The 111,440-nt window shown below is 25.5% G+C and overlaps 4 protein-coding genes across 4 annotated transcripts; 3 read left to right on the forward strand and 1 right to left on the reverse strand.

Moving 5' to 3' along the window:
- The first annotated feature begins 16,663 nt into the window (after positions 1-16,663).
- On the forward strand, positions 16,664-18,202 carry LOC145833804 (nucleoporin SEH1-like). The gene has a single exon (XM_082940994.1). It carries the CDS (start codon positions 16,666-16,668, stop codon positions 17,686-17,688), a length of 1,023 nt encoding a protein of 340 aa, XP_082797120.1. The 5' UTR covers positions 16,664-16,665; the 3' UTR covers positions 17,689-18,202.
- Positions 18,203-28,083: 9,881 nt separating this feature from the next.
- On the forward strand, positions 28,084-44,353 carry LOC145833803 (uncharacterized). The gene is made up of 11 exons (XM_082940993.1): positions 28,084-28,227; positions 31,703-31,801; positions 31,933-32,066; positions 32,398-32,479; positions 36,387-36,463; positions 37,110-37,584; positions 39,374-39,537; positions 39,697-39,831; positions 42,567-42,750; positions 42,908-43,029; positions 43,675-44,353. Exons 1-11 carry the CDS (start codon positions 28,215-28,217, stop codon positions 43,708-43,710), a joined length of 1,521 nt encoding a protein of 506 aa, XP_082797119.1. The 5' UTR covers positions 28,084-28,214; the 3' UTR covers positions 43,711-44,353.
- Positions 44,354-51,162: 6,809 nt separating this feature from the next.
- On the forward strand, positions 51,163-58,402 carry LOC145834695 (uncharacterized). Its single transcript, XM_082942191.1, has 6 exons — positions 51,163-51,633; positions 53,423-53,586; positions 53,746-53,880; positions 56,616-56,799; positions 56,957-57,078; positions 57,724-58,402. Exons 1-6 carry the CDS (start codon positions 51,285-51,287, stop codon positions 57,757-57,759), a joined length of 990 nt encoding a protein of 329 aa, XP_082798317.1. The 5' UTR covers positions 51,163-51,284; the 3' UTR covers positions 57,760-58,402.
- A 12,555-nt stretch (positions 58,403-70,957) lies between these two features.
- On the reverse strand, positions 70,958-95,127 carry LOC145833704 (uncharacterized). Its single transcript, XM_082940853.1, has 13 exons — positions 95,047-95,127; positions 92,825-92,923; positions 92,115-92,234; positions 90,167-90,349; positions 89,871-90,016; positions 88,373-88,734; positions 80,984-81,529; positions 80,634-80,823; positions 78,715-80,438; positions 76,736-76,910; positions 76,255-76,512; positions 72,442-72,747; positions 70,958-71,423 (listed from the first exon to the last, which is right to left on the reverse strand). The coding sequence occupies exons 2-13, from the start codon at positions 92,874-92,876 to the stop codon at positions 71,289-71,291; spliced, it is 4,197 nt and encodes a 1,398-aa protein (XP_082796979.1). The 5' UTR covers positions 92,877-92,923; positions 95,047-95,127; the 3' UTR covers positions 70,958-71,288.
- Between the last annotated feature and the right edge of the window lie 16,313 nt (positions 95,128-111,440).

Consider the following 111,440-nt stretch of genomic DNA (forward strand, 5'->3'; position numbering starts at 1 on the left):
TTGAACTTTAAAAGTTGCTAAATATAACTTAACGACTTTTTTATATCTTTGCTTTATTTTTTAATTACAAAGTTTTAAAATAGACTTGCAACTTTTTTTAAGAGAAAGTTTTTGTTTTTATTTTTAAATCAACGTTTTATATACACATGCACTTTTTTTTTTTTGTTATGTTATTTTTGTTTCGTATTAAAAAACGTATAGCTGTTTAAAAAACACTTTTATTTTATAAAAAGAAAAATTATTGTAGTACAAGTTCTTAGTACAAAAATTTTGTACAACTTTTAAACTTTATCAAAATTTATTATTATTAAAAGAATACAAAACTCGATTTAATAAAATTATAATAATGTTATAGGATAATTTAAATGTAATGCTTCTAAAATAATGTATACTTTAAGTTTTAATATCCATTTTCTGTTTTAAATATGGAATAAAGTAAAGCCTTAAGTTTAGATATCTATAATAAGCATTTGTCATAGTCCAACATATTTGTTTTGTTCTGATTACTTTATTAACAAACATTCTAAGCAATTACATATCTTTAAACAGTAAGAATCATTTAATATCGCCAAAAAAAAATTTTAGTTTTACATCAAAATTTCATGTTGTTTTTTTAAATTTGATGTATTTCCGATTAAAATATGTCTATGTGTAAAACAAAAAAAAATTGTTGATTAACTTTTTTTTAATATTATCAATTTAAAGTATATTCTGTAAATGCATTCATTGTACGCATAAACATTTAGTAATTAATTTATGCAATTGTAATGCAGATAATTTTTTTAAAGCTGTTATGAACACGTTTTAAAACGGCAATTACTAAAGAAGTATAAAACTTTTTTGTTTTTGAATATAACTTTAAATTATTGTGTAAAGTAAACCTTTTAAATTAATAAAAAAATTATTCCGATTGAACATATTTAAAATTCTTGTAACTTTGCTAATACTTTGTTCGTTATAGCTAATTGCTTTATACTATTCAGTAAGCTCCATCATAACGTATTGACCTTTAGAACTATTAAGTATGTGTAAAGATGAAATTAAATTTTATCAGTCAATCTCAACAGTAGGTTTAGAAAAATTGTTGAAGCTAGATACTTAACAAAAGGTTTAAGATCAGTATGATTACCTACTATCAAAAGTGGTGTGTACGCAACTTTATTTAGTTTAATTTATTTGAATAAACTGTATAGATTTTGTCCATAAAAATTCACTTTTCAAATAATTTATAAACAAAAACTAAAACAAAAATTTTAGAATTATAAAAATATTTACGTTTCTACACATAAGTTGCATGTAAAATCAACCATATTATAAATAAAATTATATATAATTTACAGAATTTATCTGTAGGAAATATATAATAGTCTTAGTTGTTTAATTTAAAGCAATACTATAATAACAATTTATCCTCCGGTTAAGTCAAAGATATATTTATTTCTCGATCAAGTTAGAACAGTAAATCATAAAAACATTATGATAAACTATTAAATGTAGAGCACATAATGACACAAAACTTAACATTTATTCGATTTTTTTCATGAAGAGAAGCAGAAAATTCTATTTTGTATTTGTTTTATTATCAATAATAAGTTTCAATATTAAAAGTTGCCAACTTAAAGAACTAGATAAGAAAGGTTATTATCTAAGAAAAATTATCTTATACTAAATAACTTTTTTCTTAATAGTTTTTAACTGGTTTATTGTAACCTTTGTAATATTTTCAAGTGGTCCTTTATCGATTTATTAATTTAGAAATAAAAAGTCGGAATTGATAGTAGTTTGTTTTTAGTTATTTATAATAAACGAAAGCCTAAAAAAGACTTTATTGAAGTTAATTGTTCAATAGTGTTTTTTTTACTAAACAGAAGTAATTAGTAGCAGATTTTTGATCATGTAACTATTAATGTTTAATTTAAAACGTGTCCAGACAGATAAAGAAGTTAGACATCACTGGCTTAGATACCATCAATTACTTCTATAATTTAAGTTAAAACAAATTTTTAAGCACTTTGTCAAATTTTATACAAGTTTCGTATAGCCTTAAATAATTAAACATATGATAGGAATTGCAAAAAACTAGTTGAAAACTTGTATAGAAATTCAAATATATTTTACAAATATGTATTGTTTGTATCGTTAACAAAGACGGTTCTTTCTGAGCCGCTGAACAATTTAATCCAAAATTCATACCTTAATTTTTAAAAGAAGCTAAAATACAAGCCTTAAGCTATACTTACAATATTCACGTAACAATTATTAACAAAGTGCTTACAACTTACTTAAAAAACTGCTTTAATACAAACTAATTTTGAAATAATTGTTTATCCATTGTGGTACAACACCACTATAAATCAACAATAAATTATTAAACATAAACACAAGAAGAAGTACTTTTAAACCTCACTCATCAGTATTTATTCGTGGTTAGAATTGCTGTAATATCAGATTTGAGAAATTTGTCCATTCGACCATATTTTTTAATTCGTTAAACTTAAATTGATCAACTCTATGCTGTTTTTAGTTAATTAGTATAGTTGTGCTACATTTGTAAATCACTTATTAAACGTTTGCTTTGTTTTGTTAACTTTTATAACTGTGTTACATTTTATTAACTTTGTTTTAGGCTAAAATTCTGAGTTTTTATAAGTTAATATTATTACTACAATTTTAACTACGAATTAAATTCTGATGAGCCTGGTTGAAAAGTACTTCTAGTTGTGTTTATGTTTAATAAAATATTAAGAAACTATTTTTTTAAACTAAAAGAAATAGAATAACTATCTAGACAAATTTGGAAATAAATCTACTATATTCTAATCAAATTGCAAAACTTTATATTATAAATCATCATGGTTAAAAATTTGCCTTTACAAAAGAACTTTTTTAAGCCGTACTATAATGTATATTTTTAGGTTTATTAACTTGTTTAATTTGTTTATAAAAAATGGAAATTATAAAAAAAATATCTATGACAATGATAATTTGTTACAATATATTTTCTTTTAATGACTTATAAAATAAGACTATAAAATAAAATTTGAAAATGGTATTAGTAGAGTGTATTAATGATCTTTATAGCAAAATACTAAAAAAGAGTATATTCTTTTTAGGAATAAAGTATATTAAAAGAATATTTTCTCAAGCTTAAATGCTTTGGTAGCATATATATCTAAACTTAGATCAAAATTCCAACACTGACCAATTATGTGCATTGTTCATGCATAAATATTTTATATGAACTGTACGTTTGTAATGTGTTTTGCCCTTAGCATTTTTTTATGAGTTGAATTTAAAAATTATTAAACTGATCGATCTTTCTTTTTCACAAAAAAAAATCAATTAAAAACGAAAATTATATTATTACCAGGCACCAAAACACAAGTGTAAAAAAAATTAATTTTTTCAAAGTGCCTTCTGTTCGTTTTGATACCTTAATAAAAGTTTAATAAAAATTCAAAATGAATAAAACTAATAAATTAACACTATTTGATAATTTTTTTTTGGTTAGTTAAGTATCAATTTATAGTTAACGTAAAAATGTTAGTTTATTTATGTATTCTAACTCTTAGTGGCTTTTTAATTTTTCTTTAGAAAAAACTTAGAATTTGTTAGACGAATTTAAATGAAGTTTTTAAATTTCGCAAATAGAAATCAGAACCTTTAAAAAAAAATATTTCACGTATTTCTACATATTGTATGTCAACCCAAAAAATATAGTAATTCAATAGATATAACCTCTAACGTCTTCTAGTGAATACAAAGATATAAATAAAATTCTTAATCAATTTAAAATCAAAGAACACATAGGAAAAATTCTAAAAAGCGTAAGCTTGGACTTTTTTATACCGTGAAATAAACTCAATTTAAAATAATGATTTGACCATGTATTTTGAATCATCAGACCACAAGCTTTCGGTAGACTGAGACACCCGCGTATCGTTCTTATTGAATCCGTCAGTTTTGAAAATTCAAATTAAAAAACCGAAACTTTTGTAACTAATCTACTATATACTGTAACAACTTAAATGTTAAAATAATTTAAGACCAGTTTAAAATAATTATATTAAAAAGTAAGTTTTTTGTAATTTTTCTTTAAGTAACTTCGTTAAGCTCTGTACATTAAGATTAAAAAACCCTTTTAATAAAAAGCTAATAAAATGTATTATTAGTAAAAAGTTCATAATCTTTTCTTTTATTAATATTTTAATAAAAATATTATAACTTTTATATAATAATATTATAATATCTAAGTTTCTCAAATCGTCCTTTGAAATGTCAATTATTCTTTTTGAATTTTTACTATTATTAAAATTTCTAAAGTTAATTAAAGTCCGTAGAGAATTGTAAACAAAGAATGAAATTGTTTATTAGACTAGAATTATTTTTGGAAGGTTTTTTGTCGTTTTTAATTGCATTTATTTTTAAAATTCTGGTTAAACTTAGTAAAGTATTTCTACAAAATTTATGCCTTTAAAAATTTCTCAAAAGCGATAGAAATGTTATTTATAAGTTATAACTTTAACAATAAAGCAATTTAATAGTATTTATATTTATATGTGTTTTATTTTTGTTGATAAGGTTTTAACTTTTTGATTAATAGTAAACAACTATTTAAAAAAATTATTTTCATTTTTTTATTGTTGTTTAAGAACTACCTTGTCGATTTTTCAATTAATTGTGGAACGCAAGTTTTGCGGATTTTAGTTTGTTCTTTGAATAAAAACTTTATTTTAGTTATCCTTAAGTTGGTTTTTAATTAAACCATTCAGCCATAAATATGATTACTTCAAAAAGTGTTTAAAACTGTTATGTTTTAAGTGCTTTATACTTTAATTTCAATATAAATAACATAAACTAATTTAAAAACGAAATAACTAAAATCTTTTGTCTAGAAATACAAAAATTAATTTTTATTTTTTAAGTTCATCAAAAAACAAACAAATAGATGTAGTAATTTTAATAAAGTACCAAAAGTTAGCTAACAATTTAATTGTACGATTGTAAAAAGTTTTTTTCACTTTACATAATACACAACGTAATGATCAAACTTTTTGAACTAGACTCGAAAATAATCATTTAAATTACACTGGAGATCACAACTTAAACTTAATTGTTATCAAATCACAAGAAAATGGTACTAAAACAAACACAGTTTTCCAAAATCGCATTCATGTATGAATATCAATACTACTTTTAGTTTGCATTAACAATAAAATAAAGTTTATACCTTTGAGTCTACTAAAAATTGTTAATCTTTTAAAAAAAATATAGTTAGAAGCATGTTAGACTCATGACAACCAAAAAGTAATACAGCAAACTTATTAAATCTGCTAGTTTTAAAATGTCAAACATTTATACTAACTCTAAATTAATGTTCTCATTTTTAATTGTCTTCACAAAAACATTATACTGATGGTGAATTTAAAGTAAGACAGATCAAAAATTTTGCATACATTGACTTTGTGGAAGCAATTCATTTTATTTTTAAATTTTAGGTTAATTGGAAGATATTTGTAGTTATTCTTCTAAATTAAAAAACACTTATTGAAAGTTTAAAATGATCTATTAAAGTTTTTTTTAGTTTTTAAGTTAAATTCTGTCGTGTTTTATTCGATTTTGATAATTTGATAAGTTTAAACTCTGAAATTATACTTAGTAATTATTTGTTGTAAAAAGTGCTACATTTAAAGTCATTATTTTGTTAAACTTTTTATCCTAGATGCAATTAATGATAAGCAAAAAGTTTAACAAAATAATGACTTTAAATGTAGCAATTTTTACAACAGATCATTACTAAATATAGTTTCAGAGTTTAAACTTATAATTTTTTTTGTATAAAAAAAATATATTTTTCTAACTTAAACTCTATGTGGTAGACATTTTAGTTCAATCTAGTAACAGTTTAAGTAATTCGCCATGAGCTAAGCTGTATGCAGAAACTGCATTGCTTAGAATTGTTATCGGTTTGAAATACAGTAGTTACGTATAATATTTTTTTGTAAATTGTTAACTAAAAAAGGTTTATTGTTTAACAACTCGCTGGATCCACTTATTAAAAGTAAGGAGTTTTTTATTTAAAATATAATAAAAATGATTAATATTTTAAAATGCAACTTGAATATTTATTTGTTTTGTACATTAAAAAATTAAGAGTTAGATACTTATTATAACTAGTAATGGAGTATATACTATATCAAAAAGAAAGATACATATATTGATTATAATTTTGCAATTATATTTCAGTTCTAAGATAAAGATCATATCTAGGAATAAATTACTAGCCATCGTTTAAATGAATTCAAAAATTAAATAGCTTAAAAAATATAAAATTCTAGTGCCAGAAACGACGTGACATATATTTTTTCTTAAAGTGGTGCCCTCTCAAGCATAGCTGAAATAAAATGATCACCAGCAAAACAAACGATCAAGTTGCACTTCGCCAGCAAAAATGCAAAACGAGCATAAATCCTCAATTACTTTTATCGACTCAATAATAAATTAACTACAAATTAATTAAGTACGAACAAGGAATATTTAGAAAATAGATGGATGGATAGTTATTTGTAGTGATGTACCGGACTCACTATCCGGGTCCGGGTCCGGCCGGATATTGCCATTTTTATATGATATCCGGATCCAGCCGGATTCTAATTTGAAAAAAAAGTCCGGATCCGGGTCTGGCCGGATCCTAACAGAGATCCGGCCGGACCCGGATCTAGTTAGTAAAAAAGAGCATACTGAAAAGTATTTTTTCAAAATCAAACCCTGTGTATTTTAATAAGAGTCATTTTCGTCAGTTAAAACTAAACACCTACCATGATTGGCTCATTTTGTACACGTGACTAATTTACATTTGTTTACATTTAAACTATGAAATAAACATTTCAGAAATGCAACTTTTTACATATGTTGTAAAATTGAAACCTTTGGAATGTTAACTTGCATTATTTGCTGCTTAAAGTTGAGCTTAGAGAATATTTAGAGTTAATACGGTTGAATGTACGAGCCGATGAGAATCATATGACGAAATATTTCAAACTAAATACTGATGCAACAAAACATCAGAACATGACAGGCAGTTTATATGTAAGCAGTTAGTTAGTTTGGTGTACAGCTTGATGCAACAAAATATCTTGAACTTTTTTGTGAATGGTTATTGTAAGTAGTGTTTTGTTTTAAAAGTGAATATTTCGACTGGTGTTTAATTGTTTAAATATTTAAGCCAGGTTCATAGTTTAATAGTTTATTAAAAGTTTTACAGTTTCCTGTTTACTAAAAGTTTTATTTAATTTTTAGTTTATTGTTTTAAGTCTTTTGATATAAATTTAAAGAGCTTCCAGTTTTTAAAGTGTTACCGTAGTAATTAATAATTTTGTATATGCTAGTATTTCTTGTTGTGTTTTATATAAAAGATTCATCACTCAAAACTGTCGTGTCTGGCTATAGAAAGTAGTCTCAGTTAGAATTTAGTATTTGTTAGATATTAATTAAACAAGGTAGGATTTAAATATGATGGGTAGTACTAATAAGTTAAGTGTACCACAATCAGTCCACAACTTTACTACCAAATTGTCAACCTTTGCTAGCTGTTCTACTGATTATTAGATTAAAGTAACTTTTTCAGTTTTTAAAAACCTCATTCTGACTCAGGCTTGTTTATACTCACTCTAGATAGTTTTAATGACGTAAACAGTGGCAACCCTGCTAGTTTGAAAGTTTTTGGGAATTTTAGAAAATCTTGGACTGCCTCAGGCTAGTTTAGTTTCTTATAAAAACTCAGGCTAGTTTTCTTTTAGATTTTGAATGGGTTTGAGCTGATCCAGTTTTCAATATTTTCTAATTTTCTAGTGTATTTTGTTCAAAAACTTGATTTCAGATTTTTAATTGTAAATAACACCTAAATTTGTAAACCATGTGGCTAGCTGTTCTACTTATTATTAGATTAAAGTTCTTTTTTTTAGCTTTTAAAAACCTCATTCTGACTCAGGCTAGTTTATACTAGTGATGTACCGGACTCACTATCCGGGTCCGGGTCCGGCCGGATATTGCCATTTTTGTCTAATATCCGGATCCGGCCGGATTTTAATTTGAAAAAAAAGTCCGGATCCGGCCGGATTCTAATTTGAAAAAAAAGTCCGGATCCGGGTCCGGTACATCACTAGTTATTTGTTAGTTTGCAACCAAAAATATTAAAAATAGCTCATCAACCTTTTATGAATAATAGTATTGTTTTAAAACCAAGCAAATGTATCTACTTAGTATAATATTTTTTACTTCAAATTTTGTTTCTGAAACAGTTTTTTTTTTGTTTAAGTTTTTTGTTTAGTTACCGGAAAAACATAATATTTTAGTATCTTTTTTCTACTTGTTTAGAAAAATTACTTAAACAAAATTTCAATAATTTGTGACCTAAAAATTATTTTTTTATTAACTTTAGTCTTGTTGCAAAAATATTTTTTAGCTTTAAATTTATACGACGACTAAATAAAATCGAAAGCACGATTTCCAGATCTAGATAAGCAAATATATAAAACTTACCAATAGGGGTTTATAATAATTGTGAGTAGAGTAAGCTGTTGTGGTAGCTGCATAGTTATTCTATTAATTATGTTACTTAACTCATTTTAATTTAAAGTTAACAAACTAGGGCATGATATTACAGAAACTTCACGTAATCATTACGAGTTTTTTATAAGTCCGGACCGGCATGTTACATAAAAAAAACAGATCAAAGAAATATTTAGTTTTCTTAATCGTACATTTTTTTTTTCATTTCTTTTTGTACTATACTTTACTTTTTGGGTACAACAGGTATAGTTAAAAAAAGATAAAGTTTGAAATCACTTTTAGCACAAAATAAATTTAGTTAATTTTTATTAACAACTAACACTCATATAAGTAAGTTAAATGAGAAAAAAATAGGTAGAAAATGTAAAACATATTTTACTGTTAATAAAAGTTGCATAATACTTAAACATCCAGCATAAGACTCTTATTTTATGTCAAAATATAAAAATATTTATTTACTTTTGTAGTTATTTAAAAGTTAACTGTTTGTATTTTACTTGACTATTCTCAACTGATTTAACAAAAAAATTAAATCAGTTTTTTGTTTAGATTGTTTATGTTTCCTACAAATCTTTCCACATTAACTAATTTTTTACGCAGTAAGATATTCTTTTAACCAAGTTAACTCGTTTATTTTTATCTAACTTAAACCAGCTTAATAAATTTCAATTTATATTATATTAATAGTTTAATGTATAACATCAAAAATTCAGTCTTTAATATGTTATTTGTCGATCATAATACCTAAGCTATTCATACCTAAATAATTTCTATTCACTGCCTTATATATGTTTTAATTTTGTAATAAGGTAACGTAAGTTGTATTTACAAAAAATTGTAAAAAAATAAGATATTATTTATTGTTCTTAAAATTTTTCTTAAAGTTGTTTCTGCCAAAATATTAAATTTATTAAAAAAAATTTTTTAGATATTATTTTTTTGATAAACGTTTTTAACTACACATGTTTATAGTACTTATTCAAAAAAATTTCCTGCTTTAAAAAAAACTATGTGAATTAGAATAAAGCTTTTAACTTTTAACAAGAACAAATTAACAATAGCAACATATAATAAAAAGTAGCATAAATATTTTAAAGTAATTTTAAACCATTTTAAATGATTACAATAAACAACTTCTATTTAAATTTTTTTATTGACAATGAAAGTTTTTATAATTTATAACAAAAACATCTTTTCGAGTAAACACAGCAAAAAAAAAGAAAGTTAAAATCTTAATTAGAAGTAAAGACATAAAAAGTTTGCTTATGTACTGTTCAATACATTATACTTTGCACTCAAAACTTAAAGCTAATTAAATATTAAAACTTTGTTCAACTTTACCCACATGTGGTCGTTTCAGTCCTTCGTACTTAAGCCCACTTAGTAGATCTCAACAGCGGTTTCACGCGACTATGCCTGCCTGATGAGTCATAATTAGGACAAAATCGGTCGTAGGTTGTCTCGGATGCTGTTGTTGTTGTTGATTTTGCGATAAAGTTCAATAACTATTAAACATTAAAAGCAAAAAAAATATTTCTTATAAACTAAGTCAATCTTTTTTAAATTTATATCTGTCGACATGCGGCTTTAGGTTTAACAGATTTCAATGTCGTCATTAGGACCGCTACTTTCAAGAGCTAGACAATAATAAAGAAAGCTGATCTTTTGAAGAAAATAATTTTAACGCTTATGTTTTTAGAATTCGAAAATTTCTATAAGTTTCTAAGCTGTTTCACATAATCTTTGGTAAATAATTATACTAGCTTATTTTCAACACAGCTTTGATGACTAATGAGAAATGCCAAAAGGAAATTTCTCCCTTTTTACTTTTTCGTTCGAAATACTATGATGACATCTTCTGGTTGCTAATTTGCATATTGGTTTAAAACAAAGACTGCTTCACAAAACATATGTAATGAAATAAGATAATAAAATCAAAATATAAAAATATACCAAGAAAACAGATTACATACATAAAATAAAATGTGTTATAGCTGTTTTAATTGTCAACTCTTTTAAATATATCAATGTAATTATTAACAAGAAAAAAAGTTTATGGTTTTAAGACCAACAACAAAAGTTAACAAAGCATTCTAAACTTTTAATAATAATTAAAGTACTCTTGCTTACTATTGTTTTTTGAAATTTATAGAAATGACAATTAGTTTTATTTTAGTAGATTTCCACAATCTTTAAGGTTGCCAAACAATGCTACTTATGTTAACTCAGGCTAGATTGAAAATTTTAAAATACTTGGGCTTGTTTGATTCTTTTTGTAAAAATTAGGCTAGTTTGAATTACTCTCTTGGATCTCTGGCTAAGTTTTATGACTTGAAATGTTTTGTATATATAATTTTGAGTCCTTAGGTATTTAAGCTTGTAAAATAGTATTTATTTTAATATTTGGCTCAAATTTTATTTTTTATTTATTCCTTAAAAACTCAAGCAGTTTTTTGCTTTTTTTAAGCTGACCTTTTTGTCTCAAAGAGTGGATAATCTGTTTTTATCTAAGAACAATAATGTTTTTATTGTCTTATTTCATTTGAAATCTACTACTATTTTTCTTATAACAAGGGTAGCCTTTAAAAGTGGAATCCTGAAATAACTTGGAAAAAAAAAAGTGAAATCTTGAAGCATATATTATATAAATGGGAATTTTGAGCAGTTTTTACATGTAAAGTAATAAAAATTATATATGAACAAAAAGTATATTATGCGTAGTTACTCTTTTTTTGTTATTATTTTTTTAATTATTATAAAACATTCAAAATAGCTTTACAGTATCTTTGCAACAATTTTATACTATTAAAAACAGTTTTTTACCTTAAATTTAGTTTATACTATAAGTTGACATGGGAAATTAGACATTTAAGAACCTGAAAGAAAACAGAAAAAACATGCCAATTTATAAAAAAACATAGGCCACCCTGATAAACTCATAAACTTAGGCTAGTTTAATGCAACTCAGACCAGTTTTTGGTCAGATAGACTGAATTTTTTATTTAAGGAGTGGTAACCACAACACTTATCAGTGTAATATTTAAGTTTTTGACAATTTATAATATTATGTTCCAAGTCTTTAGGATCTTCAGGGTTGCCACACTTTCAGGTAAGTCAGCGAAACTCAGGGAATTTTGATTCTTTTTTCTAAACTCAGAGAAACTCAGGGCAGTTTTATTTTTTTCTAAAAATTTCAGAGAAATTTTAAAATTTTTTAAAAAATCTCAGAGAAATTTTTTCATCGATCTAGAATGAGATTAAGTTAATCCAGTTTCAAAATTTTATTTTTTATTTTTTATTTAAAATTAATTTATTTTTTAAATCAATTTAATTTTAAGAATTAAGTGCTCATTTATTTTTAATATATTTAAATTTATTTATTTATTTCAATCAATATTATGGTTTTGATAATAATATAATGTTATGTTTTTAATAATAATAATAATGTAATATTATGTTTTTAATAAATAAATAAGAGTCAATTTATTTATTTTTAAGTGCTCATTTAGAAATTTTTAAGCCTTGCGGCTAGTTCTTCAATATTCTTAGAAATAAAATTGTAATGTTTTAATAAATGATAAAATTTTTAAGGATTTAAAATAACTCAGGGAAACTCAGGGAAGTTTAAGGTTACTCAGGGAAGTTTCTAGTCACCCAGGGAAGATTTTTTGACCCAAAGAGTGGCAACCCTGGATCTTAAAATAGACTAATCTAATTCAAACATTGAAATTTTAAATAATAATAGTATTATTTCCACAAACAACTAAAATTCTATTATTATAAGATATAAATTTTATTATATAAACAAAGTTAGTTATTAGTTTAGATGTCCGTTTGTATTTAATGTATTTATATTTACACAAAGAAAACAGTTAAATCAAAGATCTGTCGCCTGAAAAAAACATGGTAAAAAAGTTTGAGATTATTTTTTTTATAGCTTAAAAAACATAGTTGGAATGACAATTTAGTTAAAGTTTTTGTTGATTCATACAAAAACATTCTTACATAAATTTCAGCATGATGTGTTCATTTTGATAACTGTTTTGTTTCAAACTTTCAGTTTTTAATTGTGATATTATCCCTGAAAACAGATCATTGTCTTGATCTAGTTAATGCCAACCAATTTGCAACACACTAAAGCTGTCTGTGAAGTGTTTAATCATTAAAACAAGTGTTTTGATCTTCTTATTGGCTTTGCTTGTTTAGATGTTAGGATTAAACAGTGTAATTCTATATTTATCTTGAATTCAGGTATAAAGTAATCAAAAAAATATTTTTCACAAATTAAAGGAGGTAACTTAGTCCAAATTGAATTATTAGGGACATAAGGTGGAAAGTTATAAAATTTTTATACAAAGTTTAACATTGGCTCTTTTTTTAAAAAATAAAATTACACACAGTTGCTACTAAACTGGGATTCCATAGTTTTTATGAAAATCTTAGACTAGTTTAATAACATTTTATAACATTCTAACACAATTACAATAATTACACACACTGTAATAAATTTATTTGTTAAATTTTAATGTTATGCTAAAAACTAGCATGATAAAAAGGCTTATTAGAAAGTTAAAATAATTAAAAAAAAAAAACAAAAATAATGTTGTTACTACCAATACTTATAATAATTCTAGATCAGACTTGATACTTCAAACTGGTTTAGGATGTTGAACTGATATTTGAAACCAACCCCTTTGCTGTAACTAATGACTGCATGTATTTTTTGCTTAAATATAGTTTAAAATGGCTTCTTGTAAAGTAAAATCACTCATTTTATATTGGTTTGCTGGCCTGGACACAAATTTAAGAATCTATCTTAATAGTTTCTGACCTGGGCAAGAATCTATGTTTCAAATTTGAACATTTTTGCAATATTTTGTAGAAATATTACATTTTGTTTACTTAGTTGTAGTCTATGAAATTTTCTCAGGGATCCACTTCCCTGGATTTCACTCAGTTTTCCTGGTTAATTGCAATGTTACAAAAAGCAACTGGAATACCCCCAATAAAATTGATAAAGTCTTACAAAACAATGTATTTTAATTTATTGCTTTGTAATTAGAAATTTTTAATAAACATTAATTTTTTATCATCACTTTTTATAAACTTTTGAGTGACTAAAAGTAAGATTAAAAGCCCTCTGTATGAGTTCAGGAAGCTTATGATATTTTATCCTTCTATCCTTCAACTTGAATGCTGTTGAATGCTGCTCTAGCAGTAACACTGTTTATAGCAAATTCTTTTCACCTTAGTTATGGGTACTATGAACTACATATCATGTTCCAAAAATCTACATAAAAACAAAATTTGTTTTACTTTAAATTATATGTTGAGAAACGCACACTATATCAGTTAATAAGGTGCCGTTAAAATTTAGTTAAGATAAAATTAAACAGTAGCTTATGTCAGTTGTTATTTAATTATTTTTTCTATGAAAAGTAGATAAGTAATCTACAAAACCTTTGAACACTATATTTCGAGGTAAATACATTATTTATTTGACTTATATTCATTACAGTATTTATACTAAGTTAAATAATTTAAAAAAATCTGCCAACCAAAAGTTATGAAAATATGTTCCAACATGAACACCTTCTAACAGATAAAATAAAAAAAAAATTACACTAGTTTATTATTTTATAAACAAGGATTTTTTTTCAAAATTTTAGCAGGATCTCTGTAATAAACAATAAGAAATTTTAAGGCCATAGAGAGTAAGTTACTTTTTTTACTTTGTTTTATTTGGTTGAGATAAAACTAATATATAACTTGCATTTTACAGATTTTCAATGTTCAAACTAACTTTTAAGACATGTCGGTTGAAGTTTAAGAGTACAATAGATTCCTCATGAAACGCAAAAACTAAAGCAGTTAAGGGCATAGGGGCAGGTAAACACCTTTTTTTTTGAAATTTTATCTTATTTTATATAGTTTTCACTAAGCTCCAAGATATTTTTTACAGATTTTAAAAATTCAAAATAATGTTGAGATATAGCTGGTCAAAGTCAGAGGCAACAATAGGGTCCTTGGGGATGGACAAACTAAAACAGCAAAAACAGACTATTTCACTAAAAATCCATCTTCTCCTACGTTTTTTGAGATAACTACCTCAAATTTTTAGGAAATGTTCCTTGCAATATTTATAAAATTCTGTCGGAGCAGAATTTAAAAAAAAAATTATAACAAAAAGATAAAAAAAAAACTGTTTTAATGTTAATTTTTTTTGTAAAATTTTTATTTTTAAATTTTTTTGAATTATTTCTGACAGAATTTTCTAAATATATCAAGGAACATTTCCTAAAAGTTTGAGGTAGTTATCTCAAAAAACGTAGGAGAAGATAGATTTTTAGTGAAATAGTCTATTTTTGCCGTTTAAGTTTGCGCCTCCCATAAGGAACCTATTGTTGCCTCTGACTTTGACCGGCTATATCTCAAAAATTAATTTGAATTTTTTAAATCTGTAAAAAGCATTTTGTATCTTAGTAAAAACTATACAAGATAAAATCAAATTTAGTAAAAGGTGTTTACCCGCCCCTTTGCCCTTAATAAGTAGAAAATACTAAAAATCTATCTTATGTTTTTTGAGATAAGTGCCTAAAATTATCAATAAAACCTTCTGACAGATCTTTATAAATTTTATAAGGATTAGTAAATACTATGAGGTTGCTCAAAATTTTTTGAGGAAATAGATTTTTTGTGAAGTATTCATTTTTAGTCTTGATTATATCAGGGTTTCCAGACTTTAAAGCAAAAAAAGCTAGTTTGAGTGTATGAAAATAAGCCTGAATTATTGAATTAAGTTTTCTACCGAATCTAAACGTTGGATCCTGCTATACAGGATCTCTCCAGATTTTTTTTTAAAAATAATTTAGTTTTTGGTACAGTTTAATGGATCTAGATTTATAGGTTGGTCCTAATAGTTTGTGCCTTGTATAAGAAACCTATAAAGCTATTAAATTTTTAGTTCTTAAGTATCAAAAGTTCTTTTGAATTTTAAGAAACCATAAAAAGTGACTAGTAGCTTTGTTATTTATGTAAAAAATTATAGTTAAATACCCCCTTCGTATACCTTTCGTAATATGAACATAGACATATTAAGGGCAAAAGAAGGGGGGTAAACCACTTTTTTCACAATTTGATCTTATTTTATAGAGTTTTAACTAAGCTACAAGATGTTTTTTATCTGATTCTGAAATTCAAAATAGTTTTTGAGATATAGCAGGTCAAAGTTGGAGGCAAGAATAGGTACCTTATGGGAAGCGCAAACTAAAACAGCAAAAAAAGACTATTTTATTAAAAATCTATCTTCTACGTTTTTTGAGATAAATAATTCTGTCGGAAGGAATAAGAAAAGTAAAAAAATAAAAAAAAATACACAAAAAAAAACATTTTAATTTTTGAATATTGCAAGGAGCATACCCTGAAAGTTTGAGGTAGTTATTGCAAAAAACAACAGGGAAGTTAGGTTTTTAGTGATTTCTAGTTATTTGCTTTTTTAAAGGAACCTATTGTAGTCTCCAATTTCGACCAACTATATCTCAAAAAATATTTTGAGTTTTAAAAATCTGTTAAAAGCAACTTGTAGCTTAATTAAAATTTGATAAAATAAGACAAAATTGTGAAAAAGGTTGACCCCCCTATGCCTTTGATTTAATATAACTAATAAAGAAAAAAGTCACAACAAATAAATCTATGTGCAATAAAAAAAAGTCAATTTTTTCAACTGTATAATATATTTAAACCTTAAATTTAATTATAAAAAAATTATAATAAGCACAAAATGCACTAAAACTGATAGTATAACATTTATTTAGAACAAAAATAACTAAAATGCTAATCTGTAATTTTTAACACTCTATGAAATTTTTTCAATAAAATTTATATCACAAACTTAGCATACTTCAGACTATTTTCTAAATTTTTGTTATTAAATTAAAAGAAATACTATTACTATTATTCTCCTTTATATTTACAATGTTGAGACATATAGTTGTAATTTTTATTGAACTAAAACATATATTAAACTGGTTATCTTTGATTAAGAAAAACTTATTTTACTTTATTTATTTAATATTATATAGGTTGACTATAATAATGCCTGATAGATTAAACACAAACATTTCAACTGGAAGTGTTATTGCAACAAATCATGGTGATATGATCCATGATGTTGCATACAACCATTTTGGTGATAGAATGGCTACTTGTTCAAGTGACCAAATGATAAAAGTTTGGGACTTAGATAATGAAACAAAACAGTGGAAATGTGTTCACAGTTGGAAAGCTCACAAAGCTACCATTTGGCGTATAGACTGGGCTCACCCAGAGTTTGGCCAAATAATTGTTGCTTGTTCATTTGATAGAACAGCTTCAATTTGGGAGGAACAAAGTCATGAAGATGTTCCAGGACAAATAACAAAAGAATGGGTTGCTAGAGGAAGTTTAGTAGAAAGCAGAACTGCTATAAAGGACATTGAGTTTGCTCCTAAGCACCTTGGGTTTAAACTGGCTACTATAACTACAGATGGCTGGTTGAGAATTTATGATGCACATGATGTTTTAAGAGCTGATCAGTGGCAGCACTCTAAAGACTTTGATGTTCAAAGTCCTTGTTGTTGTTTAACTTGGAACACTTCAGTTCAGAGAGTAGATAACCCTATGATTGCTGTAGGCTGTGATAGTGAAAAAGAAGCATCAATTGGTAATGTTAGGATAATTGAAAAAGACAATAAAGGCGATTGGAAAATGATTCGTGAGATAAAAAAGATTTTACAGCCTGTTAATGATCTAAAGTTTGCACCTGATGTAGGTAGGTCTTATCAAACATTAGCAGTTGCTTCAAATGACTTGCATTTATACAAGATCGAAGATGCATCACTTGAAGATAGTGTTGAAAGTAGTAAGTTTCCAGTTAAAGAAGATTCTTCAAAACTCATTGTAGAGGAAATAGCTCATTTAAAAGGGCATGAGTGCAATGTTTTACGGCTTTCTTGGAACATGTTAGGTACATTGTTGGTTTCTTCAGGAGATGATGGTAATGTGCTTATGTGGATGTCTAATTACATGGGTATTTGGAATTCTGTCGATCATCTAAAAGTTGAACAAGTCGAAACTTAAAATGTTCAAAGTTTTACTGTTGGTCAATACATTATGAATTATGAATGTTTATTTATCATGTATCATGTAAATATGTTTTTATAGATTATGTTTTACATTTGAATAATGTTTTGGTACTATAAGTAAGTTATAAAAAAGTATTACCTGTCTAAACATTTTCTACTGTACTTCAATCAGTATTGCTTAATAAATAGCTGTTTTAAAAAGTCTACTTTCTTGAACTTGTAACAATTATCTAACCTTTTTTCTTAATGTTTTAGTATTTAATTAGTTTAAGTTTAAATTTTATAGAGTTGATATCAAAAAATATTGTACTTACTATAAGCTATTCTTTTGTTAGGCAATTTTTTTAAGGTTAAAGATAGTCTGATTAAGATTAGTTAAATTCATAAAATATAAATGCTTTTAAATTATTTTGTTTATTTAAAAAAATATTTTTTATATTTGTACCTAATTCATTTTAGTTTTTATATTGTCATTTTAATAAAAATACCTTAAATTTAAGTTTTTTATAATTGACAATATTCTTTTCCTGTCTGAAAATTTAGTTTTAATCTATAAATTTAAAAAAAATCTTTTAAGGTTAATAAGTAATAAATTAGTGAAATCATTTATTTGGTCAGTTGTAAAAATTTTGCTATAAAACAAAAACCTCTAGCTTTATAAAGTTGTTTTTTGTAAGGATATTTAAAGTAATTTTTTTGATGACTTTTTAGAATATATATTTTATTTAGTTTAGTTTGTTTAAATTACAAACTGGTAAGTTTTTTACATTATCTAATGTTAAATACACATCAACACTTTTCTACTAATGTTAATTATCGAGCAGTATGGGAGATCAAGACAATTATCGTTGGTCAAGTAGTACAAACGTAGAAGATGTCTGCAGCAGGTTTTTTGACGTGTTTGATTTTGAAATAATTGAGAAAAGTATAAATTAAAAAAAAAATAACAAAAATCTTAAGTTATAGTTACATTAAAAAACCATAGTCTTATTTATAGAAATTTAAAACTTATTTTTTATACATACCTACACAACTGCTAAACTAACAGTAAATAAATAATAAATACAAGTATATATATACTGTTGACTTAAAAAAAGTGTAGACTAATTTTTACCAGCAACTAGTAAGTTTAATTTGTACTAGAGTTTTAGTATTTTTTCTCAATGAATAATATAAGTGTTTAGTAGCGTAAAGTATTTAATAAAAGGTTTTGTGTATGTTAAGTTTCATTTATTATGCACTATAATCAACGATTAAAAAAACCAAACTTAGATCTTTATACTACTAGAATAACTATTAGTGTAGTTGAATTTTTTCATAACTGTTAATTTTAATAATGAAATTATACCCAAAATTTTATAAACTAAATGATATAGTGCTTTTTAAAAATTAGTTTACTAATAGTCAAATTTGATTTTATTATATCAAAAATATTTATAACAGTTGTTTAAACAAAAAGGCATTTTAGATTAGAAATTTGAAGGTTAGAGATTAATATAACTCATATAAAAGTGACTTATGTTACTAAATAAGAACACTTACCCAGGCAATTTTGTATATTCAGTAAATTTTGTAAATGCTCCTTTAAAATCAAGCTAAATAAGTAAATTTATTATTATCGGCAAAAAGTTACGATTCTTCTGTACTAATGCATAAGAATTTCTACAAAATTTAAATTGTCAAGATTTGGACATAAATATTTGGAATTGGAAGTAAAAATTTTGACGTTTAGTTTGTAAAAAGATGAATGGAACACAATAAAACTTTTGATACGAAATAGTTTTAAGAATAATATGTTTATAAGGTTATACATTGCATTTGCTCTAGATGTTTGATTTATATTTATATTTGAAAATTAAAAATTTGTTCTATTGAATATGCATCTTTTATAAATTTGTGAATTCTCACGATCCTTGTTAGTGATACTGCCAGAGTGAAACTGTAATAGTTACATAAAACTTTGCAAAAGTTAAGAATTAGTTAGTTTTTTTAGTGGTAGTATAAAATCTATTCATATTTAAAAGAAGTAAAGTTTTTTGTTATAGAATTTAAAACAAAGTTTTATGGTTATTATAAAAGTAAAAGCCAGTCAATGTTTCTTTTTAAACTATTCTTTATTTTAGAACAAAATTTCTAATTGACTTAGAACTTTAGTCATGAAAAACGAGATTTAGGTTGATTTAATTCTTAAAATTTTAATATAAAAATTTTTATTTTCAGCCTTAAAATGCATAAAGTTTTTAAAAATAGTTTTACTAGATAAAATTCAAAGCTAATGTTTCATATAAAATTGAAGTTACATTTACTTCTATTTAAAACGCTTAGATATATAAATATATATTTAATTTTATGGTTTAATTTAATTTCTAGGTGTGTCAGACAAGGTTAAAGTTTTATTGTGATAATAAAAAAGTATTTAAATGTTAGTCATGCAAAATTTTTAATACAACATCATTACAACAGCAGACAAGATGAAGGTTTGAATCAGATTGTAACTAGCATTTTATCTGAGAAAACAAAGAATGCATTTGCTCAAAGGTTCGATTTTAAATTAATAACATTTTCTAACTTACATTACTCAACTTATAGCTTTAAAAAATAATTCAATGTTCTTATTCTTATAACGTTTTTAATAAAGGTAAAAAATACGACTTTGTTAAAATTCCAAATTTTCCAATGTTGAGAATCAGGATTTTCAGCATATTTTTTATTACTTTTTAACAATATTGGTTCTTTTTGAAATACCATACTCCTTAACTATTTACCCTAAAATACAAAACAAAATTTTTAGTAGCTTTCCTTTCTATGCATTCCATTGATTGTACTAACTCAGACTAATTATGAAAGTTTGAATTTGAAAAAAAAAGAATTAGGCTGAATTAGTTATTTGATTAATCTAGGCATAGTTTTTCTTATTTTTTGATAATTTTGAATTACTTGTATTGTGAAATTTAAATTTTGTGTTTTGTTTATCACAGGGTTGCCATTTTACCTGGAATCCTGGAAAAACCTGGAATTTGACAACTTAAGCTAAAAAAACCTGGAAGAACTTGGAATTTGGGAAATTTTGAAAAAAAAAACTGGAAAAACCTGGAGTTTTAACAATTTTCAAATGTTCAGTAGTAAAATTTTGATTTGACTCGAAAAATCTATCATATAAATAAAAAAAAAGTTATCATTATCAAAAGTTTTTTTATGAAAAAAGATATTAAAAATTGCTTCACAGTATCTTTTCAATGTTTTTTACTATTTAACACAGTTTCTTACCTAAAACTTAACTTTTAACTAAAAATAGACCCAAAATGTGTACTTTTAAAAACCTGGAAGAAATTTGGAAAATCTGGAATTTTTTTTTTAAATGATTGGCAGCCCTGTTATAAAGTTGGTACCACTTTTTGTTCATTTTGTTACTACTAACAAAATAGGTTTTAAGGGCATAGGGGGGTAAACAACCTTTTTTGGTTTTTTATCTTATTTTATATAGTTTTTACTAAGCTACAAGATGCTTTTTACAGATTTAAAAAATTCAAATTAATTTTTGAGATATAGCCGGTCAAAGTTGGAGGAAATAATAGTAACCTTATGGGAGGCACAAACTAAAACCGCAAATAACTAGAAATCACTAAAAATCTATCTCCTACGTTTTTTGAGATAACTACCTCAAATTTTTAGGAAATGTTCCTTGCAATATTTAGAAAATTTTGTCGGAACAGAATTTAAAAAAATTAAAAAATAAAAATTTTATAACAAAAAAAACAAAAAAAAAAACAGTTTTTTTGTTTATTTTTTGTATAAAATTTTTATTTTTTATTTTTTTAAAAATTCCTTCCGACAGAATTTTCTAAATATATCAAGAAACATTTCCTGAAAGTTTTAGGTAGTTATCTCAAAAAACGTAGGAAAAGATAGATTTTTAGTGAAATAGTCTATTTTTGCCGTTTTAGTTTGCGCCTCCCATAAAGAACCTATTGTTGCCTCTGACTTTGACCGGCTATATCTCAAAAATTATTTTGAATTTAAAATATGTAAAAAGCATTTTCTAGCTTAGCAAAAACTATATAAAATAAGATAAAAAACCAAAAAAGGGTGTTTACCCCCCTATGCCCTTAATTTATATATAAAATAAGGTTAATGTTTAAACTTAAACACTTTCAACTTGAATTTAACTGGCTGATGATCAAAGCTTTATGAAAAATTAAAGCTTTGTGAAACATATGTTCCAGAATTTTTAAAATCGCCATTTCAATAAATTATATATATATATATATAGATGAGATATATATAGAGCACAGCCAATAGCAGATGGTAACAACCCTGTTTGTAGGCTGTGCTTAAAAGAATCAACAGCCGTTATGTATGCGTTAAAAAAGGAAGGTTGTTTAAATAAGAGAAGCGAATTTATATCGTCTTGTCGACATATAAAAAAGCTTCTTTTAAAACACAACAAATTTTGAAGCATTTTATAGTCAATTAACTGTTGTTTTCGTTAATTTTAGTTGTTTAATTAGTTAGAAGGTAGATCGATTTTTGTACTGAATATTTGTAATGTACAATATTACGTCATACCGTTTTTTGTTTTTTTGCATAACTTTTGTATCTTTGTTTAGTACAGTGCTTTGTATTTTGAATTTAACTGGCTGATGATCAAAGCTTTATGAAAAATTAAAGCTTTGTGAAACATATGTTCCAGAATTTTTAAAATCGCCATTTGAATAAATTATTTAAAAGCCCTTCAAGTGGGCTCAGTTGAAAGTGTTTAAGTTTAAACATTAACCTTATTTTATATATATATTATATATAAATATACCATTTTCATACTATATATTTAAACATTTACTATATATTTACTATATATATATATATATATATATATATATACATAATATATTTAAAATATAAACTCTAATTTTAGTAAGTAAATGTTTAAATATATAGTATGAAAATGGTCAAACAAAGTTATGCTAACTAATATTATGAATTTTGTGTAACATTTTAGCACTTTCAAATTTTCAAGTGTATAAATAGAAGTAAACATTAAGTTAAACTTTTCTAGGCATTAAATCACCATACTTTACAATAATTTTTAAATTAATTGACCATTTTATTTAACTTTAAAAAAGAATATCTTTATACTTCCATTTTCTAACCTTAATTTCGAAATTACAGTTTAAAAAAGCAAACTCATTGTTTTTACAAGTTTTGAACTGCTTAAAAATCCTTAACAAACTTAAAATAGTCAGGGACACTGTGTAATGTTTTTCAAAAAATAACTAAATGTATAAAATTATTAATTTTTTTTATTATTTCTATAGAAAAAAGCAAAGTGAGAATCAAGAGACATGGAGAGCTGTGGGTAGTGGTAGTCTTTCTACTAACAGTCATATAAATAGTTTAAACGATTATCGTCCAGGTAACAACTTAAAATCTGAAAGGAATATTTCCAGATTTAATATTCCAGGTAAATATGCTGATATATACAATTTTTTATGTTAGAAAATAACTTGAAATTTTAACAAATAGAATACTTATAGTTTTTCACAATTTAATAGTTGTGAAATTCAAGCATGTTTATTTTTACATTTTGTTTCTGTAAAGTATTTTCATTAAAAAGTAAATTTATAAATTAATTTATTAATGATTTTGTAAACATGTTATTATTAGTGATGTACCGGACCCACAATTTCGGGTCCGGCCGGACCCGGATCCGGACTTTTTTTTCAAGTTAGAATCCGGCCGGAACCGGACCCGGAATTTTTTTTTAAATTAGAATCCGGCCGGAACCGGACCCGGACTTTTTTTTCAAAATAGAATCCGGCCGGACCCGGATCCGGACTTATTTTTCAAATTAGAATCCGGCCGGATCCGGATATCAAACAAAAATCACAATATCCGGCCGGACCCGGATAGTGAGTCCGCTACATCACTAGTATAAACTAGCCTGAGTCAGAATGAGGTTTTTAAAAACTGAAAAAAAGAACTTTAATCTAATAATAAGTAGAACAGCTAGCCACAAGGTTTACAAATTTAGGTGTTATTTACAATTAAAAATCTAAAATTAAGTTTTTGAACAAAATACACTAAAAAAATTACCAAATGTTGAAAACTTGATCAGCTCAAACTCATTCAAAATTTAAAAGAAAATTAGCCTGAGTTTTTGTAAAAAACTAAACTAGCCTGAGGCAGTCCAAGATTTTCTGAAACTCCCAAAAATTTTCAAACTAGCAGGGTTGCCACCGTTTAAGTCAATAAAACTAGCTAAAGTGAGTATAAACAAGCCTGAGTCAGAATGAGGTTTTTAAAAACTGAAAAAATTAATTTAATCTAATAATCAGTAGAACAGCTAGCAAAGGTTGGCAATTTGGTAGTAAAAGTGTGGACTGATTGTAATACACTTAACTTATTAGTACTACCCATCATAATTAAATCTTACCTCGTTTAATCAATATCTAACAAATACTAAATTCTAACTCAGACTATTTTCTAAAATCAGACATGACAGTTATGAGTGATGAATCTTTTATATAAAACACAACAAGAAATACTAGCATATACGAAACTATTAATTACTTTGGTAACACTTTAAAAACTGGAAGCTATTTAAATCTATATCAAAAGACTTAAAACAATAAACTAAAAATTTAATAAAACTTTTAGTAAAGAAGAAACTGTAAAATTTTCAATAAACTATTAAACTATAAACCTGGCTTAAATATTTAAACAATTAAACACCAGTTGAAATATTCACTTTTAAAACAAAACACTACTTACAATAAGCATTCACAAAAAAGTTCAAGATTTGTTGCTTCAAGCTGCACACCAAACTAACTAACTGCTTACATATAAACTGCCTGTCATGTTCTGATGTTCTGTTGCATTAGTTTTTAGTTTGAAACATTTCGTCATATGATTCTCATTGGCTCGTACATTCAACCGTATTAACTCTAAATATTCTCTGAGCTCAACTTTAAACAATAAATAATGCGAGTATTCATTCAAAAGTTTTCAATTTTACAACATATGTAAAGAGTTGCATTTCTGAATTATTTATCTCATACTTTAAATGTAAACAAATGTAAACTAGTCACGTGTACAAAATGAGCCAATCACGGTAGGTGTTTAATTTTAACTGACGAAAATGACTCTTATTAATTTACACAGGGTTGGTTTTTGAAAATCACTTTTCAGTATGCTCTTTTTTACTAACTAGATCCGGGTCCGGCCGGATCTCTGTTAGGATCCGGCCGGACCCGGACTTTTTTTTCAAATTAGGATCCGGCCGGAACCGGATCCGGACTTTTTTTTTAAATTAGAATCCGGCCGGAACCGGATCCGGACTTTTTTTTTCAAATTAGAGTCCGGCCGGATCCGGATATCAGACAAAAATGGCAATATCCGGCCGGACCCGGATAGTGAGTCCGGTACATCACTAGTTATTATATAGTTCAAATTATACTTACTTAAATCTTTTTCTTAGACTCTACATTATCAGGATGTGGAGACTTTTTCACCAATAACAATAAAGCTAGCTTAAATGTTGAAAGAAATCAACAAGATACGTTGAAGTTAGTTTTCAATTTTTTTAATAATTTTGTTTTAATTAGCATATTTAAAAAAATGAAATACTCTTTGAATAAAATATTTTGGTAACAGAATTTTTTAATGTTCCGTTAAATGTTTTGGTACTGTTAGTTAAAAAGACTTTGAACATAAGTGCTATAAATATCAGTAAAATTCAATAAATTAAACTTTCCAGTAAAAACAAAGGATTTTTTTTGATAATATTTTTTTAATCTAAATTAAGGCCATAGGGGGGGTCCGACATTTTTTTACAAAAATTAACTATGGCTTTTATATGAAAGCTTTAAATACAAACTACAAACCTGTTTTTATAGAATTCAAAATATCATTTAACTTTTGAGATATTTTATTTATTGTAAAAAGTTTCCGGTACAAACATATGGACCGCAAATTTTTCGAGGTCAATTTTCTTGGAAGTTAAAAAAATCACAAAAAATCTATTTCCTCCTTTATTTTTTAAGCAATCTTTTTTAAATTTTCAGGAAATGTTCCTTATATTAAAAGGAAAAAACGTTACTTTAGAATTTTAATAATGAAGAAAAGTAAAAAATTGATCACAAAAAAAAATATTGTATTTTTCAAAAAAAAATTTTTACAATTTTTTTTTTAAATTCCAAAGTAGCGTTTTTTTGTTATTGTATAAAAATTAGACTGAAAGTTTGAAGAGGATTGCTTGAAAAATGTAGGAGGAGATAGATTTTAAATAAAATAGTCTTTATTTTAAACGGTAAAAAGCAACTTGAACCTCAGTAAAAACTCTATAAAATAAGATCAACTTGTAAAAAACATGACTAACCCCACTATGGCCTTAACTACTGATTGTTTCATTTTTCTATTTATAATATTAATTGTTTTATTTCCCTACACCTCCCCCTAACAGACTATCAATTAACTTTTATTAGTATTGTACAAATGTGTTAGTCTTATAAACAATGCTTCTAGAAAATTATCTATTTGGTTGTACTTTCTTATGGATGTGCATTTACTATTTCTTTTTGTATGTAATAAGTTATCGCCTTTTATATTAAACAGATAAGTTTACACGTATTAAGTGCATAGGGGGTAAATCACTTTTTTCACAACTTGATCTTATTTTATAGAGTTTTAACTAAGCTACAATATATTTTTCATCTGATTTTAAAAATTCAAAAGAGTTTTTGAGAAGGTCAAAGTTGGAGGCAACAATAGGTTCCTTATGGGAGGCGTAAACTAAAACAGCAAAAAAAGACTATTTTATTAAAAATCTATTTTCTACGTTTTTTGAGATAAATACCTCAAACTTTCAGGGTATGTTCCTTGCAATATTTAGAAAATTCTGTCGAATTATAATTAAAAAAATAAAAAAACAATTAAAAAAAAACAAAAAAAAAAGTTTTTTTGTTTATTTTTTAAATATTAAAATATCGACAGAGTTTTCTAAATATTACATTTCCCGAAAGTTTGAGGTAGTTATCTCATCAAACGTAGGAGATAGATTTTTAGTGATTTCTAGTTATTTGCCGTTTCAGTTTGCGCCTCCCATAAGGAACCTATTGTTGCCTCCGACTTTGACCGGGTATATCTCAAAAATGATTTAGAGTATAAAATATCTGTAAAAAGCATCTTGTAGCTTAGTAAAAACTAAAATCGTGAGTGTACAATAGGTACTTAATGGGAGAAGAAAACTAAAAAGACAAAAAAAAAAAGACTATTTCACTGAAAATATATCTTTTCCTACGTTTTTTGCGATAGTTACCTAAAACTTGAGAAATGTTTCATGCAATATTTAGATAATTCTGTTGCTACAAAATTTAATAAAATAATAAATGAATGACAAAAATAAACAAAATGTTTATTTATTTATTTTATGTCATAAGATTTTAACTTTAAAAGTTTTGTTGTGATAGAATTTTTTAAGTTTTGCAAAGAAATTATCCTGAAAGTTTGAGATAATTATCTCAAAAAACGTAATAGAAGATAGATTTTTGTGTTTTCTAGTTATTTGCGAATTTAGATTTCCCCTCACATTAGAAATCTATCGTACTCTCTGACTTTGACCTGCTATATCTCAAAAATATTAAAAAAATTTAAAATATGTAAAATGCTACTTGTAGCTTAGTTAAACTTCAACAAAATGAGATCAAATTGTAAAAAAAGTGATTTACCCTCCTGTGCCCTTAAATGTCAATTTTTGGAAAGTGAATGTAGATTTGTTTTGAGAAAAACTATTAGAATTTTAAACTACAATGATTTTTAGGAAAAATGTATTGAGAAGTTTTTATTGTGACTATTAGATAGTTATGTTGACTATTAGATAAAAAGTACATTATAAGTTAAAGAATTTTTATTATTTCAATAGAAATGCAGTCTATTTTAATTAGTTATATTTATTTTTGAAATAATAAAGCGTTTAAAATTGTCTAATATAAAAAATAAAATTAAAAAAGTTTCTTTGTAACTAAAGGATATTTTCATTTTAAAATTTCATAAATACTCAAGTGTGCGAAAACGTAGGTTAATTAGAAAAAAAAATTAATTAAAATTTAATCAACTAAATATTTTAATCACTTATCAAAAACTAGACTGAGTTAAAAAAACTATAAACTAGTTTGAGTTTTCATAAAAAGCATAAACTAGCCTGAGTCAGCCCGATAAACAGACATTTCAAACTAGTCTGAGTGTGTGACAATCCTGTAAGAAGTTAGGCATTCAAATAAAATCTTCTTTAATTAGTTTGAAAGTTATAAAAATTGAATTTAAATAGTTAAACATATTGTTTACAACTTGATAATGTAGTTTTTATTTCTTATATATTTTATACTTATAGTTCAAAACGCTTCGAGAAAGCTTGTTTTGAAAACGATGGAAACTTCTACAAACTTTCTGATTGTTACAAAAACTCTTCAAATAGTTCCTACTTTCAATCTACTCCTCAAAGTCTAAGTAACGAAAGAATGCGAAATAATGCTTCGCCTAGGTTAGACTGTTTTTGTTGTTGTTTTCCTATAACATAATTGGTTTATAATTAAGGGATTATGGAAAGGAGGTTAATCACTTTTTATAAGTTAGCCTTTTTTAAAATTAGTAACTAGTCTACCCGTTTTTTATAGTTCAAATAAGTTTAAAGTATTTTTTTGAGATATAAGCAATCAAATTTAGAAAGTTCTATATCATTCCTAAGAAAGGAGACAACTAAAAAGGCAAAGTAGAGTATTTCACTAAACATTTAGCTCCTACAAATTTTGGCACTCTTTTTTAAATTGTCTCAGTGTAATTTTTAGTAAATTATGAATAGTTAGTAGGAATTAAAGAATTAAGACCTGTTTCTAGAAGTTGTCCGTAATAAAAGAAAATTCTTAAAGTTTTAAGTACATTGCTTAAGGAGAAAAATTCTGGATAAAAATAAAAAAAAAATCATGAAATTTAGCAATGTAAAATGTATTTTCCATATTTTGAATATAAATTTTTTTTTGCAAAACTGATTATGTCTGAAAAATTAGTTTAAATGTTTTTGTTCTACAAAAGTATCTGATAGTATATACTAAAAACTTTAAAAAGGGGCCTAATATTAGCTTTAAAATAAGTTATACTTCTTCATACCATTAAGTCTAAATATTGTTTTTATAAAGAATACTTTATATGCTTTGGTTAAAACTTAGTCTTACTACGTTATTTATCGTTAAATTATTTTAATAAAGTTGTAAACAATACTACAATTTCAAGTATGTTTTAAAAAAGTGTGTACCTACCTGTAATAATCTAAATAGTTTTGCAAGAAGTTATAAGACTTTTATAAACTGTGTTTTATGTATTGAAACATTAGTTTTATTTAGAGTTTAAGTTTAAAAAGTATTGCTTTCTAAAATCCGTAGTTAATTTATTATATTTTCGAATTAAATGTTTAACATTAAAACAAATATTTTTCACGCTGTAAATATTTGAAAACTTGATCTTTTTATTGTTAGTATGACAAAATAAACTTATATTTAGTCATCTGAAATATGATACATATAGTAAATACTGTTTTTTTTTTAAATGTTAAAATATTTAAGTAAATTTAAAGTCAGACTGAAAAAGTTAATTATGATGTTGTTAACTATAAACTGAGCTAATTTTTAAAATTTTATTGAAAGTAAGAAAACCAAAGTAGATCAAAAAAGAAAACTTATTTGCAGTTATTTACCACAGAGAAGTAGTTTTTTAATTAACCAACCATCAAAGAATTCTAAACTAAGCCCAGGTGTTAGATACTAAGCATGAACAAAGACTTCTTACCACAGTAACAGTTGAGGCAGATGAAGTTTTATAGTTGAGTTAATTAGTAACCTATTAATATATTTGATTATTTCTTAAATGTTCGGTAACTTGCCTAAGATTAAGAAATATAATTTTGCTCTGACTTTCATTCTATGGAATTTATTTTTTCACTGCTAATAACGAATCTAAAATCTGTGCGTTGTCAAAGCAATTTATCTAAAATTTAAAGTTTTTCATCTTAAAACAGCCTTACTCCAATCAAGTGTTTATAACTTTTGTCTTCTTGAGAGATCGATAACTGTACCTTTTCTAAAGTTGACGATCTGAGAAAGTTTTGTCAACTTATTGAGCTACGTAGAAAATCACTCGGTGATTTCGAATAACCTACAAGTTGTTTGTTATTTGAATAGGACTGGGCACAATTTTTAGATGGCGGGCCAAATTTCCAAACAAATCTAATTTTTTATGGACCAGACTTGTAAACAAAGAGTCTTTACGGACCAAGTATTTTAAACTATAAAACTATTTTAAAAGGTTTTAAATAGCCTTTAAGGCAAAGTTGTGTTAAAATCCATTACTATGTTGACAGTCTAATCAAAAGCACATTTGATATATTTCTTATAAAGCTTAATTTAATTAGTTTTGCAAAAGTTTCTAAGAAACTAAAAAATACGTCGCGGGTATTTTTTTGGCGAAGTACGTTTCCTACCTCTATAAAACGCTATACTCAAGGACAGATGCACCTTAATAGCTTTTGTTGTTACTCCTTTCTCCATCTTTTTGTTGAGGGTTCTTATTTCAAGATCACATTTGTTCTGTGTGACTTTACTTTTTTGCCATTATTTGCAGACTATTTCATGAAATAATTGCAGTAGGGCGGATTTGCTTGTCTTTATAAAAAAAAAACTAAGTCGGTTTATCGGGTTATGGTGTATTAAAGTTTTATAATTTACCAGTGGCACTACCGAGCTATTCAACAGTTAAAACTGGTTCTATTTCTAAAGGTCTTCGAGTTTTAAAGAAAAAAAAAAGAACACTTGTCCCGGTATTAGTACCGCTTCAATATGGAATGAAAACCTTTAAAGGTTTAAAAAGCTTTATATATGTCCTGCCTTTCTCTTCTTTTCTGGAGTTTTGGTGTAGTTACTTACAATGGTCACCAGCGAATTTTTTATTAAAGTGTAAGGTAAAGTGTTTGCACTTTAAAACTTAGTTTAAAAGGCCATAAAAGTTTTGTAAGTTAGTTTTTAATTAGTTTAACTATTTTATTTGTTATAAATAAGTTAAGTCTGAGTTTAGTATGGTAGTTTGCTTAGACACAGATTTTTATTTTAGTGCAAAAGTTACAAATAGTAAGCAAGAAGAAATGCAGAAAAAGTTTCATCAGCTTGGTTTATCTAGTTTTAATCAACAAGGTAAATTTAAACGTTTCATGAATTAATAAATACATTTTATTTGTCTTTTCATGAATAAATTTTAAGTATAAAGTTATACAGTTTATTTTTTATAAATAAAAAAGCTGTATTTGCAAAAGTATCTGAAATTAATGACAACTTTTTATTAAAATGTAAACATAAAACTTTTAGTTTAATTTAAGTTGCAATCAATAGGATCCTTGTTATTAAAAAATTGCCTTGAAAATTTAATAAAAAAAAACTTCATCTTAATACCTGGTTTAGGTCTTATTTATATTATTATTTTTTATTCCTTAGTAAAATTCAAATAAAATACAACAAAGTATAGTAGTTTATGAAAGTTATTGCTTATCACTTGTAAGTAATATGTTTCTTACAGAATATAAAGTTTTAAAAAATTTATACAAGTTACTTAAAAAATATTAGGACTTTATACAAAACATATGTTTGATAAATATTTATGTAAAGAAGAAGTGAAGTTCAAACTAACGAGGTATGTAAGTAATAAATTAAAAAAATTGTGCAAATAAAGTTTTTTTTTTTTCAAGCAGTAGGTTTTTTTATGAAAATTAATTTGTCAGTTAATGAACTGATTTTTATTTTTTTAGTCTATTCATTTAATATACATCATTATCATGAGTAGATGATGCATAATCATAGATTACATGCTTTAAAGGGGTACTGTATTGTTTTCATGAATTGTGTCTTTTAATTTTAATTAATATTTTAATATAGTTTGACTATAAATATTATTAATGCAGTAATTTATTTTGTTTACAGGTAGTACAAGCTCGCATGGACTAAATTTATCAAATATCAATTTGCAATGTTTAGACCCAATAAAACAACAGACAACTCCACAAAAGCTGTTAAATAGAGGTTAATGACTAATAGTATGTATTAAAAGCCTACAACTTATTTTAGTATAGTTACGCTACTGCTTAATTAAATTTTGGATTTGTATCTGTTGAATTTTTTATTAGCTAATAAAAGAATACGCTTAAAAACAGTTGAGCTTGAAAATTACATACCTTCTCCTATTGAAACGCTGTGTGGCTTTAGAGAGGAGTCTCACTTCAGCCCAGCTGTAAATAATGAGGAACAATGCTTTTTTTCCAACTCTGTAAATCAGTCCGCTGAAAAGGTTTGTAGAATGTTTTTTTAATAATAAAAAAAAAACAAGTATTCTTATTTGTAATTTACACCTTTATCTTTTTTTTCTAAACAAATCTAGGTAGTTTGTAAACTAAATTTGATGTTTACACTTAAAGTGCAGTAAACAAGTGTTTGAGAGGAAACTTTATTTTAAACTTAAAATTAAATATTAAATATAAGAGAATTGATAAATAGAAATAATTTTTGCAAAAAATTAGTTTACTAAATTGTGTATTAAAAGTTTTTTTTTTTTCTACTAAATAAAACTTAAAAGTTTCACCTTTTACGAGAAAAATTAAGCTTTGATATTGTTTATATAGCAAACTGAACTCATTTGGAAGCCAAATCAAAGAATTGGCGAATCTAAAACTAGCAGTTTTGATATCATTCCTCCAAAACAAAGTTTGTATAGTTTTAATGCTTAAAAAATGAAATACTTTAATAGTTTTTGTGAGTATAATAAGCTAAACATTAGCTCGTTTCTGCTAATTTTTTTATGAAGTTCTGTCACCTTGATGAAACCTTTTTTGTATTCAGTTGAGATATTCATACATAATACCTGTGTTATACTATATTTAACTTTACAACGACGATATATATTTTGAAATCTTAGTACTTTGATATAGTAATTTACTGCAATTTAATGTTTATTTTTTAATTAAAAACATTCGATTTTTTAAATAATTGTTAAATTCATGCTTTAATTACGTATATGTTATTTTTTGAAGCTAGTATTTTTTGAAGACTGCCCACTAGGGTGCATCTGTTGCCCTCAAAAATATAAATTTTAGAATTTTACTTAGCTTTTTGTTTTTGTATGTGGCAAATCACATAAATAGACGGCACAAAAAATAAGATTCCTAGCTATAAGCCTTTTGGGCCAAATACTTTTGAAAGTTTTGCTTTATATCGGTATAATTGAAAAGGTTGACTTTTTTAAACTCTTATTAAAAATTATTTTTGTTAATTAAATAACTTTTAGAATATTAATATTTATTTAAAAGAAATTTTTAAATAATTTATTCAGACCTTTATCGCTTTAAAAAAAAACATCAACTACAAATACTTGTTGAAATTTGAATTTTTTTTTTTAGAATTTAAAGTAAAACAAGTCACAACATTTTGTTTCTTGAACCATACATAATTCTGAGGTTTGATACTTGCTACCTATCCTGCTCAATAGTTTTTAGATTGTCTTGATACGTGTTTTCATATCTCGACGAAGTTACAAAATTGCTGGACAATTTAAGACCTCGTTCGGCAGCGTCATTGACTACACTCATGTAATTTACTATCTCTTTTGTATATAAGTAATCTTTGTCGCTAGTCCTTTGTTCTGGTATTTTAAATAAGAAAAAATGACTGCACTCTAGAATAGAAAAAAAGAGCATGGAATTACTTCAAACAAAGTCTGCTAAATCTCGCTTCTCATTAGACTAAACAGGACTAATAGGTAACTCATTGTTTTTTCTAGATGTTTGGGGCCTATGCTGATTTATTTGATGATTTAAAGCATCAGCAACCTTAGCTTTGACTGATTGACTGGTATTATCATTAAACAAACTCAAAGGAACTAGTTCTTCAACAAGATACCAGAGATGGTTTTTCATTGCACTTATCGCAGAGGTTGCACGTAACTCATCAGTACTTTTGTATTTTTGAAGTGTAATTACCAGATCCGAGTCGTTGCTAGGAGCTCCTGAAGCTACAGTACAATTGATCCAATAGGGAAGGTAGCAATTTATGCAAACATCAACAAAAAGTTTAATTTTTTTCAAACAAGTGTTGGCTAAAATTGTTTTTAATGAGCTCTGTTGTCAAAGCAAAACTATTTTAAGAGTGTTATTGACTTAGCTCATTCATCTAGCTCTAAAAACAGCTCCAGGACGTTGAGGAGTAAAACCTCAAGTCCTCTGCTAAGGCTGAAGTCCAATGTAAATTAAGGCTAGTTTGACAACGTCTTTATAATCATCACACAGACAAGCCAATTGAAAATGTTAATATTTTTAACGAGTTTCAGAAGTAACTTCGAAATTCAAAACATAATTTCCTTCAAAGTGTTGCAAGATGTTTTGCCAATGATTCTTAAATTTTTTGAAGTCTTCTATCTCTGGTGTTTTTGATTTTTCTGTGGCTAAATAACTGAAAACTTTATATAGAAGCAGCTCTAGTACCTGATGCCTGCAAGCTAGCCCAAATATTGACTTACCAATTTTTTTTGGAATGTTTAACAAGCGCACCTTTGTATTTCCCTGTATTAGAGTTAGTAAAGTAAAAAACCATACCATTAATGCTGTTTACACAGTTCCATTCTTGGAAAAGACCCATCAATATATTACAAACTGTTTCGCCGTAAACATTTTTCAAGTTTTTTCCTAATGAAGGAACTCCTAGAAGCTAATGTTATTTTCCTGAGACAAAAACAGACAAGTGATTGCCACTCTTTGAGTAAAACAAAGCCGCGAGTGAACTTTTAAATTGTCCTAAGTAATTCTGAATTTTTAAAACTACCTAAAAAAGTTAAATTAACTTTTCAAAATTATTAAAAATCAAAACTTTTAATAATACCTGAGTTTTAGAAATAACTTTAAACTAGTCTGAGTTATCCTGAAATTTAAACTAGTCTGAGTTATCCTGAGTATACTAAGTGTGTGGTAACCATGTACTGTAGTGTTACATGAACTAAATAACTTCGAATAAATTAACTTGTTTTTTGATGATGCAATTTTTGTTACTTTGTTTTCGTAGGTTCTTTTTCAAGAAACCATTATTACCTCTACTCTTTCATATTATGGTTCAATTTGTCATTCAACCAAATAAAATGTATTTGCACCGCACACAATGAGGTTGCAACTCTTTACTTTACAATAATTAAATTTCATATATCTTCTAAGAGAAGATAGATTAAAAAAACAAGTCTTTTAATTGCTATTTTAGTTTGATTCTACTATAAGAAACCAATGTAATTAAAAACTTTGGTTCTTCATATTTTAAAAAATAAGCTTATTTTTAAATAATTGTAATAAGAAACTTATAGTCTGGATAAAATTCTACAAAATAAAGCTAACTTAAAAAAAACCCTCGTTTATATTATAAAATTACGACATGAAGCAAAATTTTCAAAAGTGTTCTGCTCTAACAGGCTTATAGCTAGGAAGCTTTTTTTTTGTGCCGTATATTTATGTGATTTTCCACATACAGAAAAATAAGCTAAGCTAATTTCCAAGGTCGAAGCAACAGATGCACCCTACTGTGCATGAAGTTAAAAAATCTTCGGAGTGAAAACAAGTCAAAATAAGTATATATCTTGTGTTTATTTATATACTTTGGTTTGTTATTAAAATTTAAAGTTACTATTTAATCATACAAAGAAATTTAAGCTGCAACAATTGTAATTATTTTTAAAAACATCTTGTTAAAATTCTTATTGAAATATTTAGTTTAGGTCTGAAAATTGTATAAATTTTAGATATTTGATAACTATGAGTTAAGAAATAGATTTATGAGTTCCATTTTTTTTGATTGATTTAGAAACTTTTAAATTGCCAAAAAAAAAAGTAATAAAGGAAAAAAAAAATTAAAACAAGACTAATAAGATTATACTATTTCAAAAAACTTTTTTCCCAATTTCCAAAAATTGGGTGCACGGCTATTCTAATTCGGATAATTGAAACTGTTAAAAAATGAATTTTAAAGGTCACAATTTAAAAAGTGATGTATATGTGAAAAATAAAAAATACTTTTGTACCATTTGATTAACATATCAATTAGCATACCATTTGATAATTAATTTTATTGAATAATGGATAAAATAAGTTTTAAAATATAGTAGTTTTTTAAATTGATTTTAAATAATTTTTTTAGTTCTTATTTTTACTTTCATAATCTTATAAATTAGACCTACGTACGTGTTTTTTTCTAATACATATAACTTTTTGAGTTGTGATCCTATAAATGTTTTTTTAAAGAGTTTGAGTTGACGGAATTTGAATTATAATGTAACCCAAATAAAATTATCAAATGTTGAACATTAAATTGTTATAATGCTGTAAAAGCTTTATTGTATAAAAATTATTTGGTTTTGTCCCTTAAATAATACTCTAAATGAGTTCCCGAGTTATAAAATGTTTAGATTTTTCACAAAAAAATTAATTATTAGATACTTTATAGTGAAAGTAAGCATCACTAAAATTAAGTTTTATTAGCAGAAAATTATACTGAAGATTCATAAATTCCTTATAATGAAATATCAGCATGATTAATTGTAGCGTTTAAAAAGAATAAACTATTTATATATTTTTTATTTTAGAAAATGAGTATTCACAGTTCAATTACAATGCTGAAAACATTTTTTCCAACAATCACACTTCAAGTAACACACGTGAGGTACTACAGAATTACAAGATTTTTATTTGATAAAACAGATTATATTTTAAAATTATTTTAACTTATCAATTAAAATGTGGTAATTGTTTTTGTAGATTTTGTTTTTATATTTTATTTATTATTTTTGAAAAACTAGGAAACTGAATTTTATTGGTGAATAATACTATTACTAGTTTTCATTCTTGAATTTTTAATACATTTAGTTGTTGATGTAAAACTTAGTTGATTCTAAAAATCAGTTTTTAAATAAGAAGTTTTGTTTTATTATATAATATTAAATATTAATTTATTTAGGTTTCTTTATTTTATCGTTACGATCACAATATTTTTTTCAAGACATTTTTGTAAGTTTAAAAAATAGCTCTCCCAAAAGAAATAAACTTCAATAAAGGCTTATTTTCATTTTGTAATCTTTTTACGTTTTAGTATTGCAATGTATAAAATATAGTTTATCCAATCATTTAAAGTGTTATACAACTAAAACTAAGACCGTAGCTAATGTTTATCTATAAAACTTAAAACTTTAGTAAATTAAAGAATAATTTTTTTTTTTCAAAACATAATTTTGAATGTCATAGAATAGTTAAGTTCACACTACATGCAACTAAGAATATAGCTTTCAAATATCAGAAAAACCAACTAACAGTCGAGAAACCGACACCAAAGCAACCAACAGTCAAGTAACTTTCAAGTGAGTGCAAACAGAGTTACAAACAAGAGAAGCAGTCAACAACAGCTCAATAATCTCTACAACTCAGCTGCTGGCAGCAACATGCAGACACCATCGTTTTTTCAACCTCCACCACAGTTACAACATTTTCCTTCTACCTTTAATTCTGCACCTGCAACTTTTTTTCAACTCGATCACCACCCACAGACTCGTTTTTTTTCTGCTGCTGACGCGGCTGGTTCAGCTCAGTACCTTTATAATTCTACTCCTGGTTTTCAAGCACACGGTTCTGGAAATGCAGGTGTCAGGCAAAGGTTTCCTATTATAACATCTCAAGGACCACCGCAAGCCATGTATCCGCCATTTGTGAATGAAAATATGTGGCCGATTGTTTCCATACCTGGCAACCAGACGCAAACCAATCAGATAGGTGCTATACCAGAGTTGTACGGTAAGTGATGTATTTCAAAACCTTTCTAAAATGGTCTAGTTAGGGATTTTATATAAGGCTTTAATCTGTTGGTTTTATTAAGCAAAAAAAAAAGCTGCATCATAATATCGTTAATGTTCACTGTTAGTGAAAAATACACTAAATATTATAACTTATAAAAATAAATTTTGAGTATTGAAAAAGTTTAAATATATATTATTTGATCAACTTAAAATTTGTTTTTTAAAAGAAATTAATATCTTGAATAATAACAACAATGCAGGGTTGCCACTCGGTCAGGAAATCAGGAAAAGTCAGGAAAAATTCTAAAAAATGTCAAAAGTCAGTAAAAGTCAGGAAAAAATGGGGGGTTTTGAAAAAATGTCAGGAAAAGTCAGGAAATTTGATAAAATAAAAAAAAAGAGTCAGATTTTGTCAGTTTAAATTTCAGAATTCCTGGTTTTCCAAAGCCTTCAAAATGTAAAAATTAATTAAAAGTACTTTAAAGTCAGAAAAAATTCCAAAATTTTCCTAGAGATTTACAAAAATACTTAATTTTATTTCCAATGCCTTTATCTGGTATAAATTAGTAAAATATCCTTTATAAAACTGCAAAAATTTTCTATTAACATATTGAACAAGTAGCTTACTTGAACAAGCAGATTTTCTAAGCTTTTTAGTATTGATGATCTGTAGCAAGGACACTTTAATATTGAAACTGTGATATATACACAAAAGTTTATCTAGCATAATTTTAGAATCAAAGTGTTTTTTGTTTAAGTTAATAATTGAGTTCTTTATAACTAATCAGTTAGATTAGTATTTTATGTTATTTACCTCTTTATAATTTTTAAATTTAGTGAAATAATAAATTTATAAAATAAGTTATAAGAGAGGTATATGTCAAGATTAAGTTTACTTATTGTTTGTATTTTTGTAGAGAAACTGAAGTTTTTAAAGTATATAAGAGTATATTTATTTGTTACAAATTTTATACTAAATGATAAGATGAAATATTTTATACAACAGATATATAGTTTAGTTTTAAGGTTTCAACTGTAAAGTTTTATTGTTGCTTTAAGATTTTAGTTGTGAAAGTTAATTATTAATTCAAGGTTTTAATTGTAAAAGTTCCTTATATGTCATTTGTTTATCTAGATACATTTATGCTAGTAAATGCTAAAAAATTGTGTCTTTTTTCAGACAAGCTGTGTTTATAAGGTAATAATACAAGTATTTTGCTGATAGAGCTGTTTATTACAAACATCAAATGGATGGTTTAAGTGATGTACTGGAAGTTTGATGATAGAATTTAGCAATAAAAACTGTCGTTTTAAACCTGTATTAAAATAAGATTTAAAGCTTTATTTTAAGTGTTAGTTTATGTATTTTAGAATAGGTTTAATTAAAGAGTTTGATTTAGAAAAGTCAGGAAAATTTTGGTAAAAAGTCAAGAAAAGTCAGGAAATTTTTCTCAGCTTGATCAGTGGCAACCATGACAATGTCAGTATGATTAGCTCAATATTTAAACGTTTTATTTCTTCTTAATTTACCATGCATTAAGTTTGCGACAGTTTCCCATTTACTTGTGTATTTTAAACTATAGTTTTTGAAGTTTTGACAAAGTTATTAATAGTAAAAGTTCAGTATAAAATTAATCAAAATTTCAACAATAATATTTAAAACGATGAAAATTAGGACGAACTATGGTAGCATAAAAACATGAAATAAACAAATATTCAGTAGTATTATAATTAAAGTTAATTGAAAAACAAAGTAGTATTTCCAAAATTATAACTTAATTTTATAGGTGTTCAATCAGCAATGTTTGCTGTTCGTCCGCTCATAAGAAATCCAAATCCTCACCATCTGCAAACTAGTAACTTGCCAAAAAGCATGCCTTCGACTAAACTCTATCAAGCTATAGAAGAATCCTATGACGAATACAAGAACTTAGAAAAAGAGCGTAAAAAGGTATGTCAAAATTTAGAAAGTTGCTTAACTGGTTAATTTTATTAAAAATTTTATGAAATCTTTTTTTTTGTGAGATATGTAGGTTATTCTGTGATTTTTGTAAAACTCGTGGAAATCGTTATTGTAAAAAAAAGTAATTTTTGCAAATGTTTGTAACAGGCTGAGACGGAGTTGGGAAAGGCATTTCCAGGGAGAAGAGTGTCCAGTTCTATGAACACGCCTCTTCCAAGACCCCCTGCAAATCCATCTAGGGTCGACAAGCTCATTACTGATCAGCATCGAGAACACGGCAGGGTTTAATTTTTTTAATTACATAGATATGTGATTAAAAATTACTATCAATTAGTTTTTACATATACTTTTTAAGGCCGTAGGGGGAATAAAACAATTTTTTTTACAAAAGTTAACTTTGGCTTTTATTATGAAAACTTAAAGTACAAACTACAAGCTAGTTTTTATAGAATTCAAAAATATCAATTAACTTTTAAGATATTTTATTTTTTGTAAAAAGTTTCCGATACAAACGTTTGGACCGCAATTTTTTTGGGGTCAATTTTCTCGGAAATTTCAAAATCATTAAAAGTCTATCTCCTCCTTTACTTTTCAAGCAATCTTCTTTAGTTTTTCAGGAAATATTCCTTATACTAAAGGAAATAAAACGTTACTTAAGAATTTTATTTATAAAAAAAAATTATGACAAAAAAATTTACTTATAATTTTTAATTCCAAAGTAACATTTTTTTCTTATTGTATAAAGATTAGACTGTGAAAGTTTGAAGAAGATTGCTTGAAAAATGTAGTAGGAGATAGATTTTAAATAAATGTAGGAGAAGATAGATCTTTTTTCGCTGTTTTAGTTTTCCCCTCCCATAAGGAACCTATTATGCGGCCTGACTTTGACCTGTCATATCTCAAACAATATTTTGAATTTTTTTAAGCGGTTAAAAGCAACTTGAACCTTAGTAAAAACTCTATAAAATAAGATCAACTTGTAAAAAACATGGTTAACCCCCCTATGGCCTTAATTAGTAACATCTGTATAAACAGATAAAACAGTATATGTTATTTATTTTATATTTATAATTTTCTGTACTAGTATCTACATAAGTTATTAAAAAAGAAGGTTCCTTAGCAATTTTGCAAACATTGACTCTTTTATGAAACTAAAAGTATGTATTAAAAACAAGTTACTATTAGATGTTGTAAATTTTGTAGGAAGTTTCGTGCACAAACATATGTAATTTTTTTATATTCAAATTTTTTGGATATTTTATATTTCACTTAATGTTCATCTACTTTTTTGTATTTTGAGCTAAAAACTTTAAGTTTTTAGGAAATAGTTCTCTAATAACACGTTTACAACATAGTTTAATGAAAGGAAGTAGTTAAGTCAATTTCCTTGTATCTGTCAACTATTTTAGTTGAGTTTTTGCTTTGCCAGAATATACATTTATTAATAAAAAGAAAGTAAGTTGAATGGTGGCAGTGCAAGTTACCAAATGTAGAAACTCATAAACTATAACAACAGACTTCGTTGCTTCTTTTGCTAACAAAAATTAAATATTGATTATGATAAATAAATTAATCGCCACGCTAAAACAAGATCTTGTCAAAAAATTCAGTTGATCTTATAAACGTTAATATAAATTTAGGAATATTTCAGTGGTTTATTTACAAAGTATATAAATCATAGATGAAAAATTAATGAAAATTGTAACTATGGAAACTACGAACATGTTTAAACTATTGTAAGGTCTCTTATTCTCGATTAGAGTTTAAATTATTTCTCTGAAATTATCAACTGGGGCACGCAGAGTTTTCTAAGTTCATTTAGTAAATTTATTAAGAAAGAGATGTCTTTAAATCATTACCACATAGATTAGTAATAAAAGAGACATTTGCTTTTAACATAGTCCACATTGAAAATCCATTTATATCAAATCAGGCAAAGTAGAAGACCATATTTACTTCAACAAAATCTTAGGAAATAACGTTTGCACCAAACTTAAATTTTTATTGAGGTAGGGGATGGTTCCCAATTTCGTTTGAAGGTGAAAGGCTAATGTTTTGTCAGCTAAAAGCATAAAATGCGAGTGTGAGAAAAATCATCAACATTTATCTCAAGCTGCTTCTCTGCAACATGAAAAAGAAACAATACTTCAAAACTGTCTGAAAGCGAAAAAGACCAAAGAAAATATTTTTCATAAATATTTGAACGCTGGCGCGGCAGAGTGATAATTTTTTCTAATAACTCTTCACAATTGAGGCTTCTGTTAAGAATCATGATGACAGAGTGTACACAAAATCTTCAACAGTCATTGGGAAATCCGTAAGTATACTCTACCGCTGTTTACACAATCTTAAATATAATAAGTCACATCTGTTTTTTTTGGAACAGGGGTTAAGATAAACACAGCCATCTACATTAAAAGTGTTTTTTTACAGCTTTTGAAAATGTAAAAATAGTTTCTAATACCAGTTTTTATCTAATCTTCATTTTCTATTTCATTTCTTCCTTATTCTTTCCTAGACTTCTTTAATCATCGTTTTTGATCATCAGTGGGTGAACTTGCACCCCTAAGACGGTTTTCAGATGTACCAAGCTCCTATGTTTTGTTAACAACATAGTAAATTAGAAGCTTCGCTATTTTCAAGATCTTAATAATTTATGAGTTTGTCCTTCCCGCGCGATGAAGCTGAACTGTTGCTTCTTTTTTGCTCACTTTTAGAGGTTATAATAAATTTTCTGAAAAAATAAAGATAACTAGTTTTACTAGATGTTTCTTTTAATTTGAAAGAGATAAAAAGATGGTATTTAATTAGTATTCAATCTTTAATCAAATGAAAATATAAGAATTTTTGGTTTACCCTGTATATTAGTTTTGCTAGCCTGCTTATCACTTTAGTGTATCAAAGTATTGCAAAAATTTAATTTCCTTGTATATTAGTAATTTTTAAGCATCACAAGCTTTTAAAAATGTTTCACAGTTTTAAAGTATTTGAATTAAGTTATTTAACAAAAACTATAGGTAATGGCACTGATAGACCGAATGGCACATCTTTTAGAAGGGCCGATGCATACTACAGTAAACACGTTGCTGGAAGAACATTACCAACGAATTAGAGAAGTCGAAGCTAAGAGGAGAGATGAAATGAGCTCAAGACAGTCCAGTCTTCCAGGTTCCCCAATGTTACCCACTGATAATGATATAGGTGTCCTTTTTTAATAGTTTCTGAGCACAAAATATTCCAATATAAAACCAATTTATAAAAAAGTTAAGAGCTGTAATATATTTCGAGTTATTGTTTTTAGATAACCTTTGAAATTTATTCATTTTACAAAAGTTTTATATAAACATTTTTATTTTAGAACGGTTAATGGTTGCATTGGCCGAAGCACTGAAAAATTTGACCAAGTCAACAAAAAGGTCTAGAACTGCTCTATGGGCAGCTTTGCAGATAACACTAGATTCAAAAACTGTTAAACAACAGGTTTGGTTTTTTGTATATTAATAACAGTTAGTGTGATATTAAATCATATTTTTTATTTCAAACTAACAATATTTTAATAATGATTAAATATGTCAGGATTGCCTCACACATAAGATAACCCTGACTAGTTTGAGATTTTTTAAAAACTTGGGTCAACTCAGGCTAGGTTATATCAAGGTTATACTTTTTTGAAAAACTTAAGCTGACTAAGGCTTGTTTGGTTTTTTCGCAAAACTCAAGCTAGTTTGAATTCTTTTCCTAAATCCCAGGATAGTTGTTGAAAATAAACTGTGTTTTTAATAACCACTTTTGTTAATATTTTGGTGATTTAGATATTAAAGGTTTTTTACAATTTTAAAGTTTTATAAACGTGACTGACTTTTTTGCCTCATAAGTGCCAACCTTGACATGTTTTACTACTAAAATACTTGTATTTCAAAACTAAATTTTTAAAAAATTTGTATAAAATCATATAGATAGTAAATAAAACAAGTTGCATTAGTTAAGTTTTAAAAATTGTTACAATATTTAAGCTTTATTTTTCAAGATAAGGAAGTTTAAAAATTTTATAGTGGTTTTTTGTATTTGTCTTATCAGCAGAATGCTAATAGTTAAAATATTAAATGCAGTTTTTATTTATTTTAGGAAGCTGATTCTGCGATGATGACAGAAAACAACTAAATCTGTATTTATATTTGCTTCAAAATATTTATATGACAACTAAAATAATGCCTTAACTTTTCTTTGATTAGCTTTTAATGAGTATTATTAAAATTTAGTGAGTACTGCTTTTAATTTTTTTTTATTACTGTTTTTGAAAAGAGCTTATGTTATACTCTTTGCCTTTACTTGTTTTAACTGACTATTTGTTACATTGCGCAATTTGAAAGTAAATTATAATTTTAGCCTAGCTTTTTATAAGTGAGCATTACAATTGTGTTGGCTCCTAATATAATTGTCTTTAATGCTAAGTACCATTGTTAAAGTTTTTTGTTAAAGTTTGTTGAAATTTCCATTTAAATCACTACTTAGTGTTGTTAGTTTGTTGCTTTAATTAGAGTTGAGGATTATAGTTGTTCAGATATTAAGTTGTTAGATTTTTTTGCTTTTTGATTGGTCCATGATTCGCACTTGTTGTACACATACTCATACTAAAGTCTCTTGTTTATAAGTAAGCAAATTTGTACATATTTTTTGACGTTTAAATTTGTTGAAGCATCAAACGGAATGTTTTTAAACTGTTTTTACGGCTTTATTAAGTTTTTACTTTAATTTAAAGAGGTTTGTATAACACTTTAATTGTTAAATTTTATAAAATATATTTTATTTACCTATAATGTTAAATATTACATTTTATAGCTTAGTTTTTGAAATACATGTTTATAATTAATTCAAGTATATTTATTTTTTACATGTTTTTAAAAACTTATATTTTAATTTTTTATTTAAAATAAGCTAAAAGTTGCATTACGGAAAAAATGTTTTGTAGTTTTTCAAAATTTTGTGGAAATAATTGCACAAATTATTTATTTTCTATAGACTTGCAAGCTTTATTCATACAAAATTTATTAACATATGTTTTTACTTTACATAAGTTTTATCTCGTGTAGAATTTAGCGCTAAAATATTACCTAATAAAATTTTTCATTAAAATAAATGCTAACTCTTAATTTTTCAGCAAAAAATTAATTTTCAACTTTATGCTTAAAATGGAAACAAAATGAAAGTTGTGCACTTTGTCGTAATTAACTAACATGTTATTGTTTAATTTGTTTAGTCCAAGTAAAAAGTTCTTGATTTTTTAATATGAGTCGCCTATAATTTATAAGCTTACATTTTCAAAACAATCACATTAAATGAATTTAAATTCTTTTGTTCGTTGTATTATAAGAAAATTTGTAAATCGTTTAGTGTTGTACTGTACGAAGTTTTGTAAATGAATCATGGACCCTAAGATTTCTGATTAAGCATGCCCAAAATAAGGTTTTTTTGTTATATTTCAAGTTTTATTTAAATATTTTTGTTCTAAAAGTTATACATTTGCATTAAATGAAATTACTCAAATATTTGTCATGTTTTGTTTTTGTTAATTGTTTATTTATAATATAAAAAACTTACTCGAAAATAATTAAACATCCAATAATTTATTTTTAGATAAAGTAGATTTTGCTAAAACTTTGTTATGATGGTTACTTAGTTCATTCAAAACATATCAACAAATAAGTTTTGTATCTATAAAGCCTTTAATTAGTTGTTTCAATAATAACATATATAAACGTTTAATTTTAAGCAGATGTCTGAAATGTTGTAATAAAAAATTTATAACTTACAGTAACCTCTCGCATCTTTACGTACTCGTGACCTTACGCACTTTCGTCTAGTTACGCATTTTGGAATTCTAAAAAGTTAAAAAGAAAATTTTTTGTTTTAATATTGTACAAATTAGGTTTATTGTATATTTTTAATTTAAAATACGTTTTTAAATGCTAATCTACCTTTCTATATTTTTAGACTTTGTAAACTTATGTTCCTTGATTAATTGCTGAACATTTAGTTATACCTCAGTATATCAGAATTTTGTTTACAATAAGAGATTAAATATAAGTTCATCCTTATGTGGGCAAAGCTCAAACTAAAAAAAGTTGTAGTAACATAAACAATTTTTATTAAACAATTTTCATATACCTTATACATTTTTGTTCAAAGAAGAAATCAATTACAGCACCAAATGCATATTTTTGTAAGCGACTACAGAAACAAATTTTAGTATATACATCACACCATTTATTAATTATAAACAAATGCTTAATTATAAATTTAATTTGCTAAGTAGAACAGAATATAAATGTTAAGTATCAAGTAAGTCATATTTAAATAAAGATAAAATCTACTTTTTATCAAAATTATTAAAGTTTTTTTACAAGTATTATTATTTTATATAAATTTAAATCCTTTCTTTTCATAGATGTATATTTTTATCTTTTGTTTTCATATTTATAAATAAAGTAAACAAACTGTTAGAAGTTGGAAAGTCTCCAGTCTACTTTTAACTAGAAGCAATATCAAAAAACAGCCTTTATAGTAAGTATATTTGGTACCTCTCGTATCCTTACGATCTCTCTTATCTTTACGCATTTTTTCTGTGGACACAATGTGCGTAAATAAGCGAGAGGTTACTGTAGTTATAAGATAAATGTTATGAAGTATTAATACTTACTTAAAACACGCTAAATAGTTTGATTTAAGCTAAAAAACCAGGAGTTTTGAACAAAAATCACTAAAAAACCTGGAACTTTAAACAGATTTTACATGTTAAGTTGTAATGATATGAAACAAATCTATCATGTAGATAACTTTTTTATCAAAACACATTTAAGTAGCTTTACAGTGTCTTTTCAATGTTGTTATACTATTAAACATAGTTTTTAAACTTAACTTTAAACTAAAAATAGACCCAAAAACATGTACTTTCAAAAACTTAAAAGCAACTCGGGAACCTGGAAGAAAATTATCAAAACCAGTGGCCACCCTGTAATACATTTTATGCTACAGTATAACTATTTTACTAAAATAAATACTCTAATAAAAAAGAAAGTCCCAATACCTCAATTAGGTCGTTGCCTATTCAATATGACTTCTAACATTCTGATAGCTAGTTTTACTTATATTTTTCGTTAAATAATTGGTAGTTTATAAAGGAACGTGTAAGTAGTAAAATATTGATGGTGGATTTAATTATGATGAAAGTTTTAGAGTTATCTTTTAGAATGTTAAAGAGTATTACTTTTATCATGTTCAAACATAAGAGCCTTGCTGTACATGTTTTTTTAATGTTGTCTAACATAAACTTTATTACTAACTTAATTTAGCAGCCTTTTACTGCTGGTAAAATTTTAACTGTATTTGGTTTAAAAACTTTAATATTATTGTTTCGAAGTATGTTATAAAAAGAATAAGTATTGATATAACTTATTGATCTCTATTTAAGTCATAGTAGTCGTTTTTGCACTTAAAAAAGCACATGGTTGCCAAAGATTAAAATTGTTAGACTTTTAGGTTTCTAGTTTATTCTAGGTTTTTTAAATGAGGAGTTTTTTATTACGAAATATAAATATATAAACTGTCTAATATGATATAAAAGCATTGAAAAGATTCTGTAATGCAGGGACGTAGCTTGGTAGGTTTTTGCAAATCTACAGAAACGTATACTAATGTGCGAAAAAACTTGCTTTTATTTCAGCTTGAAAAGACTCTGCTGTCTTAGATTTTATTCATTTATGCTTAATTTTGCCTCCTGAGAGATAATTTTGACATATATGTACTCTTTAGCATTTTTAGTGTCGTAAAATTGAACAAATTAAATACATCCAAATTGTAACATTTAGGGCGTTAAAGCTTTATTTTGTCAAAAAGCTGCAATGCAAAATTGATTCTAAAGGAAGCTGTAGCTTCAAAAATCGAAATCATACAATTTTATGTTACAAAAATTTGCATAACTTGTTGTTACTATTGACTACGTTAAATGCTTGATTTTCAAAACAATATAAATGTTTTTGAGTTAAATATTGATTTTTTATATTTATTTTTAATGAAGGGTAGAACTTTCTAACTTTTATGGGTAGTTTTAAGTATTGGGTACTTGTAATTTCCTCAATTTTGCAAAAGAAAGTACCCAATATTTTGATGATGTCATTAACTTTACTTTGGGTAGTTATTAAGATTTTTGCTGTCTAGGCTTGTGATAAATTCACTTTGTTTATTTTTCTAAATATAAAGATAACTGTATCTGAAATAAAACAATACTAAACATTTCACTATGTTAACGAAATTAAGGAAATATAAATTTTAACCTTGATATTTTTTGTGTAAGTTACAATTTTAAATTCAACCACAAATTAAGCTATTGACTTTGAAAATTTTTCTTTTATAGATTAATAATGACTTTAAATATTCATATTTTATAAAAATTTCATTATTTTACATGTAGAAGTAGTTTAAATATTACAGATTTTTAGATGATTTTTTTTTAAACAATAGATTTTTTTAAATTTTTTTATTTCAAAAGTTCAAGGTTTTTCCAGTTTTTGTTTAAACTGTCAAGTTCCTGGATTCCAGGTGTTTTGGCAACCCTGCTCAAATTTTAAGGAAGTATTCCTTTCAATATTTAAAAAATAGTAAAAGATGACAATTAAAACCTACTGTACTCTCCTATTTTAATGTTTTATATCAAAAATTTGTTTTGGTATAAAAAATCTGTATAAAGATACTTGTAGTTTAGATTAAATTTCATAAAGTGACATCAACTTGTAATAAATGTAATCTACACCCTCCCAGTACCCAAGGTGGCTCCTAAAGTTTTTTTGAAACTTCTTTCAATTTTTCTAAATTTGATATATTTTTTTAAATTCAAGTCTTATTTACTTTTCTAGACAAAATAAGTGATCAGAATTTCAAGTCATTTTAGGATTTTATATAACATTCCAAGATTCCCATAAGCATTTAGGTTTGATGGACACCCTGTTAACTTTATTTCAAACTATAAAAAGGTAGCTTTTATCGAAGTACATAACTCATGTATAATTAGTTCAAAATTTTTTATGAATTAGGTTCATCAATAAACTGTAAAAGAAAAATTTTAAAAATAATTTCTTAAAATTTGTGTTTGAATTTAAAATTGTAACTTTATGTTAAGAAAAAATAATTCTATAATTTTGTTAACATAGGGAAATGTTTAGTATTATTCTATTGTTTTATTTCAGATATGATTATTTTCATATTTTAGAAAATTAAAAAAGTGAATTTGTCATAGGCTTAGACAGCAATTCTGTTTTTTTTACAAGTTTAAGCTTCAAAACTACCCAAAGTAAAGTTAATGACGTCATCAAAATATTTGGTACTTTTTTTTTTTGCAAATTTGCTGCAATTGAAAGTACCCAATATTTAAAACTACCTATAAAAATTCCGTTTAATGAATGTTTTCTTGGTTTACACAAGTGGCAAGGCATAAAGAGTTATAGGGGGTGTGGAGCAAATTAAATTGCCTTGTATACAGTTATCACTCGTACCTCAACATTCCATTTTTGATGTATTAACATAACTGCATTTTTTCAGATTAAATTCAATAACATTATAGGTAGTTTAAATTGCTGTGTTCCCGCTAGGACGTTATCACGAGCTATTTCAGATGTTTTAATTTTTGCAGATTCGTAACTTTTTGAGATAGCTACGTGCCTGCTGTAATGTTACTTTAAGAATGTTTCATATAAAAAATCTAAATGATACAAATAAAGGGTTACATGGCAATTCAAATTCGGACAACTTAAATTCGGACAATTCAAATTCTTAAAAAAATATTTAAAAGACTATATCTCAAAAAGTTATATAAATTTGAAAAAAGTAAAAAATACGTATATAGATCTTATTAATATCTACAAGCTATTTTAATATTTTTTTTCAAAATCTAAAACACTTTTCATGATATTTCAAAATTACTAAAAATAACTATGTTTTTTACTTTATTTAAGCCATATCTCAAAAAATGTTTAATGTATTGCAAAAAGAAAAAAATTACTTGTAGATATTAATATGACCTACATATATATCGTTTATATTTGAAAAATATACATTGATTTTTTATTTGTGGCTGTTTCAATTAATTTATAAGAATTTGAATAGTCGTGCACCCCAAAAAAAAGTTTTTGTTTAGGATAGACTGTTATTCATAAAGAATCGTAATTTAATTATTTTTCGTGTTAAAGTTCTTGGATTTTTAGTGATTTTTGTACAAATTCTAGGATTTTTTTAAAATTTCTCAACTTTCATGTTTTTCTGATTTTTTTCTTGCCTAAACCGTCTAATATAAAAAAAAAACCTTTAAATATAGGAACAAGCTCAGTCCTAAATCGCGCACAACTCCACTCAATCAACTTAAGGTAAAAAAAGTAAAAGGGAAAAATAGATAATAATAATCGACCAAGGGTTATAGTTCAAATAAATAGTAAAAAGAAAAAAAAAAGCGGTGGAAGTTGATTTGGTCGTAAAATAATCGGGTGAGAATTATAAGTATACAGTAAGTATATACACTCTGATATTAATTTAGTAAAAACTAACAAAAAATGGCTTAGTTTTAAACTCCTAGGATAAATTTGCAAAGATTAATTAATATTCTTAATTAAGAAAATAAGGTAAAATATTTAACATTTAACTTTAAAGCTTTGGGTTTTTTATAGAAACAAAAGTTTTAAAATAGTTAATTTTTAATTAAGCACTTTAAAATTTCAATTTTCAAAATTTTTACAAGTTTGGTAATTTTTAATAGTAATATCTGCTAAAAAACATTCTAACTTCTTCTTGAAAAAGTATTGTTGTAAATTAAAACAAATATACATTTTGTGGTAGTGAATTTTTTTGACTTTAGTATTTATGTACTATTACATGAACGCATACTACTTTTTAAAAATAAACTTCAAGTAACACACGTGAGGTACTACAGAATTACAAGATTTTTATTTGATAAAACAGATTATATTTTAAAATTATTTTAACTTATCAATTAAAATGTGGTAATTGTTTTTGTAGATTTTGTTTTTATATTTTATTTATTATTTTTGAAAAACTAGGAAACTGAATTTTATTGGTGAATAATACTATTACTAGTTTTCATTCTTGAATTTTTAATACATTTAGTTGTTGATGTAAAACTTAGTTGATTCTAAAAATCAGTTTTTAAATAAGAAGTTTTGTTTTATTATATAATATTAAATATTAATTTATTTAGGTTTCTTTATTTTATCGTTACGATCACAATATTTTTTTCAAGACATTTTTGTAAGTTTAAAAAATAGCTCTCCCAAAAGAAATAAACTTCAATAAAGGCTTATTTTCATTTTGTAATCTTTTTACGTTTTAGTATTGCAATGTATAAAATATAGTTTATCCAATCATTTAAAGTGTTATACAACTAAAACTAAGACCGTAGCTAATGTTTATCTATAAAACTTAAAACTTTAGTAAATTAAAGAATAATTTTTTTTTTTCAAAACATAATTTTGAATGTCATAGAATAGTTAAGTTCACACTACATGCAACTAAGAATATAGCTTTCAAATATCAGAAAAACCAACTAACAGTCGAGAAACCGACACCAAAGCAACCAACAGTCAAGTAACTTTCAAGTGAGTGCAAACAGAGTTACAAACAAGAGAAGCAGTCAACAACAGCTCAATAATCTCTACAACTCAGCTGCTGGCAGCAACATGCAGACACCATCGTTTTTTCAACCTCCACCACAGTTACAACATTTTCCTTCTACCTTTAATTCTGCACCTGCAACTTTTTTTCAACTCGATCACCACCCACAGACTCGTTTTTTTTCTGCTGCTGACGCGGCTGGTTCAGCTCAGTACCTTTATAATTCTACTCCTGGTTTTCAAGCACACGGTTCTGGAAATGCAGGTGTCAGGCAAAGGTTTCCTATTATAACATCTCAAGGACCACCGCAAGCCATGTATCCGCCATTTGTGAATGAAAATATGTGGCCGATTGTTTCCATACCTGGCAACCAGACGCAAACCAATCAGATAGGTGCTATACCAGAGTTGTACGGTAAGTGATGTATTTCAAAACCTTTCTAAAATGGTCTAGTTAGGGATTTTATATAAGGCTTTAATCTGTTGGTTTTATTAAGCAAAAAAAAAAGCTGCATCATAATATCGTTAATGTTCACTGTTAGTGAAAAATACACTAAATATTATAACTTATAAAAATAAATTTTGAGTATTGAAAAAGTTTAAATATATATTATTTGATCAACTTAAAATTTGTTTTTTAAAAGAAATTAATATCTTGAATAATAACAACAATGCAGGGTTGCCACTCGGTCAGGAAATCAGGAAAAGTCAGGAAAAATTCTAAAAAATGTCAAAAGTCAGTAAAAGTCAGGAAAAAATGGGGGGTTTTGAAAAAATGTCAGGAAAAGTCAGGAAATTTGATAAAATAAAAAAAAAGAGTCAGATTTTGTCAGTTTAAATTTCAGAATTCCTGGTTTTCCAAAGCCTTCAAAATGTAAAAATTAATTAAAAGTACTTTAAAGTCAGAAAAAATTCCAAAATTTTCCTAGAGATTTACAAAAATACTTAATTTTATTTCCAATGCCTTTATCTGGTATAAATTAGTAAAATATCCTTTATAAAACTGCAAAAATTTTCTATTAACATATTGAACAAGTAGCTTACTTGAACAAGCAGATTTTCTAAGCTTTTTAGTATTGATGATCTGTAGCAAGGACACTTTAATATTGAAACTGTGATATATACACAAAAGTTTATCTAGCATAATTTTAGAATCAAAGTGTTTTTTGTTTAAGTTAATAATTGAGTTCTTTATAACTAATCAGTTAGATTAGTATTTTATGTTATTTACCTCTTTATAATTTTTAAATTTAGTGAAATAATAAATTTATAAAATAAGTTATAAGAGAGGTATATGTCAAGATTAAGTTTACTTATTGTTTGTATTTTTGTAGAGAAACTGAAGTTTTTAAAGTATATAAGAGTATATTTATTTGTTACAAATTTTATACTAAATGATAAGATGAAATATTTTATACAACAGATATATAGTTTAGTTTTAAGGTTTCAACTGTAAAGTTTTATTGTTGCTTTAAGATTTTAGTTGTGAAAGTTAATTATTAATTCAAGGTTTTAATTGTAAAAGTTCCTTATATGTCATTTGTTTATCTAGATACATTTATGCTAGTAAATGCTAAAAAATTGTGTCTTTTTTCAGACAAGCTGTGTTTATAAGGTAATAATACAAGTATTTTGCTGATAGAGCTGTTTATTACAAACATCAAATGGATGGTTTAAGTGATGTACTGGAAGTTTGATGATAGAATTTAGCAATAAAAACTGTCGTTTTAAACCTGTATTAAAATAAGATTTAAAGCTTTATTTTAAGTGTTAGTTTATGTATTTTAGAATAGGTTTAATTAAAGAGTTTGATTTAGAAAAGTCAGGAAAATTTTGGTAAAAAGTCAAGAAAAGTCAGGAAATTTTTCTCAGCTTGATCAGTGGCAACCATGACAATGTCAGTATGATTAGCTCAATATTTAAACGTTTTATTTCTTCTTAATTTACCATGCATTAAGTTTGCGACAGTTTCCCATTTACTTGTGTATTTTAAACTATAGTTTTTGAAGTTTTGACAAAGTTATTAATAGTAAAAGTTCAGTATAAAATTAATCAAAATTTCAACAATAATATTTAAAACGATGAAAATTAGGACGAACTATGGTAGCATAAAAACATGAAATAAACAAATATTCAGTAGTATTATAATTAAAGTTAATTGAAAAACAAAGTAGTATTTCCAAAATTATAACTTAATTTTATAGGTGTTCAATCAGCAATGTTTGCTGTTCGTCCGCTCATAAGAAATCCAAATCCTCACCATCTGCAAACTAGTAACTTGCCAAAAAGCATGCCTTCGACTAAACTCTATCAAGCTATAGAAGAATCCTATGACGAATACAAGAACTTAGAAAAAGAGCGTAAAAAGGTATGTCAAAATTTAGAAAGTTGCTTAACTGGTTAATTTTATTAAAAATTTTATGAAATCTTTTTTTTTGTGAGATATGTAGGTTATTCTGTGATTTTTGTAAAACTCGTGGAAATCGTTATTGTAAAAAAAAGTAATTTTTGCAAATGTTTGTAACAGGCTGAGACGGAGTTGGGAAAGGCATTTCCAGGGAGAAGAGTGTCCAGTTCTATGAACACGCCTCTTCCAAGACCCCCTGCAAATCCATCTAGGGTCGACAAGCTCATTACTGATCAGCATCGAGAACACGGCAGGGTTTAATTTTTTTAATTACATAGATATGTGATTAAAAATTACTATCAATTAGTTTTTACATATACTTTTTAAGGCCGTAGGGGGAATAAAACAATTTTTTTTACAAAAGTTAACTTTGGCTTTTATTATGAAAACTTAAAGTACAAACTACAAGCTAGTTTTTATAGAATTCAAAAATATCAATTAACTTTTAAGATATTTTATTTTTTGTAAAAAGTTTCCGATACAAACGTTTGGACCGCAATTTTTTTGGGGTCAATTTTCTCGGAAATTTCAAAATCATTAAAAGTCTATCTCCTCCTTTACTTTTCAAGCAATCTTCTTTAGTTTTTCAGGAAATATTCCTTATACTAAAGGAAATAAAACGTTACTTAAGAATTTTATTTATAAAAAAAAATTATGACAAAAAAATTTACTTATAATTTTTAATTCCAAAGTAACATTTTTTTCTTATTGTATAAAGATTAGACTGTGAAAGTTTGAAGAAGATTGCTTGAAAAATGTAGTAGGAGATAGATTTTAAATAAATGTAGGAGAAGATAGATCTTTTTTCGCTGTTTTAGTTTTCCCCTCCCATAAGGAACCTATTATGCGGCCTGACTTTGACCTGTCATATCTCAAACAATATTTTGAATTTTTTTAAGCGGTTAAAAGCAACTTGAACCTTAGTAAAAACTCTATAAAATAAGATCAACTTGTAAAAAACATGGTTAACCCCCCTATGGCCTTAATTAGTAACATCTGTATAAACAGATAAAACAGTATATGTTATTTATTTTATATTTATAATTTTCTGTACTAGTATCTACATAAGTTATTAAAAAAGAAGGTTCCTTAGCAATTTTGCAAACATTGACTCTTTTATGAAACTAAAAGTATGTATTAAAAACAAGTTACTATTAGATGTTGTAAATTTTGTAGGAAGTTTCGTGCACAAACATATGTAATTTTTTTATATTCAAATTTTTTGGATATTTTATATTTCACTTAATGTTCATCTACTTTTTTGTATTTTGAGCTAAAAACTTTAAGTTTTTAGGAAATAGTTCTCTAATAACACGTTTACAACATAGTTTAATGAAAGGAAGTAGTTAAGTCAATTTCCTTGTATCTGTCAACTATTTTAGTTGAGTTTTTGCTTTGCCAGAATATACATTTATTAATAAAAAGAAAGTAAGTTGAATGGTGGCAGTGCAAGTTACCAAATGTAGAAACTCATAAACTATAACAACAGACTTCGTTGCTTCTTTTGCTAACAAAAATTAAATATTGATTATGATAAATAAATTAATCGCCACGCTAAAACAAGATCTTGTCAAAAAATTCAGTTGATCTTATAAACGTTAATATAAATTTAGGAATATTTCAGTGGTTTATTTACAAAGTATATAAATCATAGATGAAAAATTAATGAAAATTGTAACTATGGAAACTACGAACATGTTTAAACTATTGTAAGGTCTCTTATTCTCGATTAGAGTTTAAATTATTTCTCTGAAATTATCAACTGGGGCACGCAGAGTTTTCTAAGTTCATTTAGTAAATTTATTAAGAAAGAGATGTCTTTAAATCATTACCACATAGATTAGTAATAAAAGAGACATTTGCTTTTAACATAGTCCACATTGAAAATCCATTTATATCAAATCAGGCAAAGTAGAAGACCATATTTACTTCAACAAAATCTTAGGAAATAACGTTTGCACCAAACTTAAATTTTTATTGAGGTAGGGGATGGTTCCCAATTTCGTTTGAAGGTGAAAGGCTAATGTTTTGTCAGCTAAAAGCATAAAATGCGAGTGTGAGAAAAATCATCAACATTTATCTCAAGCTGCTTCTCTGCAACATGAAAAAGAAACAATACTTCAAAACTGTCTGAAAGCGAAAAAGACCAAAGAAAATATTTTTCATAAATATTTGAACGCTGGCGCGGCAGAGTGATAATTTTTTCTAATAACTCTTCACAATTGAGGCTTCTGTTAAGAATCATGATGACAGAGTGTACACAAAATCTTCAACAGTCATTGGGAAATCCGTAAGTATACTCTACCGCTGTTTACACAATCTTAAATATAATAAGTCACATCTGTTTTTTTTGGAACAGGGGTTAAGATAAACACAGCCATCTACATTAAAAGTGTTTTTTTACAGCTTTTGAAAATGTAAAAATAGTTTCTAATACCAGTTTTTATCTAATCTTCATTTTCTATTTCATTTCTTCCTTATTCTTTCCTAGACTTCTTTAATCATCGTTTTTGATCATCAGTGGGTGAACTTGCACCCCTAAGACGGTTTTCAGATGTACCAAGCTCCTATGTTTTGTTAACAACATAGTAAATTAGAAGCTTCGCTATTTTCAAGATCTTAATAATTTATGAGTTTGTCCTTCCCGCGCGATGAAGCTGAACTGTTGCTTCTTTTTTGCTCACTTTTAGAGGTTATAATAAATTTTCTGAAAAAATAAAGATAACTAGTTTTACTAGATGTTTCTTTTAATTTGAAAGAGATAAAAAGATGGTATTTAATTAGTATTCAATCTTTAATCAAATGAAAATATAAGAATTTTTGGTTTACCCTGTATATTAGTTTTGCTAGCCTGCTTATCACTTTAGTGTATCAAAGTATTGCAAAAATTTAATTTCCTTGTATATTAGTAATTTTTAAGCATCACAAGCTTTTAAAAATGTTTCACAGTTTTAAAGTATTTGAATTAAGTTATTTAACAAAAACTATAGGTAATGGCACTGATAGACCGAATGGCACATCTTTTAGAAGGGCCGATGCATACTACAGTAAACACGTTGCTGGAAGAACATTACCAACGAATTAGAGAAGTCGAAGCTAAGAGGAGAGATGAAATGAGCTCAAGACAGTCCAGTCTTCCAGGTTCCCCAATGTTACCCACTGATAATGATATAGGTGTCCTTTTTTAATAGTTTCTGAGCACAAAATATTCCAATATAAAACCAATTTATAAAAAAGTTAAGAGCTGTAATATATTTCGAGTTATTGTTTTTAGATAACCTTTGAAATTTATTCATTTTACAAAAGTTTTATATAAACATTTTTATTTTAGAACGGTTAATGGTTGCATTGGCCGAAGCACTGAAAAATTTGACCAAGTCAACAAAAAGGTCTAGAACTGCTCTATGGGCAGCTTTGCAGATAACACTAGATTCAAAAACTGTTAAACAACAGGTTTGGTTTTTTGTATATTAATAACAGTTAGTGTGATATTAAATCATATTTTTTATTTCAAACTAACAATATTTTAATAATGATTAAATATGTCAGGATTGCCTCACACATAAGATAACCCTGACTAGTTTGAGATTTTTTAAAAACTTGGGTCAACTCAGGCTAGGTTATATCAAGGTTATACTTTTTTGAAAAACTTAAGCTGACTAAGGCTTGTTTGGTTTTTTCGCAAAACTCAAGCTAGTTTGAATTCTTTTCCTAAATCCCAGGATAGTTGTTGAAAATAAACTGTGTTTTTAATAACCACTTTTGTTAATATTTTGGTGATTTAGATATTAAAGGTTTTTTACAATTTTAAAGTTTTATAAACGTGACTGACTTTTTTGCCTCATAAGTGCCAACCTTGACATGTTTTACTACTAAAATACTTGTATTTCAAAACTAAATTTTTAAAAAATTTGTATAAAATCATATAGATAGTAAATAAAACAAGTTGCATTAGTTAAGTTTTAAAAATTGTTACAATATTTAAGCTTTATTTTTCAAGATAAGGAAGTTTAAAAATTTTATAGTGGTTTTTTGTATTTGTCTTATCAGCAGAATGCTAATAGTTAAAATATTAAATGCAGTTTTTATTTATTTTAGGAAGCTGATTCTGCGATGATGACAGAAAACAACTAAATCTGTATTTATATTTGCTTCAAAATATTTATATGACAACTAAAATAATGCCTTAACTTTTCTTTGATTAGCTTTTAATGAGTATTATTAAAATTTAGTGAGTACTGCTTTTAATTTTTTTTTATTACTGTTTTTGAAAAGAGCTTATGTTATACTCTTTGCCTTTACTTGTTTTAACTGACTATTTGTTACATTGCGCAATTTGAAAGTAAATTATAATTTTAGCCTAGCTTTTTATAAGTGAGCATTACAATTGTGTTGGCTCCTAATATAATTGTCTTTAATGCTAAGTACCATTGTTAAAGTTTTTTGTTAAAGTTTGTTGAAATTTCCATTTAAATCACTACTTAGTGTTGTTAGTTTGTTGCTTTAATTAGAGTTGAGGATTATAGTTGTTCAGATATTAAGTTGTTAGATTTTTTTGCTTTTTGATTGGTCCATGATTCGCACTTGTTGTACACATACTCATACTAAAGTCTCTTGTTTATAAGTAAGCAAATTTGTACATATTTTTTGACGTTTAAATTTGTTGAAGCATCAAACGGAATGTTTTTAAACTGTTTTTACGGCTTTATTAAGTTTTTACTTTAATTTAAAGAGGTTTGTATAACACTTTAATTGTTAAATTTTATAAAATATATTTTATTTACCTATAATGTTAAATATTACATTTTATAGCTTAGTTTTTGAAATACATGTTTATAATTAATTCAAGTATATTTATTTTTTACATGTTTTTAAAAACTTATATTTTAATTTTTTATTTAAAATAAGCTAAAAGTTGCATTACGGAAAAAATGTTTTGTAGTTTTTCAAAATTTTGTGGAAATAATTGCACAAATTATTTATTTTCTATAGACTTGCAAGCTTTATTCATACAAAATTTATTAACATATGTTTTTACTTTACATAAGTTTTATCTCGTGTAGAATTTAGCGCTAAAATATTACCTAATAAAATTTTTCATTAAAATAAATGCTAACTCTTAATTTTTCAGCAAAAAATTAATTTTCAACTTTATGCTTAAAATGGAAACAAAATGAAAGTTGTGCACTTTGTCGTAATTAACTAACATGTTATTGTTTAATTTGTTTAGTCCAAGTAAAAAGTTCTTGATTTTTTAATATGAGTCGCCTATAATTTATAAGCTTACATTTTCAAAACAATCACATTAAATGAATTTAAATTCTTTTGTTCGTTGTATTATAAGAAAATTTGTAAATCGTTTAGTGTTGTACTGTACGAAGTTTTGTAAATGAATCATGGACCCTAAGATTTCTGATTAAGCATGCCCAAAATAAGGTTTTTTTGTTATATTTCAAGTTTTATTTAAATATTTTTGTTCTAAAAGTTATACATTTGCATTAAATGAAATTACTCAAATATTTGTCATGTTTTGTTTTTGTTAATTGTTTATTTATAATATAAAAAACTTACTCGAAAATAATTAAACATCCAATAATTTATTTTTAGATAAAGTAGATTTTGCTAAAACTTTGTTATGATGGTTACTTAGTTCATTCAAAACATATCAACAAATAAGTTTTGTATCTATAAAGCCTTTAATTAGTTGTTTCAATAATAACATATATAAACGTTTAATTTTAAGCAGATGTCTGAAATGTTGTAATAAAAAATTTATAACTTACAGTAACCTCTCGCATCTTTACGTACTCGTGACCTTACGCACTTTCGTCTAGTTACGCATTTTGGAATTCTAAAAAGTTAAAAAGAAAATTTTTTGTTTTAATATTGTACAAATTAGGTTTATTGTATATTTTTAATTTAAAATACGTTTTTAAATGCTAATCTACCTTTCTATATTTTTAGACTTTGTAAACTTATGTTCCTTGATTAATTGCTGAACATTTAGTTATACCTCAGTATATCAGAATTTTGTTTACAATAAGAGATTAAATATAAGTTCATCCTTATGTGGGCAAAGCTCAAACTAAAAAAAGTTGTAGTAACATAAACAATTTTTATTAAACAATTTTCATATACCTTATACATTTTTGTTCAAAGAAGAAATCAATTACAGCACCAAATGCATATTTTTGTAAGCGACTACAGAAACAAATTTTAGTATATACATCACACCATTTATTAATTATAAACAAATGCTTAATTATAAATTTAATTTGCTAAGTAGAACAGAATATAAATGTTAAGTATCAAGTAAGTCATATTTAAATAAAGATAAAATCTACTTTTTATCAAAATTATTAAAGTTTTTTTACAAGTATTATTATTTTATATAAATTTAAATCCTTTCTTTTCATAGATGTATATTTTTATCTTTTGTTTTCATATTTATAAATAAAGTAAACAAACTGTTAGAAGTTGGAAAGTCTCCAGTCTACTTTTAACTAGAAGCAATATCAAAAAACAGCCTTTATAGTAAGTATATTTGGTACCTCTCGTATCCTTACGATCTCTCTTATCTTTACGCATTTTTTCTGTGGACACAATGTGCGTAAATAAGCGAGAGGTTACTGTAGTTATAAGATAAATGTTATGAAGTATTAATACTTACTTAAAACACGCTAAATAGTTTGATTTAAGCTAAAAAACCAGGAGTTTTGAACAAAAATCACTAAAAAACCTGGAACTTTAAACAGATTTTACATGTTAAGTTGTAATGATATGAAACAAATCTATCATGTAGATAACTTTTTTATCAAAACACATTTAAGTAGCTTTACAGTGTCTTTTCAATGTTGTTATACTATTAAACATAGTTTTTAAACTTAACTTTAAACTAAAAATAGACCCAAAAACATGTACTTTCAAAAACTTAAAAGCAACTCGGGAACCTGGAAGAAAATTATCAAAACCAGTGGCCACCCTGTAATACATTTTATGCTACAGTATAACTATTTTACTAAAATAAATACTCTAATAAAAAAGAAAGTCCCAATACCTCAATTAGGTCGTTGCCTATTCAATATGACTTCTAACATTCTGATAGCTAGTTTTACTTATATTTTTCGTTAAATAATTGGTAGTTTATAAAGGAACGTGTAAGTAGTAAAATATTGATGGTGGATTTAATTATGATGAAAGTTTTAGAGTTATCTTTTAGAATGTTAAAGAGTATTACTTTTATCATGTTCAAACATAAGAGCCTTGCTGTACATGTTTTTTTAATGTTGTCTAACATAAACTTTATTACTAACTTAATTTAGCAGCCTTTTACTGCTGGTAAAATTTTAACTGTATTTGGTTTAAAAACTTTAATATTATTGTTTCGAAGTATGTTATAAAAAGAATAAGTATTGATATAACTTATTGATCTCTATTTAAGTCATAGTAGTCGTTTTTGCACTTAAAAAAGCACATGGTTGCCAAAGATTAAAATTGTTAGACTTTTAGGTTTCTAGTTTATTCTAGGTTTTTTAAATGAGGAGTTTTTTATTACGAAATATAAATATATAAACTGTCTAATATGATATAAAAGCATTGAAAAGATTCTGTAATGCAGGGACGTAGCTTGGTAGGTTTTTGCAAATCTACAGAAACGTATACTAATGTGCGAAAAAACTTGCTTTTATTTCAGCTTGAAAAGACTCTGCTGTCTTAGATTTTATTCATTTATGCTTAATTTTGCCTCCTGAGAGATAATTTTGACATATATGTACTCTTTAGCATTTTTAGTGTCGTAAAATTGAACAAATTAAATACATCCAAATTGTAACATTTAGGGCGTTAAAGCTTTATTTTGTCAAAAAGCTGCAATGCAAAATTGATTCTAAAGGAAGCTGTAGCTTCAAAAATCGAAATCATACAATTTTATGTTACAAAAATTTGCATAACTTGTTGTTACTATTGACTACGTTAAATGCTTGATTTTCAAAACAATATAAATGTTTTTGAGTTAAATATTGATTTTTTATATTTATTTTTAATGAAGGGTAGAACTTTCTAACTTTTATGGGTAGTTTTAAGTATTGGGTACTTGTAATTTCCTCAATTTTGCAAAAGAAAGTACCCAATATTTTGATGATGTCATTAACTTTACTTTGGGTAGTTATTAAGATTTTTGCTGTCTAGGCTTGTGATAAATTCACTTTGTTTATTTTTCTAAATATAAAGATAACTGTATCTGAAATAAAACAATACTAAACATTTCACTATGTTAACGAAATTAAGGAAATATAAATTTTAACCTTGATATTTTTTGTGTAAGTTACAATTTTAAATTCAACCACAAATTAAGCTATTGACTTTGAAAATTTTTCTTTTATAGATTAATAATGACTTTAAATATTCATATTTTATAAAAATTTCATTATTTTACATGTAGAAGTAGTTTAAATATTACAGATTTTTAGATGATTTTTTTTTAAACAATAGATTTTTTTAAATTTTTTTATTTCAAAAGTTCAAGGTTTTTCCAGTTTTTGTTTAAACTGTCAAGTTCCTGGATTCCAGGTGTTTTGGCAACCCTGCTCAAATTTTAAGGAAGTATTCCTTTCAATATTTAAAAAATAGTAAAAGATGACAATTAAAACCTACTGTACTCTCCTATTTTAATGTTTTATATCAAAAATTTGTTTTGGTATAAAAAATCTGTATAAAGATACTTGTAGTTTAGATTAAATTTCATAAAGTGACATCAACTTGTAATAAATGTAATCTACACCCTCCCAGTACCCAAGGTGGCTCCTAAAGTTTTTTTGAAACTTCTTTCAATTTTTCTAAATTTGATATATTTTTTTAAATTCAAGTCTTATTTACTTTTCTAGACAAAATAAGTGATCAGAATTTCAAGTCATTTTAGGATTTTATATAACATTCCAAGATTCCCATAAGCATTTAGGTTTGATGGACACCCTGTTAACTTTATTTCAAACTATAAAAAGGTAGCTTTTATCGAAGTACATAACTCATGTATAATTAGTTCAAAATTTTTTATGAATTAGGTTCATCAATAAACTGTAAAAGAAAAATTTTAAAAATAATTTCTTAAAATTTGTGTTTGAATTTAAAATTGTAACTTTATGTTAAGAAAAAATAATTCTATAATTTTGTTAACATAGGGAAATGTTTAGTATTATTCTATTGTTTTATTTCAGATATGATTATTTTCATATTTTAGAAAATTAAAAAAGTGAATTTGTCATAGGCTTAGACAGCAATTCTGTTTTTTTTACAAGTTTAAGCTTCAAAACTACCCAAAGTAAAGTTAATGACGTCATCAAAATATTTGGTACTTTTTTTTTTTGCAAATTTGCTGCAATTGAAAGTACCCAATATTTAAAACTACCTATAAAAATTCCGTTTAATGAATGTTTTCTTGGTTTACACAAGTGGCAAGGCATAAAGAGTTATAGGGGGTGTGGAGCAAATTAAATTGCCTTGTATACAGTTATCACTCGTACCTCAACATTCCATTTTTGATGTATTAACATAACTGCATTTTTTCAGATTAAATTCAATAACATTATAGGTAGTTTAAATTGCTGTGTTCCCGCTAGGACGTTATCACGAGCTATTTCAGATGTTTTAATTTTTGCAGATTCGTAACTTTTTGAGATAGCTACGTGCCTGCTGTAATGTTACTTTAAGAATGTTTCATATAAAAAATCTAAATGATACAAATAAAGGGTTACATGGCAATTCAAATTCGGACAACTTAAATTCGGACAATTCAAATTCTTAAAAAAATATTTAAAAGACTATATCTCAAAAAGTTATATAAATTTGAAAAAAGTAAAAAATACGTATATAGATCTTATTAATATCTACAAGCTATTTTAATATTTTTTTTCAAAATCTAAAACACTTTTCATGATATTTCAAAATTACTAAAAATAACTATGTTTTTTACTTTATTTAAGCCATATCTCAAAAAATGTTTAATGTATTGCAAAAAGAAAAAAATTACTTGTAGATATTAATATGACCTACATATATATCGTTTATATTTGAAAAATATACATTGATTTTTTATTTGTGGCTGTTTCAATTAATTTATAAGAATTTGAATAGTCGTGCACCCCAAAAAAAAGTTTTTGTTTAGGATAGACTGTTATTCATAAAGAATCGTAATTTAATTATTTTTCGTGTTAAAGTTCTTGGATTTTTAGTGATTTTTGTACAAATTCTAGGATTTTTTTAAAATTTCTCAACTTTCATGTTTTTCTGATTTTTTTCTTGCCTAAACCGTCTAATATAAAAAAAAAACCTTTAAATATAGGAACAAGCTCAGTCCTAAATCGCGCACAACTCCACTCAATCAACTTAAGGTAAAAAAAGTAAAAGGGAAAAATAGATAATAATAATCGACCAAGGGTTATAGTTCAAATAAATAGTAAAAAGAAAAAAAAAAGCGGTGGAAGTTGATTTGGTCGTAAAATAATCGGGTGAGAATTATAAGTATACAGTAAGTATATACACTCTGATATTAATTTAGTAAAAACTAACAAAAAATGGCTTAGTTTTAAACTCCTAGGATAAATTTGCAAAGATTAATTAATATTCTTAATTAAGAAAATAAGGTAAAATATTTAACATTTAACTTTAAAGCTTTGGGTTTTTTATAGAAACAAAAGTTTTAAAATAGTTAATTTTTAATTAAGCACTTTAAAATTTCAATTTTCAAAATTTTTACAAGTTTGGTAATTTTTAATAGTAATATCTGCTAAAAAACATTCTAACTTCTTCTTGAAAAAGTATTGTTGTAAATTAAAACAAATATACATTTTGTGGTAGTGAATTTTTTTGACTTTAGTATTTATGTACTATTACATGAACGCATACTACTTTTTAAAAATAAAAAACTTTACTTAAACAAAATAATTAAAACTAACTGAGACAAGTTGTGTAAAATTTCTTCATATATAGCATCATTACTTTTTTTTATACTTCTTTAAGTTTATTTAAAAGAGACTTTGCAAAGGTCGTAGTCAAAATCTATGTTCTGCTAAATCATATGTAATGTCTGAACTTTGTCTCTATTTTTAGATTAAAGTAAAGTTTTGACACAAGTTTTATATCAACAGCTTAATTGGGAAATATGATAGCTCAAATTATGAAAGATAAAATATTCTATCACCTTAACAAAAAAAACTAGTGAATTCAAAAAATAAATGTAGGCTGTTTAGAAAGTGGTCCGATCAATATAAGATAAAACTTTATCCTACAAAAATAGGTTATAAAACAGATAAAATTATTGAAGCAAATTACAATCGCCAGTAAACTTATTTTATGAAACAGGAATAGGGCCAGGGATTGCCTTAAATCTATACATTGTTCAAAAAGTTATTAAAAATTACAACATGTATAAATAAACAGTTGGAACTTAATAAATACAACAATTATAATATACTTGTCTGCAAAAATTTCAATATTTAAATTTTCTAACAGTTTTAAATGTATATATGTTTTCTAAATTAGTTTAAAACTCACTTGAAGGTTTTGAAAAAATCGTACTGTATTTCACTAACACTGAGTCTTATATTTTATTTTATTTACCCTATAATTAAAACAAGTGTTTCAAAAGGCTTAAAAATAGTTTTGTTTAAAATTAACATTCTTACAAAATTTATCTTAAATATTTATTAACTTTGGTGATTTAATTTAATTTTTGTTAAAACTTTCCGTTTTATAACACAGAATAAAAATTGTTAAAATATTATTAATATATTTTCTAACAATTAGAAATAGTTTTTATAAATTTTAGTTTAAAAAGTTTTAAGCTAATAAAAAAATCTTCTTAAAATGTTTTACCTGCTTTAAAAATTTGTTCAATATAAAAATAAAAAAAAACTAAACATCAAAGATCATGATATCTAAAAGTAAAAAAAAACAAGTTTATATGAAAGCATTTTAAATCTTAATGAAAAACTTGATCGTTCGTAAAAAAAAGAGACTTTATGTTATGTTACAAATCTTATTTTTTTTTCACACATGAAAATGTCTTAAAACTTTTAGCTGTAATGAAAAAAGTGTTTACGTGTCTCTAAATACCTAAAAGATCATTTAAAAACAAGCAAATGGCTACTTTTAAAAGTTTCCTACCATGTGAAATGAAAATATTTTTGATTTACTAGACTTCATTCATAGTCTATGAAAAAAACTTTCCTGTAAGCTTTTAAAAACATTAAAACTATCCTGTGCTTTTTAATAAAAAACAAAGCTATCCTAAGTAAGCTTGTATTAAAAAACTTAAAATACTCTGAATAAATAAACTGAGTTATCCTGAGCTTTACTGAGTCCTTCTAAAGTTTTAAAGAATTTCATAAAATCCTGATTTATCCTCAGTGTAAAAATTTACTAAAAGTTTTTGATATAAAATTAAACGTTTAAAAGATAAACTTTTAAAGGTCAATTTTTTCAAGTTTTTAAAAACTTAAAAAAAATATAATTTTTCCCTTACCTTAAATCAGTTTATCTAAGATCTTTAGAGAATAACATTTTTTAATGTTACAAACAGTTGGTAGAAAGAAGATTTTTAAAATACCATTTTTTAATGTAATAAATTTAAACTTAAAGTTTTTCAATGTTGTCTTTTAGATTAAAAATTAATTGTAAAAATCTGTTTCTACAAGTTTCTTTAAATTTATTCATGATGTGACTGAACAAATTTTAGAATAGCGTGCTACAAAAATTGATAAATTTTTAACTCTATGGCTGAGAGAATAACATACTTTGATTTGTTTATTATCTTAATAATAAAAACTACTTTTAATAAATATTTTAAATTTACTGAAACTTAAACAAAACTTTTTGTATAGTGAGATTAACACTGTAATCCAGTATTAAGTGTTTTTTATTAATTGTTTTATTTTAACTTTTTTTCTTTTTATTATGAATATTTTAAATTTTATTTAGTAATTTATTAGTAGTTATTTATTGCTATTTTTATAACTATTTGTTTATTCTTGAATCATTATCACTATAAGATTGGTTTAGCTTTATGGTTTGTTAGCAAAATGTTAGCATTTGTGTTTGTAGAAAAATATGTCCTAAGTGTTATACTACTGCGGTGCACTACATTATTTGCGTTCTTTTTGAGTCTAAATTCTTATAAAGTTTATCGACTTAATAAAAACTTTTTGTTGAAATTTTCATCAAAGTCGGTATTTACTTATGCTTACGCACCGAATCAGTATATATAGTGATTGGTATTCAAAAATTCGTTTAACTTTTCGAATACTAGATAAACATAGTTGAAAAAAGCTAACTAACCAGAGAAAATAAATAATAAAAGATAGTACATTCTTTTTTTTATTTTACTTCTTTTCTTTTAGGTGGCAGGCATGCGCCAGTGTCCCTCTCCACGCCCCTGGTATTGAGCTTGAAAGCTTATCAATTGGCCGCAGTTTGCCGACCCCTGTACTAGATACTGTTTCCAAAAAAAAAAAGATAAACAGTTATCAAGTTACTCGTATAAATTTTTTTTTTCTAAAGTTGACAATAACTCAAACAAAGATATGCCTTAAACAGTAAATTTGTGTCTTCTAGTCTAGCCATATTTGACAAGGTCAAGACTTTAATTTTACTTTATGTTCTAGCGTTTTTATTTTTAGATGAAAAAAACTCTAATTATTTCTATAAACTATTTTTAGTATCTGCCACAGTCATAAATACACAACTATTGTATATCTCTTCAAAAAATCTTAATGTATAATAATTTAATAAACCTTTTGTAATAGTTTCTACTCATTAGCAGGGGCGTAGCGTGGGGAGGGACGCTGGCGCATGCGTGCCACCCAAAAAAAAAAAAGAAGTAAAAAAAAAAGTAGTATCTTTATTCTTTATTGTTTATTTTTTCTGATTAATTTGCCGTTTTTCAACTAAGTTTTTCTAGTATTTGAAAAGTAAAACGAAATTTCAATACTAATTAGTGACAAGTTAGGGAAATTACCCAGTATACTGATTCGGTGCGTGATTTCAAATGTGCACCAATGTTGATGCAAAACTCCATAAGGAAAAATTTTATAACTTCATTAACTTCATAAGAATTTACACTCAAACAGTACGCAACCAGTTAGTGCACCGCAGTAGTATAACCTTATGAAAGAATTTTCTACAAGGACAAATGCTAACATTTTGTTAGCAAACCATAAAGCTAAACCTGTTTTATAGTGATAATGTTTCAAGAATAAACAAATAGTAGCAAAAATAGCAATTAATAACTGCTAATAAAATAAAAATAAATTGATAATAAGAACAAAAAATATTAACAACATAATTTAAAAGATAAATAACAAAAATAAAATAAAACAAATAATAAATAAACAGTTCATACTGTGAATGCAGTTTTAATCTCACTGTACAAAAATTATTCTTTAAATTACCCTAAACTTAAAACTTTTATTAAAAGTAGTTTCCTTTTTTATTAAGATTACAGACAAATCAAACTTTGCTGTTCTATCAGCCATAAAGTTAAAAAATTAATCAATTTTTGTAGCAAGTTATTTTAAAATTTATTCAGTCACATCATGAACAATATTATAGTAACTATTAAAACAGATTTTTTACAATTAATATTTAGTCTTAAAGACTTATTTGATTAATTTTAAATTTATTTAATTTTAAATCATGTTTAAATGGTATTTAAAAAAAATTTCTTTCTACCCACTGTTTGTAGTATTTAAAAAATGCTATTCCCTAAAGATCATAGAAAAACTGATCTCAAGATAAGTGAAAAGCTATATTTCTTGTGAATTTTTAAAAGCATTTAAAAGGTTGACCTTCAAAAATTTATTTTTTAAACTTTTTGTTTTGTATCAGAAACATTTAGTAAAATCTTTCCACACACTCAGGATAACTCAAGATTCTATGAAGTTTGGAAAACTTTAGTATGACTTAGTTGAAACCAGGATAACTTTTTTAATTTTTTATGAAATTAAGTATTTTTAAGCTCAGGCTGACTAAGGATATATTTGTTTTTTTGTTAACACACGGTAGATTAAGTGGTTTTAAAAGCTTTTTTAACAGCCTAGTTTCTATTAGTTTAAAAACAATAAAAAATATCTTTAAAATAATTTAAAATGACTATGATGAAACATGATATTTTTAAACTAACTCAGGATAGTTATTTTGACTCAAAGAGTGGCAAGGCAATCCTGATAGCTTCAAAGTTGGTTGTTTTTTGAAAATTTGTTTTATAAAACTAAATAAAAAGTAAAAATCTGTTTTCATTAATTTTTAGATTATTATTTAAAAAAAATATGCAAAGTAGTATTGTATGGAATGTTACAAGTCTAAAAATATGTCAGATAGGAAAATTATTTGAAGCTCAAAAACTTGAATTGAAAAATAGCAGACCAACACTAGATATTGCTATTACTCAAGACTGCAGTTCAAGTGGTATAAAATTTTAGTTTTTGTTTATATTTCAGATTTTTTCATTTGTTAAGATATATTTTTACAGTTTTATATTGTAATATAGCCAAAAATGTAGAAGTTAAAAAAAAAAAAAATAGCTCTTTAGATTCAAAACTTTTAATTTTAATACTGAAATTTTAACATTTTTATATAAAAGATAGTATATTGAAAGCTGCAACAAACTAAAAGTATGAGTTATTTTAAGTTTAATACAATTCTTTTTTGCTGATATAAAATAGATATTGAACATTATTTAGAAATTGCACAGAGAAAAATGTTTTGATGTATTAATTGTTGTACTTAGTTGACTATTTATTTGTAGTTTAAGGCCATAGGGGGGGGGGGGGGGGGTAAGCCATGTTTTTTAGAAGTTGATCTTATTTTATAGATTTTTTTAAAGCTTTAAGATACTTTTTGTTGTTTAAAAAAATTCAAATTTTTTTTTAGATATGAACAGTCAAAGTCGGGCCGCATAATAGGTTCCCTATGGGAATGGAAAACTAAAACAGCGAAAAAAGGCTAGTTTGTTTAAAATCTATCTACTAATACTTTTTTCAAGCAATCTTCTTCAAACTTTAACAGTTTAATCTTTATACAATAACAAAAAAACATTACTTGTGAATATAAAAATTTGTAGTAATTTTTTTATTTTTGAAAAAAAAAGACTGTATTTTTAAATTTTTTATATAAAATTTTTATTTATTTTAATTATCTAAATTCATAAGTACATTTTTTTCTTGTAATGTAAGGAACATTTTCTAAAATTTGAAGAAGATTGCTTGAAAAATGAAGGAGATAGATTTTTAGTATTTTTTTAAATTTCCGAGAAAATTGACCCCGAAAAAATTGCGGCCCAAATGTTTTAATTTAAGGGATTTTTTGAGAAAAAAATTTGCGCACCCCCTGACCAAAATACCACGCTACGCCACTGCTTATTAGTATACCACATCAGCAGCTTTATAAGTTGCTAAAAATATTTTTTTTGGTGATTTTTTTATAACATTTACAAACATATTTTTCAACTATCTTTTATGCACTGCTTAGTTTGAAAATAAGTATTGGTTCATAGTTTATTGAAATACAAACCTAAAATAAAAAAAAGTATTTTGTAAATTATAAAAGTATTTAAATGAAAGAATTGTTTCTTTAAATTATTATGTATTCAGACTTCATTAAATCAGGGATCGGCAACTTTTATAGAAAAAGTACCTCGCAGGCCGCAGTTTGCCGACCCTGTATCAAAAGAAAGGTGCTTATTCCCTAGATTTAAGTAGTTAACGCCATAGTTTATAATTAAGAAAAAATACGTTAAATATAGGAAAAATTTCAACTAATTTAAGATTTTACTTTTTTTTTTCCTAGAAAAGTCGTTCAAATTTAAAACTTTTCTACAATTTCGTTAAAATTCCCTGGATTTATCAAAAATAAAAATCTTTAACTTCCGAGTTTTTTGTTTGAAATCTAAATTCGTAAATCTTTTAGGATGGTAGGTATAATTGCCACTCTGTAATAATATAAAAACGTTTTTAGGCTCAAACAATTTAATATAAGTTTCTTTTATTTATCTGAGGATGATGTTTTTGTGTAAGCGCTAGTATTAAGCTCCTAAACAATGTTTATTTTTTTATGAAAACTAGTTTTTGATTAATTGTTTATCTAATAAATCTAGAACAGTTGAATAAACTTTACGTTAGTTATATTAATTAGGCTTTTATATATCATAAAATGTTTCTACTATATAAAACTATGTTTTTAAACGTTTTAATGTTTTAAACTAAAGAAATAACAGTGTTAACAAAATTTTAACCGCGTGAGTCGCCACTGAGAAATTTATTTTATTTTAAACACTTGAGGCGGAAAGCAGCTAGATATGCAAATCAGAGGGCGGTTCATTGACGATAGCAACTATTTCTAAATATAAGCTAACAGTTTTAGAATATAAACTTCCAAATAAAACTAAATACAAATAAACAGTTTTTAACACAACTTTTTAAAGAACTTTATTAAAGAAAATTATGACAATAACTAAAGTGAAGTTATAATAAAAAAAAAACTCAAAGTCGAAACAGAGAATGCAAACATAATAGAGGTCCATCAACAATATAAATAATTTTAAACACACATCTTCCAAACTTACACCTCAGAGTTCTTTTTTTCACAACATTCAAAGTTACTTTCAAAACAAAAAATCACGGCAGCAAATTGAAATCATCTCCGACACTAGCCAGCGGAACGAACGATGACGTAGTGAACTCGGAATATTTTAGTCTATCTGAAGGTTTTTCTCCAGAAGCGCTACTTCTTAAATGGTCTTCTTCTAACTCCTAGAAGAATTTAAATATTAAAAACATTTACTTATGAAAAAAAATCTAAAAAGCTGCTAGTATAATACTTCCAAAAGTTTACAAATATCGCAAAATTAGTTATAAAATAATTGTAGGACTTATCAAAATAAGAGTAGCTTCAAAATATTTCAAATAACTTGCATATATCAAAACAATATTTTTTTTTTCGTGACAATTTTAAATTTTTTTATCAACACTTACATTAAATTATTTGTTATATGTTTCGGTAAGGTGGGTTAAGCACAGAGGTATAAATTGAAAAAAACTATCTAATAAACTTCTTTTGATATATACAAATTATTTGCAGGTTTTTGAAGCTATCCATCAAAAAAAAAGGCTTATTCAGTAAAAACAGTTAACAAATTAAAAAACTAAATTTAATATTAGTATACTGGAATATTTTAGGGTTTATTTAATTAAATATACAGTTAACAAAAGTTTTTCTTAACTGGTGGATGCTATCCTTATTTTTACGAAATTTGCCAATGTTTTTAGCTGTCAAAAGTTATATTACTATGATTTTATAAAACAAAATTTCTCTTTACATATTAAGTATGCTAAAAACGAGTCATTTTTCACTAAATTTCTATAGTTCAAAAAAAAAACTTACAATTTACTATTAATGAGCTTTAAAATAGTTTAGAAACACAATGCATATAAAGTTATGATGATTGTTTTGTTACGTTCTGCCGAGAAAGGACAAGTATAATGAAACTTTATCTAAACAGCTTGTAAAAATTAAGTTTTTTAACGTACTATTATTAGTTTAAAATAATATGATTCATTAAAATTACTAAAAACATTGTAAATTAAAGCAAGAAAAATAGTTTGAATCGTTTTGACAAAACATTTACATAAAAAGTTTAAAGCAAACACAAAACAAGTTTCTTTTTGACAATATTTGGCATCAAACCTTTTTAAAGTGTAATATTTTATCAATGTTAAAATCAAGGCCAATTTACATTTATTTGTATTTTAAAAAACTTCTAAATCTTACTTTCAGTTTCATCGTCCATTCTTTGAACTGAAGGTTTCGGAGCGCGTAACTTTCGTGCTTGTGTCTCGACAGCATGGCTTGTTTCTGACGCGTCATCTTCATAACCACGTCTTCGATCCAACCTGCGACCACTCGGGGATTCAACCTTTCACGTGACACGTGATCGCGATGTATTTGATCACGTGGGTGCTTGTTGCTGGGGGGCGCCGTTTGGGAGTTGGTAGGACACCTAGTGAACATCGCCTGCATGTTTTCGACCTTGCATATTTCTCTCTCTTGGAAAAAACTGCACGCACTGTGAGGTCTCTGTGATCAAAAGTTTTAATTAAATTAAATCATGTTTTAACTGTATAATTTAACTTTCTACATTATTTTCTACTTTTATTAAGAAAAAAATTTAAAAACAAGAACAGTAGAATTCTCAAATTGTTTAATTATTTGTTTCAAACGTTAATAGTATATAAGTTCGACCAACTTTCATTTTTGCCCTTATTTAATTGTTTACATCAGATTACTATTTTTACAAACGTACAAATCATTAACTGAAAACTGTAAAATTTCTACAAAAAATATCAATTATAAAATTAATGAGACAAATCAATATTAATATAATTTGAAAGAATCATAAAATTTTATGCAATGTTGTTTATTTAAGTTATTTATACAGAATTAATTTACCTACAGCAACATAATTAGCTTTTATACGATTTTTATAATAACTGTAAATAAAAGCCTAGCAAATTGTAACTGAATTACTTTAATATTTACTTTAAGTTAAGAAGCCTAAAATGATGACTTAGCTAGACTAAAAATTATCAAAAAAAAAACCTTTTAACTGAACGATAAAAATATTTCAATTAGCTTAAGAGCAATGAAAATGTAAAGAGAAAAAATCCTTCAAGGGCACTCGAAACGTGAAAAAAAAGAAACAGATTTTTCCCATGAGCTCAGATAAGAGAAAAAATCAATAATTTTCCATACACTCTAGTATTTTTTTATAAATTCACTTTCAAAACTCATATAATTTAACAATCAATATCAGATACACAAAAATAAATATATTTCAAAACAGTATGATACTTATAAAAAAAAAAAAGTTTCATATTGAAACAAAATTAAAGAAATTTGACTCAATAAATTAATTTCTTAATTGAAGAAATTATAAAAATTACTATTAGGAGACAAACTAGATTTTGTAAAAATAAACTTAAAAGTTAAACTATAAAAAAGTCTTTAAACCAGGATACAGCATGAGGTGTGCGAACTATCTAAGGAAAATTCTGGCAGAAATCACTGAATTATTTACAAGCAAGGTCTAGCAAACTGATTGCTTTTAGAAAAACTTTTATCAACTAATTTTTTATTTGTTTTGAACTGAAGTATACACGACGCATTCAAGGCAGCTTTAATAATTTTTTTAATTTGTAATGCACTCATTTTATAATTTGCACACGAATCTTTACTCGGTAGATACGCTAACTTTGCAGTAATTTTTAACGTTTTAAAAAACAAAATTTTCAATTTACTTATTCAAAAAGTTAACAGAGCCTAACAACAAAAAAAAATTAATGTATGAGTACCAAAAACTTGCACAGTTAAAGTTTACTTAATGATGTTAAGTTTTTTTAATGTAATTTAAAAGAAGAAGAAACTTGTTTTTAACTTGATCGGAATAAAAAGTTGATCTTATGATTTTACAAACAAAAAACTAAACTTTAAAACCGCGTGAAAAGACGAAACAAAAAATAAATATTTTGTGGTCATAAGTAATTTCACTATGGAAAGTCAGTTTTTTTCACCTCTTTTACACCTTTGTTTCAATGTTATAGATATTTTAGGTAACATAACAATTTAATAATAAACTTTTATTATTATATCATTTATATGTGCAACTATATTAACGAATTTTAAACAAAAGACAAGAGCTCTTCTACACCTGTCCGCACTTTAGGAAATTTTATTTTAAAACTTAGCGTATTTAATTACATCACTCATTTTTATTTTTGTTATTTCTTGTACCCTTATTTATCAAACGCCATTTTTTTTTGTGTTGTTATAAGCTAAATCTAAATCTGTATAGAACAAATCAGCTATTGTAAGTATAAATCATATTTAAAACTTCAAAATCTTTTTCATTGTAATTGTTTTTTATTTTCTATTATTTGTTAATTAATTATCTAGTAATAACACTATACATTTTTTAATTTAATTTAAATGTAATTATAATTTCTTGCATTATTGTATTTTTTTAGTCATCCATCGTCTTATGTTTATTTTATTTTGCAGGCCTGAAGATCCCTTAGGGGTGAAACATTGTTGCCTTTGTGAATAAATAAATTTAAAATTAAAATGTATTCAGTTCTTCTGTAGTTAATATATAAATTTTCGTTCTCACTAACAATTGTAAACTATTTATGACCAAATACTGTTTTTTTTTGTTTAATATCAGTACCTAAACATATTTACCACAATTTTGTACTTTTTAGGTCATCTAACTTTAATAACTTTTGAATAAAATGTCTTATATAAATAATTCTGAAACTATTTGGTAACTTAAGTAGATAGTTTGTCTTTTGATTTTGTGTAAATTTAAACTTTTATTTAGTAAAAAACGACAATCGCTCATACACAATGATTCCAAACTCTAAAAATAAAACTCTAAAACAATAGTTATCAAGTTGAATTTCCACTTTAAAAAGACTTTGCTAAGTTTGCTGTAAGAAGGCTTGTCGGTTTGTGAGCAGGCGAAAACGAGTGGAAAAGTTTTGAATAATATAAAAGAGAAATTTTAAGGAGAAGGAAAGTCCCATTACTTATAGCTGACTCATTAGCCATATGCGCATCATTTTCATACTTCAGCTTAATATTTTGTAACTCGAACAAGTGCTTTTGAATAGTGAATTAATTTTTAGGAACTCTTATTATGTATTATAACTTTATATCGTCTTAATCTTATAAAATGTTAAATATTCAAGTACTACATACATGGTAAAAAAAAGATTACTTAATCTAGTATTTCTACAACTTTTTTAATGTTAAAGTAGAAAATTAAACAGGTTAAGTATTTTAATTTTATAAGAAAGCAAGAATAAAGTTATACAGTTTTTAAAACAAAATACATTTGAAGCTTTTTTTAACTATAAAGTACTTAAAAACCTATTAAAAAACTTATATTTTAAAATAATACATAAATCTAGCTAAATAACAACACTCTTAATCAGAGGAGTTTTGATAAAATATATTATCATAAAACTATCAAGTTAGATAAGATATTATTGTAGTATATAAAATTCTAAGTTATGTAAGTTTTGTTAAACTTAGTCAAAATTTAATTAGTTTTGTAGAATTTGTCTATAAAGATTAACAACTAGCTTTTATCAATGTTTTCATTTTATTAACAAAGAAATACTAAGATATTTTAAAATATGTATTATAAACTAAGAAGCATGTCTTAGTTAAAACATAGATTTTACAACTTGTAACATTTAAAGATAACATATTTTTTATAAGTCTACGTGAAAACATGGTAAACTAAATTAATATTAGTAATACATAAACAGTAAAAGAACTACTGGGAAGAACTAAAAAATAAATAAAAAGACTTATAAAATTAACCCAACTGAAATCACAAAAGTTAATATTAGAACTTGTTAAACATAAAGAAAAAACATATCTTGTATAGAGAAACACTTGAACTTTAAATTTTTTCCAGCGCATTTTTTGTCTTCAAGTAGACTTATAGACTTAAAAAAATAGTATTTCAAAACAGTTTTGTAAATTTGTTAACTTCAAATATAAACTCAAACAACTAACATAAGCGCCAGTAGCTTGGTACGCGGCTTTTCCATGAACTCTCAATACTTCACTTTCGCACCTGACAATCAACTTTTCTCTCTCCACGACTTGCCTCGTCTTCAACTGCCACCTATCTCGCTCCTGAACATTGAACAGCTCCCGCATAACAGTCAGTGTGAGTGAGGCGGGTGGCGACATTAGAGGGCAGTAGTGAGCGGAATTGTACAAGTGGTAACCTCCCGTGAAGGTAAGGTATTTCCAGTATTTATCTGGCGCCTGTCAAAAAAAAAAACCTGAATAAAACAAGATAATTGAAAAAAAAACTGGCAACATTTGTTTAGCAAGTAATTTTTTCTTCTTATAATTTGAGTTTATAGCCATTAGTAATTCAAAGTAAGGCAAAACCATAAAGAACATTTAGTATGGATGTAACTACTTTATTACAAGTATCAGTTTGTAAAACAAAATTCAAAACTATTGTTATGTAACAAAAACTGACTCTTGCGGTAATTGGCTTGATTTTTTCACGTCTAGAAGCAACCAATTGATCGAGTTTCAATCTTTGTTCCAAGTTGTTTAAGCAAGCATCTGTTTTCTTATCATTGGTGTTATTCATTTGATTTTTTATCAACTTTACTTGTTTTTTCTTTCTCCGGCAAACAATATTGGTTGGACTGTTTTAAATAGACATACTTAATATAATAAAAGAAACACATAAACTTAACTATAGTATATTCAGTTTTTTACAGTTAAATTTTACGAATGAGCCATTTTAAACCCAAATATTTATCTGTACACCATTTCTATGTAAGTAAAACAAACCAATGTGTTTTTAATTTGTATTGTCATGTACTTATTCATTGAATTACAAATATACTCTTTGTTTGAATATCAGTTTTTGTTTTGTGACAAAAGTTTTATGGCAAAAATATTTACATTTAGAAAATATTATCTTAATTTTATAATTGAAATATATAAACATTTCTATTGCGCATTGGATAAGCGTCATTGGAATAAGTATACAATGAGCTCATCGAGAACAAATAGGCTTGCCAAAGCCAACACCTTAAACAAACAACCATTGTCAATAATGCCTACAAGTTTATAAAAAACTATTAAGTTTTATTTCGATTCAGATTGACAAATTGTATCTAAAACTATTTTTCACTTTGTATTTTATGTTGTTTAAAGTTAAACTTGTGTTTATTTTATTGCAAGTCTATTTGAACATTTTATATTGTTATTTTAAATATTTTTGTTTAGAAAATGCGCAATAAAAGTATACAATTTTGTCTGACTCCTTAGGTTTTCAATAATGAATTTAAAGACTTCAACTTTCTTATAACAAAACTTCTTCCTATATTTTTTCAGAATTAAAAACAAAACCTCAACAGTCATTCTTGGGTATGTAATATATGATATTCTTTTTTTTTAATTTCTGAAACAAAATTTAATTTTCTTTTATTTTAGTTTCATTATCTTTAATGCATTACCAATAAAAAAATAATTTGTGTGTATGATATAGATTTTATAACTGCTTAAATTACAATTTAAGTAACTAATTAAATTTAAAATCTTATTGCTACCTTTAAAGTAAAGTTTTATATGTTAAATATTTAGTTGTTTAATGTAAGTTAATTCTAAAAAAATGAATTTTTAATTGCAAGATTTATTAGAACTTATAAAAAAAAATTAAACACATTATTAGCGGAGTACAACAAAATTTCTATTCTTTTAGATTATCTATTAGTTATGTAATTTAGTTGTGTATTTTTAAAATTAATAGACTGTCAGTTTTTTGATAAGCTGGTGATGTAAGCTAATATACTACCAATATTTTAAGTTTTTAAACTAAATACCTTCTCCTATAATCTTAAAGCTAAGGGAAATCAAAATTCTATTGCAAGTTCCTAGCAAAGTTCAAATATTTTAAAATATCATGACAAAATAATTTTAAAATAAAACAAAGGAAAAAAAGTAAATAAGTATATAATATAACAAAAACTTGTACTCTAAAATTATAAATGTTAAGTATCTCAACTATCTTTTTGGCATCTTAAAGTTGTTTTCTTTAAAATAGTTGATAGTACAAGAGTTATTGTCTAGGTGTATAACTAAAGTAAGTTTTTTTAATAAATTGACTCTTTAAACTTAAAAAAAATTCTTTTGATGATGACAATATATTTTTAGAGTCAAACCGTAATTTTACGACTTAAGATATTAAAATTGTTAAAAATTCCAGATTTCTCCAGATTTTTTTAACAACTTTTTTTTTAATTCTAGATTTTTTTCAAAATTTCTTAAGTTCTAGGTTTTTCCAGGTTATTTTTTGCCTAAATAGTCAAATTCGAGGTTTTTCAAGTTTTTTCCAGGTTTCAAGGTAAAATGGCAACCCTGCCTTAACCTTCTGTGATGTTTTTTATAGATATAAACTGTAACACGAACATAGAAGTATGAAAACTATAAACAAAAACAAACTTTTTAGTGAGATAATCCTGCAGTAACTTTTGGTACTCTTCGTCGACCAACTTGCGCTTTGCTTTTTCCTTTTCTATCTGTTCTTCTTTTAGTCGTTCTATTACTTCCAAGTAAGTTGGTTGCACTTCTGTTGGTTCTTCAACCGATACATGGGAAGATATTTCTTCCTTGTTTTCATCTTCCAAGTCACTTGCTTGCTCGTCTACCTTCTTTTCCTCAGCAATAATGCCGCTGTCAACTTCAATTTGATCTAGCTCGCACTTCACTTGATCGGTGATTTCTAAGTTTTCAAGTGTTTGTGGCTCACTGATCTCATTTGAACCGGTCAAATCGTAAATTTCTGGCTCAACCTTTATTTCAAGGCTAACTTTTTCTTTAATACTATCACTTTTTTGTTCCGATGATAAACTTTTATCGTACAAACTATTCATGTTATGTTTCGTACTCAAGTTATTAAACTGTTGAGTCTCTTTTTCTATTTTTAAGTGGTTTGTGAATGCATGGAGATTTGGAACATGCATTCCATTAAGGTAAGTGTTAATCTTATCATTACTAGTGCCAACAGGTTTCAAACTTTCCGGTTTTTGTAAATTTTGGTATTTATCTTCCGTGCAGGTATTTGTACTTTTTATTTCAGGTGAATTTTTTGGAATTGAACAAATTAAGTTGTTGGTCATAACTTCATAATTAGAAAACTTTGAATCTGAGTTAGATGAAGAGGTAGTTGGTTTCAGTCTTTCTTCCGCGGTTTTAGGAAAGCTTTGATTCAAGGAACTATTTTCCACTTTGTAAGAGTCAAAGTACCTCGAATTTTTTTCTTCATAGCTTGAAAGGGAGTTTGTGTTCTTTGCATCAGAAAGTAAAGGTTCTTCTGATTTAGTAGCAGATATTTTTCTTTTTTTATCCTTTTTAATCTTATTACGGTCATATGCACGTTTTTGAGTAGTTATTTGGTCCAAAAATGCTGGAGACTCAACCAAAGAAATAGTTTTTTTTGAACCGACCAAATTATTAATGTTTAATTTGTTCTGTGGGGTGCTTTTTTGAAGTACATTAAAAGAAACGTATTGGTTGTCCGAAGAACTGCTAATGTTTTTTCTTCGAGCTTTGTCTTTACCTTTGTGTGCATTGTTATAATCAATACTGTGTTGTGCCATTTTTGATTCTAACTGGGCGACATTTCTAGGTTTCACCGCAACTGGAACATTGTCATGTGAAAATTTAGTGACATTTTTAGGAACGACTTTTGAAGTGAACTTAGTATAACTATAATATTGATCTTGGCGACGAGGTTCATTTTTATATTCGGAGTTTTCGTGGCAAGAAGGTTTAACTAAACCGTTTACGTTGGAGTACTTAACCGAGTTGCTCGTCTTAACATACTTCAAGTCGCTTTTGTTAAGTCGTTTGTCATCAAACACAGTATTTAGCTTTCGTTTGGGTTTTCCAATATTGGCAGTCGCCAACGGGGAAACTTCTGAAGCTTTAGGAGGGTAGTTGCCGCTGGAAATCGAAGAAGAGTTGGAATTAAGTGAGTCACGTGACTGGAATCTGTTTCGTGATATTTGGCGGTCATTTGGGATTCCGTCGTCGCTTTGCGAACTGCTCATGGTTATCGGGCTGGGTAGTCTGGGTGAGTAGTGCTTCGCGGCAGGAACTTTGTAGTTGTCGTGTCTTTTCGATGTTGAGTTGCTCAGTTTACGTCTAAAAGCATTTAGTTGAACCTGCAAAAAATACTTATAAACTTTTTTTGATAATTCTAATCGATAAACACAACTTTTAATAAAAACCATTAAAATGTCTACTCAAAACTTAAAATTATTTTTGTATATTTAAAAAAATGTCAACCACGTTTATCTAAATAAAACCTTAACACCAGGTATATACAGTATACAACTAAACTCAATTACTCAAATCACCTGGTTTCTGTCGTCTTCGCCTGGTGAAAAATTATAAACATCATCTAATCTGGAATCTCGTTTTGTGAGTGGTGTTGAAGTATTATTTACTTTTTTTATTTCCGAACTTTTTCTCTGATTTAACCGACTCAAAGTTTTTGTTTTGTTTCTTCTTATCTTTGGAGTGTTTTTCACTTGGTTTAATCGCTTTCTAAAATTTTGTTTTTCTCATAATTGAATAACTTTATATTTGAAGAACGTTATACATGCATAAAGACGCATTCATTTTTTTGCTAATACATTTAGTTATTACAATGACATATTTCTTCATAAAAACAATAACTTTATTCAGAATTTAACTTTTAAAATACCTTGATGACGATGAAGACACAATCTTTTCATCATCGGAACTTGATGTCATTCCTTCTGAAGATTCCGATAATAAACTTATACTATTACTGTGACGCTGCTGCCGGTTTCGCGCAACAGACTTCCTCAAGTTGTTGCTGCTGACCACGCCGTTGCTGTTTTCTTTGGTTGATGACGTCATCAGATCGTCACTGGAAGAGTCGGAGGGAAACCCCTTCACAGTTGAGGAAGAGGACGAGGAGGAAGAAGAGCTCGATGACGTCACGCTACTGCTTTCATCTGACGACGACACGCACTCGTCCGAATCAGTCGGATAAGCCGCCGTAGCCCCCACTGATGACTCCATGACGTTTGGCGACTTCATCAGCAAGTTTCCGGGCGAAGCTAATCCGGAAAAGCTCTTGCTTGACGTGACGTTCAACTTGGAAGAACCTATGATGCCGTCGTTTTTGTTGAACAACTTCCTCTTTGTAGACTTGTTACAAAGATAATTTTCTTCGCTAGTTTGATGCTTTCCATTGGCTTTCTTTAGAGATCCCTGATACAACCTGAAAAAAAAAACTATCTATGACTTTTAAACTCGGTTTTTAATTTTTATAAGAAAAAAACTAAGCTATAAAGATTTTTTTTAACAACTGACTTATAAAATTTTTCTTGTAAAATTTTCCAGAAAGAAGATTTTATTTACTTGAAACAAATTTTAAGGTTTTTTGGCTATCTGAAACAAGAAAAAAGAAAGTATTGTCAGGGCATTTTTTGTTCAAATCTTAATAAAAAATGATCTTTCAATATTATAAGCAAACATGAGGTGATTTTACATTACTTGCTCGATGGATGCTGCGGACTAATTGAAGCAAGAATTATAAGTAAGTTTTAAACTGTTGACTTTTTATATGAATATTATTTAACCAATATCTTTCACTTTCTAAATAATGTTTTACTGTATCTAACAGTTAATAAGGATATATGTGAAACGTTTATTTTTTATTTTAATAAGCATAAAACACTTTAATTCAATAAGATTTTTGTTACAATTAGTTTTATAACAAAATTTTTTTTTTCTAAACTTGAAAATATTACAATAATTTGTAGTACATACTGTAACTAAAAATATTTTAGATCGTTTATGTTTGTTAAATTCAGAAGGCAAGCAATTTAAAACTGTATAAATAAATGTGGCTAATAAGAGAAAAAAAACAGAGACTAAAGTTTAAACTGTATATGCGTAGTTGGCAAACACCTTACAACATATGCGATAAATAAATATCAGTTGTTAATAACTAACTAGTCAACTATGAAACTGCACATAAGGCTTAACCAACTTGAAAAGTTCTTGAAACTATTTTAATAAAGAAAGACAACCAGCGTTAGACAAAAAATTAAGTATACTGCATGTGGTCATTACTACTTTAAATTAAGACTATCACACTCAAAACTACATTAAAAATTATTTTTTTACGTAAAAAATGCAAAAATTATGTAGTTTTCTATTAGTTTTTAAACTGTATTTAGCGTAAAAATATAAAAATAATGCTAAAAAAATTAAACGTGCATGTGATATTTTTTTAGTAATAGAAAAAAGTTATATTTCTAAACAAAATTTGTAATCTATAACAATATTCTTTATAATTTGTTGTACAACTTATTAGTTTTTTCTTAACCATTTCTTTAAAGGTGATAAAATGTTGTCATCAGTTTTGGAAATTTAAAGATAAATAGTATACTTACATATTGTTACATACATTTTCTAGTACTAAACAAATGTTATATAGTTATTTAATTTTACTAAAATTTTAACATTTAAAAATAAAATTATTGCTACTCTTAAAATGTTTTTTTAAATGAATGGCTTTCTCTTAATTCATTAAAAAATTCTAAGTTTGTTTACATAAAACTGAAATTTATCATAAATATTTAATAAGCTGCTAAATTTTTTGCCTTCTTTAGTTTAATAATGTGACTTATCAACGTTAAAATATGTTTTTCTCAGTTAGATACTTTGTTTGATACATTTGGAAGTCTAAAGCTAAACAGCTTAACACAGGCTAATATGTTGTCTGAGAAACCAGCTAATAATTAGCTTTATGTCGCGTTATTGGACATATGTCAAGTGTTCTTATTTATTATTACTATGTCTATAATAATAAAATTGAGTATATTTCAGCGAGAGGTTGATAAATTGTTATTATAATTTACGAAACTTTTGTGTAGGTGTTCAATTATGACTTGGTTTTTATTTTGCCAAAAGAGCCTAGCATTATATATAAATGTTAGAAGTATATACTCAGTTGTATAACAGTTTGGCTTTTATAGAGAGTTGTTACATAATACTAAAGCTTATAAAAGTGCAGTTGTAAACTTTTCAAGTTATGTAATATAAAAGAGACATAATTATAACTTTATAATAACAGTACAAATTTAAATTTCATTAGTTAGTATCAATTATTAAGATTAATTTATATTAAATATTTTAATTTTATTTATGAATACTGTGAATAGTGTACAGTAAAAGTTAAAACTATTAATATGTAGCTTATAAAAAACATTATTCAATTGGATTATTGTAAATACTAAATAAAATTTAAAATAAAACGAATAAAAAGTTAAGTTGATGAAAAAAAATAAGTACAGCTATATAAAAAAAAATATAGAATTAAAAACACAGTTTTATATAGTGCAGTTATTAAGCCATAAAAGTTGACAAAATGTTTTCTGAAACTTTTATTTTATTTATACATTAAATATATATAGTTTTAATGTATTTTATAAAGTTTGAATCTCCAAAGTAAAGTTGTTTTAAATCTTCTTATAGAGCCTTCTATAACATAATAAATAGTTCAAATACTAAATTATATCAAACTACTTCCTATAACTGTTTTTGTAACTAAAACATTTTAAATAAATACGTTAGTGTTGTAGAAAACTATATGGTATAATGTTAAGCTTTTATAATATCATATTTCTTTTCGAAACTTATTAAAGACTTAAAAAGGTGAAAGTAACAAATGGTTTACCAATTTAGAACAATACAATTTTTCATCAAATAAGTTAGACCATAGTTTAACAATTACTGCACAGTATTTTCAAAATATTTTATGCGCAAAATCGTTTTTTAGTGCAAAGAAAACTGCTTTGCTGCAATTTTTGAGCAGTATTATACTTAAAATTTGTGTATTTGTATGACAATTTAAAAGTATTTCGAACAAAAGTAAGAAATTTTTAAAATTAATATAAAAATCTTTACTGTAATTATACTATATAAGAATAAAACAATTTCATTTTCTATCGGTTGAATGTGTAATAACTTGACAGTTAATTAATTTTTTAATAAATATATTGTTTATCAGAATAAAAATATTTTTCCTGTGTGTTTAACACGTTAATGAACAATGTAAATATAAAATGTCATTCAGTAAAAAAGTACAAAAACTATTTATTTGTTGTATGTTAATGTTTAACTTAAAAATTGACAGCCAGAATTTTTGATAAATTATTATCAATAACAGTAATTATATTAATACAAAAATTTTAATGCTTCAAAAAAATGGCTATCATTTAAATTTATTAAATAGGATAAAAGAATCAATAGGCTGACCTTTAACCACATAATATGATTAAATTTAAGTATTTTTTACTAGTACTAGAACTAAAATTTTGAAAAAGGAATAGTTTTATATAACTTTAAAATCTGTTGGAGTAGTTTATCAAAAAATAACTATGTAATAATTTTCCAGAATGATCAGTATTAAACATGTTTACTTGTAAAAAATAACTTTTCAATCTTATGCTCTTAATTTTTATAAAACACACAACAAAATTAAATTTAACTAAAATAAACTAACCAAGATACTAAATTTTCACAAGGTTTCATAAAGAAGATTTATAACGAATTTAAACATTCCTGAGCTAAATAAATTTATCAAACAACCTAGAAAAATAAAACTATTGTATAAAAATACTTTAATCCTGTACCAAAAATGTAAAATTATACAGGCAAAAACGCAAACTGAAAATTCAGGCTTTGTTTCCGCTGTTAACTCGTGACATGTTAACACTTTTTATCACGTTTATTTCAACTTTTAATACTATAACTCAGTAGAGTTTTTTCATTACTAGACAAAAAACTAGCTTGCGAGCATCATAACTTCAAAGTTATGATTTATGGAAGTTTTCAAATTATATATAATATTATTTTAAATTAAGATATACAAAAACAAAACTTTGATGATTAGTAGTTCATAATATTGTAATCAAAGCTTTTAGGTATATACAGAATTGTTGAAAGGAGGGAAAATATAAGATTTAAAATTGCAATAAATGAAGTAATAAATTTTTTATTTTTTTAAGTTTTTTCAAATTTAAGTTATATACAAGTTTTTTTGAATTCTATAACTACGACTAATGAAATATTTTATGGGACAAAATTAAATAAGCTTAGTAAAACTTGTACAATACACTAAATACCGTTAAAATCAAGTTTAACAAGCATAAGCCTTTTATATTTACTGAAACAGTTCAAGACAAAAGTTGACAAAGCAATAAAAAAAGCACAAAACAAATATGCAGAAACAAATATTATTAACAAAAAGAACTTTTCAACGGCTTTTTATAACGCTTCAATGAGTTTTCAAACATGGCCAGAAGCAATACAACGTCACAAACGACTGATTCTCTCGCTGTATTGTGACATCATATTGCTCTCAACTATTCTACTTTCTCTGCATGAACAGCCACGTACGAAAGCTTCGTTGCTCGATATTTTTCTCTTAACCAATACAAGTTTAAAAAAGTTTTATCTAAGCTTATCCAAAACTTTATCTTATCTTTTCTCTGTTAGCTCAGTCGAACACTTTAAAGAGGCATAAGTGAAGTAGAAATTTTACATTTTGTTTCTCATACTTTTCTAAAACACGAACATTATTTAATTTTTAAAAGATGGCTTAAATTCTAAAGAAGCTTTTTCTAACTTTAAGTACATTCTAAATGTTAATTACTAAAAAACGTCAAATTCTTAAAAGTATATGCAGGATTGCCAAATGTTTTTGGCAAATTTTCTCCAGGTTTTCAAAATTTTTTCCAGGTTTTGAAATTACACGTTTTAGGGTCTATTTTAAGTTTAAAATTAAGTTTAAGATAAAAAAAAACTGTGTTAGATAGTATAATGACATTGATAATATACATTAAAGCTTCTTTAAATGTGTTTTTTAATAAAAAAAATTTTCGTGTTGACATTTTTTTTAAATCTATATGATAAATTTTTTGTGTCAAAATAAAATTTTACTACTTAACATGTAGAAATTGTTTAGAACTCCAGGTATTAATGACTTTTGTTCAAAATTCTAGATTTTTAGTGACTTTTGTTCAAAAGTCCAGGTATTTTTTTAAATTTCTCAAATTCCAGGTTTTTTGGCAACCCTGTATATGGCTTAAAAATTTTTAAACAAATTATTTAAACAGATTTTCAATTTTGAATAATTTTTGTATCTAAACATAAGTTACAGTACAAGTTAAAATTATATATAGACTAAGTTAAAGCTTTTAATCATTGTACAAGTAATCAGCTGTTTATAATTAATGTAGCATACATCATCAAAACTGATTAATAATGTCAATGTATATACCATACATTATAAAAACAACCTTCAACAATTTAATTTGTTTATAAAAATATCAAGTCAGAAAGGAGTGTAAACAATGAAAAATAAAACAATAAGCTGACAAATTTATACAAATACCTAAAAAATATTAATTTTGAATAAAAAATCCACCATAGCTGCATTAATGTTATTAATCACTTTACAATTCTATTAACTTACTATATTAAATGTATCAATTAATTGATTTAGTAGCTTTAAATATATATTTTAAAGTATGATGGCTAAAACCAACAAAAGCTAACTAGAAGTATTGGTAAGAACTATTACAATTATTTGAAAAGCTTGAATTTTTTGATAAAACATACATATTATGACTGTAATAACAACGACATTAAGGCCCTCTGGGAACAATGTTGTGCTGATGTTTTAAATGCGTCACATAAAATACAGGCTCGTTGCTTAAAATGTTACTGGCCATTGAAAAACTAATAAAAAAATAAATTAGAGCTTCCTTTTCAATTTAATATTTGAAATATTTAAAGCGCTTTAAAGGGCAGCTATTGATAATTGCTTACTAAAACTAATGTTTTTTCGCAAATTTGCAAAGGTTAAGTTTCAACAAAAACATATTGCTTCAAGTTCTATACTAAAACTTCAACGAGTGTTTAGCTGTTTAGTAAATAGTTTCTTTAAAGTTATGCTGTCTTCTAAACAGCTAAGAGGAAGTTACTTAGTTCCCTCAAATGTGGTAAAAACAAATTTAAGCGAATTGTTTATTAAAACGCAATATACATACTAATAAATAAAATGAAACAAATTTTCAATTTAAAATATATTTACTTTAACAACTATAATGTTTTTTTAAAGTTTTTCTGAGTAAACATTTGACTTCGATATATTTCAAATACTTTTTTTTTCAAATAACAACTAGGTTTCAAAAAACAGTAAATATAATTTCACGAGACAGCTGTTATGATTAATATGTATGTAGAGTTTTTTCGAAAATATGTTTTTAAATGATTAATTTTTACAAAATGAAAGATGCTTAGCTTAAAAACACGGTTTACCTTTTAAAAACTGTTTTCATAAATATGATGTGGTTTAAAACATTTCACAAAGCAATGTGACTTTTATACCAAATAAACAAAACTATTTTAGGACTAAGTACTTTGATTGAACAGAGCTTTTTATTCCAAATGCTAGTAAAAAATATTCCTTAATTAACTTCTGCAAATTTCTGAACTTTAAACAACTTTTAAATTAATATAAATAATATAGGTACTTGTTTACCAGTAAGTTACAATAGTTAGTTTTTCCGTTTTTCAGATATTTTTAATATGTTACTAAATTATCATTTTGCTAATTTAAAAAAAAAAAACTAAATAGAGATTATAAGTTTAAGTAGAATTGAATATAATATGCTAAGAAAATTCGCCAGAGAAAAATCATAATAAATGATTTATGCTAAAAATATTCCTTTTTAAATATGAGCAAAGTATTACATTTTTTTTTACAACCAAAGTAAAATCGATACTTTCCCTCAATTGAATTAAATGTCAATGATAAGTAGCAAGGCCAACTTAAATATTCTTAATATAAAATATAAAACTAATAATCTTTATAAACCAACTTTTTCTTTGTATTTTATGTACAAAAAAAGGGAGATATAAAGTATCAAAAAAATTTGTACTTAGTTCCTAATTAAGCAAGAATATTGTGCATGCTATTTAATTTTAGTGGTTTGAGTGGTTTTAGAATTTCAACTATCTGATGTATTACAATAAAAATTCTTACTTTTTGCTCTTGTGCAAAGATTTCACAGTTTCCCTCCGAGGAGAAAAAACACTGTCTGTACTGCGTGTCACACCATTTTGATAAGCTTTCGAACCATTTGAATAACTTTTCTTGCCACTTGAATGAAGTTTCAAACCATTTGAAATTGATTTTATAACCTTTCGATTTATTTCAGCACAACTAGACGAAATTTTCAAGCCATTTGAGTTAAATTTCGAACCATTTGGCTTGATTTGCTTGTGACCGAGGTTCTTTTCGTAAATGCGAGACATTTTTTTGTCTTGTGACAAATCAAATGGTTTCTCTCCCTTCAAGTTCTTTATTGTATGGTCAGCACCATTCGACAGCAACAACTTCACAATCTAAAATATTTACGTTTAACCATTTGTAAAAAATAAAATAAATATTAATTTAAAAACATATATAATGATAAATAATATATCCTGAAAAACTTTACTTGGTTAAGAAAGGTTAGTTTTATTATATTGATTAGATAAAATATGTATGAATTAAATAATGAACTTATCAATGTGTTTATATAAAAGTTAAACATACCAACGTGTTATATTCAAGTTTCATAAACAGTTTTTGCCATATATAACTTTTCAAAAAACTCTATTGTAACTACAACAAATAAATCTTATTAAGTAAGGGATAAACTGTTAAAAAAACAAAAAACATTTAAAAAAAGAATTTTGTCGAGGTAAACCGTATCTCCATTGGTTAAACCAACGCATCGCACACAATAAAAATAATAAAAAGGCACATTTTTTAATATTCTAGAAATCATGAAAAACATCAATGGTAACTTTAACTTTATAAAGTTTAAAATTCATATGTGAATTGTTGTTTAATCTTCATTAAGCTTCTTATACACTATATCTAATCTCTCCAAGTGTTTTTAAAACAATACAAATTGTTCTAGTTTTTACTTTATTGAATAGTTCAAAACAGTTACTTTAACAATACTTTTGTGTAAAACTCTTAACTTTAAAGGCGAATTTACTAAAAATTATATTTTTATGGTCATATATTTTTCTATAAATTATAATATCAAGAATCAATAATGTAATTACAAACTAAATAAATTTACAATACTAGTTAAAATATTTCCCTAGTTTTATTAACAATCAATTAATCTAATACGTACGTAAAAACGTCATGAAAATATGAAAATAAATAAAACATGACATTTTTTGCTTCTATTTTTTGAATAAAACTAATCAATAAGTTCTGTTAATAATAAAAATATACTTTATCATAGCAAACTGTAAACTTTGATATATTTAGAAATAAACTTTATTAAGTAGATTTTATAAACATTTTATATTTAACTATATAACTATAAATTTATATATTAAACTTTATTTTTGATCAGTTATCTAAACTAAATCATTGAAAAATCAAATTTAGCTAGTATTTTTTTAATTATTAAAAATATTTAAAATTATTAAAGTTAGAAATTTTCTCATAATTAAACGTAAAAAGCTATACAAACGTCATAGTAGTTGTTATTGACGGCGTCATGAAGTGGTGTGTCATTGTTGTCACCTCCTTTTGGGTTAACATTTGCACCGCACTTTAGCAAAGTGTCAGCTATTGAGAAGAAACCTTTATCACATGCCTCATGCAATGATGTCCAGCCTGAACCAAAAAAAAAAGTTGTTTTATATATTTAAATATATAAATAAAAACTAACTTTCAATAGACAAAATAACATTAAAGCTATTATGGTAGAAAGTTTTAATTTTTGTTCTTTTACAAAAACTTCACAAAATGGCATTAATAACTAACCAGCGTAATCTGCTTGGTCAATATCCGCTCCTCTATCCAACAAATCCTGCACAGTTGCTAGATCATTTTTAAGTGTTGCTAGATGCAGTGGAGTTTCCCCCCTCTCGTTTCTTTTGTTTACCTTGTTGCCTCTTTTCTTAACTGAAGTGTGGGAGGATGAAGGAGAAGAGTTGGTGACATTGTCTAACAATTAAAGTAAGTTAAAAGTTTAAAAAAATGAAATTTCTGTTCATGATGTGACTTATGTATAGGTTTTAAACTAAGTATTAGCTTTTTTAAGTCTAAACTTATACCACATTTATCCAAGTTTTACCAAAAATTACAAGTACATACATTAGTATGAAATAAAAAATAAAATTTAAAAAAATTGAATTTTACTTTTTAAACACCTAAAATAAGCTATTAATTAGAAATTTTAATATAAAATTGAATACTATAACATTAAAAAAAAAGTATAAAAAAATTTCCTAATACATAATTTTATTTAATAAAAGCTTTATACAATATTATAACGCTTAACATTTTTGACTAAAACACAACTGTATAACCAAAAACAAGCTTATTATGTTTTAATGTTAGAATTATTGTCTATCATGTATAGATGAAATGTTAAACTTATTTTGATTGAATATTCAAAATAACTGCTTATTAAAAAATAACTATTAATACTTTTATTTGAAACCAGTAACTTTTCAAGACTATTTTTCACATTGATTTATTTTTTGATAACAAGATAGTTTTGTTATTGAACTTAACTTTTTTGTTAATAACTTAGTTATCATATTCAAGAAACAACTTAATTAGCTTTACTGATGAAACAAACTTATCTTAAAACTTTATTCAAGTTCATGATATTTCAAAGTATTGAAAATGTATTTTGTTAGATTTCTCATATATCTATTACAAAATTATTTTCTACCCGTTTTAATAGAAAAGTTTCAGTGAAAGTTTGTCTTCTATAATGCTGAGTTGAACACTTCATTTATTCTAAGTTTAAGTGTAAGTAAAATATGTGTTAAGGGCATAGGGGGGGGGGGGGGGGTAAACACCCTTTTTTGGTTTTTGATCTTATTTTATATAGTTTTTACTAAGCTACAAGAAGCTTTTTACAGATTTAAAAAATTCAAAATAAATATTGAGATATAGCCGGTCAAAGTCGGAGGCAACAATAGGATCCTTATGGGAGGGGCAAACTAAAACGGCAAATAACTAGAAATCACTAAAAATCTATCTCCTCCTACGTTTTTTGAGATAACTACCTCAAATTTTCAGGAAATGTTCCTTGCAGTATTTAGAAAATTCTGTCGGAACAGAATTTTTAAAAATTACAAAATAAAAATTTTATAACAAAAAAAACAAAAAAAAAAGTTTTTTTTTGTTTATTTTTTATATAAAATTTTTATTTTTCATTTTTTTCAAAATTCCTTCCGACAGAATTTTCTGATATATCAAGGAACATTTTCTGAAAGTTTGAGGTAGTTATCTCAAAAAACGTAGGAGAAGATAGATTTTTAGTAAAATAGTCTATTTTTGCTGTTTTAATTTGCGCCTCCCATAAGGAACCTATTGTTGGCTCCGACTTTGACCGGCTATATCTCAAAAATTAAATTGAATTTTTAAAATCTGTAAAAAGCATCTTGTAGCTTAGTGAAAACTATATAAAATAAGATCAAAAACCAAAAAAGGGTGTTTACCCCCCCCCCCCTATGCCCTTAAGTTAGTTATACTTAAAGCTTCTCTGAAACAGGCTAGTTTCATAAACTTACTTTAGATAAATATATTGTTAAAAGATAAAATGGTTAAAAGATAAATTTGTTTAGATTTTTAGGCTTATATCTGTATTTTATTTATTAGCATAACGCTTTTTTATTCAAAATACATTTTGTAAGCATTTTTAATATTACTACTTAATGTTTACATAGAAATCAATTTACAGTCTAACACGAACCCTGCTCAGTAGACATTTGCAGAACAAGAGCTAGCTGTTGCCTCTCTGACAAAGGACAATTCTTGGAACGAAACTGTTCCATTTGCATGAATGAAGACTTCTTACGTTTTTTCTTTTCATCTGTAATAAATTTTTCACTAATTTATTTTAAAGAGATCAGAAATTAGACAATTTTTCAAAATTTATTCAATTTTTTTTAATAGTCCTAAATAGCAATTCGTACTTTTAGGGTAAAAAAAAAACTTTTATTGCTAGAATATAAAATTAAATTATTTTACATCCCTAAGTAATATTTTTAGTTAACTTGAAAAAAACGGTTATCAAAATAGTACATTGAATTCATGGTTAATAATTAAAAACTAAATAATATTCTTTATACTCCTAAAAACAAATTATAATTAAAACTAATCTTAAGAAAATATTAAGTAATAAACAAATAAAAAAACAACAACAAAAAAATATAATAACTATTTTTTTTTAGTTTTATACAAGCAACTGTTTATACGTTTTTTTCAAAAAACTAAGACTGTTTTAAATTGAATTCTTTAATTTAAACAGCAAATTAAGTTGTCTATACTTGTTTTTAATCAAAAAAGTACCAGTTTAATTTTAACTGTTATTTTTACAACAACCTTTATGTAAAAATGGTTGTGGTAAAAACAGTAAAACTAGTAATTTTTTTTATACGGAAATAAAGTTTCAAAACATACACTTTTCATTTTGATTGTTTTTTCTTTTGATACCAATTGACATACTAGCCATAACAACCTCTTGCTAGAAACTTAACCATGTGTTAACTAGTTTTATATCTGTATAAATAAAACATTACCAAAAATTATGTAACTTTTTAAGTAAAAGAGGTTTAATATAAATTTAAATAAAACAATGATTTCATATTTTAAATACTAAGATTAATAAAAAAAATTTAATAAAAACAAATTATACAGTAATTAATTTGTTTTTATTTATATTCCAGTGAAGTTACCTCACTAGGATCTTTTGTTAACAAACGATTAAAACTATATTTTGAACAGTTAAAAAAAATTTAATTCATTTTCCAACTAACTTTTAATATACAGTTGTAATTACTCATTTTAAGTTTTTATAAAACTTAAAATACAACAAAAATTGCAACAAACAAAAAATTGCTATAGTTTATTCAAACTTCACCAAGAATGTATCTATTAATGTTTGTATTTATTTCCCAATCTAAACAAACAGAAAATAAAATGTTTTGCTATCTATAATATGGTTTGGCAACATACGGTTAAGCAGAAGTCTCTGTCTTACTACTATGTATGTTTAGCTGTGTAAAAGAAATAATATTTATTTTTTTGGTAAAAAGTATTTTGAAATGTTTATTCAATTTTAATTTCAGTACGTAGTACAGTAGTGTTTACTAAATTATCATTTTTTTACTATTTTGCCATAGTTTTTGTGTAAATACACAGCCCAAAGAGACTTTCTATTTAAACAGTCTTGCTTGAAAACACATTTCTGATAAATCTGGCCAACCAATAATAAAAGTTGCCCATCCCTAATCTTTAACCTATACTTTTTTAATAAATTTATTAAAACTTAATGTAACTTTTTTATTTTCACAATCAATTTCTTTTTAATATAACAACAAAAACTACTAACATTATTACTAACCAAAACACTGTATTTTTACTAACAATATGCTCATTTTGTTTTTTAGCTAACAATAAAATTAATTAAAAGTATAACATAAATTTTGTAGTATGTATACTGTATAAAATTAAATTATAGATATTCAATTAAAAAATTATTCACTTAAAATTGTATTGATACAGTAACTAAAAATTTAGCAGTTCAGTATAATTAGTTCAAAATAAAGTTTTAAGTAAAGTAATCAACTGTAATGTATCAAGAGTTCTTTCTTAAGTACATCAAGTAGTTTTTGCATCAAATAACATTTAAAAATCTTTGAGAAATACATTTTTTCAAATTCACAAACAGAACTTAAAAGTTTAATTAAAATATTATAAAGAAACTAAAAACAATTACAGCTAAAAGTAACTCATTATAAGCTCTACACCAGGGTTCAGCAAATCAAAAAAGGACCATTTTTTATGTGCTTAAAAAACATGTTTTTTAATAACTTTTTCGAACAAAAAAATTTTAGGCAATAGATTATTTAAAAAAAAAAATTTTTTTGAAAACTATATTATATGGAGTAAGTTGAAACAAAAATTTTGAATACAGCCCACAGGCTGCATACCCCTGTTCTAAACTTATAAATTACCCTTTTTTTTTTAATTTAATAAAAAAAACTGTTTTAATACTTGGTTACAAATCATAAAATATTCAAAACTAAACATGAATATACAAGTAACGTGATAAAAATATATAAATTTAATACCTAAAGATATAAATTAAAATATACCTAACCCAAATTACAATGACTATAAGTAATAGTTGAGCACGTTTTAGAGCAAAAATATTCTTTTTTATTAAGCAATCACTTAAAATAATGAAAAACAATAATTGTTGCTATTCAATGTCCATGCACCTTTATTTTAATGTTTAGTGTGTTTTTTCAAATCTAAGCTTTATTTAGGAAAAGTATTCAATTTTGACATACAATTTATAAAAACTATGTTATTAAATTTACATTAAAATAATAAAAATAATTTGGCAAGGTGCTTTTTCACACGAAACATTAGAAAAAACATGCATGGACTGCAAAGATTCAACAATATTATTATTTCTATGAGTACTTTATCTTTACTTTAAAATGATATTAATTATATACAAACATCATAAGCTTGAACAGAAAAATTGTAAACATTGAAAAAACTGTTTAGATGTTTCAACTTGGATTAATAAAAGTAAAATAAGTTTAATTTTCAACACATACAATTTTTTCTGATAGTTTTATCAAAATTACCAAGATCTAAAGCTAACAAACCTTTGTAAAGGTCATTTCATTCCAAAGAGCATACTTGGAATCCAAAAAAATTTCTTACTTTACCTAACACTCTAATATTTTACTAAATAATTTAAAAGCTAAATAATTAAAAGCTTAAATAAAAAACATATTCATTTGTAGTTGTATTAATTGACTTTAAAATTTTTAGATAAAGTATTGGTAACTGTGATGTTGCAAACATAAATTTTATACTACAAATGTTATTAAAAGTACTAGACTATTTAGTTATTTTTATATTGAAAAGGATAAAGTTTTTGAACATGAAAAACAATGATTCTTAACAAGCATAATATAAAAAAACAATAACAATAAATATGGTCTTTACTTGCAATGAATTTGAGTAACACAATATTTCTTAATTAATTTGTATTCTACACATCTTGTTATCTTAATTTTTTAAATGGCTTAAACTAATTTTTAATTTTGTAAACAAATGTTACTTATCAATAAATTATTTTAGAAAATATTGATTACATAAATGATACAAAAATTAGATAAGAAGTCTTTATTTAACAACAGCAACTTGAAGTAATAAAGTGGTTAATTAATTAATTTGCAATAATTGACAATAAACTAAAATTGTTTTCAAGTACTGCTTAGCATAAGTTTAAAAATAAATAAAACACTGTTACTTTATTGTTATTCATTAAAAAGGTTTTTGTGTTATTTAAAATTTATATAAGTAGTAATTGTTTTATTGAAAGTTATTTCTCTAGTAAAATAAAACTAATCTAATAACCATTATAATAAAAAAATTACCTAAGATAACCTTAAATATAAATTGCAACTATAAGATTTAACATTAGTTTTTGTTTCAAGTTAAAACTTGTTTTACAGTAAATGAGTACTAAAACTTTCTAATTTTATAGGTTTGATAAAGGCACATGGTTTTTTTTATATTACAAATTCTTTAATTTTGAACATAAGTAAATAGTTTAACATATATTTTAATGTTGTATCAAAATAATTATTTTAAAAATAAACAACAAGGTTTTCTTATTAAAATAATTTTCAAACCATTAAAAATCTAGTAATTTAAAACTAAAGTAACATTTTATCTAGATAAAACAAATAAAAAACTAGTAACTATGGTGTGGAGAAAGCCCTTTGGTCATCTACTCACACACCTTTAAAAAAGGCTTTTTTTAGCTATTTCAATTTAAATAATAATATATTAAAAATAAAAGAGTAGGTAAGTAAAAAATTAGTTTAAATATGTCAAGAAGTTTTTTTTAAACAGCTACTGACTAAATTGACCATAAAAATAACAGTTAACGATAGGCACTACACTAATTCCTCCCTTATAATTTAATTTCTTCAACCAGTTAAATTTATATTCTCTGAACAAGTAGGTAGGTTTTTCATGCACCAAGTCCTGAACCATATATTTTGAGCGCTTTTATTTTGTTGTTTAATAAACAATCCATGTATTTTTTGTCTGGGGCTTATTTGTCATGGATTAAACTGTATCCAAGTGGTATACAACTCAATAAGCAAAGGTTTTTTTTCGCACGATAGGCCCTAGAATCAATTACTTTGAGTGCTTTGTTGTTATTCAACAAACATTTCAAACTTTTAGTTGCACCTAATTTTTATAAATTAAACTATCCAAGACAATCTTTGAAGCTTCATAAACAAAGCTTATACAAAATAAACAAATAATAGTATTTTTAAGAAATAAACTAGTAAACATATTTTATGGTATTAAGTTAATTGTTAACTAATGATAGCTAAATTTTGCAATTTACTTTATAATATTATAAAACAATAACTTAAACATAACATTGGGTTGGTTAAAAAACTGCTAATTATTATAGATATGTATTCATAACTTACAATTACTTAACTAATATTAGATTAATAATTCTATAACTAAGTTTTCTATAACTAATATTAAATATAGGTATATTTAAGTATTCTTTCTTAATAAAAAAATTTCATTTAACAACTGTCTTAGAAAACTTATTTATGTACAGTTTAAAACTTTTAAGTATAATTTAATAAATAATCTACTTCATATGTATGTTTTTACATGTGGTTTTAAACATACAACTTAAACGATTTTTTCAACGCCAACATTAAGACCCTCCTAGCCACTGAGCCAGACTTTTTTTGATAATGATAACAAAAAAATAAATACAATATTAATAAAGTTCATAACCTTTTTTATTATGAAATTATTACAAACTTCTTTTTTGTTTTTTAGCTGTATAATATTTGTAATCTAGTTTTTAAAGATCCTTAAAATTTTAAATAACTCAAATAAAACTAAAACCAACTACAATACATACATCACAGTTAAATTAAAATACAACTATCTGAGTAGATTTAATTATTTTATAGAAATTTATTATACTTCTGTACTTCATGAACTCTTTCCTATACTGATGAAATATTTTAAACAAAAAGTTAACTCAGTTGCGCTTAATAGTGTTTATATTTCTCTATAATAAAAACTGCTTAAATTTTTGAAATAGAAAAAAAAATATTTTTTAAAGAACTATGTTACATAAATTGATGAGATTGAAAAAAAATGTTATTCAAAAAATAATGTTCAAATGAAACTAAAAGTGCAGAAAAATCGATTTTATCTTAAAAATACTTTTTTTCTACAATTTGTGGTAAATTGGGTTAGGGTTTAAGTATTTAGGTAGTTACAGAACACAGACACACATGACAATACTCTATATTCTTTATTCAACGACAAAAATACGCTAAAAAGGTTTGGTCCAAGGACCTGGTGTACAAAAAACCTTTCGGTTATCGAGTCATATACCAGAACAGTTTAACGTCATGCCCAGGATAAATCTACTCATAAATCTTATATGACACTTAAAAATTTTACCATCACTCCTAACTAAACATTACCCAAACAACTTACAAAATACAGTTTGAAAGTTTTAACAGTTTTAAATAAAACTTGAATTGTTAATGTATAGTAGAGTGAGATAGTGATTTGATAGATATCGAAGAGCAAAGTCACCTTAATCTTAATGTTTTTATAATTACCAGCTAATTATAAATACTGATTAAAATTTTATGATTATTTATTTGAAGAAAAATCGCAAAATGATTGTGTCATTGACCAATTTTTAAGTTTATATTTTATACATAAGATCTTGCATTAAAAATTGATAAAATACATTACCAAAATTTAAGGTTATTAGAACACATTATTACAAGAAATGGATAGTACTCAATTCTCTAGTGCTAGTCCCGAGACGTTTTTATAATTGGCTCTATATCCAAAGGCGAAGTTTTATATTTAATACTATTTAGTTTATTTCGATTTTAATCAACAATATTCTTCTAATATTTCGTACAGCTAATCTAATAAACCTCTTAATATTGGAATATAAGTTTTAAAATATAAATACTACTATTGACGTTATTATCTGCTTTCTAAAACGAAATACTTGTATAACCATTATTTATCGTAGAATTTTTGATTTATTTCGATTTTTCGTATTAATACTTTTATAATATTTCGTACCGTTAATCAAAAATACCTCTTCATTTTTGAATATAAGATTTAAAATATAAAAACTACTATTGACGTCATAATCGGTTGTTTAAGACGAAATACTTGTGTAAGTGTAACCATTATTTATCGTACACTATGTGGTTTATTTCGATTTTTTGTAATAAATTTTTCTAATATTTCTTACAGCTAATTTGTTAAACCTCTTCATTTGTAATAGAAGTTTTAAAATATAAAAACAGCTATTGATGTCATAATTGAATAAACTTAAGATAACAACATGTTTTTTATTTCATACTTCTAATAATAGTATTACTCAATGCTCATGTAACTTATTTATAATAAATAAACTGCTACCTCTTTTAAAATAGAATTTATAAAATAATAAAATCAACACAATAAAGTTTATTTAAAGCCAATTTAATGCGATATAAACATCAATTCGTATATATTAAAAAAAAAGTGTGTAGTCGAAAAAAACTAATCTTTTTCGTGTAAAGAATTCTCTGCAGAACTTGTTGAGTAACTGCATAGTTTACAATACCATTTTCTATTATCAAAAAACTTGTAATTTTTGTATTCAAGGCAACTGAAATGAAACCACTTTTTACAACTTTCAAATCCTAGCTGAAAATAAAAACAAGTTTTTTAAATTAAAAAGCTTTGATGTATCGATGTGAGGGAGAGTTAAACAAAACTTATAGGAGTTTACTTACCCATTGAGTTACTCCTTCATTCTTTTTAGTTTTATACTTCGCAGGGTCTTCTCTTTTACAATTGCTGCAAAAGTTTTGACTCACACCTAAAAAAACCTAAAACTTGATTAAATTAATTAAAAAGTATATACAACTAAGTTTTTAATAGTCATTTTTTGGTTAGTAGTACTTCATATCAGGGGCGTAGCGTGGGTAGGGACGCTGGCGCATGTATGCCACCCAAAAAAAAAAAAGAAGTAAAAAAGAAATGCAATATCTTTATCCTTTATTGTTTATTTTTTCTGCTTAATTTGCCTTTTTTCAACTATGTTTTTCTAGTATTCGAAAAGTAAAACGAAATTTCGAATACAAATTAGTGACAAGTTAGGGAAATTACCCAGTATACTGATTCGGTGCGTAATTACAAATGCGCACCGATGTTGATGAAAAACTCCATAAGAAAATTTTTTATAACTTTATAAACTTCATAAGAATTTAGACTCAAACAGTACGCAACTAGTTAGTGCACCGCAGTAGTATAACCATATGACAGTTTTTTTACAAGGACAAATGCTAACATTTTGTTAACAAACCATGAAGCTAAACCTGTTTTATAGTGATAATGATTCAAGAATAAACAAATTGTAGTAAAATAGCAATAAACAACTGTTAATAAAATAAAAATAAGTTGATAACAAGAATAAAAAATATTAACAACATAATTTAAAAAATATATAAAAAAAATCAGAAAAAAAAATTAATTAAAACAAATAATAAACAAACAGTTCATACTGTGATTACAGTTTTAATCTCACCATACAAAAAGTATTGTTTAAATTATCTAAACTTAAAATTTTCATTAAAAGTAGTTTCTTTTTTTACTAAGATATCAAACAAATCAAACTTTGTTATTCTATCAGCCATAAATTTTAAAAATTAATCAACTTTTGTTGCAAGTTATTTTTAAACTTCTTTAGTCACATCATGAATAAATTTATAGCAACTTGTAAAACAGAATTTTTACAATCAGTTTTTAGTCTAAAAGACATAATTGATTAATTTTAAATTCAAATTCAATTAGTTTTAAATAAAATTTTAAATGGTATTTAAAAAAAATTTCCTTCTACCAACTGTTTTTGGGTGTCTTGCCAAACACATGTACTTTTTCAGCAATTATGCACCTGTTTTTTATGGCTCACTGAGCATGAAATAGCAATGTTTTAGAATTGCACTAATGACATCTAAGGCAAGCTAAATTGTGAAACAACTTAAAATGTGAAATGAAAAAAAATTGGACTTTTATCTAACTTTAAAAAAGAAGTTGGTATTTTTACCAGAAAACCTAGAAATTTAAATTGTGAATAAAAATATCAGCCAAAAAAACCTAAAAAAACCTGTAGTTTTTTACTCAAACCATATAAAACATTGAAGTTCACAATTTTTGTTTATTTAGTACAATGAAATATAATTTAGATATAAAATATATTATATGAGATGATATGATATAAAATGATAATATGATACATAATATGAGTAAAAAATATATACAAATCAAAGTTTAAACAAGATGGTCTTCAGTTGATTTATATCTCAAATTTTTAGAAAAAAAAACTTGAAAACAAGCAAAAAGACAAATTAGGGTTGCCACACACTCAAGAAAACTGAGGGAATTTTTAAATTAAAGAAAATATCAGGGATACTCAGGAAAGTTTTAAATATATATATAAATATCAGGAAAACTTTTTTTTGGATCTAGAATGAGATTTAGTAAATTCAGTTTCTATACTTAATCAAAAAAATAGTTTTATTTTTCTATAAATGCTTATTTAGAAGTTTTTTAGCCTTGCGGCTAGTTCTTTGATTTTTTCAAGATTTAAAACAACTCAGGGAAACTCAAGGAAATTTAGGTTACTCAGAGAAGTTTCTGGTCACTCAGGGAATATGTTTTGACTTAAAGAGTGGCAACCCTAAGAAATTTATAAATATTAGAAAAATATGTCAAGTAGCTAAGTTAAAACAAATAATAAATGTTTGTCAAAAACTGGATAGGACCCCCCTTTGACTATAAAGCATGGGTATTAATACTATTAAATTGTCTAAAAAAAAATTATTTTAAGAATAAAAGCTTAGTATACTAGCTAGATAGTTTAAGGGCATAGGGGGGTAAATCACCTTTTTCACAACTTGATCTTATTTTAAAGAGTTTTATACAAGCTACAAGATGCTTTTTACATATTTATAAAGTTCAAAGTAATTTTTGAGATATAGGCGATCAATTGGTGACCGAGGTTCCTAATGGGAGGCACAAACAAAAACTAATATATCTTGAAATCACTAAAAATCTATCTCCTTCATTTTTTAAGCTAGAGACCTCAAATTTTCAGGAAATGTTGCTTTTATAGTTTAAAAGACTTTGAATGTTGCGATTTTAAAAATATTAAAAAATAAAATTTTGAGATGAAAAAAAAACAAAAAAGTAGGTGGTTTTTTTTAATAATTTTTTTTCTTAAAATTAAAAAAACCCTGCAAATAATCAGATAAAACTCTATAAAATAAGATCAACTTGTAAAAATCAAGGTGGACCCCCTCCCTATGCCCTTAATTTTTTTTGAAATTTTTAGTTTACACAAAAGTTTACTTGCAGTTTTTGTAGAATATTAACTTCAATTAGTTTTGAAACTTAGTAGTTTTTTCTTTGAGAAGCATAAGTTACTTTTGTTGTGAAATACTAAGCTTTTTTGAGTATAATTCTATGTTTACAGCTTTATTTTAAAGTATTCAAAAAAACAGCTAAAAAACAAATATGGTTAGTTTTTTATATGTACTTAAAGATTTAATAAATAAGAATGAATGAAGAGTTTATTTTTCTGTGCTATAATCTAAAGTCAGATAGATTTTTTTTCTTTGCAGATAGAGCATTAGTTAAGTTTTTTGTTTTGATAATTATAAAGTATTTCCCATTCTTTTTTAGAAGTTTTACCTACATTTGTTTATAAAACTAGTTTGAATTACCTTTAGTTTAGAAATTAAGTATTTTTTAATTTTACAGAATGATGCTATGTCCAAAAATGTACTAGATTTTTTTAAATCTATTCAAAGTACATCCTGTAGTTTATTGCTTTATGAAATGAAGCAGAGGCCAGACATATTAGAAGCTCTTAAGATACTTATAAGTGCTGCAGAAGTACAAGCAAGTGACTCACGTTCTACCTCTTCTTATCTTTCTTTTCTTTCACAATCTCCTAATTCATCTTGTAACTTAAGCAATAATAATTTGTTTAAAACAGTTTCCCAGTGCACTGAGAACCAAGGTTTACTCATTTTTCTATTTATTCTATTTTTTTTTATTTGATCAGACACAAACTAAAATTAGTTAGTATTTTTTCTTTTAAGTTAGAGTTTTATTTTTCTTTAAACTCAGGAAAAGTTTTTTTTTTAATTCAGGAAAGTCAGGATGGCGGTGTTTATAACAAGATAGTTTTAATCTTGTTATAAAATGTGCACACTTGAAAGTACTTTTTGTTTTTGTTTATTTGTCTTAAATTTACCTAAACATTAATATTTGGTGCTTTCATTTCCTTCTCGTGGTCACTGCCGTTACGAAATTTACCAAAGTACTCTATATTAGGACTAATTTATAGTCTTAACATTAATATTTTTGTGAATTTCAAACCAAAGTGCACTTATGTTAATAGATATAAATCTTTATTTGAATTTAGATTTTTTATAGCAGGGTTGCCTTTCTCCGAATCAAAAAAATCTTCCCTCAGTGACTAGAAACATCCCTTGATCTTAAACTTCCTTGAGTTTACCTGTTTTTTTTTAAGATATTTTTAAATTCTTAAAAAAAGTAGGCATTTATTAGTGCTTAAAGCTTTCATATTAAAGCCAATTTTTTTTTTTAAGTTATTGATCACCCTATGGCCTTTTCTTCAAATATAAAAGCACACCCCCCTATGTCTCAACTTTTGTAAAAAAAACCTTTACCCTCCTATAGTTTTATTATAAATTTTCAACAGATCTAACATGGTCGCTCTCAATGTATTCCTTAATTTTAAAGTTTCTATTGTGTTGTGGTTGTAACTTTTTGATTTTTTGTAAAAAAGTTTTTAGCTAATTCAAAATAACTTTTTTCAACAGTCATACAGTTACAAACATATAATCAACAATATTTTGTAATTATAAGTTGAAAGAAGTTGTTGAGTTTTTGAGAAAAATAATTTTATATTTAAAAAAAAACTAAACTTTACTTCAGAAAAATTTACTATTAATTAATTTAATTAAAAAACAATTACTTCAATGATAATTTGCCTCTGCGCGGATTTGAACTTGGGTCTCTTATCTGATAAAGATATATCCGGCGCTCTAGAGCGCTCGGCCATGTGGTTGTTGATAAAATTGCCAATTTTGAGTTTATATATTTTACTTTTATCCACAAAGTTAGTTAATTGGAGTTCTCTTCCATACACAATTAATCATTAGAAAACTATCGCTCACAAAAATTAAATTGTTTTTTGCAAAACTACTATATATTTTTACTTTTAAAACTGTTTAGTTAACAAAAAAATTGTGATACAATAAAACAAGAAACAAACAATATAACAAGAATTATTTTATCGAACCTTATGTAAGTATTAGTTTCTTTGACTTAACTTATTATGAAGATAAATAAAGTAAAATATTTGACTTAAACTTAGAAAAAGTTAAAAGACTCTGGCCCTTACAAACTTTATGTCTGTTTAAATGTTTTGAGTTAAATTTCAACTTTTTATCTTACAGTTACATATCAATCATGAATTCAAAGATTTTTTTCTTTCACTCTGCTTAAATAAATAATTTATTTTTGTAAAAACGCCGTAATTTTTATTACTCTTTTGAGTTTATAATTTTGTTTACTGTTAAATAGCTAAATAATAAAGTTTTAAATTTCAGTTACGTTAAAATTTCAGTTTTGCTAATTGCAACTTTAAACTTTTAATAAGATAAAATAAAATGTTAAAGTTCATCGTAATATCGCTTTTATCAAAAATTACTTCATGAATTGTGATGTAGTTTTTGTTTAATGATATTGTTTTAAAAAAATTTAATAAGTAGTGTAAATATTCCGATAAATTTAATAACTAAAAAGATACAAAGACATTTAAGATAAAGATAAAATATAAATTGATGAAATTTAATTAGGGATGTAAGTTCGTTTTTTCAAATGATAAATTATTTTTAACATAAGTACGTAATATTTTTTAAAACATACTTTAAATACAAATTATAATAATATTAAAAATCTATCTAAAACATATAATTTTTACAAAAACTTGTATAGTCTACTAAGATTATCTGTAAGTAACCTTTTTAAATACTTAAACTATTTTTTATTAAAAAAATTTTTCTATATGAGTCTTATTAATAGAAGTATTATATTAAAGTGAGTAATTTTATACTTTTTTAGTCAAGTAGTTCTAGTTATATTAGAAATTTACTATGGTTTATTATAAATGTTATTTTGCGCGATTAATTTGACATTAACATCTTATTTACAAAAACTTGTTATAAAATTGAAATAAAATACATTTAAATAAACTAGTTGGCATTATTTTCAGTTATCTAAAAAAATATTGAAAAAATGTACATTTAACCTATCAAGTTATAAAAACTATATTTATAAGTAATGATCAAAAAGATAAAATAAATATTCTTTTTCATATTTTAAGGTACTTTTCTTGATAAATAAAACAACGTTAAAGAAAGTAATTTGTTTTAAAGTAAAGAAAATATAACGAAAAATATTTATGTTTTTTTTACTTTAAAATTTTAGTAAATTTTAGTAAATTTTAGTTTTTAAAAATAGTAAGATTTAAAATCAATATAAGTATTATTAAGGTTTTTTTATTGCTTATATACCTAAATTATTTTTATATTAAATCATCTTTTACTATTGACTTAATTTTTTTTTGTTGCTGAATTTACTTGTGAGCCTACATATCGTCTTTAATTAGCTTTCGTTCAATTTTAAAATTTATCATTTGGAATGCTTTTTTTATGCAAACCTTAGTTAGTTTGATATTTAACGATCTTTTATTATTGACTTTAGTTTTTTCTTTCTCAATTTACTTGTTAGCTTACATATCGTCTTTAATTAGTTTGCTTTGAACTTTGAAAGTTAGTTTTTTGAATGCTTTTTTTATGCTCAGTGAGCCATAAAAAACAGGTGTATAATTGCTGAAATAGTACATGTGTTTCGCAAGACACCCACTGTTTTTAGTATTTTAAAAATGCTATTCCCTAAAGATCTTAGAATAACTGATTTTAAGATAAGTGATAAGTTATATTTCTTGTGAATTTTTAAGAGCATTGAAATAGGTGACCATAAAAAAATTATCATTTAAACATTTTATTTTGTATTAGAAACATTTAGTAAAATCTTTCCACACACTCAGGATAACTCAGGATTTTATAAAATTTTGGAAAATTTAGTATGACTCAGTAAAAATCAGGATAACTAAGAATGTTTTAAGTATTTTTAAGCTCAGGCTGACTAAGGATAGATTTTTTTCTTTTTAAAATTTAGGGTAGATTTAGTGGTTTTAAAAGCTTTGTTATAAAGCCAAGTTTCTATTAGTTTAAAAACAATAAAAAAATCTTTAAAAGAATTTAAAATGCTTATGATGACACATGACATTTTAAAACTAACTCAGGACAGTTATTATGACTCAAAGAGTGACCAGGCAATCCTGATATCTTCAAAGTTAATTGTTTTTTGTTTTTTTATATAATATGTTTTATGATACTAAAGAAAAAGTAAACATTTGTTTTCATTAATATTTAGATTATTATTTTAAAAAATATGCAAAGTAATATTGTATGGAATGTTGCAAGTCTAAAAATATATCAGATAGGAAAATTATCTGAAGTTCAAAAGCTTGAATCTAAAAATAGCAGACCAACACCAGATATTGCTATTACTCAAGACTGCAGTTCAAGTGGTATTAAATTTTTATTTTTAATTTCTTTTATATTTTAGATTTTCTTCATTTGTTGAGATTTATTTTTACAGTTTTAAATTGTAATAAAAGTTAAAATGAAGAAGTTAAAAAAAAACTAGCACTTTAGATTTCTTCTACAAAAAATTAAAACTTTCAATTTTAATACTGAATATTTAACATTTTGATATAAAAGATAAAGATAGTATACTAAAAGCTGCAACGAACTAAAAGTATGAGTTATTTTGAGTTTAATACAATACTTTTTTGTTGATATAAAATAGATATTGAACATTATTTAGAAATTGCACAGAGAAAAATGTTTTGAGGTATTAATTGTTATACTTAGTTGACTATTTATTAGTAGTTTAAGGCCAAGGGGGGGGGGGTAAGCCATGTATTTTAGAAGTTGATCTTATTTAAAATTTTTTTTTTAAGCTTTAAGATGCTTTTTATTGTTTTAAAAAATTCGAATTATTTTTTGAGATATGACAAGTCAAAGTCGGGCCGCATAATAGGTTACCTATGAGAAGGGAAAACTAAAACAGCGATAAATGGCTAGTTTGTTTAAAATCTATCTCCTCCTACATTTTTCAAGCAATCTTCTTCAAACTTTAACAATTTAATCTATATACAATAACAAAAATACATTACTTGTGAATTTAAAAATTTGTAGTAAAATTTTTTTTTTTGAAAAAAAAGATTTTTTTTTTTTTTATAAAATTTTTATTTATTTTAATTATCTAAACTGATAAGTAACGTTTTTTTCCTGTAATTTAAGGAAAATTTTCTAAAATTTGAAGAAGATTGCTTGAAATATGAAGTAGGAGATATATTTTTAGTATTTTTTTAAATTTCCGAGAAAATTGACCCTGAAAAATTTGCGGCCCAAAAGTATTAATTTAGGAGATTTTTTGAGAAATAAATTTGCGCACCCTCTGATCAAAATACCACGCTACGCCACTGCTTCATATCTACTTAAACTTAGTTTTACCTCCTTCCTTTATAAAGCCTTGTTGCAATTTCCAAACGTCTTGACTAAAGGTGTTGGCAGTTAGTCTCGACATGTATTTTCTTAGCAATTAAGGAAAACAAGATTTAAATTGTTCTGCAGCCTAAATATAAATAGCATTACTAAAATGATAAAGAAAACTACAGAGATTATTAGCTAGTTCTTTAAAAGGTCTTTTAAGCTACTAACATATACCTCAATTAAATGTACTCCACAGCTAACACCGTCCTTTTGTTTCTCATGATTAAAGCCAATAGCTTGAAATTGTTCTGCAGCTTGTAACAATTGGTTGTCGTCTTGTAACTGTTTTCTATTTAAAATAAGCGTTAATAATGTTCTTAAAATTTAAAACTACATTGTTCTTTTATAACTTAGAGATCAAATACAGCTTGATAACTACCTCTAAAATCTTTTATACGCAACCGAAAAACTTTGATTATGTCTGACACTATATTATTTTAGTAGTTGTCTATCTAAAATAAGTTCAAATAAGAAGCTGCTGAAAACTTAAAGCTATAACATAAAACTATAACTTGTAAACTACCAAATTATTTGACTCTAAAGATTTTAACTCACAACAGATTAAACTTACTTCATGTTTCTTATTAATCTTTTTCCTCCACTTATCTCTTGCTTTAAGCCTTAAATAGTGTCAAAAACATAGACTTTGATTTTTGAAAAAAACTAATAAAAATGTTTTTTGTTATTTTTATATCAAGTTTAAAAAATTATTAATATGTCAGTCAATACTACTGCTGTAAATCTATAGAGTTTAAAAAAATTCATAACCAAGTCTCATCAAATATATAACAACTTTTATTAGCTTCACAATAAACATTGAAATCTTTAATAACAATCTGTTAATTTGTTACAACAAACATCCATACTTTTTTATAAATTAAATTCCAACACAAAATCTTAAGTAATAACAAGCTTACAAAAATATTAAATAAAACAAAAAGAAAGTTAAGTATAACATTTTATGATTATATTTTTTTATATCAAACATAAATTACTAACGATTCCAATCCAATGATTAATGCTATTTAGGTGAGCAAAGCTAACATTTCCTCCCTTCCATTGGACTATCTAAATTTTAGGTTATTGTATAGAAATTTCAATTAATTTACATTGATATTATAAAACGTAACTAACTTCTTTCAATAAACTCTTTTCTACGATCTTACCATCTAACAACGGCGTCATTTCCTGACTATCGACGTACTTTAGTTGATTATGATTTTTATTGCACAACAACAACTGTAAAAAGCACCGGATTATCTGCATAAATATTTATTAAACTAATGTTTTTGTATTAAAATAAGTTGTTAATGATTAACTTCTTACATTTTGTTTAAGTCGACCTTCAGAGCTGCCATGTATGTTAAGACTTTGTAAATGACAAACAGGGATATCAAAGTATACTCCGCTGAACGATTTCACGGTAGTAACTGTAGTTAAATCGTCATTACCTACGTCATCACACACACACTTTCCCAAAGATATTTCACCAATAATGAACTTTTTGATTATCTTAATTAAGAAAAAATAAGATGCTAAAAAACGTCATTACTTGCTTTTCTGGGTGTTTAGCTACATTTGAAAGGTAACTGCACTCAGATCCCGAAATGATGTCGTTCTGGTGTTATATCATAGACATACATCTGATAAAGAGTTAAAGATAAATAAGTTCATAAAAGTGGTTTTACAATAGTTACTTACCATAATAAATAGTCACCTAATGACTCTATGTTCATTAAATTTGATACCGAATGTATAAACACGTAGCTGAAGTCTGTTTCAACTTTGAACGGGAGAAGCTTTGAACATTTTTGAACAGTGTACAGCCATTTTCCCAAAAATACTGAAACATCTGGCACTGATAGACCGTTGCTTAGCATTTTGGCTACGGGCAAAGATGGTCTGCCTCTTCCAGCAGCAGGCAATACTATGGCGTAATAAAAAATTTGCCCTTCATTTTTGATGGTTTTTTTGCAACACCACCCGTGGCGTCTATGTATAAGCTTAGGTTTTCTGACTTTAGATGTTGTTTCAGAATCTTGATACCTAGGATAAAAACATTTGAATTTAACATTTTACTGTTAAAGATAGTGTTATATATTAAAAATGATTTATTTTTAATACCTTTTTCTGTAAACATATACATTCCGAAGGTGTCTTTGTTTAACTGCTGAATATATCCCTTCAGGATTTTACTTGTATTGTCTTTCTTCTCAAAAAAGACTTTAGTTGCTTCAACTAAATCGAAACAGTTGTAGTTTATGTTTTTTTGTTGCTCGGACAAGATTTGAATTAGTTGCCAATTGTGTATGAACAGTTAAATAAAAAATGTTTATTTAGTTATATAATCTAATAAAAAAAAATATTTTTAACTACTATTTATTTTAATAACCGAGCAGTGGAGTTACCACCACGAAGCTGTTCCTCCACTCCAAGAACGCTATCTTCTACAACTTGTATTTGCGTTTGGCCTTCGTTAGTTACTTTTTCAGCGACATGTCTTCTTTTACTTTTTTTTTATGTCTCGAATGAGACTTTCCAACTTGGTGTGATATTTTCTCTTTGTTGGTGTAGTAAACACAGTCAATGTAAGTTTTACCATCTAATTTTTACTCACATATTTAAAAACACAATAAAGAAAAACAATGACTTACAATTTACTCGTTGTGATGTGTGATTTTTATTGCAACTCGAATGCTTGCAACGAGCCGTTGCTCGAAAAAATGGTAGTTTACTTTTTCTAGAATTTTCTACTTTTACATGTTTATATTTGAAATCTAGAACACAATATGGGTTGTGCTTTATTATAAAACTATCAAAAACAATATTACACCAATCTTCCTTTACATCATTAATTTTAAAGTAGAACAACTTTTTTATTTGATCTTTAGAAACTGACCTTTTTTTTTATATAACCAATGGCCCTAAGATTTTTAAAGCTTAAAATTTTATTTCCAATGTTTTCTTGCTCTGTTTCACTTTCGCTTGTTAGACTTTCGTTTGTTAGACTTTCAGATTCAGAAGTGCTTTGATATTCTGAAGAGTTATCACCACTAGTTTTGCCTTTTAAAATTTCCTTTAGTTCAGCAGTTACCATTTCAATATCATTGTTGCTTTCTATTCCAGAAAAGCTTGTCCATTTCATTTGTATTGTTAAGATTACTCTCTTGTTCTACTAAATCCCATTCTCTAATATTTATAGAATAAACACACAGAAACATGTGTTAAAGTAATAAAAGAAGAATACTTTATAATTTGTTATTATTATACATTCCAGTGAACTTGTATCGCTAGGATCTTTTGTTAATAAACGCTTATATTTATATTTTGAATAGTTACTTCATATGTCTTAATAAAACTTAAGTTAGGGAATATGTAATAAATAGAAAACTTATTTAAATATAAACTCGATTTATACTTTTGTTTTAACTTTGTAAAGTTTTCAACTGTATTTTTAACTTTATAAATTCAAGCAGTAATTTTCAACTAATTAGCAACTAAAGAACAGTACAATAACTAAAAGTTATACAAAGTAGTCAGCTAACCTACATATATTTCTAACTAAAATGTAATTCATCACTTTAAAGGTACCACTTTATTTTACTTACAAAATATCACATCAATAGTTGCAAAAAACTTATTTGTACTTATCTTAATTAATATGCTTTAAAGCAATTTACTTTAAGTTGAATCAGAAATTTAGGAAATAATTTAAACTTAAGTAAATTGTAATCTAATGGATTTATAACGAGTATTAAAGATATTTGAGCATAAATGTTTCAATAGAATGTTCTATAAAAAGTTAATTAACATTAGTTAAAGAATGAAAACAATAGTAACTTGACATGCAGTTCTAAATAAATATAAATCTAACAATTGTCGTAGTTATTGTATTACTTCTCTGGACTTCAGAGCGGTTACTTCGGGCTGGCAATTATACAAACTCATTTCGATTTCCTTTCGTTCAGAATTTTTTTTAATTTTTATAACCTCCTTAGATGAATTTGTTACTTAAGACAGGTAAGTATTCAATAGATATAACCTTAATGTAACACTTAATTTATGATAAACCGGAAATACTAGTAGTTCTGTTATGACGTGATAATAAAAACTTTTGAGTAAAATACTTAAGAAAATAACTTTGATTTGTACTGTACATAAAAAAGCACATTAAATACTTACAAATA

This window comes from Thalia democratica, chromosome 4, assembly GCF_965202585.1.
Source record: "Thalia democratica chromosome 4, ktThaDemo2.hap1.1, whole genome shotgun sequence".
Classification (NCBI taxonomy): domain Eukaryota; kingdom Metazoa; phylum Chordata; class Thaliacea; order Salpida; family Salpidae; genus Thalia; species Thalia democratica.

Coding starts and splice junctions, on each gene's coding strand:
- LOC145834695 (XM_082942191.1), top strand. CDS start 51,285: ATGCAGACACCATCGTTTTTTCAACCTCCACCACAGTTACAACATTTT. Junction 56,800..56,956: donor ACCCACTGATAATGATATAG/GTGTCCTTTTTT, acceptor TTTTTATTTTAG/AACGGTTAATGGTTGCATTG. Junction 57,079..57,723: donor CAAAAACTGTTAAACAACAG/GTTTGGTTTTTT, acceptor TATTTATTTTAG/GAAGCTGATTCTGCGATGAT.
- LOC145833804 (XM_082940994.1), top strand. CDS start 16,666: ATGCCTGATAGATTAAACACAAACATTTCAACTGGAAGTGTTATTGCA.
- LOC145833704 (XM_082940853.1), bottom strand. CDS start 92,876: ATGGCTAGTATGTCAATTGGTATCAAAAGAAAAAACAATCAAAATGAA. Junction 90,017..90,166: donor TGACCAAGCAGATTACGCTG/GTTAGTTATTAA, acceptor TTTTTGGTTCAG/GCTGGACATCATTGCATGAG. Junction 72,748..76,254: donor ACCAAGCTACTGGCGCTTAT/GTTAGTTGTTTG, acceptor TTTTGATCACAG/AGACCTCACAGTGCGTGCAG.
- LOC145833803 (XM_082940993.1), top strand. Junction 37,585..39,373: donor TGCTATACCAGAGTTGTACG/GTAAGTGATGTA, acceptor TTAATTTTATAG/GTGTTCAATCAGCAATGTTT. Junction 43,030..43,674: donor CAAAAACTGTTAAACAACAG/GTTTGGTTTTTT, acceptor TATTTATTTTAG/GAAGCTGATTCTGCGATGAT.